The sequence below is a fragment of the Pungitius pungitius genome, chromosome 2 (assembly GCF_949316345.1).
Source record: "Pungitius pungitius chromosome 2, fPunPun2.1, whole genome shotgun sequence".
Taxonomy (NCBI): domain Eukaryota; kingdom Metazoa; phylum Chordata; class Actinopteri; order Perciformes; family Gasterosteidae; genus Pungitius; species Pungitius pungitius.
In genome coordinates this window covers 18752252-18893655 of record NC_084901.1, presented here as the reverse complement: position 1 = coordinate 18893655, position 141404 = coordinate 18752252, and the positions used below count along the sequence as shown (strand labels likewise).

At 45.8% G+C, this 141404-nt stretch overlaps 1 protein-coding gene and 1 long non-coding RNA gene across 7 annotated transcripts; both read right to left on the bottom strand.

The window, feature by feature from the left end:
- Positions 1 to 6089: 6089 nt before the first annotated feature.
- On the bottom strand, positions 6090 to 28119 carry LOC119211227 (uncharacterized). 4 transcript variants are annotated; one of them, XR_005119747.2, is made up of 6 exons: positions 27817 to 28119; positions 18258 to 18305; positions 17877 to 18176; positions 17479 to 17691; positions 9176 to 9269; positions 6091 to 8479 (listed from the first exon to the last, which is right to left on the bottom strand). It is a non-coding gene; the product is annotated as an uncharacterized LOC119211227 (long non-coding RNA). The 4 variants fall into 4 exon arrangements; XR_005119748.2 differs by having other exon boundaries at positions 6091 to 8460; XR_009950096.1 differs by having other exon boundaries at positions 6090 to 9269; positions 17955 to 18176.
- A 40719-nt stretch (positions 28120 to 68838) lies between these two features.
- fgf13a (fibroblast growth factor 13a) lies at positions 68839 to 137467 on the bottom strand. 3 transcript variants are annotated; one of them, XM_037459838.2, is made up of 8 exons: positions 137246 to 137467; positions 135844 to 135865; positions 135575 to 135737; positions 101178 to 101345; positions 82350 to 82460; positions 78405 to 78508; positions 71625 to 71823; positions 68839 to 70813 (listed from the first exon to the last, which is right to left on the bottom strand). In XM_037459838.2, exons 3-8 carry the CDS (start codon positions 135621 to 135623, stop codon positions 70677 to 70679), a joined length of 768 nt encoding a protein of 255 aa, XP_037315735.2. In that variant the 5' UTR covers positions 135624 to 135737; positions 135844 to 135865; positions 137246 to 137467; the 3' UTR covers positions 68839 to 70676. The 3 variants fall into 3 exon arrangements, with proteins under 3 accessions (XP_037315735.2, XP_062416539.1, XP_037315736.2); XM_062560555.1 differs by lacking the exons at positions 101178 to 101345; positions 137246 to 137467 and having other exon boundaries at positions 135844 to 136327; XM_037459839.2 differs by lacking the exons at positions 101178 to 101345; positions 135575 to 135737; positions 135844 to 135865; positions 137246 to 137467 and adding an exon at positions 84178 to 85192.
- Positions 137468 to 141404: the final 3937 nt, after the last annotated feature.

The following is a 141404-nucleotide window of genomic DNA, read 5'->3' as shown; positions in this document are numbered from 1 at the left end:
CCATGAGTGCGGACCATTGTAGTGGCAGCTGCAGTTAAGTTTTGTACTTCTTGTTTAGTCTTTAACACGGTGTGTCCATGGTGGTTGAAGTTATGCTACACTCATGCCTCGTCAATAAGCATTTGTTATTTATGCGTTTAACCATCGTCATTTGTTGACTTATCATTGTTGACTGTTTGTTTCTCTTACCAAACGGGACACCAGCACTAAGAGCTTTTAGCATGCTGTTTATCAACTCAGTTTTCCGCATTTTTTTAGCTTTCTGGCATGTCGGCTTCAGATTTCCCCACATCACTGAGGGTTTGTGGTAACTTTAAACGTGTAGTATATTTTTTTGCCCCTCAGCCACATTTCGGCTTTCGAAGCGTTTCCACTGAAATCTCTTATATATCTCGTATATATCAAGAATGAGCAAAGCTCGCGTGGCTATTTAGAGTGACGCAAAGACACGTTACACCGTCTCAATCTGTGTCAGCCTATATGCTATGTACACTTGGAAGACGTCAGTGTCTGTTTGTGCCATATAGAATTATCACCTCTTAACTATATGACATTACTGGAGAGAAAAAAACAATCATGGCACAGACGGAGTGGGGGTGGGGTGGCATTTGTCAGTGCTCTCATTGGGGTTCAAAAGTAGAATGTAAAATGTCTGTCTTTGTCTAATCCAACACATTTTATTTTTGTAACTGAGAAATCTGTTCAGGGACCGCAACATTTCTTTTTCCAACTGTCAGGGTGTCGTTTGTCATAAAAAAAACAGAAAGAAAGTGAAACTGAATTCCCACCCCCATTCCTTCTGTATGTTGCGAGGTTTCAAACTTGAACAGTGGGGGTCTGTAAGGGAATCACATAGATGGAGAACGCAACCTCTTGGTGGTCAGTTGACCCCGCTGTATGGAAGTAAATCTGTGCCATCGGGGGTTGAAATAAAAAGTTGATTGAATTTCTAGCACTGAATATTTATGCATTGAAATTATGTACCTGAATGTTTTTCAACATTAAAACACTGCAAAAAAATTCAACCTAAAAAAATGTTGAAATATTCGAAATGGAGGCTACAATATTCAACCGCAAAAAATTCAACCTTGGCACACCAATATGCGGAGGCTACAATATTCAACCCAAATAAATTCAACCTTGGCACACCAACATCCGGGACACTAAGGAGGAGCAATCGATTCTAGATTCAAGATCAGTAGCGTGCGTCAAGCTAAAGGAGCGAGCACCCAAAACACCTTCGGCTTCGGATTGTATCCATGTCCAATAATAACGGGACTTTAACTCTTCTTCATGTCATCAGTGTGGTTTGTGTCTGTAAGATTCCGTAATAGACAGCTGACATTTGTACATTAACAGACTGTGTTGGACATGAACTAAGCGGAAGTTAAACGAGAGCGTACAGCCGCTCACAATACGCCTCTTCTTCTAGTTTTGAATTCATTTAATGATGCTGAGATCCTTCGACAAGCTGTTAGGAGTGATTGGCGGAGTTTTGAAAACCAGGAACGCGCTTGAAGAGGCAGATGAGCCGCTGTATCGTAGTGGGGGGGGGCAGCGGCAGCGGCTTTAACGGAGCGCGCAGACGCATAAACCCGACAGGACATGCAGGAATAACCGCAGTAGCGTCGGTGGAAGGATCCTTTTTCACAGCGGCACAAGCCGATCTCAGTTGGGTATTAAGCGACATTCAAAGTCCACGTAACGTTAAATGAGTCTTCATGACCATGGGTAAACTTTATTGAGGATCTGGCACAACACAGCGACCTGCAAGTAGCGCAGAGTCTTACATAAAGGGATGTACGTCTTAATGCGAGGCTTTAGAATTTATCTCAAAGGGATCCTGTATTTGCTCGTAAAGTCTGAAACGAGAACCCATTTTTCAGTGACGGTGTTACGTGCCTACTGGTTTTTGAACTACTGGTTTGGCTACGGGTGCGTGTTTGTTTTCCCCCGGTGTTACGTGCCTACTGGTTTTTGAACCTACTGGTTTGGCTACGGGTGCGTGTTTGTTTCCCCCCGGCAGGCAGGTGTTGTCTGCCTCCGTCACTTGAGTCGTCACACATTTGCAAACATATTGTTCTGAAAATGTTCAAAAATGCATCCCATATCCATTGCAGCGATTACGATTGTATAAGTGAGCACTACGTCACTGCCACGTATGAAGAAATACATAAAAGAACATTTATTAAAAGTCCGCCACAACCGGGATTCGAACCGTGTCGCGCAAAATAACGTAGTGCCACAGAGCGGCTGTGCTACCCACTCGGCCAACCGAGCTTAATCGATTTCAGTTGATTTGTATAATTTAATAGAGTTGTATATCGTCAGTGGCAAGCAAACGTTTTGGTTTAGGGTGAACATTATATGTTCTTTTATGTATTTCTTCATACGTTGCCACACTGATGGCATGAAGAAGAGTTAAAGTCCCGTTATTATTGGACATGGATACAATCCGAAGCCGAAGGTGTTTTGGGTGCTCGCTCCTTCAGCTTGACGCACGCTACTGATCTTGAATCTAGAATCGATTGCTCTACCTTAGTGTCCCGGATGTTGGTGTGCCAAGGTTGAATTTATTTGGGTTGAATATTGTAGCCTCCGCATATTGGTGTGCCAAGGTTGAATTTTTTGCGGTTGAATATTGTAGCCTCCATTTCGAATATTTCAAAAAAAATTTTTTTTAGGTTGAATTTTTTTGCGGTGTTTTAATGTTGAAAAACATTCAGGTACATAATTTCAATGCATAAATATTCAGTGCTAGAAATTCAATCAACTTTTTATTTCAACCCCCGATGGCACAGATTTACTTCCATACCGCTGAACGTACTCAGGCCTCGTCTCCCATCAGCAAGCGTCGACTTTCACGGAGCCGAAGCCGTGGGACAGGAGGCCATCGTCCCTGGCGATTGAGATGTTAACCTTCAGGGCAGCCTCTTGCTCCTTAGCGTCTCATTTTCTCCTTCTCCTCCTCCTCCTCCTCCTTCTTCCCCTTTTTCCCTTCACCCGTGGTTCCTCTCTCTGCCAGCCGCCCGCACAGCGAGGCCGTCAAGCCATTAATGAGTCCCAGTGCCGATAATGAAGCCACAGAGGTGGTCTGAGCCAGTGTGGCAGAGGAGCTGGAGCACAGGAGGAAGGTAGATTAGGATAATTACCTGGCCACGGGGGAATGATGAGAAAGATGTCACACTACCTGCAGGCGTCGATCGACAAAGGAGCAAGTGCAATATGATGAGGTGCGCACACCCCTCGCTCCGAAAAAGAAAGAAAGAGAGAATGAAGAAGGAAATATTAGTTCCTAATGATCCAAATTCTGCATTGCTGATGAGGTTAATTGCACATCGTCTGCACCCCCCCCCCCTCCCCTGTATTTGTTTGTGTTTGGTCTCATCCGCACGCTACTGTACGTTGGCCCAAAATATCCACACTCGCGTAGACTTTGAAGAGCCGATGAGGTCAGGTTTTAAATTATGGTCTGCATCCACACCAGGCTTTCTCTCCCCACTGCTGTAAATCCATTTTCCACACAATGCATTTCAAATCAAAGCAGCGTCACCGTGACACGCCGTAGGAAACATTAAGCCACAGTGCAGTACTTTCATGTATGATAGCATATCCCCTGTGCGCTTTGATGTGCTCACTTTATTTATTTATTTATTTTTTCTTATTAATAATACCACACTGGTTTCCTTCTCACACCAGCATCAGCTTCTGCGGCTCCCTTCTCTCCTCCTGAACCACGTAGCTCCCCTCTTCCATGCTTCAGCTCCTTCCTGCCTCCCCAGTCCCCCCCCCACCCCCCCGCCGAGCCTTGTCTCGGGATTGGCCCGTTTGTGTTTGGGAGGGGGGGATTAGAGGGAATGACACGAAGCCTCGAGATGAAAAGAGAGTGACAAAGACCTATCAGGGTGCAGAGAGTACGTAGCGCTGCGTCACCATTGGCTGCTGAGGAAATCATACACGTCTTCATTTCTTCCAGCCGTCCTCTACAAAGTACCCAGCTTTCATTTCCACACGCCCGGGGAGGGGAACAGCGAGTAAGGTGTGTGTGGGGGGGGCTGCGGGGGGTTGGGATTAGAGTTTCTGTTTGTGCGTTTTGAGTGCGCATTCACGTGTGTTTGCTTGCATGTTGCGTGTAAACATCTTGAAGGTACAGGGGGATGAACACGTAGACGCTAATAGCGCTCCCCCTGTTCCAAAACTGGTTCGACATGCGAATGCTGGGAAAGTGTAGGGTTGTTCTTGCTGAATGGTAAGCCTGATGTGTAGACATGTAAAGACCTACTTACACATTTCTGACTGATTTCTCTCATTATTTCAGCCTCATCCTCAGATGCTTCGCTTTGGCGTTGCAGGCAAAGGCCCCCCAGAGCACATAATGACTGCTCAGTGTTTGCTGATGTGTTCTTTCTGACAATTTCAAAGCAATGTTGTAAATTTACGGGATCTTCTCGCAGCCTCCCTCGCACGTAGTGTGCAAATGTGCACAAACATCTGCTGAATGGATTTTCTGCTTTAGCGTTTTCCGTGTTCCTCGATATTTGTTAATTTCTCATTATTTCAACACGCAACAAGATCATCTTTCGCCAATGTGCGTTGCACAGCTACGTTCCCCAAAGCTCTACTTTAGCCTGCATGCATTTGACCAATACGCTCCATACTACGGCACGTATGCACACTCACACCCACCAGTCGTTGTTTTGCAGTGTATTCATACACTGATTCGCCGGAGCGCCGCAGTTGAAATCCTTCCTAAACTTCTCGTGCGACGCGGTCGAGCTTGTTGTGCACACCAGACTGTTGTCGGCACTCGCCTGCTTGTTTAGGACGCAGCCAGTTGACTGGGCAGTGGCGGCCCTGGGCCCGAGCCGACGTCGCTCGCCTCCTTGCCCATAATAGATCTGCTCGGTCTTGCGAGGCTCTCGGGGGGGGGGGGGGGGGGGTGGGGCACCTGGCCGCCCTCCCTGCCCCTCTCTGGCCCGCATCGATCCCAGCGCGGGGGACCCGGGGGTCATCTTCAAAGGCCCTTCTGCCCACTTCCTGCCACCTGGTGTTCCATTTTGGACAAAGGGTACATTTCGTCTCCGCTCCCCTCCACCCTCCTTTGCCCTTCTGCGGACAGGTTAAGGACATGGAGCCGGTTCAGCACCACCCTGTGATCTCCTTCAGCCTCCTCCCCAGTCGCCCACACGGGGAGAGGAGGTGAGAGATCAGGCCAGTCCAAACACCCCCCAATCACTCACCCATTTGATGTGAAAGTCTGCTTTTGAGTCCAATTATGCCGTGAGAAGGCTTTTCTCCACACGGAAGTGATTTGTTCATTTTTGGTTACCTTTACAGTTTATTTTCACATACTGGCACTTGGGTTGCTAATCTAGATCCCAGTTTATAAGTATAGACCATCCATGAAATATTCTAAATCCAGTGACACGATAACAACACGGAGCACTGTTCATTTATAGGATACATTTTAGTCAGATATTATTTATAGCATGATGCAGTAGGATACAAAAGTTAATTAAGGTAATTGTTTATAATGATGCATTAACTTTTTGGCTGTCACTTGAAACATATTTCATTATTACTGCTCAACAGATCTGCCGTGGAATGAATATCTCCATCTCCCGTTGCCTGTTGGTGAAGTAACAAATGGCAGGGCTATCGAACACACATTTCATCTCCATGAGGGCTGTCGGACAATTAGCTCCAAAAATACATTAATCAATCGAGATTTTTGTTTTTTTTGTTGAATCTGTTTATCAAGCTCAGCCATTTTTTTTTTACCCCTCCAATACATTAGCAGATCTCAGTATGTCCGCTACTCTTGTGAACAGGGATGAGAAGGAGATAGAGGGAGAGGAAATAAAGGTCTGATGAGTTTGGCAAGGAGAGGATGGAGGCTGAGACAGATGGCATGAAGTCTGCAGCACTCTGGCGTGCCTCGCCTGGTGCTAAAATCCTCCTCTCTCACATTCCAACAAATCCTACCAGGAGGCTGGGGAGTCTGTCACACCACTCCAAGGATCCACACGCGCCCCCCCCCCCCCCCCCAACCCCCCCACCACACACACACACACTCCTCCCCTTCCGTCGCCCTGGCCCAACAGAGCCTCTGACCGCTCCGTATCCCGTTTTATCCTCACATATGTATGCATTGACACACTGACATATATAGAGGTCGATCTTTACCGGACCGGTACGATAAGAGGTGTCGGGGGGGGGGTGTGCAGAGAGAAAAGCTCTTACCGAGATGGAAACGAGGGGACTTAATTTAAAGAGAAATTCAGTAAACGCCGGGCCAAAAGCATGTGGGAACTGTACAATCCAGCCATATCAGTGGAAGAAGACATAAGAAGCTTTCTGATTAGTTTCACTACACAGTCTGCAGCGGCCTATGGTCTTGAACAGAAACGCTGTATCTCAATCCAAACATGCACTGCTCAGACGCATGTCTCAAGACTCCCCGTGGACCTTGCAACCCAAAATGGACAGTAAGTGTAACTGCGATTACACATTGCGCAAGACCAACAACTGGATCGCGGGCTCCGTCTCCAAACGCGTTACAACAATAAATCCTTTGAATTTCTGAAGCATGCTTTCTTCCGCCGTCTCAAAGTGGTTCATCTAATAAACACGATTTAATTTATTTTACACTATGCTCTCTCCCCATGTCTCTTTCTCGCAGTCTTTCTGCCAGCCTTCTGTTTGTTCTAATGAATGACTTCTGAGATGAGATGCTGCTGTGAGGAGGTCACGGGAGGCTTCAGAATCACATTACTGTTAATGATAATAAAAAGAACAATCGGTGCTAAACCTCTTGGTTGTCTCCTCCTCTCTCTCCATATGGACTGGATGTATGATCCTGCTATTGTTTTGAATATTTTTACATCTTTGAATTGAAGTATTTGCAATTAAAATTCACAGTAAATATTGTTTTGTGCATTGTTTATTGACAGAAAATAGCAGATTAAAGGTATACAGTGGTGCACCATCTGGGTGTTAAAGCGCTTCACCAACTTTCAGGAGAAAAAAAAAGAAGCTATTCCCGACGGTAACATTTGAAGTGCAAAAGTAATGCAAGCAACTTCTAACACTTGGAGTCAGGCTTTATTTGATCAATTCTTATACTGACAAAACATTTTTTAGCTTTTGCTGAAGCGATATTATGCAGATGTAATCACCTCTGCTCAACTTCTATCAAATCAAGCAGGTGGAATCTGTTGACAATTTGAATCTTGCATTTGCTGGTTTAAAACATTTTTCACTTTTACACCCTTTATGAGCCGCATATTAAAAAAGTATAAATTGGATATAATGGAAATAAAAACATCCCTTAAGGGAGGAATACTTTCAAATCTTGCCGTGCAAGTTTACATCAACATCATCATCTACTCCACACCAAAGTGTTTGCTGGGGTTGTTTACGTATAGATCTGACATTCACGAGCAGATTATCGGTGACTCCCCCCCCGACGCCGCAGATACAGCGATGCCGGCTGTCCTTCCTGCGTGGCTTCCCCCGGGCTCCATTGGCACCGCAGCTGCCACCCACAGGATGGGAGAGCGGCGGGGTCGATGGCTTCGCGGCGTGGCTTCTTGGCAGCAGCCGGCCCTTCCCTGGCCCGGTTAAAAGGGCGAGGACGAGCCCAATCTCTCGGCGCATTGATCCGGGGGCCAGCCCTCCATTAGCCACCGTCAGAGCGAAAAGGTCAGCTAAGGCCAACGGATGGATCCCGCGTGCGTCCTACGGAGTGACTCATTCTCACACCCAGGGAGTGAGTCCCTGTCACTCTAGGTCTGTGCTGCACACCCCACCCCCCCCCACACACACACACACACACACATACTCCTGATGGACACCCAACGCCAAACGGTGGCTATTCCATTCCGAATGCTACACACCTCCCCGGTGGGCTTAACTCGCTTGCTTCTTTTGTTTGATGTCGGCCACATCATCCATTATTGTTGCTTTTAGAGATATTACTATCTCCTGCCCAATTATGAGTCCTCCCTTCTAATTTTCTCCAACAGAAATTGCTTAATAAATGAGCAGGCCGTGATTTGCGCCGATGATCACACAGCAGCACAATTGAAACCAAATTGCTCACTCAGAGATGATGCGCCACATTGTGCTCATCACTGAGTAGCAACTACTGCCTGGTGTGGTTTACATTAATGCAGCCGGGCCGTGAAAAGGGGATAATTGTGGTGCTAAATGCTGTAGAGGCTGTCGGGATCCGTTTCTTGACTTGTCAAGGGCAGCAGCGATAGAAGGGGTTGTGTCGGCGTCTACACACACAGAGAGAAACAGATGAGTTTATTTGCACCAACAGGCGTGCACACATGCGGGCACACACACACACACACACAGACAAAATCAGACACAATCCACATAGAGATGATTGTCTCTTGCCTCTGTCAGGTTTTGCTTCTGTTTTTTTTCTCCAGCCATGGAGACCTCATCCTGGGAAATTGAGCAATTTCTGATTGAAAACAGTGGCAGTAATTAGAGCACTCACTATTTGTAACCACTTGGCATGGCATTAGTATGCAAAGCTGGCAGCAAGCTTATCTTGGGGAAAACGTTTGTTTCCTTAATTGCCCTCTTAGGACAAAAGTGAAGGGGGGAGGGGGAGGTGGGGGAAGAGAATAAAATGTTAACGTGCTGCAGTAAGAATGGAGCCCGGTGGGTTGAGGGGATGTGACTCCCCGAACACAGGGGTTAAACTCCACTAATAGGCTGCACACAACACACATGGGCGCACACACAGGCACAGAGTAACAGTGGAGCGCTCGTACCCCCTGCATATGGGCACACACTGGCATTGGCACGGGGGGGGCACATGGAGGCGCGGTCAAACAAAAAGACAACTACGACGTGCGCACACATTCCGGGACACGCACAAATAGGGCACAATTACTGACATACTGTAAAATGAGACATTTCCACGCTAATTAATTTAATGGCTGTGTCTCTAAATAAAGAATCCGGTGAGATGTCATGAGCTATGTACAGTTTATCAAATAACGTTCATCGAATATAAAATGAACATGACTCACATGTCCTTTTTATGCATTGAATGTAAAGCTGTCATTGCATCAGTAGGTTTAAACATGTTACATCTGTGAGCTCATTCCCTCGCGGCTCTGGCATGTAGTTCTCAAAGTACTTATCTTACAGGCAGGGATGAGTCTTTCATGTCAGATTCTGCTCCATTTCGCAGGACATCTTCTTCTTGTCACATGTGTTGCACATGGGAACCATAACTGATCCTGGGTTGGGAGGAAAGCAGAAAGGTTCCCACATTGTAACCATTTGCAATAAAAACTATAGGGATTGCAAGGATGCATTTTTTTATTGCACCTGTGACTTATGGAGCTTTGTACTATGACGTATTGTTGCTGAATTACTGCGATTCCCCCTAAGTGTTGGTCAGTATATCTCAGAGGAACAGATAGGGAAGCAAAAGCATCGAGCCTTTGAACTAGTGTATAATTAAGACCCTCTATCATATGTAAAGAGAGGGGCCTATTTACTTTTAACAATTCTCACAATAACAAATGCTCCCATTATTTTCTTTCTTTGTTTGTTTTATTTGCTATTTTTTTTAGAAAAAAATGAATGCAACCGTCTTGTTGCTCAACAAAAAAGACTAATTCTGGTGGGAAGCTTTTTTTCCCTCTCTTCTTTCGTCGCGTTCCCTCCCGCATTGTCTGTTGAAGACAATTAACCCTTCATTCGGTTCAAAGCTCCCTGTTGTGATCGGAGCCTAATCCTTTACCTGTCTGGTTTGTGAATATTCATATAAATAAAATGGGTAGTATATGATGAAACAGGAGAAACTTCGAGGACTCGTTGATATGTTGTGCTCTTGAAGAGGACACCACCACATGTTGACAACCATCCTCAGCAGATGAATCCACAAACGGACACAACCACGCAAATCATTTCTAATTAAGCGCAATCACTCCGCGCGTGCGTCTCGGCGATCTTAAGCCTGATTAAAACGGTGTTTTTAACAAGACACTAACGGACACACAATGAAAAGCCAAAGATTCTAAATGTGTGGTTTATTGTAATTATGACGTCAATACGAATGGTTTACTCCTTTGTGTCACTGATTTTTTTTTTAAGTGAAGATAATCTATATGGATTAGTTCAAGCATGTGTGAAACAATGGGTCCGACAAGAACACAAGATTATATAGGAGAATTGTGAATGTCAATATTGAGATTCTGATTACACGTTTGTACCATTTGTGTTGTTTATTACACATTATTTTATATACATTTCATTTCATCAGCAGCCGGATGAATATCATGCAGCAAATTATTAACTAAATAGCTCAATCAAATAGTGTAAACGAAATTGCTGACAGAAATAAAGCTAAATCACTTACTTGTGAAAAAATAAAGTTTTTATTTCTATAGCGCAAGCAAAGAGAGCAGAAGGCTCGGTGCTATGCAGGTGGATGAATTCTGATATAAACATTGAGGGCCTATAGGCCTCCTGGCGTACTTTGGTTACTCGCTTCTCATTATAAATATTCTGATCCTCTTTATTCAGTCACTAAAATGATCAAAGTTTCATGAAGTTACACATTGGCCGATCTAATTGGTGCCCGAAAAGAGTTTCCTCTTTCTGTAAGAACTGTTGCATTTAATATTCACAACAAGGCAGCACAAAAGGGAGAGAGATAATCAAAGTTTGGGATAAAAACAAGTTGATGAAATTAAAGAGGGACCTGCGTTGCATCTGCAAAGTTTGCAACAAAACAAAAACCACGAAATTTAAAAATAAAAATCGCTTTCCCGACGTGGAGGCGGGGACACGTGACGGGGGGGGGGGGGATTGCGTGCTCGTTTAATTGAACGGGATGGATCTTGTTAGGATGATTGATACAAAGATTAATTCACCACATCTAATAAACCACCAGTTAGATTATGTGGCCTAATTGGTCCAAATACTGCAATTATTAGGAAATGTGCAAATTGTTTGTATTTTACACCTCGGAATCCGCCATGCACGCACTCAGGTGCACGCGCGACGGGTGGGCTCTGAGACGTGTGTGCGCGCCGTGGAAGAGCTTCAGCACGGACACGTCTCCCGACGTGCTCCACGTCACTCAAATCAATCGTCGAGGCGTCGGTTGGTTATTTTTTATTCGATAATCAAAGGTCTTTGGTCACGTGCTGCGGTTCGGCGGCGATTAAACCGACTCAGGGCCTCGTGGGATGAGCTCATGAACGCGCTGTTTCCACGGGACCCATTTAGATCACATCCGGCTGAGGGTTTGGTGAAGTGAGGCTTCCATAAAACGGCTTCGTGGGCGCTGAATCGGTGTCCGTGTGTACGCGCCACGTCCAACAAAAGCAAGGGGCTAATCCACCTAGTTTACACAATGCTTAGCGGCCCTGTTTACAGGGGCTGTGCACACAGAGGGCCTCACACCGGACAGACGTTAACGCTACTGTTTGATTTCCCTCTCTCTCTCTCTCAAACGCGACTAAAAGGCCACGTAAATTATCTACTCGTAAAGTTAGCATTCAAAGGAGATCATTTTCTTTTCTTTTTTAAGATAGTACCTGCATATTTATTTATTGCTTATTGTCGCCTGTTAACACCAGTTACATATCTTAAAATGCATTATTACCAATTTGAGATTTTATTATTTAAAAAAGTGAGATGTGCAACTTTATTGTTTAGAACAAATGAAGTGTCTCAACTCTGTATGCAGAGCTTCAACTCGTCACGCAGACGGACACCGGCAGAATTAGGATCGATATGACTGCGTTATTGTTAAAATATAAGATGCACGTGTTTTGTTTACACGCAGTGTCACGTTTTCTTGTGAGTGGAAATTGATTGCAGGACCTGCGTATTGAAACGGGACTTTAAATGCACTAATATTGTAAATTAGGGCATATTCTAGAGTATTATTAGCAACATGTTTCTGGCGTATATGCTTTCAATCTCATGTTTATGATTTAAATATCAGTTTGACAAGTCATTGTTTTTCATGTTTTCACAAAATGTACAAATTAATATAAATGCATAAATGATTACAGTCATTCTCTTCTTTTTTCTGTTTCAATATATTATACATGAGGCCTGTTCACTACAAAATCAACAGTAAGTGTTCTTTTGCGATTATAATCTGCCTACAAATTAATCACAGACATTTCCGATTCATGTTTGCTTTTCTTCAACGCATCCAAAATATATTCCCTTATGTGTTCACAATCACAATATAAAAAAAAGAGAAGATGATTGAAAATGGTCTCCTCTCGGTTTTGGACACTTCGTCTGGTAACAAACAGTCTTTTGCTTTTCACACTAAATGCATCATTCTCTTGCGACTTTACGGTAATGAAGTAAGGTAATACAATAGATTCCTGGCATCTGCCTTGCGTTTTTTTAAATAGCTTTTATTACATGTCCTGTTCATTTGTCTTGGAGCCGTTTACACATCCACCGTTCGTAAATGGGTTTTCCACAAAAGCATTTATCCAGAAGGGGTAATTACTTTGGCACAGCCAGGTAAATTCCGCCGCTAAATTGAAATATTCTGCTTTAATCCTCTCCTAAATCCCAATTCTTAGGACAGGGGGATGCGAGCGGCGGCGCAGCCATGTGGAGCTGCGGGGGGGCTTCTTCAGGTGAGCGTTACGTCGCAGGGGGGCGGAGGCACTCCTCTCGCCGTCATGAGCATAAAACAAGATTACTAGATCTTCATCACGTCGCCCCCCCCCCCCCCACACACCTCCCTCTCCACCACTCCACAATCTCTGCCTCTGATGGAAAAAAAAGTATATGTTGCATAATAAAATGCACAAAACGAATGGCAACTTGTTTGTTGGTGTGTCATAAATTACTTTGTTTTTTTTCTTCTTCAGGGTTTGAATGAGAAAATGCACTCCTAATAGGCACCGGGCATCTTGCCTTGTCTCGCATGCTATTAGAACAAGAAGAAGCTTCTAGCGTTTACTGATAATAAAATCTACCCAGCAGAAGTTGCAACATTCTGCTTGTCATGGTGCTGCCTACATTCACCACGCTCCAGTCTTTAATTTGTAGTCACCAGGAAGAAAAGGCTGAGTCCCAGCTCCGGCAGCTCCCGTCAGTCTCTGCAGGAGTGGGTGACAGAGAAACAGCAGCGGCAGATAGCATGCTAAAACCGCTTCACTAGAGACATCAAAGTAGACCAAACCTCATATTGAGTGAACCTTTAAGCCAGAAAGACTGTGTGGCATCGGAGCACCTAAAATGAGACTGTCATGTATTTCAAACTTCGCTCAAAGACACAAGAAGTATTCAGTGGCAAGTGCTTCTCAAACATACACACACACGCACACACACACACACACACACACACACACTAAGATTAGAAGTCTTTGTCTTACAGGAACCTCAAAGACCAATTAGATTGAGAGACGGGTGTGACGCATTTGTCAAAAATACGATGATGGATATCACTTCAGCAGTGAGCAAACATGGCTGGGGATTTCACTCAAGTGCAGCCATTGACAAGGCACTGTCGGAAAATCTGTCATCTTCAGCAGACCTGCCAGTCGACAACCATGCAGCTCGGGATTGAGACTGATCAATTCCCAAACTGCCAACAAGACATGGCTCTGATGGCGACGATTTTTTATTTTGTGAAGTCAAAAAAGTACTGCTCGCTTGGATACATTGTCAACTTTTCATAGGCATCACAAGCCAGCGAGGTCCCAAGATACAGAAGGGAGGAGACAGTGTGCAACAAATCTCAGATAAAAAAATAAAAAAAGATTCAGCGTGTATTCATCCGTGGTTTACCAAAAGTTTGGACCTGCTTACGCTTCTGTTTTGGACACTGCAGAAGTGGCGTCCCGTGGCCCACGTCTGGTTTCCTTCGCCTTACGTTGCACCGATCCCACACGCGTGATGCTCGGTGCCCGTCTTCGGCCACGGTTCTCCAAAGCGAAATCCGACACTGAGAGCACTTTCCTCTTCAAAGTCGTTTCCTGTTGTGCTTTGTGACCACAATAGTGTCAATCTCACACGTTCAAAGCCTCCTCCCCGTGTCAGCTTTGAGTGGCTGTCTATACGTGTCTGCGAGTAGAGTCGAGCCTTTGATGGCTGGTCTGAAAACAGTTGGGGACGTTATGACAAAAATCCAGAAGGAAAAAACAATTTCTATTGATTTGGCTGCACGGGACCCGGGGTTTTGTAAAATCACTTTCAGAAGCGAGATGTTGTGTTTGATGCTCACAGCGACTTGGAGGCTTTAGCTAGGCGGCTGAAATGCATTATGGGTACTAGGCGAAGGAAATCCCCAAATCTGTATATTGCAAAAAGGTAATCTCGGATCTATGGATACCAACACTCACTTTGAGCTCAAACTGAATATTGAGCTTTAAAGTGGGCAGCAGTGTTGCGTTTGTAATTAGCATATTGATTTGCTTCAACCGGTGCTGGAAAATAAATTGGTGATTAACTAAAAATGAAAAGACGATATTGATCGAATAACCGCTTGACGGGGAAAAAAATACCAATCATCCACTGCTGCCATGTGTGCACATTTGAGGATTTGCCGCTTTTCTTCGTTCGTAATTTTAAAATCGACTGTTGTTTGATGTTGATCGAAGACAACAAGCGATTTGTATTGCATTGGTTTACACAAGTCTGTGATGGACATTTTTCCAAAATCTAAAACAATCAATGTAGGGAAATCAACAATAACGTGCACGGATTTCTTTAGCACAGCCTTATATAGAAATGCAGTCCACTGTATTCTTGCTTAAGATGGTGTCTTAACATTTCATTTCTACCTCCATGAATCACGCTTCCTTGTTCCAATAGTCAGTGATATAAGGTCTGTGCACATGGGAGAGAAAAAGCTCTTAGTGTCTTCCCAAACAATAGCCATTTGAAAAGTTGCGTTTGAAGCCACGCCAAGTGATTGGGAATAATCAAATGACAATAATCAGATGAAAAGAGAGGCAATCTCAACAAACTTTGTCATTCAACTATTCAAGGTTCAATCATATCAGAGGTGTTTTGCATAACTATGAGACCCTGGTTCTAATCCTCAAAGGGCTACTTGGCTTTGCACTGTAGTCATTCAAGGTCTCAACCCGGTAGGAAATATGGGCTGCCATAGCAACACAAAGATGGCCTCTAAAGGCTTAACATAATTCTTCCCTAATAGAAAAATAACAGCGGCAAATCCCGTCCTTAGTGAACTGGCTTATTTGACAGAGGCAGACTCCCACCTGTGAAGCACATAGTCACCACGCCAATGCGCTAAGACTACGATAAGATGAAAAAGAGCCCATCCCGGGATGGGGATGGGCGGCCTAAGCTCAAGCCAGATTCTTTCTCTTCTCTGAAGCTGAAAACAGCTCCATGGTGTGTCTCTGACTATAGCTTTAGGATTTTGAAGCTGGACATTATGAGCTGCCAAATGAATCATACTCTCTATATAGTACTCAACTTTGAAGTGCTTGAGCCGTACTCTGAGAAAGTCTTTGGCAGGAGAAGATTGCTTATATGTGATCAAATCTCCACCAGTGAACAGATATTACCTCCTCGCTCTGCTTCCAGTGTTCACAGGATGTTCGCCTGGCAGAAATGTGGCATAAGGATGTTCTAAAACCTGCCTGGTAACCAATCCTCTCCCCCTTTTGACTGTGATCGCAAGAATCAGCCCCTTCCCCCTTTAGCCCACCTCCCGCTTTGTTGCCAGGTACCACAGAGATGGATTCCTGTCACTGTGTGCGTTGCATCAGAATGATGAGCACTGTGGAGAGAATAAATTACCGCCACACTTTAGAGTGGCAGGCATGTAAGTAGCAGCCGCCACGGCAGTTCCTTGCTCTCTGCTTATGGAATTGCTAATGAGAAGAAACACCCGTCGACGATGTTTGCGCCGCGGCGATTAAGCTAAAAATCAAAGACTTCATGAAATAATTACTTTCAAAGCTAGCTATGGAAATCAAATGGTGGCCCAACATGGGTTTTTCTTTAAAAAGGTGTACGCTGCTGTTTTGTCACACGTCGAGGGCGCAATGGAGCGTGAGAGAGAGAGAGAGTTGTATTTGAGAATTGCGATGCCTCGTATGCTGCGAACATGAGTCAGCCATTTTTAGCGGTACTGGATTCCTGTTTATTCACTATATTCGGCCGCTGGAGCCTCGTTGTCTGTCTCAGACGCTGCATCTCCCTGTCAGTAACCACTCTTCGTGCTCTGCGGCGGTTAAAGGGTATTTCTGTCCGCGGGGATGACTCCGGCCCGCTCATTCCTCACTGCGTCTAATCTCATCAATGTCGGAGAGGTTTTCCTGCTCCATGGCGTTCAAGAGCACCCAGTCAAGATGATAGAGCAGAAGTGAAAGCAAGATTATAGTCCTCTCAGCTAAGGGCAAGTAAAGCTATACACGCATTTGTTTGCTGTTACCTATCTCCTATTTCTCTCTCTCTTTATATATATATATATATATATATATATTAGAATATAAATCACTTAAAGCTCAAAGTAATACAAGTTTAATATCTTAATTTCATCAAAGATCAATTCTCACTATCTTAACATCTGGCACATGGTATTCTGTTAACCATGAGGGTGATATATTAGTACTCTAAAGGGACTTTTTGTCATGCAAATTCACCAGCTTTCTTTTCTTATCAATTCATCTTTTTGCTGTCGGGCAAATATGCTAAATCCATGTATTAATATTTTATTCCTCCCAATATATTGCCATCAAAAACAATACCTTTTTTTTAGTTGCCCTTCACATCTTGCAATTCAGAGGCATCTTTATTGGACTCCATATATTCCTGAGGCTTGCCTATATAATGGAGTGATTGGCAGTGGTGTCTTCACATTGGGCAATTATGTCCATAATGGGCATATGTGGCACTGAATCCATTCTGTAGTGCAGCCTAAGTGGCTAGGTGAATGGTGGAATTGAGTAGTTAAATCAACACTCTGTGGACGGCTGTCCAATAAGAGGCAATCCCGCTGAACCTCGGCCTCTTCCTGTTCCAGTCCTACACCGGCCAACTTAATAGATCAAAGCTCACCCAGCGCCATGTCTCCAGGACTCACATCTCCAGGAAAAGAATGGCCTCAGTTCAGATATGGCCACCTCTGGCCCGATTTACCGCGCGAGGGTCCCCTCCCCCTCTCCGGGCCTGAATCTGAGGATAGAGTGGCTATCTGACGAGATCACACAGAGAGGCGCGGGGGCCTTAAAGGCAGCGAGTTAGTAAAAAAAGGCTCCATTAAAACACGTTCAATATGCCGGTCAGGGCTCTCGATGTGCTGCACACCCCGTGGCCCCGGCAAACTCAAAGGGCATCAGCGCAGATTCAGTGCGGGGAATCTGGCCCCCATTAAGTTAATGAGTCCAGGGTATTAGTATGCCCTAGCCAGCTGCCAAGTCCCCCCCCCCCCTTTTTTTCATCTCTGGTAGTTTTAAGGAAAGATCCACCAACCTGGGTGTGACAAAGGGGAGCAGGGAGCAAGGTGCGCTCGTCTGCTCTGAGATCAATTTCAAGCCGTCGGTCCTCAGAGGGTAATTTCCCGTGGTTTAAGATGTCTTTGTGCGGGCTGGAAATCCAGATAAACAATGCAGAGTGGCACTTTTACTGTCACCAAGAGAACTTTGCAGTCTCTTAATCATGATTGCATCCTCCGAAAACAGACACCTAAAGTTGTAAAAAAAAAAAAAATAATGGGCAGGGGATTGGTGCTTAGAGACATATTTGCATAACATATTTGGAAACATGCTGTGGTCATTATAGCACTGTGAGCATTTTTTTAAATTTTATTTCATTTAGTGTCTACAGTCACTTCACAGTTAATGAACTCGGTAAACAGGGGCGTTGCTTACTAAAGCTCCGATACCTGACTCAAAGGAGAACACACAGCCTGTCACCACACAAGGAGCTGACGTGCGACCGACTGTCACCTGTGAGGGATTACTGAGACACTGCGGTTTGCCAGGGCCCGTCAACCAGGAAGTAGCAGCTGCTGGAGCTAATTAAAGGCATAGCAACGCGGTAACATAGCTCCAGCTCAGGGCCACATCAAACACTCTTCTTCATGCCAGTCTGGAATCTCCTCTCTGGGATGTGGAGGCCCTCCGTGACCTGCGCTGGGAGCCTGCTGGGCCCTCGGCCTGACCTGAGAGCTGCAAAGTGAATTAGAATGGGTCAGGATCACTGTGGGGTGCACCTGGAGCAGGCTTACCTGCGTCTGTGCATCTGCATACCAAATTATGGCGGTGAGGCTGTGTAGGCGCGGGTGCATGGACTCTGACCTGCACAACAAAGTGAGAGAGAGAGAGCCCGGGTGAGAGGTCAGGAGGAGAGAGGAGGCTCAGAGAAAACCCACCTATAGGAACCAAACATGATCAGAGAGACACACATGTCTCATCTGAGGAGGAACCACATGTCCCCAGATGTCCTGGTGAAACACAAGCTCAACGTAAACACATCACCTCAGAACAGATTGTGCAGAAGCTGTGCTTAATATAGAGATAAGCTTCACTTCAGAGTAAATAACACTTTGTTCGTGGTTTAAAAAAATGTTTTCTTCATTTGCCCAGTTAGAAACTAAAAAGCTGTTTACTCAAAATAACACTAAGCTCAATCATAGTGAGCGTTCCGTCTGAACAAGAGTACCTGAAGCTCGTCGAGGGAAGTTCCAGCCAATATTTATAGACACGCAAAAAGAGACAAAAGATAAAAGAACTGATGGTTGATGCGCGTCTGTTTTCTGCCTGGATCGGTTTGTCAGTTGTAGCGTAAAGGTAAAGCAGGGACATCCAAACAAATCTTTTATTAAACCTTTGCTCAGATGCAGTTGTAGCAACGATGTAGCTGTTGAAATAGTTTTATCACATGATAGAAAATACCCACACGGCTCCCCTTAATATTATGTTCATCTTTAAAACCTCTGAGTAAATAAACTGCAATTTTATATTTGGATGTTATTCCACCATTTCCCGTTTAAAGTCTCATCGTGGATGGAGTAGATGAGCACGATTACAGTGCTGATTCAATATTGACTCTGAGAGGAGTGTGGCAGAAGGCTGCGGGCCTCGTCTATGTCCACATGTCCCTTCCCTGTCAGGTCGGAGGCTCTGTGAGTTTGCTTTTCTTGTTGAATGCTTTACTACAACGGTAGAGTAAAAAAAAAAAAAGTAATCCCTGATGTGAAAGCCTTTGACTGGAATTCGGAGACTCAAAATCATCAGCCCAGGTTCTCTTGTGGTTTAAAGCAGAGTGGAGGCAACTTTCCGCCTCACGTCTTCACGCCTCGACGCTCGGAGGGACTGGCCGCGAGGGTCCGAGCGCCGCGTTCTTTTCAGCAGTCGTCGTGTGGTCTCAATCTCTTTGCACGTTTCACTGCCAGGTTCCTCTCCACCAGGCCTCCCCAAACTGTGTAATCAGCAGATGTCTTTATGGAGCAGCCCACTGCCATGTGCACACCCTGCATGCTTTGCCAATTTCAGTTTGGCAATATGTATATTTTTTTCTTTTAGATTATTATTTTTATTCGTCGGTTGGTTCTTAATGCGTCCCGGGGTCGCACATATCGCTCCGCTCAGCACTTTGAATTTGAATGCCTGAATGATATATCCCCGAGTGTTCTTAAGACATTCTAGTCTATTACACCTCAGACCTGCTGATTTAAACAAACTGACGTAAAGTAATTCAAAAGAATCCCTTAACCTTCACAAAGACTAAGTCAAACCAGCTGAGCAGGTTTTAGGGCTCAACATCCGTGAATAGTTTTAGTTATATAACATTAAGAGACCAGGGACTGGGGGATCACCATTTTGTGAAAAAAGAGGGTTAATGGGTTCATACAAAGACACAAAAACTAAAACAAAATTCATATTATGCTGAGCTGTGTGTCGGTAAATATTTTTTACAGAATAATGAAACATAAAATGTTATTTTTAAATTTGATGATATAAGACACAAGATGAAAAATCATACTGTATTGAAATTATTCTTGTTAAAAACTGGTACTGTAATCATTATCGAAATAGATGAGACATCAGTCATTACATCAGTGTGGGGATTTTTATGGCACTTCACGTGTGTATTTTAATTTCATTATATTTAGAACATCTATTGGACTACTTCTCAGAAATAAATGTATTGTTTGTAATATTACTCCACTACACCTATAGCTCAAGTTGCTGTTTTCTTTTCAGACTACTATGAGTTTATAAAATAAAACATTTTTAAGGACTAAACCATAGCTGCAGCTGTCATTTGATTTATAATAATTTCAGTCTATGCAACATAAAACCACAATGAAAAACACCCAATACATCTTTGCGGTTCCCGAAAGTGATATTTTTATACTATCTGACTGAAAGCCGACAACCAAGAAATATTTGATTTACTGTCTCACTGAAATCCTCATATTTTAGGAGTCTATCAATTTGTTCTTGTTTTTTTTATCACCCGCTTACTCACCTAATTTCTAGTTGAAACTACCTGACAAACCTAGTTGTTATGCTATAATATAAGATATGTATATATATATATAGAAAAGATACGTAATAGAAGACTGACATGTGGCTGCGCAGTAGGCCACCCGATGAGAACTTTTACACTGTATTCTTCTGCTAATGCTGTTGTAGATTTAGCTCTTAATGATGAGTATCAGGTTGTTTTTATGCGATTTACAGGCAAACAAGATGCTCAGCGAGAACATTTCAGCCTTTTCTACTAAATATTCTCAATCCATGTCCAGTTCCACGCGATATCAGACAGAAGATTCACGAGGGTCTGTGTTTGCATTTTCACTGTGAGTATTTCATTAAGAGGAAGCGGGAGGAGATCTTTCTTTAGAGAACTTCAGAAGAACTTACAAAAGTTAAAAAGGGACACCGATGCGTGCACATTCGCACAAGTCAACTTTGGTCTGTCGTTCAGCAGATGGAGTCAGCCACCATTCCTGAATTGGCCCTCTATTTTGGAGACCGTCATATGTCTATTGCATTTCAAAACTTTGCCAGAGATTCTTCACAGATTTTTTTTTTTTTTTTTTTTTTTTTTAGCAGTCGGGCCAAAGTGTTGTGTTGCAGCTCCGGGGGTCACAGCATGGCGGACACCAGTGGCAGCACTGGATCTAACCAGTCTAACAAAGTTTGCTGATCCGGCTGTGAGTCGGGGCGGTCCGGTGTGGCTAGCGGCCCGCTGCGAGTACAGCCGCCGACCAAAGGTCGGTGTGGACCGGCGCCGTCGACCCGCTTCGCCGAGCAAACAGGAACCGCAAAGCTTTTCCCTGATTAAGAGCAGAACGACCCGCCGACGGGAGGTGAAGTCAAAACCACTCAAGTGACTGGACATATAAGTGAGAGATTTACGTGCAAGCAAGATCAAGATGTTTTCTATTGCATTGCACTTCAGCAGAGGATCTGGATACTCCTCTTACAACTGTCCATATGTTTATGCATACATGTCGGTTTGCAAGAACTAACTTTCCTGGCCTGAACACGACTCTGCAACACAACACATTCAACCATGTGACAGCATGCATTTCAGCACCACCTGGACACCATCAGGGCACCAACATGCCACTGTTCCTTGTCTGTCACCATCTTCAATATTGCTGCAGAAGGTGGCAGACTTGTTGAGGGTTGGGTACCCGTGAAGTGAGCTGTCAAAATTAGCAACGTTTCTGGTTTGTTCGAAAGGGCGAAATGGGTCGCGCGGCGTAACAACAGCTACGACCCGAGAGGGACGCCGTGAGAAATGATTCACTGCTGCGTTATCACATTAAGAAATTTAGAGAATTGAGAAGTTTCTTTTCTCATTAACATCTAAAAGTACGTGTCAGTAATGGGAACTAATTATTTCTTACCATGCCGTATGAGGTCATGCAATAGTGTTGTACTTCTGTTACATACTCCTTAATGTCTAGCCTGACCTTTGATGGTGAATGTGTTAACTCCAACGCCATGAATTACCTTTTTATTTTTCTAGTGTAATGACATGGAGTGTGTGTGTGTGTGTGAGAAAGTGGTGATGTTGGACTTGGCAAGCTTTTTTTTCCTTCTCCATTTGGTGACAGATTGGGTTTAAATGACATTATATCTTCACAGTTGTGACTCACAGGCCTCTGCGTTGCAAAGTCAGGGTGAGGCTTGTCACTTCAGACGAGGACGCGTGAGGACCAGGTCGCCTCGCTTCGTCTTTTAGTTTATCACATTCTGCAGAAACAAGCCTTCAACGCTAAATGTCAATCAATCCATGAAGACCCATGCTTTCTCCCGCTTTCCTATTACAGGAAGTGCGTTTTCATGCGTAATAAATTATAAAGATACTTTGGTGAAACATCCAAAATAATTTGAAATATGAATACAGGTAACCAGCTGATTATTTTTGCAGAAGTTTTAAAAACACACGGCTTGATTGCGGCATGTTGCATTGTGGGGCGCTAAGCAATGCTAAATGCTTCTTAGCAACCATGCTAGCAACAGCGCTACAGTTTTTGACGTGGCTTTGAATCTTTCCCGCTGAGGCCATAGCAGGGTGCATCTCCTCCCTGAGCCCCAGGTAGGTGGACATGCGGGGGGGATTCTTTTAAAATATTGATGCTCTAGGCTCGCAGAACTCCTTTAACACTATAAAACCAGCATAATGTATGTTTCTGTCGGCCCTAACCCCCCCACCCATGTCAGCCATGTTTGTTTTTGCCGGTGCTATCAAAGGCTAACTGCTTTACAGCACCTCCTGGTGCTCCCCGGGAGCAAACTTTTCCTTCTGGAATAAAGATCTCGGCCCACAGATTTAAAGGTACCAAAAATCTATTTCACTATGTTTTTTATCATTCTTTCATAATTCAACCAAACATTGTTGATTTGAAATGGTTTTGCTGCAGGGATCTAAGAACTGCCTGATATTGGCCCTTTTAAAATAAGATGTAAGGGTTTGGGCTGATGGATTCATCGTAGATCGACTTCACACACTCAACAGATAACTTCTTGCTCGGGATTGTTGTCGTTTCACTTTTGTTTGGCAGACGACACATTAACTCGAACACGTCCTTTTAGAGCAGAGGGCGAGGCGTACTTGTTGTCTGAGAAAGATACACTAGGAAGTGGCCTCTCGCTCTGAAGCTTTGCTTACGCTCCGCTTTGGCGCTCTTGTTCTGTCCTGAGCTGCCTGTCCTTCAACTCCAGGGCTTTAGTATGAGGTGAGGCACACAGGAGGGATGAGGGCTGTCACTGCTGCTGCTGAGGTGCCCACGCCAGTGTTGCGTAGTCACTGAGAAAGACGCACTGAGAAAGGACTCCGCAGGCCAAGCAAGGAGATATCCCCAAGCAGGCCAAATAGGTCAGCGTTACGTAACCCGGAGGAACACCTAAAATGTCCCGCACATAAACATTAACACAATATTAATATTTCTTTGCTTTTTTGTAGCCGCTGTTTTTTTTCATATTTAGGTACAATTTTAGCGCTCCGTTCTAGAGATGGCAGGTGTTGTCTAGCTTCAATAGCTAAAATGTAGCTGCAAAAACACAGCGGAAGGTTACTAACTCTCTTGACTTTGTCAGCTGCACTTCCTCTTTCATTTGCACATCAGAATTCTTCAAATAAACATTGACTCCAGCTCCAACATGTCCACAGGTCACATATCATGTATGCCGTCTTTTGCAAATATTGAGTGACATGCAGCGGATATTCCCGGAGCAAAAAGTGATGAAAGACAGCGTTCAGTTTAGACGTGTGTCGTGATGTGATGTGTCGTGAGGACTGAACAGGTAAAGCCAGTGGTAACAAAAATTTCATCCAAAATATGCATCAGCAGTCAAAATACTGATAAATACCAGACGTGATTCACATATAGCCAAAATATGACTGCTTGTCTTCAAATTTGAATGGTTCCGTTATATGGTGCAAAAAAACAGCAACCAAAAAAGTGTCAATCAATCAATATTCAAGCCAAAATTTAGTTTAAACTGACGACAAACAATCTTTGATAGTTGAAGTATTTTTACAAGATAGAATCATTTTCCATAAAATAACTCTCAGATTGCATAAATAATACATGCATCAGAAAAAGAAAGCCTGAAGAGAAGCAGGAAAAACACTAATGGCACTAAAGTATAAGGATGCTTTAATTTGACGGTGTGAAATTGGAGCGCCTTTGAAGAACGTCCACAAAAACCTTCTCCCTTTATATTTCTCCTCAATTGTGTGACTCCGACGTGTCCCTTTTGTGCACTAGAATTATGGCCACTCTCATTTAAGGTGCATTTAAAGAAATATGTGACCAGAACCTTCAGGTGAATCCATTTAACTCTAAAAAATGAATGCATGTCCTCCGTGGTATAAGCAGGCCTCCCATTTCTTTGATTGCATTTGTGTTCACAATTGTCTCATTCATCATCGTACTCATCATCATCGTCATGTTCATCCACTGTGTTTCCTTTTGGCTATGTACTTTGATTGGAACCAAAACATTTTGGGCAATTATGACAAAACCGAAGACATTTTATCGCACGCTTTTACTAAAACACAGTAAGTGGAAAATAATATATATATATATATTTTTTAATGGATTGTGGGGTTCCATTAATACTGAAAATGTTAAAAACATACCACAGAATAATTACAAACGCTGAACTTTTGATTTTACGACCATGTACTGCTTCATAACCGTTGACTTTATAACTTTAAGTTACTTTGAAATTAAAAGAGGACAAAAAATAATTATTTCTATATTGTTACTGACATTAAAAGCCAGGATTGTAGCGTGTGTTTGTATTTAATTTGTTTTTAGTTTTGGTAAAATATATGCTTCTGTGAATCATTCAATGGAAAAATAGTTTTATTATAAATATATAAAACACATTTTAAAAAGAACATTTCAAGATTAAAGCGATACTAAAAAAGTATTTTCGCTTAAAAATAATTCAACAATCATATAAATTTAATAAATCAATGGAAAACTTAATTTATTTGTTGTTGTTAAAACTATCGCTGAATGTAGATGAAATTGTAAAATCTTACTGTCACGGGTAATTTTGAAATTGAAACCCTCAATAATTTTTTTATTTCTGAGCGCATTTTTTTAATGTATTTTTTCTGTATGTATACATGGTTACATACACAACCTTTCAATAAAGAGAAAGAATCATAAACGGACATTATAGTTTTTCCTTTTAGATTCAGCAGATGGATAAAAGAAAGTTATTGTTGCATTGTTGAAAACTTTTTTAGCTTATGTCAGACAAATGGTATCTGCGAGAACAATTGGAGGTGATTATACTTTGTGTTAGTTCAGTTGTTTGTTGAAGAAGCCATCTGTTTGTATGTTTCTTTGTAAATTCTTTAATTGTTTGTGCGTACAATTGTTTTTTTTTCTTTTCAAAACTTCACGCGCTTCATCAAAAGACAAGGAAATTCATTAGCTCTCTGTTTCAAGGTGGTATCCGAACAGCAGAAGATTCTTTTATTTTAAGTCTTTTTATTTCTTCAAGGGGTATTATCTCATCACAATCTAATAATATGCATTGATAAACAAGACGCAGAGTTCTTGATCAAAAACTGTGAGTCAAATCAGATGTTTCTGTGAAACGAGAAACTTCTCTCAGTTTACAGAATGAAAGGCCACCATCTGTTTTTCGTATGTTCATTTGTAGAGAGGAAATTCAACTGTCAGCAAAGTCCCTCCTACTTATCTAAACACATAGACATCCCCACCACATAGAGCTTCAGGTCTATACAAATCTTCATCACTGTGTTCACCTCAGTGGGTCAAAAAACCTGCAGCAAAGTGATTGAAAAAGTTTTCAATCGAATACATTCACTTTTGTGAAATGCAAACTCAATATATACTTTTTTTATAAATTTAAAAAAATGATATACTCATTTTAAATTCCATTATATGTTAATCCTTCTTTTGCTATAACCAACTTCAGACTGTCAAAGAAACTTTACTCATTATCGAGCATACTGTAAAAAAAATATATTCACCTCCATAATCTACACATTAAAATGTGAGATCAGTGGAAAAGTATACTGAGGGAGAAAGTTAGCAAGCTCATCTTTTAAATCTCGATTACAAAGAAAAATCTCTCTCTCATGATTTCCCAAAGTTTGGCATTGGGAAAAAAATAGGAGAAAAAATGTGAGGGTTTTCCTTGTGTCATACTATGAAGGCTTTCAACTGCAAAGACTTTCATATGAAGCTGTCACATTTTACTCATCTCATAACTCACGATCCAGGCTGAAAATATTTAAGGAGTTGTCTATCCTATACAAGTCGGGTTAAGTATTTCCTGTTTATGTACAGCATTGTTCTCAAAATGATGTAAAATAATTTAAAAAAAACTAATTATCAAAAGACTATTACGCGATTCAAAAGCAAATCTGAGGCTGTAATATCAGGGGACCCTTGAGAGTGAACCTCTTGTAAACCACAGCAAATACTGTTTATCTGAAACTAAATGTACCAGAAAATTAAGCTGCTTAAGCTGCTTAATCAACAGGACTAACGAAAATACCCTTCTGTGTTTGTTTTTTGCTTTTATTATAACACAAGTCAACTATGTATGTTATTCTTTCAAATAGCATTCAAAGAGTTTCAGCTCCATCTTCCTCCTGCCCTGTTAGCTTAGCAACAGCGGCCATTTTGTCTGCCTTTGCATTGGTAGAAACGTCTTTCTCAGGTCCTTGACCTACTCTTTGAAATTCTGGTTGTGTGATGATGGTCACATCAATTCGAAGGCAATTTGCAGGAACGAGATCTTTTAACTTGCACCTTCAAAATAGCAAAAAAGCGGATCGTATCAGTCATGCGGCGTGCATGTTCCAGGCAGTAATGCTTTCATTACTTTGCTCAGAATGCACCAGTGAGTGTTTAGTGCTAACCACATGGCCGTCACATTAAATGCACGTGCATACAGGACACATAGAGTATGCACAATGCAGGCACACACACAAATCGGATGAGTTGATCCCGTTCACCACCCACCGCTCCCACCTCCACATACGACCTCCACGACCAACCATCCACCGTAGGATGTTTAAAGCCAGCTCTCCAGAGGTCACCTTGGCTTGTTTACTTGACTTGGAGTCGATGCACAGTGAACATCTCACCTACCAACATGTATTCAAGCTCTCATCTCCTACTGGATCCTCAGTCAGTGTGGGTGAGTACAACCTGTAGTTTCTACCCAAGTCATCCGCTCCATGGAGGAAAAAAGTGTAATGGGCTGAACTGCTGGAGACGAGCCTCACTCATCGCTTTCAACTCTTTGAAACTCATTCATTTACCCACACGTCATCAATTAATTATACTTCGACCAATTAGCGTCTTCCTTTTCGACTTTGCCGGGAATAATTCACAGGATATCAATGCATTTTTAATCCATGGCTTCAGTAGTAGTAGTTAGCTTTGGCTACCATGAGATCAGTGTAAAACGCTTTCTTCCAATATAATGCTCTGAGCCTTGAATAGAAACTACCACAGTTTATATCATGATGATGGATATTTTCATGTATTAGATCTTCAAATTGTTGCATTTACAACTGAAAATGCAGGAGAAAACTTACAAAGATCAACAACATACAAACTACAATTTTAACAGCTAAAACATGCAGATGTGGTAAATGTCTGCATTTCGTAGGTTTTTGGACCAGCTGTCACCTCACGGGCCAAGAAACCAATGCTGAACGCGCTTGTGCGCACCAAGTACTCACCCAGCTACTGTACGTTGACGCAGACAATATCTCTGCTCGCACACAAAAACACACATACACACACACACCACACACGGGCACACAAACACTCACCTCTGCACTGCTGAAACACACCACTATTGAAACACTCTGATTCTGGTAATGTCCAAAATGTCCTGGTTGTTGGCACAGAGGGGTGAGAAGACTTTCTGGGATTGAGGCCCCCGGAGACGGGCCTTTTTCTGTCTTTCCAGGGAGAGCTGCCACTGACCACCCTGGTACACATAAGAGAAGAAATCCTTTTCAGGTTGAGAGTATGACACAGGACTGCCTCATAAATCAGAGCAGGCCCAGCCCGGCACAGGCTGGGAACGCCATGGGAGCGGTAGGCGGCACTACGGTGAGGTTTTTGGGGAAGGATTATGGATTGAGACGTACAGCTGGGAGGCTAAAGTTACACTTTTCATTACCACTTCGAGGGGGTCTTGGCTGCCTGGAAGCCAGTCAGATTTGTGAAGACCTCTTTCTCCCCCTGGAATGGTTGTAATTCTGCAGGCGCATTCTTCACCTGAGGACAATTGTTTTTGATATGGCAAAAAAACAATTTGGGTGAAACGCGATGGGAATGCTGTTTTTCATTTTCTTTTTTCCTTTCTATTTTTTTGCCAATGGAAGAATGAAAAAAAAAATGAAGAAAAAAAAAAAAGAGAGGGCATTGTGAAAAGTCCTCATTCACCAAAAGACCAGAGTAAAGAGAGAGCAGTATGCCCCCTTCTGGCTCTTTTCTTCTCTCCTTCTTTTCTTCTCCTTTTTTCCTTGGCGTCTGGAGATGTGAAGAAATGTCTTTTGATCAGCTCTGACAGAGCCCGGGCCATGTGAAGAGGGCGGCTAGCGGGACTCTGCCAAACCATGCAAGGCAAAAATGTTCCTAATAAGAGAGTAATAAGCTAAGGAGTGCTGGGTGTCTCTCTGATCCACATTCTGGGCTCTGTTTGTGCCAACACACCCAGTGCCTTCTGACGTGTAGCCGACTCTCATCAGCCTTTGGACTGTTTGCCAGGTCACTGCGTTTCACCTGGCTTGTCCCATATGCTCTCACCAATGGTGCAATAGTTTGAAATTTGGAACCATGTGGGTACAAAATTGGGATGTGGGAGTATTTCTATCTCTGATTTTAAACATGTCCAGAATGTAAAATATGTTTCTCCGCAGAAAGTATACACGGGTGGAAAAAATAAGGTGCAGGGTTGGTTTATGAGCGAAGCAAACGTGTCACCTTGCCCACACAACGTCAACTTGTGCTATTTCCACAGTGGACCGCTTCCATTGTGTGTGTGTGTGTGTGTGTGTGTGTGTGTGGTTTTGAAGTGGTCACATATCAAAGGGCTCTGTCTCTGCAGGGTGGATTTCTCCGGTACTCCGTAGAGCACAACAAGGAGATAGTTACCTCTCACCGCTTTCTCACTGCAGCACCCCAGCCCAAATAAACACATCACCTCCACTGCAGGGGGAGGAGGACAACAGCACAGCTGCCAAACCCCCTTCTCTCTCTTTCTTACCCAGGCGGCAGCGGCCCGCCAAGTCCACAGTGCTGCGGGGCATCGCGGCCACGAACAGGTGCTCTGCCGGTGGAGCTGGTGCCCGTTTTTTTTTTTTTTTTTAGGCCGGTCTCTGGGCTGGATGTGTGATGATGGCTGGTGAGGTTTTGGCTGGCCAGACTTTAATGGTGTGTGTTAGCGAGTCCCGGGCTCAGCACTGGTAATTATGGTGGGGAGAAGGCGATTAGGCAGCGCTGAGCAGCCCAGCGAGGGGGGACGGGCCCACGCCCAGCAGGGAGGGGAGTCCTGCCACGGGAGGGACCAATCAAGTGTAAAGCAGAGCGCAGACCCTGGGCCTTGGTTCAGTGGGAAAAAGGCTTGGCCGCTGGTTCAGAGCGCCGCAACTTTCACGGATTAGTAGAGACAGTATTCTGAAGACTGAAAGGGGGAACACAGCACGGAGGCAGCATCAATGCATGCGTGCACGCACACAAACACACAGTCACACAGGCTCCCTCTCTCGTACCCTTTCTCTCTCTCTCTCTCTCTCTCTCTCTCTCACACACACAAAACCCACCAACAGCTGGGAGGAGGGCGACAGCCATTGCCATATTACCATAGCAACGGCATATCTCACATTTGAGCCCAAATGAAGACAACTGGGGTATTTTTTTCCCCTCAGTTATTGGAAGTATTTTAATAGTTTCTCTCTGTGCTTGCAGAACGCCCCCCCGCCCCCCACCCCCCCATCTTGTTGTTTCGCAAATGACAAGATATTGACTGAGAAGTTATTTATTTATTGTGTATTTACGTGTCAAAGGGGTAAATGCTGTGCAGTCTTCCAAATTTTGGTTGATCTTCATTACTTCCTTGGGTCCACTGTGGACTTTAGTGCAAACAGACGGACACTTTCAAGTGAAGTAATTGCGTTTTTCTCACATTAAATAACTTTCACTCCTCAATACCTAAAGCAGGTTGAACAACTTTGAAGAATAACCTTGTTCTGCCCTCAACACGCATTAGATCATTTTACGTAGTTAGTTTGAATGTAATTCTTAAAAAGCACATAGGACAGGGCAGCTAAATGGCAGGGGTTGGGGCTGAAGTGACTAAAATTACTTTAAAGACACTTTTTAGAAAACCTGTTTGTATTGTAGAAAGTTTAAAGGTGCTGCAAAAAACACTTATATTGGAACTTCCTCGTAACGTTTGAATAAAGAAATTAAACGTATTTGGAATCCCTGTGTTCACAGTGTTATCTAAAATCACACAGGTATATTGTCTGCAGAGCTAGTTAAGTAAGCTCAGTGGATACACAAAGTGTAGCTATCAGAGTAAACATCTGGCTCTGGCTGCTGTTGTCAAATGAAACATTTGAAGCTTTCATCAGCCACGACAAACGTCTTTGCTTTCCATGGCGCGCTTATTTATGATGGCTGCTTTTGGTTCGGTTTTGTCCTCATTTTGGAGGGAGAGTAAACTGGTAAAGGGTGACGCTGCTCTGTTTCTGGATGAGTTTGGGGAATGAGAGCTCAAGTCCTATTCCATTCTGTTTAATGGCATCTCGTCCCCAGACAGCCTGTGTGTGTGTGTGTGTGTGTGATTTTGCATTCTTTGAGATGAGGAGAGTATTCCTGTACCAAGGGGCCTCCCCCCCCCCCCGAATCCTGTGCTTGCTTTGAGTACAATCATCCAGCAAAGCGTTCTCTATCTCCTTCTCGCTGACACACATTCTCTCTCTCTCTCTCTCTCTCTCTCTGTGCATTGCTCATCATGCTTTGACTTTGAAGTCACTGCTTTCTCTTCCTCTTTATTTTTGTCTTTGATTCAATAACATTCTGTGCATAGTTCCTGTAATGCCTGGATCCTTGTGCCTTTATTTTTCTTCTTCTGCCAGTGCAGAAACGGTGAGTCTCTTGCCTTTGAAACGACGTCCATAAATTACAACTTGTCATGTGTCATTTTCCTTGTTTACAGCCATTTTGGGCTCCGACTCCCCTGTGTTCCCCTCTTGTGTTTTACATTTAATTGCACCAATAATGTTGGTGGCGCTCACCGGCTCTGCACATGCAGCTCGTTGCCACTGAGGGGGTGCGGAAACTATTAAAATATTTTCCAGCCTTTTACGAGTTTTATGTGTATAATTTGTGTGGATGTGTCCCACTGTGTTACCACCAACTAGGAGAACAGAATGAGATTGTTCTTCGGCCTGTGCCACAACAGTGAGAGGGGGGAGACGGGACTCAGCAGAGCCAACAGGCCGAAGGGGTAAGAGGAGGAGTGAGGGAGGAGCAGAGTTAAGTCTGTACAGGAAATCTGCACTAAGTGTTCCTAAAGAGCTTGTGTTTGTCCTCCCCTGCACAAACGGCCTAATTTATTGCATGCCTGTTGAAGTCAACGGCCCTTTATAACCCCACAATAATTTCCCATATGTTCCATATATCACCACAGAGAGAGGGCGGAGGAGAGAGAGAGTGAAAAAAAAGACTGATGCAGCATATACGTTCAAGGCCCAACACACACACACACACACACACACCCACACACACACACCAATTGCAACAGGGGTAATACTCTTGTCTTAATCAAACCCGCATTGGAATGTGTGGATGTATGTGTTATTCCCAGCACACCACTACACCTGTGGGTGGGCCATGAAATATTAAACACTCCCGCTCATGTTGTTTACTTTCATCATTGAGGGAGAGTCCTTGATAATAGGAAACTTCTCTCCTCTGGCTCTGCCTTGTAAGGCCTCCACTTCTCCAGCAGGGCCAGTTTGTTCTTGTCAAAACCCATGTGCCACCACGGGGTTGACGAGGTCTACGAGGGAAACTGAGAGGGATTTTGAGTCAACGGCGCGCCAAAACGCCTTCTTAGTTTCGGTGTTGGGAAGCAACGAGGATGGGTGGAGTTTGTGACCTTCGCGCTGGTGACGGCTCATACGGTATAGCCCAGTATCGAAACAGTACGTCAAAAAAGTCACACAATTCTAATAAAGTGATTTGTGTACATGGACACAGATTTCCCCTCTCAGCATGGAAGCGATGGCTACCAAATGTCAACCATGATCCATTGCTGGACACAAGAATGACGCCCATCGTCGGGATTGTGTGGCGGTTCCCAGCTGGAGACTGTTGAGCCATAACCACTGGTGGCAGATGGACGCGTCCAACAACAAAAATTATATAGAAAATCTAACCCAAGTAGTTTTCTTGTCTAAATCCTAACCACTAACGTGTGAATTGAGGCTGATGCATCCTATTCATGAAACCTTGTTGTTGGTTTACATTCAATCCTTATGCGTGTTCGAAAAAAACACACAATGGACACAATATGGTAAATGTGTTGATCATGTGTTTCTGTTCATATGCAGCTTATGAATGCTAGATGAGAAAGAAAAGTAAAGTTGTTATGGATAAAACCAAAAATAAGAAAAATACACAATTCTTCACCTCTGATATGAACATATGGGACATTGAAATTGATCCTCCTATCAGTCAACTTAGCTATTATTTGTGTCCACTGCTGTCTTACTGACTTTTACTTCTCTCAGACCAGACTCATGAAGAAACAGGCCGCCTCCCATTGGCTCTGCCTGACACATCCCATGGGATGGGATGGGGTTCTGGAGGTGGGGGCCTGTTGATGGGGAGGGGTCTCGGCTGAGGTGCCAAAGAGCTGATCGATCCCCAGCTGCAGGTGGCCGAGCTGGAGAACAGGCGCTGAGCACATCCAAAACATGGCCTGACTACCAAGTACACTGCATACACAGGTACATAAAAAAAACAAAAAGAACCCATATGGAGGAACAACCTGTTCCAGCATTCATTGCATCAGGCAGAATTATAACTAACTGGAGAAAATTGTTTTGAGTATGAAAGTTGATTAAATAATTGATTGCGATTCTCACACAGAATGCTTCATCATTTGATGACTTTGTGCGTCATAACAGGGTGCGTAACAGTTTGACATAAGACACCATTTCTGACGCAAGTCATTTATGATTCTTGTGATTTCCCGGATGTGATGAAGTTACATTTTATTTGTTAATGGGTTGATAAACGCTAAAAGAAATGACTCTCTTATCATAATGAATAAACACTGAGTTTAGAGATTGAACATTTGTACCGGTGTACATAAGAAACGTTTTAGTTGATCATACACATGAGCTGTACTGTATATGAGTGAGTGAATCATCAATAAGATGAGCAGCCCTTATTTAACCAACTTCTTATTTATAAAGAAACCGCTTAAGCCCTGATGTTCTCTAAAATCCTTCCATGATTTAATTACAAAAGGGCCTTGTTTGGGAACACGTCTTAAAGATCATAGTGTGTAGTTGCAGCAGCTACGTTTGAATCAACGTGAGGTGCAATCGGGTAGGAGACAGAACACGAGTCATGCAGGGAGAATGGGACTATTCCACTTCCACAAGTTTGTCCACCCAGAGAGCTTTGGCATCTCCGCAGGTATACGGGTTAGCTTAGAAATTGAGGGAATGATTTTGTGTTTGGGTCCCTGGAGATGGAAACTGCCTCGACACAGTGTACACTCAATACTAGATCAATATTTCTACAATATCAAGCCCAACCTGGCTCCCTCCTCCCACTATCCGAAGCACAAACAACATGAAATGAATTGTTATTTGATGTTGCACTCTGGGCAAATGATTGAAGGCTGCCTTAGGCTGAAGATAATTTGGTAGGAAAAAAAATCTTAAGTCCTTAAATAACTTACTGCACAGGATCTGCAGCGAGAAGCACAGACGTGTCTCACGCGTTGCCGTGTCTCAACAGACTCTTTTCCCCTCGTAGGCCTGTGCGATCAGAGCCAGGTCGAAAAGGGGCCGCTTCGCTAAACTGAACAAGCTTTATTTTCTATTTCCTACTGACACACGGGGAAATTTTTGTCCCCAACGTGAAGCAGTAAAGAACTGATACTGGAGCAGTGATGAATCAAGTATGTTACCGCTGAGGCTACTAGCCTGGCCCATGACTGCTTATGAAAGTCGTTTGAATGGAAGCAAGACCAAATTGGATCCTACTTAAAACCCCGGCCGCTCGCTGGATGCTTGATGAAAGCCATATCCTCAGAAATGTCTATCAACGCTCCCCAAAGACTGTATGAGGATTAGGGGAAGATATCTGAGTTTGGCCTGAAATGAAATTCACAGGCTGCAACTGCCATTTGCCGGATAACAGGGATCTTCTTTTTCACTTTAATTCCACCAACATATAGCAAACAAAGACAAAGAAAAAGAGGAAAATTGTGTATTTGACTGTAGAAAACCAGTGAAATGACAAGGGACTTCTCTGCATTACCAGAAAGGCCTTCTCGAAACTCCTCCTGGTGAATGAGCTCTTGTGAAAAGACTCCAGCATTCACCCACCACCCTATGCAAACAAGTTGTCCAAGAACCACATTGTTTCAAAAGACCTTGTGACACTCCAAAAAAGCGGTCAATGTCTTGGACAAACATGCTATCCCAGACTCTTTCACGCCCGGGCTAAACGTTTAGCCACCCTGGCTAATTAACTGCTGTGAAAGAGCACTCATCAAAGGGAGGCGGAATTTGGAGACTCTTTGACCAACCCTCGGGTCCAGGGGTCAGCCCTCTCCAAGACAGAAGTTAGGACGTCCTGGCCCTGGACCTCTGGACGCTAACCCTTAACCCCTGCCGGAGCATATCAAAGCTCTGGCAGCAGAGGGTAGCACAGACGTCCCCCAACAATAACAGGAGGACATCAAAGAGCTAGTTGGAAAAAGACGAGAGAAAGAGAAGAAAAAAGAAAGCGAGCCAATATCAAATTCCCTCTTATTCTGCAGATATTCCAAAAGATGAATATAATTCATCTCTCCAAGTTGTCATGGGTCTAAAGGGCTCTTGCTGTGCTGCAGCCTCCTTGGGGCACTTGAGGAGAATTATGTGATTAAACAGACCTGCGAATTCTGGACACAGGCGGGGAGAAGAAAGCTCCCGTCCCCTTCATAATGCCCCTAATGAAGTGGCTGGTGGCTCCGTCATCCCTGGCCGGGCCTTGTGCAGCCTGTTCACAATCTGTCTAATGACAGAGCGGGGCTGCCGAGCGCACCAGTGCTTCCCAATGAGCCACAAAGGGAGATCACAGGCTCCATTGTGGCCAGGCACAGGAGCTTAGCACTCATCAGGCCCAATAAACCTGTCTCTAGTCAGGGTAGGACACACCCCTCCGCCGCCAGCCAAGAGCCCCACGCAGCACACTCCTTCAGTTCGCTCACTCATTATGACATAAGGGTGACATGGCCTTATCACCCGCTGAAATGCGACCTGCGCTCTCACTCTCACTACTGTTTATATTTACATGTTGACACTGGAATAACACGCCTCCCCCCCCCTCTTGGCCCCTGATGTTGTGTGTGCTGTAGTGCAGATAATGCATGGGTATGTATCTGCATACACTGGGTGTTTACTTGCCCGCCCTTTTGCCTCCATTTTACAACAGCGCCGCTCCCCGTTTGGCCTGTGCCGCCCTCCCCCGGCGCTCCTGCCAAACGTATGCAAATGAGCGTGTCCACAATGGCGCCCACAGCTGCACGCAGCCGGCCAAAGACAGAGGACAAGGCGGCCGTCCCTTTCATCTGTAACCCTTGATCCCCCCTCTCAGTGACACGTCATGTTCACCCCAACACTGCTCCCCCGCCCAAAGAACCACGTCGCCCCCCCCCAGCCCACATGCCCACTCCTCACAGCTTTTCTTTATGCACACATAAAGCCGGCCTTTGGCCCCGGCTGTCAGGGGCCTTGGACCGAGCGTCCAGAATCGGACCCCAGACGTTCTGCGTCGTGGATTTGCACACCTCCTCGCTGTCGACGGCTCTTGAACCTTTGTTCGACCAAAGTGGAAAAGGAAATGTGAGGAAAAGTAAACAAATTGCGCCTTTTTTTTTCTTCTTCTTCTTCTTTTTTTTGTTTTTTTCTCGCCTCCACACTTTTTTTTTTCAACAGCCCGTCTCCTCCGCGGTCATTATTTGCGCCTAAAATGACTGTGCCGAGCGGAGGGGTACAGAGGGAGGAGGGTTATCCGAAAAAAAGAGTGGGGGTAAAAGAACCTGATTGCTTTAATCTCAGTGCTCGCGGCGCACCCCTTTTCATAAAGCTCTTTGGCCGTGTGATTCAGACCCAGGCCCCAGTGTTCTGCGCCCCACTATTGTTCTCACATGAAAATCAATTCCCTTGAAGACCCTCCTTAATCCCGTTTTTGGCGTCAACAATGGCCACTTGTGCACGGCCTGATAGACCAAGAGCCGGGATGATGCGGCTGTCTGCTCTGATTCCAGCCCATTCAGGTAACGGGCGGCCCGCATCACTTTGTAGTGCCGAGCGCGGGACTCGACAGGAAGACGTTTGCGATCATAATTTCCTGCAGAGCAGAGGCCCGGGCACCCTACACACCCACAAGACTTTTAATTAGGGCAGACAACCACAGAGATTAGAGATCGGCCTGTAACAATGACTGTCCCTTTGAACGGGCCTCAGCCTCCATCCCCACTGAGCCCATATGGAGCGCACAGTGCCATGATCACGCTAATAACAATCACCCCAGCAATAGCACACAGCAGCGGTCTCCACGCCGGACCCCATGCTCCGCGGGTCTGGGCATTAAAAAATTGAAAAATACAATCAACGAGACTTTTCTGTGGTTCAAAGTAAAAAAGAAAAATAATTAATTGTAGTGGGTTTTTCTTTTTTCTTTTTGTTAAAGCTTTTTGAAAGAGGGATCAAAGCTTCTTCTGAGGTGTATTGAGGGGCGACGCTGAGATGTTTCCTACATGCGTGTGTTCATAATTCAGATTTTTAGTTTCAGGTACATTATCAGATGCTAAAGACAACACAGTCATGTCTTGGCCCGTCAGTTACTTGTTTTTTTTTCCACACATCAAAACAGTGCAGTCGCCACGTTTGATGGACTCCATGCAGCCTTCCTCTAACTCTCTAAAGAGCAACAGGAAAGGCAGCAGAGCAGCATCGCAGCAACAATCCCCATTAATTACAGTCAGAGCTATATCTGAAAATCCTGATGAGGGACACAAAGGCCAAAGTCTACAGAAGAGATTTCATTACTCGTTCCTCTCCTTACCTTTTCTGTGTTTGGTAAAGAAAAGGAACAAAGGAGGAACCCTACTGATTGAAAACTAGCAGAACAGTGAAACAACAGGACACAACTGATCGCTCATGCATGGCCGGGATTAGGATAAAAGTAGAAAGAGCACGGAGAAGAAAGCACACAACAAAAGAAACAGGGGACTGACAAACTTTTTTCTTTTCCTTTTGTGGTGAAAAGGATGGAATGAAAGGTCTGGTCATATGAAAAGATAGAGAGAGAACGATTACCAAACAGAGGCGGTCCTTTTCAGCCTCTGTACGCCTCCACTCTCGTTCCTTTTAACCAGCTACATGAAAGATAAAGCTCGGGTCTCTGGTGGCCAATACGAGACAGAAATACCAGATAAAAATGAATTGTTTATCATGAAATTAGTATTAATTCATGCATTATTTGTCAAAAGAGAAAGCGCTGCATGCCAGATACCTTTTCTGAGAGCGGCAGAATGGAATATTGTGATTCTTTTTGACCAACTGGCCCGTGAACGTTGCTCGCTACCCACTAACTAACAAGACATCACTCTTTTCAGGCCCTGCCTTCACTAAGTGCCTCCAGTGCCTTTGGCCTCAGTTCAAATTGTATTCTATTCTTTATTTATCTCCCCCCCACACCTCCCCCCCCCAAAAAAAGGAGGGAAAGGCAAGTGATTAGAATTTCTGTCTTTGACTTCTCCTCGTTTAAGGGGGCATTTGTGAATGTGGGGAGGTGATGGCTACGCCTCTGTTTCGGCTCGTTTTGAGTGGTGCGCCACTCATCCTCCCTCAGTTTGGACTAAGGGGACTCACCCCTGGGACAGGGGGTGGGGGCGGGGGGGGCAAAGTTAACTTGTCTGGAGGTGAACGAGGTCACGATGAGTGAGTGTGAAGAGGAGTGAGGCTTCTTAGATAAAGGATGGAGGACACAGCTACTGTGTGGATGATAGCGCCGACTTAACTCACCACCGAACCACATCACAGCAGAGTGTTTGCTTATTGGGCTGATTGTGTACACACCCTGTGCACCCCACTTCTCCCTCTGTGTAAGGTGGTTGAATGGAACATTTTACTGATGTATACCTTTTTTTTATTAATTCGTGAAATCAGTAGATTCTCTTGCGTGGTTATGCCTGATATATGCAAAGAAATCTGATGTGATATGTAAGAGCTAACTGTAGAGGTGAAATAATAGTTTTTAATTGGCTTTGTTTCCAAATTGGTTTGTGGGGACACAGACTCCAAAATCCCTTACAAAATAATCATATAATGATCTGATCATGTAAATTCAAGTAGTAACCCCCCCCATTTAAAACAAACTGGACTTAAATTTGGTGATGGATACAAAATGGAGAAATTAGCATTATTTATGTATTAAATACATGGACTTATATGTCTATAGTAACAGTTTTTTGCCTCAACCAATCACAGAAAAATATATGTACACAGGGATGGAGATATACAGATGATGAGTGTGATATTTGTAAATGAGAAATTGATCCCCAAATGAATCCGATACTCTAAATAATCCAGTGGCCCTTAAATAATTAAGTTTATCCAAATAGATCATATCATAGATCATATTTTCTTCGTGAACACATTTTTTAGTTGAGACGAAACACAAAATTGATAAACTTGATCATATTTTCTTTTTAAATTCTCCATCGACGATGTGCCAATATTGTTGTTATTATTATTGCCGGCGTGGAAATCGGTCAGTGAAATACTGATGTGGTGACAGCCCTATTTACACGGTGATGTTTGTTGTGTTTGAGGTCACTGGACTCTAAGTCCCCGTTAAATATGTAATGAATGAGCTGTTAAAAAACTTGCATGACAGAAAACCGAAAACATTTAATTGGGAACGGGAGGGGTGGTGCTGCTTAAAATGTTCTGTCAACACCAATCAGGGAAGGAAATCCATTGTGTTTAACGATGTCGCCGTCTCCGAGACCCCAAACAGAAGTTGTGCGTCACTTTCTGCAGCGGACCTCCGAAATGTTTCATCGCTTCAAAATCAGCTTTATAAGCCTTTCTCAGATAATTAGGGAATGTCACAAAGTATTAAGCTGATGGCAGAGGGCCCGAAGGGTCCAGGACCCCAAACAGAACATGAGGTTAACATAACTTAAAGCATAATGAATCCACATGAAGTAACTGCAGGTGTTAGAACATTTTAATAAATGTCATGAACTGCAATGTGGGGAATTGTATTCACAGAGCAGTGCAAAATAAAATATATGATATATATATATATATATATTGATTCTTAATTCGATTTATCAAGGTAATTACAAAAAACGAGGCCAGGCTTTATATAACTAGAACTATCCCTTTTTTTTGTAAGTGTCTCTTGTGATGGATATTGTGCTGCATCACATCAGCGAGTCTCTGGAGCGCAAAGAAATCCCAGAAACACGGTTTGGCATAGATGGGAGATGAGTTTCAAAGTGGTTGCTGAGAGAAAATGGTCTGTCACACTGGCCAATCGCGCATGCAAAGAACACACATGGCCGCATGAAAGCTGTGTCTGGTTTGTGTCGGCGAACAATAACTCCGGGCTTCCACTCTAAGACGTACACAAACAGAAAAAAGTCCACATCTGAGTCTCTTTTGTCAGCTCGACAATGACGTTTTGTTTGAGTAAAGACTTGTTTTGTCCGGTTTCTCTATACACGACTTTTGCAAGTGTAAAATGAACACTTGAATCACGCTACACAAAAGAATAAATGCACTTAATGAGCGTATTTTTTCCTATATATTTCCCTATACCAAACCCTTTGTGCAGGTGGTCCACCACATACATGCAGCGTAGCAATCAACCCAAAAAGTGACAATCAAATCTGAAATGCATGCTCAAGTGTCTGTCTCTTAAAAAAAAAACAACTAGAAACCAAAATAATAACAGAATGCAGCAAATAACCTGTGCAAACACACACAAAACGTTTGTTGTGCACGTGCAGAGCCACACAAACACCACAGAGGCACTGTCATATGTTATTCATGTGTTTGCTTAAGTGCTGCTGTCTCTTTTGAGGAACCTCTCGCTATTATCCCGAAATATAAACCACGCACGTCGTCCAAGTGGCTCCTTCCTGAAGACAATAGCGTCTGTCCTCGATTGCAGGGGATTTTCCGTGCCACCCGCCCCCCACCGACTCTCTCGCGTCTTGTAGATGGCTCCTCTAATCGCCATGACTTGGCTGACCTTTAGGGGCCGGTGCCCTTCTGGGATTTTACAGCTTTTCGCTGGCTTGACCTTTGCCACTCGACACTCCCACGGACACTCCCTTCACGTGGACGCAGCGCCAACGTCGGGGACCAGAGCTGCCGCGGCCCGCTGCTACCTCGGCGTGTCAAAACCTCTCTAGGTGGTATGATTCAGTCAGTGGTTCATTAACCCCCACCACTGACCACCCCTCCCCCGCCTCCCACAACCTTCCATAAAGAAAGTTTCCCCCTTCGGCTCGGAGCGAGGTAGCCCTACTTAAAGCTCGGCCTAATGACGTGTGCCGCGGTGGAAGAGGCTAAATGCCACCGCCACATGTGGGGATGATTACAGGAAGTGGTGCAGAGTTGCAGGGGACCTGGGGACTTTTTGGGGGTGGGTGTGGGGGGGGGGGGACACCGGTTGGGGCACGGAGGCGGTGAATACCCAAAGGCCATTGTGTGGAGCGAAACAGCACAAGCCCCTTCCCAGGCCAGGTCACGCAAATTTAAAACCCAATGAAGTTTAGGTCCGATGGGGGGTCGTGCTCTCTTAATCTTTAATTAAACAGCCCTCACGCTTTGGAGCTGCAGCTTTAAAACAAAAAGTATAGAGTTTAATGGCTCTACGTCGTGGCGGCGCTGCAGCGAATGAAACCCGCTGGGCTCATTCTCAGGTAGGACTTCGTATTCCACTACTCAGCGTAAAACTACCCTCTCGGAAACCCAGAAGCTAGAGAAATACTGCTTTTCCTCTTCGGGGGGGGGGGGGGGGGCAATTAATCACCACTGAGCAAACGTGTGTACCGGAGCGTGAAGGGACCATTTCTTGCACACTTCACAATGAACCCTGTTTCAGTCCACTGCTCCACACCGGCCAGCACCGACAAACCACAGGTCGCCCTTCCTGTTTTTGCCCACGTTGTTGGAAAAAAAGAAGAAAAAAAACAAAAACATGGCCGGGGTGAGATGATGACGAGGCCATAACAACGAGAGGTCTGCCCCCTCGGCCCGGCGGAACCGTTGCAACTCCATCGGCTTTAGTTCAGACTCGCCAAGAGTGAGGCTCACTTTTCCCACATGTCAGTCTGTAAAACTTTAAAGGTCACAAGTTATTATTTATTGCCTCGTTGCACTGTGGCTTAGGAAATCAACAATGCCTTGATGGAGCGAGTTGGTAACCTCCTACCCAATGAAGTGGGCTCTTTCTGTCCTTTCTCACAGACAAACAAAAACAAAAACAACAAAGAGAGGCGGTACATAAAGGAGCTTTGGTCAGATGGGTCACATGCTGTCCATTGAGTCTCCGGTCCATCAAGACCATTCAGCAGACTCTGTAAAACCGGCAGGCTGCTTAAATACCTGACAGTGAGAAAAGAAACAAAAACAAAGAGAAAGAGGGGGAACAACAGATAAAATAAATAAGACAGCCCCTGTGACTGATGTGTATAGATGGTGCCGGAGAGTCACTGACAATTCAAGAAATGTGGCTGCGGTCACAAAAGGCGGCTGGAAAATACTGAAGGAGCTTGCTGGGCACATTTTTTCGGCCTTTCCCACTTGGACCCCCTTTAGAGTCTTTGTCTGTGCTGGGAATGTGAAGAAAAGTCAATCACCCACACTTGGCTGTAGATTTGCGGTTTTCCTTTCCTTGTAGCGGTTAGTTCCCCGGCATTACGCCATAACCATTACCCTCTGTTTGCAAAGATGAGGATCTCTATTCCACTAAAGTTAGAATTTAAAAAATTGTAAACACAGTCCTCTCCAGTCATACTCTGATTAAGATGTTACTCATATTTTACCCGGAAAATATGGCAACATCAAAAGATGAGTGGAGAAGAAAGATAAATACTGGGCAGTGATTAAAATCCATATTCATGCAGCCCAATTTTCCTTGCGAGGGAATTCAATGTGTTGGTTAGCTGGCTGCATTTGATCTGTGCAGAGAAAAGAGATGTCTGAACCTCGGGGGCCTGTGATCCCGGGCTAATGCATGGGCAAAAACAGTCAATTATATTGTAAATTATGGGTAGAGAGGCGTCAAAATGTTTGAACGCCGCCGTGTTTTTTTTGTGTTTTTTTTCATAGCTAAATAAAAAGTCAGTGGAACACACAAAAATGGTGAAAATAAACAGGTTGGATACGGGGGGCATTTGGGGATTCGGATTTATCAAAACTGACGTTTAATTATTGCAAAGTAGCAGCGCAGTTTGTGCAGCAGAGCAGCTCCACCCGGCAGACAAACAATAAAAGAAGAATGACATAACCTTAAAATATCTCTTAAACCTCACACAGCACACAACAATGAAACAGGAATTTGTTCAGAGGCTATAAAGCAGGAAGTTCATTTCAATGCGTCTCTACTGCTGCGTCTGTTTTCCTGTCGCACGGAACAGGCTAAACACTAAGAAGTCGTTTAGATCTTTTACTTCCCAATTCCAGGCGAGTAATCCACCTCAGCATCAGTCCTTTCTTTAACATTTAGCCTTTAAAGAATTCAACTTCCTCCATAAGTCTAAGCAAATGTTTCACAGCCCGCAAAATAACGTCAGGAGCAAAGTTTACTCTTTGTTTCAATGAAATAGCGTTTTCTTCTTCAAGCCCAGGAATAACGGTATAATTTCCCCAGTGACCTATTTCTTTGCCCGTGTTTGTTGTAAACCTGAGTGTGCGTGTGCCCCTGGGCAGCGTGGCGTGGGCAGCACCATGATATCCAGCTCAGCCGACGTCTGTGAGCTCGAGTCCTTCTCTGAACCTGCAGATAACCTGAAAAACCACAAACTCATTGCTGGGGACCAGTCCGGAGGCCGCATAGTCTGATCCTCCAATCCAGACTCGGACATACAGTATATTCCTCTGTGGCATAATCCCTGCTACAGGGAGACCAAAAAAAAACAATAAACACTTCATCAATACTGTTCATGTTTAACGTTGGCTTTCATATTGATCGAGAAATGTTTGGTTAAAGCAACAAAACGATCGCTCAATCCCAGCAGTTATTGAAAGGAGCCATGTTCTTCCATCACATTCAGTTATATTGACGTGAGTGAGAATGAGGCCTCGCTAGGATTCCAATGAACGTAGTTTTAAACCGAATTCCAAACAAACAAAATAAAACAAAACCAGCCTCAAGAGACCAAATAGCGCGAGGAAAAATAAATACGAGTACCACCTATTCTTTCAGCATTGTGAAGGCAAACGACGACGTGTTCATACCTTCATGGAGCTGTACTCTAAATTCCTCCTTTATGTTTTTTCTTCACGCATGCGTTCCAAAATTGCAATTCCACTTTTGTCACTGTGACCAGTGGGCAAAAAACTAAACAGAAGCTAATTCTCTGCTCGAAATAGCAAATACGTGAGTAATCATCTGCTGTAATCCTGGCAACGCTCCCCGGTAATGGAATAGATATTATGCTATTTCTTGCATGATGAGAAGTGGTCGGCCCCCCTCTTTGATCTTGTGCACTCGCCAGGAAGAAGTAGATTAAAAGGTTTTTGAAATCAAAATAAATCTTGAATGGGTTTTTAGTGCTTGAATACAAAATTGGGCCTCGCGCAAAACACCGTTGGCGCACGGCGGCGTACAGTGCACACAGTGCAATACCAACAGCTGTCACGTCACACTGATATAACCTGGATCTGGTGAAGGCAGTGCTGGTCTGCCGGGTGCAGCTTTAATTGAGGGATCACGTGCAGACCTGAAAAATCCACACTTTTAGGTTATGCTTTTACATGTGCTCGGGGATCACGGTCTATGAAATAATAAGCATGTCTCTGGTCATATTCCTGTGTGGTCAGAGGAAAGATGAGGGCTTGTTTCAGAGCAGGGCTGAAGGCGGGGGGGAGGGGGGGGAGGGGGGGGGGGTATTTGATGTGAGCGCAGAGGGCTGGGTTTGATTGGATAAATCTAGGGCTTCTTCACAGAGGAGCTGCCCCTGGTACAGGAGAGGCAGAGTCGATTTTTTTTTTCTTCTCATTTTTCCTGTGGCATTTTTCCCCATGCAAGAAAAAAAAAAAAAAGATGGGCACTGGAGCTTGGCTGGAACGTGATCATAGGCCAGCACCAGACCAGAGAGCTCCCCATTAAGGTTTTGGGTTATAAACAGCATCTGTTTCAAATAGGGCTAAGACTAGAGGAGCGCTCGCTCCCTCTTCCCCGCTGCCTGCACCACAGATCTGGCACAAACTATCAAGTCTCTTTTCTCTCCCCTTGCTTCTCCCATCTCATCTCATCTCGCGCGTCTCTATTCTCCCTCCTCTTTAGAGTTTTATACGCCTCCTGCTCGTTATGGGCCATAGCAGAAATGGATTTATTTCTGGAAAAAACAGGCCTTCGTAGGCGTGCTAGTTTTTGTTTGGTGTCATAACTTCAACGTGCAGTGCTGCCTGCAGTTGACTTTGGTGACCTGATCTTTTGTGCTGACCCGGTCAGTATTTCGAACATGAATAGAAATGACACGATTGACAGGAAGAAATATCCCTGTCTTTTTTTTAAATCTCAGGTAATAATAGGCCTGATATCACAGAATTACCAGCTTGTCAATGGTCTTAAAATGAAACCAGTGCCAGCAGGGTCTGCTCCTCTTAGAGAGACTCTCTTAGAAGCTGCGTGGCGCCCTCTGCTGGACACATTGATCAATTATGTGTGTCACTGAGACTTCCCTTTGTGAACATCACACAGAGGGACTTTAATACACACATCCCAGTATCCTTCCACAACTCATCTTGGATTTGAAATTTCATTCACACGTGTATCAGCAAGGGAGTGATTTAGAAACAATTTCAAATGACACGGCATCTTTGTGTCAAGTGTCAGGCATCCACCATGACATATTGCGAAGCTAAAGAGAGAGAGAGAGAGAAACTCAAGTAGTTCCTGCACAGAGTAAACAGGAAGTGTGTTATATTTACACCCAAACCCCTCTAATCCCTTCTCTGTGGACTTGTATCATTAGGGACTAGCAAGAGAGTATTCTTGGCAAGTTGCCTCTTCAAATAACAGCTATTAGGGGGCTGCATCTTCTTTTCATCCGCCACATTCAATTCTCACTCTCTCTGGAAAATGTCGGAGCAAATTCACATATTTGGACATTCACATTTGCTTAAACCAAGAGAAGAAAAACAGCCTCTTTAGTTAAATCCAGCGCGCTTTTGCTCGGTAAGGGATAAGATCCCTGATTTCAAGTTGAAAGGCTGAGGAGAGGGTGGAGGTAGGTCTTTGTTCCCAGCGTGCTGAGCGTGTGTGCAGAGCTCCACGCCGCACCTATTTGAACACCACGTATTAAAGTTTATAGCAGCTCGGAGCCCCCCGCAGTGAGAGAGGGAGAGGGAAGCAAAGAGTTTACCCAAAAGAGAAGTCACAGCTTTGTCTATTCAGAAACGACATGACACAAAGTTGATACTTTGTTCCCTGCCTGACAGCTTATAGCTCTGGTGAGAAATCGTGAAAATGAGGAGTAGGTATATGTACACTGAGCCACTCTCTGCAACCCGGGTCAAAACAGGCCGTAGCCAAACCCATTTCTACCCCTTAGGTTTGACAGCGTGTCAAACGGTCCACTCACGCCATGATCTAAGGGGCTTTTCCCACGAGACGGGTCTGCCTTGGTGGGATAGATTGTCTGTGCCGCTTTGCACGGAAGGTCGGGTGAGGACCGGCGTTACACCATCACCGGACACCGTCTGGACTGAGACTGACCGACAGATGGTCACCTGGATTAATAGAGTCAATTAATTCATCCCATTATGTAATTAAGGGGGGAAGGGTGGGGGGGGGACAGGGTCTGATGAGCTGAGAGGGTCAGGCTTCGCTTGCTAAGATGTTAAGCATCAGATTTATTGCCTAAAAAAAAGCAAACAGTCGGCAGATAGCCAGCAAACAAGGTAAAAAAACAAAACAAGGCCTTTATTTTCTCTCACACTTTGCTTTTTATCCGTCACCAGGCCGAAGATGGAGTGGACTTTGAGTCCATGTTTAGTCACAAAGTATAACAAGAGCTCGATGAGGCAAAGGTAGGCTCTTTTTGCCCCCCCCCCCCCCCTCCAGAGAGGAGGCCTTTGGAGCAGGGTGTCAACAGTGAGAACTGAACACTGACTTATGCAGTTACGCAGTCTCTTAAGGTGTTGCACTTCATTCAATGCATTATACATTAACCTAAGCACTAGATGTATGTTACTTTATGGGATCGATTGTAATCACATGCAACGAGCGGGGGCTTCTCCACTGGAGGGAGCTCCGGCGGTGCTGCAGCTCCCCGATCCGCTCAGATGCAGAAATTGGCTTCGCTGCGAGGTTGCACAGTGGATCTGAGTGGAGAAAAAAAAAAAAAAACACTCTGAGGGCACAGCTGACGAAATGTCGAATCACAGCGTGGAAAGGGACCACATGAAAGTGTTGTTCGCGGCCTGCCTTCCTCCCCCTGTAATCTGTGAGCACATCCAATGCATCTGGATTCAGACGGAATGAAGTGATGCTCAAGATGTGGCTTCCTGCGTTATTGCAATCGCTTTTTCAAGCGAAGCGCCGGTCTGCCTGCGCGACACCGTTTGCATCACAGCATAATAGATGCCGTATTTGCTCACCTGGCGAGGATTCATGATGAGCGTCGGCACTGCAATCCTCAGCGTGAGTGATTTCCTGTCAGGATCAACGCATGTACGATCTTAAGCTGTCACCACACGCCTCATGTTTCAATTATAAGCCTTACTACGACTCCGACGCGAGCTCCCTAACAGCATGTGTTCTGAGAGGGAAGATAAAAGCAAAAGGAGAAGAAAAAACATTCGTAAAGGGAAGACAACTGTGTATCTTTACGTCACTCGTAAACGTTGTGATGATTTTGGCTGATGAAGGGGGCGCCGATTCAGAGTAGCTGGAAACCTCTTAAATTTTGGACTTTGGCTAGACACCTCCCAGTAGGGTGCACGGTCAGCGGGGGGTACGTCCAGCTGAAGACCTCCCGGGTCACACACACGCACGCACACACACACTCACTGAAACAGAGATACGGCCATTTTGTAATCGCAGCTACTCTTATTAATTACCTCTCTATAATCTCCCGGGGTTTTTACACATATTGAGAGCTGGCCCTGTGCTCATTTAATTTAATGTAGGTTACTACGGGAGGATAAGAGGCAGGTCAGTTAAGCTGATCTCTCTGGCACCACCCTCCCCCTCACACACACACACACACACTGCCTCAGCATCCCATTGAAAAAAGGGGATGTTGTCTAAGACATGACTAATCTCAGCACACACTCTTTGTCTAGCCTTCTTGCAAACTGTTAAATGTCTAAGAACAATGTTGTTGTCTGAATCTCCTCTGAGCCTCCTTTGTTTTTCGCCCTAAAAGACGGACGTTTGGGACCGGGTGGATTACCCTGCCTGTGTGTGTGTGTGTGTGTGTGTGTGTGTGTGTGTGTGTGTGTGTGTGTGTGTGTGTGTGTGTGTGTGTGGAGCCTTGAGGTCTGAGTGATGGAGGGAAACAGGGTGTGTCTCGCTGCCCTTTGCTGCATTGCATTTGCCACATCAAAGAGCCTTTACCGTCCCTGTGTTTATCCAAGAGCCGGAGCCATCCGGTGTGGGGTTTAGATCTCACTGGGGAGCATCAGGGGAAATAAGGTTAGTGATGCACAATGTAGAGGGCAGAGGGGTGGAAAAGAGGAGACGAGACAAGGTGCCCATACGAGGGGACGCCACATTTATATTTTTAGCCTCTACTGTTTTGCAAAGTTCACTCAGCACTGAACAATCTTTTAGGCCAATCTAAGTGGAACCGTTGAAGAACAGACCCGTCCCCCTGTGTGTTCTGATCCTAGTGAGATGTGACAGCTGGGCGGTGTTGGTACCGACTTGTCTTTCAGATGCCAACGCTTTGTTGATCCCGTGTCCCACTATGCAAAAGTAACCAGAACCAGGTGAGATCAGACATCTGGCATTTCATCTTAAACTTTCCAGCTTGTATTGAGTTGTTTTCTGCATTTCTATAACTTAAGTCGTACACTGTTTCCTGAGTTGTAAAAGGTGTTCCTGCAAAGATCAGTTCCCTCTTCTCCCCAGCAGATGGCAGCATTGCACATATAATCCTAGAAAGATGAACGAAAAAATGGAAAGATGAACAAAAATCAGAAAAACATGTCACAGGGTCCATAATTAATTCTATTTATCTCCTTGGTGTATTTTTATCTACTTTAGCTGTCATCAGGCAACAAATGGCGCAGGTTTTTTTCTCGCAGCCACTCGGGTAACGATGACAGAATGCAAGAGGACATGTTTTGACGTGAGTCTCATGGGATTGCTGCACCTCTGTCCCCTTCTTGTCTCGCTGCACTAGTGTTTTCTTTGAGAAATGACTGCAAATAACCAAGCTAAGAAACGTTCATGTAAATTACAGCAATATTTTTAGCATGCAAGTGCAGATGTGCACGAGGTCCCCCGCTGCTCCAAGAACAACAGCAGCATTGTGTCTGGTGGATATTTGTTGTTTTATCAGCTGCATATTGACTTCCCACTTGAGCCGAACAGAGTGAGCAGTTGAAGCTTGAACCCTGATGCCACGTGACCCCCCCCTCCCCCCCCGAAGAGCCTTCCCCCCTTGCTCTTGTGTCTTATCACACGGGGCCGCTTATCGACTTCATCGACTCTCGTGTGTGAAAGTGTCAGCCCCTTTTCAGGCCGTAACTCTACAGGGAACGTTTCCACATGCTGGAGCCAACCTCCGGGAGCCACTTTGCCAAAGCACTAACACGCGCTGTGGCTGGGAGTCTGCGGACGCCTAATGCACCAAGGAGGAAATAGGGGGTCGAGCAGAACCAGGGAGCCGGCGCAGAAATGAGATGATGCGATGTTGCCGAGGGCGGGGGAGGACTGAGCCGGTGGAGGAGGTGTGGAGCTGTTAAGAGAAACATGACCCCCAGGGCATTTTTCTGCTGCAGAGAGCTGTGTAAAGTGAGATTGTCTGGACCACGGGGGGGGGGGGGCATTAACACTGGAGTCTGTGGTACCAGTGGATGATTGACCAGGATTAAGAGCAGAGGATATCTGAAGATGAGAGGGCGAATGTACACAGCTGGGTGTAGTACGACTAAAGAGACATCAGTCATCTCATATAACCTTCGTGAGACGCTTTCCGTTCTTCAGGGTTCATAATATGAGCGTTTCCCTGATTATTTGGATTTCTGGTTATTGAGCATTTGATCACGAGGCACGACGTGCCCTCAGTGATATCCCTGGCAGGTCTGAATGACCAACATGAAGCAGAGTAAGGTGCAGACTCGAGAGCCCACTGCGGCCTTCGGGTTTAAAAAAGATACGTCCATATCCGCGGCCCGTCAGCCTCCACCCACCAGGCACACTAAGATTACATAACCGGAATGTGAGTATAGGAGAGAAGACAAGGGAGGAGCAGACACGTTGTGCTAGTGACAATCATCAAGCACAGATGGAGATCTGTAACCTGGCTTCTGATAACAATGTAATGTACAAAAGATCAGAGAAGCCAGCTCCAAACTCCAAAGATTGCTTTAGATTCTTGGTGAATAGTTCCCTCTTTAGAGGGAGAGACTAAAACGACCATCTGCCGATCGAAGGCGGCACCTCTGCAGCATCTGTGATGGCTGTTATGATAATGGCTAATCTATTGATAACCATCATGCAACCTGACTGCACAGTTTTCTCATGTGATGCATTCCTGTTTACTCTCTCTTGATTGATGACAACAACTCTCCCACCTGTCGTCTGCTTGAAAATGCCAAGTATCTATGTATACTGTGTGAAAAAATGCAGATACAAGCTACTTAAAGTTTGTTCCATGTTCCAGAGCCAAATGCAGACAAACGTCATCCTGTTCGACTTTTACACGGAGCAGAGTTTATGGCACACTTGCCCCTCCGGGAGTCGTGTTTATAGGCCTGACTGTGTTTGATTGTTATGTTGTGTCCCCCTTGGGGGCCGTGAGGTTAGAGTTAAGTGCTGTCAGAGGTGAGGGTCAGGGTTAAGGCCACGGGTGACACGACCGGACTTGTAAATCACATGAAGGAAGCGGCGAGACAGAAAGTGAATACCAATCTGTGTGGAAGGAAGCCAAGCATTTTATGCCTCCTCTGCTCTAAGCGTAAACCTCTGTGACCAAAGACCTAACGGCGCTGCGGCGGGAGAGGGAGGGAGGGAGGGAGGAGAGAGAACGACTGTTCTCTGATGTGTCACCGAGGAGCGGACAGCTCTGACGGAGGCCCCCGGCGTGTCCCCCGAGGAACTTAAAAGGCCTCGGAGTTAGCTACAGTGCCACGAATCTCCCTCTTTAAAGCTGCAGCTACGGTCCGTCGGCTGAACAGGAGGGTTTTCTTTCTGGGAGGTTAAATCAAAGTCAAACTTGAACATGTAAATACGATACTGTAGTCATCAAGGATCAAGGCTATATGTGTTGACGGTTGACATTTCTTGAATATTTCCTTAGTTGCCTCTCTGCAGATGTGCGTAGGGGAAGTATTGTCAGATGTTCTAAATACATTTGATACATACATATGCAAAATGAGGTAATATATATAAAGAAAGCAAGTCTGTACTACACTGAAACGTGTCCCTTTTATTCAGTAACTGTCACCAATTTGATTTAAAACTAAAAAAGGACTGCGATCGCAGAGAATGTCGTTCATGATCTTGTGTTATTCTGTCCCAAGGACACAAGGACACAATTTGTCTAACCAAACCATGAAAGGTAGAGGTGTCCAGTTCATTATCTTTTACTTTTAGACAATACAACATTAAAAATGACGTTTTGTTTCATGCATCTCCCGCTCTCCCCTCCATCCCTCTCCTTATCTTCCCACAGGGTCCGTCTCCCTTCTCAGTGTCTCCGACGGTGGCTCCTCAGCTCCTCTGCATGTTGTCCCGGGCGACATGAATTAATGATAACAGCAGAAGCCTCACAGCCCAGGCTCATCCATTACACAACCCGGGCAGGTCTTCTGCATCCACTCAGTTTTTGACACTCAATGCGCACTTTTGTACCGCAGACGACCCTTTCTGCCCTCGTTTCTCATCCGCTGCACAACATATGGTGAGTGTATATGCACATAACCTGTGAACGGTCTATTTTTGCACGCCAAATGTGGCAAGTAGAGCACTGCGGTATGGAAAGAGATAACCTGATTTGATGACATGATGAGGACTGCAGAGACGTTCTCCCACACCAACCCGTCCCCTGGAAGTCACAATCCAAACTTCCACAATCAGGGTATACTGGTCTTTAGCTACAGAGAGGCTCAAAAGCTGCCAATAATAGCGATGACAAATCTGAAAGTTATCTCTGGAGTGGCATGAGACACCCGGAGGCTACTGGGCATGATGGTTACTAGAAACAAACCCACCTCGACACCCCGGGGCGGCCTTAATGCACCTGGATGCCCCTCCATATTTTCTGCAATGCCGCACACACGATGGTAACTGGGTAATGAGCTATTTTGTTTGGGAAACTATTCAGAGAAATCAAGCAACCCGGCAAATGAATGACACTATTCAACCGTAGCTGTGTTTTCAGTGGAGACAGAATGTTCCACATGAAGCGAGAACAGAGTATTCTGAACTTAACACTCCCTCAATAATTCATCTTCTTTTTTTTTAACTGCTCACCGTGTACCCAATAAATGTATTGATATGATGAAAAGAGAACCGCCTCTTGAAAATGAAGAGATGAGTATGTTTTATGGCTGAATGCCGATGTGTGTCGCAGTTCAAATTAAGCTTTTTCCCCCCCCATAAGGACCACTACCTGCCCATCGCCTGCGCTATTTAACCATTCGAACCCGTTCATACACCAAAGACGCAGCCCGAGGTGCAGCCTACGGTGTGGTTAAGTCTCTTGCCTAAGGACACGTCTGTGTGGACTAGCAGAGCCGGGGGTTGACCACCCATCTTCAGTGAGTGGGGGAGCTCTGCTCTACCACCGAGCCACTGGTCGCAATACACATTCCCCATCTAGTGGAAATAATTGTCAGCCTTCAGGAAACTGAGCTGCCTCAGCAAAGTGCTGTTCACCTCACCGTTGAGACTATTAAAACATGTCATCCCAACGGGGGATGATTTTTATGTGTCACACCTTCACGTCTTTGTTCTTTTGTTTCTCCGTCTCTTCTACCCTGTTATTCCGCTTCACGGTTTAACCGCCCCCAAAAAAACCTGTGGAAAACCTGTGGTTGGCTATTAATAATGAATTACCTGAACAATTCCAATTCCTCTCATGTGTGTGTAGCTATCACACTGTCAAATGCTCCGAACCTCCATTACATATCGTTTTGAGACAATGACCTGGTCTGAATCAGCTCAATTCAATCTACAAAATGCAAAAGGTGTGTGCTGAATCTAACTTTATTCTCAGGTTACGGTACTGTACTCTCAGCATCCACATTTAGTAAAATGTGAAGTGGAATTCTAGCAAGTCTTGACATAATAATGTTTTTTTCTCCTTTCTTTTAGATACTGTGGTGACAGCTCTAGTGGCTCCTCTTAATCCTAAATGTATGGCTTTTATTACACACACTCACACACAAATGGCACAAAAATGATCGTAATCACTTCTGACATGCGGCGATGACAACTTTGCACAGCTGTTAAAAAAAAAAAGAAGAAGGTAAAAGCATGAAGTTGCACTATGGCTGTAATGGAAGTGTCATAAATAGTTCAGAGCAGTTTTCCTGCAGGCAGCAGCACACCTTGCAGCCTATGAATTGCTGCTCGGCTGTACAGTGGGAACTCCTCCAGAGTTACATAACGCACCAGAGGTGTAGTGGTTTGGTAATACACTGGCATGCACTGAAAGCTGTAGTGCTCTCGCTCTCTTTCTGTCTGTCACGCTTGTTCTTAATCGTGTGTGTGTGTGTGTGTGTGTTTGAGGATGAGACAGAAGGTTTATCTGGATACATCCACGCAAGAAAAAAAATCCTGATTCGTCAAATAGATCCTCAGACGCATTTGATCACAGCAGAAGTGTCTACTTCACTGTAAATATGATCTCTCTGTATGGGCCGACATTACAAATCTGGAATGTAGCAGGCAGCTGAAACGGATGCTGGGCGGTACACGTCTAAACCCCCACGTCTAAATATTTCCATTAAACAAGCCCTTATTTAGGAATCACGTCGGGAGGTGCCTTTAAATGTTGGCGTGAAAGAGGTTGATAGAATAGGAGGCGGCTGATGGGAAACAGACGACTCACTGCTCCCCTCTGTTGTTGGTGCAAGCACTGAGCAGCCGTTGAAATGCCGCTGACAAGGTGGAAAGGTGGAGAGTAAAATAAAACCAGATAGATGATATCACCAAAGCCTACTTTTTCAATGTTGTTCAAACCTTCCGGTTCCTACTTGGGAGTCGTGATGAAAAGTCAGAGCCTTTGCAGCCGGATTGGTGATCTGGAATTTATCACCTCTGCTGCTTGCGTCGCACCAGCCTGTTTTCCGAGTCCGAAGCGCACCGTTTTATATTTGATCCAGCCGAGCAAGTTGCTCACCGGGGACAGGAGTGAAAGCTCAGAACCCCAGAAGTAGCTTCAAGTCAAGTGGATGCTCCATGACATTGACAGGCTGAGATGGTCAGGGTGCCATCTGGATGTCAAAGCCAAAGCCATTTGGAAGCACATGTTGGAACACACATCCCACCTGGCCTGGAAGGTCCTCGGGACACTCCAAAAATAACAGGTTTTGGGGCTCACTTGTCAGGACTTTGCACTGGAATCAGTCCGAATACGGAGTGTGGATTGGTAAGTGGAGAAAGGGGTCTTCTCATGCGCTAACTTTGTTATTTGCAACCAGAAAACAGTAGAATTGCTTCCAGGTGTTTTACCTGATTCTGGAAGACTGCCTCATACATCCAAGAAATAGGGAGTTAAAAAGAAATTGCCCATTTTCAAGTTTCAATTTCCCCCCGAAACAAGTCATTGATTTCCAAATGAAGCAGACCTTTACGCTAACATTGTTCCCAGACGCTGCTTAGAGACGTATTGATCGTGGTGGACAGCCAGACACTACAGAGGCCCACTCAATCACCAAAAGCCAAATGAAACATGTCTTTGCGATAGCTCGGAATCTAATTGGATGGGTTTGGAGGAGAAGAGAAACAAAGAGAGAGAGAGAGGGAAACAGACGAGCAGCGGATTAGACCCTCTGGCCTCTTTGAAGCTCTGGTACTGCGGTAGTTCTGTGCAAATTAGTGAACGGTGTGAATCACCTGATGGTCTCATGTAAAATTGACACTGGTGTATTAACATCACATCTTACAAAATGCTGTTTGCTTGTTATATCCTCCTGTCGGACGTATACTCTCAGTATACAGAATATCAAGAGAGAGAAAAAAAAGAGAGATGTGAGGAGTCAACCACAGTCTCCATGACAGCAAGAATTTAAAGTGGGCGTAGAACTGTTCACCGGGGGCCGGCCCCCGCAGTGTGACCCTGATCAGTGGAATCAGAGGAGCTGCTCGCCTCCATTGCCTTGGACCTGGAGCCGGGCTCCGGGATTGCCCCCCCCCCCCCCCCCCCGCCCGCCCGCCTGCTCCAGGCTGCAGCTTCCTTTAGAGCCACATTATGGCTCGGGTTGCTTCACCAAAGAATACTGTCAACGCGCAATTAGAGGCGTTTGCATGGCGGTTTGGTGCGGAGCTCGGATGCAAGGGGGCAGATCGTGTGGGATTGGATCTGCATACTGTACTTGGCATTCTGTGTGTGAGCATGATGTGTTTGAAATGGCTCGACATATCAAATATGCATTTGTGTGGAAGTAGGTCGGAAAATGTGCGAATATTAGTCATACCTGCTGATGCGGATGCATTCGCTGCACGTGTGTGTGTGTGTGTGTGTGTGTATCAGTATCTTTTTCATTCTTTTATTCTGGGAAAATCAAGAAGACCAAATAACCCGCACTACTTATATATTATGTACATACTCCAAATCCTTGCATGTGCTGCAGGGGTGGCTGTGGTTGTGAATCAATCCGTTGTGTACCTGAACCCTACACATTGGGAAAAGTGACGCCGGCCGCCCCCTTCGAGGGACGTTTGGTGATGGACACGGGTGCGTTTCGCCCCCCTGTTGAGGCGCAGCAGGGGGGCTTGTAAAGGTGAAGTCCTGGGTCTCAAGGCCCACAAAGCAGACCTCCCGGAGAGAGTAATCACCATGAGGCCAGCAGCAGTCCGCTCAGCAGTGGCCCCTCATCACAAAGGCACTCCTCTCCGGAGACACGGCTGCGCCTTTGTGCTCCCCGACACTTTGAGTGCGTCCCACTCCAGGGGGGCTTGAGAGGCACCGCAGGGTGCCCATTAAACCATTAGCGGTGGAGGACAGCCCCGACAGCCTGACACACACACACGCACGCACACGCTCGCATGCAAATACACCCGAGATACTGTACGTACACAAGCCGTCCGAGAGGACAAAAGCCAGACGCTGTTTACTTAAAATCGCCGTCACCCGTTTCACGGCTTGAATGACAGGAAAATCTGCCGCTTTTGTTTGCTCAGTCATTCACTTCCTTCACTACTTGACTCATTCACTGACTCACTAACCGGCTCACTCGCGCACTGTTCAAGTTCAACAGTTTATTGTCCTGCCCCGGCAGCGCAAATTAAACCGTGAAAGGGTTAAACAAACTGTACAAGAGTATTGCACACATAGCCGAGTGCAATACTGCATTTCCTGCTGGGTGGGGACCAGTTGGAGTGGAGATATCTATGTATTTTTTCTTCCTTGTTATTGATATTGATGGTCTTGTGGAGGCCCCATATTGAGAAAGACGGTGCTCGGGGCAAGAAAAGAGAGCTTAAGCACACAAAACGTCACTGTGGAGAAAAGTTGAAAGTGTCATGCAGCTAGTTGGCTTAATGCAAACTGGCCGAGAGATGTCTACTAAAACCACCACGTCTCTTCACATTAAGACGAAGATGTTATTTTTTCCCTCAGGCACTCAAGATGTGTAAGAGGTGGTTTCGGAGATAGTAAAATGTTGGTTGCCATTGAGAAGAAAAAGCTGGTGCACGGTGGTTTTCCAAATCTGCAGCCGAATCCATTGAAACGGTCGGGCAAAGGAGCATTGCAGTCTGTGCTTTGTGGCGCCTCTTTGCCCTGAAACTTGACCTATAATTTGTCTTTGGCGCAAACGGGATCATTTTTTTTTACCACCTGGTCCACGTCACTTCTGCCCTTTATGTGGACCCCAGGAAGATTAGTGGCTCTGCAAAGGATCCAGTAAATAACAGATTCATCTGTCACGTTTTGGGTTTTCTTCCTGTTTTATTTTGTATTTTCATGTCTCGTGTTCCTGGGGTTAGCTTCACTTCCTGCCTTGTCCTGTGATTGTCTGTAGTGTCGATGATCGTTTCCACCTGTGTCCAATCACCTGCACCTCCCTTGTGTATTTAGACCCTGTGTGCCTGGTACCCCTTGTCTTGTCATTGTTCAATGTTACATGTTGTTGGTGCACGTCAGTCCTCGATTTGACTTTATTAAAGAGCACTTTGTTGGAAACCTCTGCGTCATCGGTCTTAAAAACTCACCAATATTTGAGTCCTGACTAGTTTGGCTTTAACTATTTTTCCTTTATTGTTGTTCAATCGTTGACACTAAACACAGATGGATGTTAATATTTATTTTCATGCATGTAATCATTTCACAGGATTAAGGGAATTTACAGCGTGAATCAGTGTAAATAGTGGATGTTAATCCAAGAAGGATTAATGAGATGACGAAACGGTCATCTTTGCTGTATGACAACAAAAGTTTAGTTTCAGTGGCAGTGTGCTCACTTATCCACTCGTACGTTGATTACTCCAATAATTACTGCAAATGTGTGCTTCTTTATTCCCTCATTGAGCCTGCGTCTGACTAGATTTGTCCTAAAGATTCCTAAAACTAAACGCAGGCTAACTGAGGTTGGACATAGATTTGGTAGTTGGAGAGGAAAGCCAGGCTTGTGGCAGCAGATAGTAAACATGGTTTGGATGTTGATACGCACTGATTAGTCACCCTGTTTGTTTCACTGCCAAGGACAGTGGGAGAGTCCTGGATCTTCATATTACACACGAATAAGGCTGGGTGAGGTATACATGTTCCAAACTACACTAATCACTTCCTTTCAGTCATGTGCATGGGGCTCATCAACGATAAATGGGTGAGAAGTCCTTTGGTCTCTCCTTGACCTTTGATTGAAATTGGTTTGATTTTACTTGGATCTGATGTATTTTAAACATACTTGCAAAATGCAAGCGTCATTTTTTATGGAAACTAGTGTCACCAAATGGTGGTTACCAGATCTAAGAGCTTTTAAATTTCCTTTGTCAATACAAGTATGTTATATTTTGGTACGTTTTGTCTACTGATTTCCATCTCAGACTGGCATTCAGCAATGTGAAAGAAGGATTGGAGCTACGTCATCAAGCAAAAAAAGGGTCTTTGTTAGAAGTTATGAATGATGAAACGTTTGGATGCTAATGCTGATGCATGTTTGTCCAAATAATAAAACTGGGAATAGATGTTTACACAGTGTTTGGAGACTCATTTCCTTTCATTGAAGAATTGTGCCAAAGAAACTGAGAAAAACCCTTTGAAAGCCCTGGCAAAGCTGCAGAGCAAATCTGTATTTACTTGATTTCATCATTTCTGTCACTATTTTGCTGGTGTTTTCTTATTGAGTGTTTTGTATAAGCAAATAGCTGATGCCTTGGTCTTTTGACACCCACAGAGAAATCAGGAACAAATGTCTCAAAACATTTATGTTCACACGCTGTTAGGAACATATTATTGTAACAATCATATCCTCTTATTTTGGCCTTTTTAAATGGCAGCTACACCCCAATTCCAGCACTAAAAACATCACAATTGGTTCCATTTCTGAAAATTGGTGCCAGTGGTTTGGCCTTTTTTTTCAAAGGGGCGATCGTATTGTTTTGTAACAAATCTGTGCAAACGCTTCACAGCCATGAATGACGACATTGTGTGTTGGCTAATCTTGTGGTTTAGTGCATTGACTGCAGGCAGGAACATCTGGCGCTAAAGCGTTTGTGTGCGTGCATGTGTGACTCTGTGTGTGTGTGTGTGTGTGTGTGTTTGTGTGCACGCGCTTGTAACCAGATATAAGAACTCTATGAACATATTCTGTAAACTACTATTATTGTTACTGTAAAATGGAAATCTGGCTCTGGGCATTAACGACCATGATTAGTAGCCGATTGGCCACGCTGCACCCAACAGAGATGACGGATTGCCGGCTGTTTCCCATCGATAGAGCGAGTTCATACTTTGATATACCACGTACAAAACATTGAGACATTGAGAACAAGTGAAGTACAAGTGTGTGTTGCCCTTGGCTCTTCCTTACTCCTTCTTTGGGATTCTAACGTGCAGTTGCACAAAGGCGAGCGCTATCCTGAGGCCCGCAGTGAGTTTCTCAGCTCAATTTGACGGGCCTCTTCCATCTTTGTCGTCGTGGGGCTGTTTTTGGAGCCGGCTGCCACATTATTCATAACGCCCATACGTTCTCACGTGGCCCAGCCACAGGGAATGAGTTATTCTAATGGGCATAATTCCAATGTAGCGCCATGTCCCCCTGCTTAGCTTGTGGGGCAAGATGAATGAGAAGTGTAATTGGGGGGTGGAGGGGAGGGGGGGGGGTGACACAGATGCATTGAACACTTAAATCGAACCGAACTGTGAACTGGGCTGCTCTCGCTCCTACATTCTCCTCTTTCAGGTTTTCTGTCCGCGATCTACAGTAAAACCCAACAACCAATTGGCATTGCTCGTTCGGTACAGAGCCATGCTCTATTTGGAAACGGAGCCATCAGGCTGGATTATAATTATGGTTTCCATAGCAACTTCTGTGGAGTTGTGATGTACTTGAGGAAGAAATGATCGAGTGCAAGGTGTGGCACGCTTCCCTCTGCTCTTTTCCTGCTCTCCTCTATGAACTGAAGCGCTTACATCCATCCAGCCAGGACAAAGAGGCTTGTGGAGGTTCTCCTGTGTATTCCGTGTTATTATTTGACTTATCTCACTCAGGGTGAGAGCAGAGGTCTGTGATGTTGTTAAAACTTCAGAATGTGTTCAGCGATTCTCTAATGCACTTATTGTAAGTGGTTTTGGATTAAAGCGTCAGCTAAATAACATGTAATGTAATGGATGGAATTTTTTGAATGGCCACATATGCTTAACTCTTTTTCTCTTTTAAACAACCGCACGCACAAAGACGCACACAACCAAGCGCACACGGACATGAGCACTGGGCCAAGGCACATTAAAATATATATATTTGTTACAGGATACAGCAGGAAACTTCTTCTGCTTGCCAACCTCAAAGCACATTAGAAGCATGTATGTGGGTGTTTTGGAACAAAAAATATCTGCTTTTGTTAAGTTTAGTTTCACAATACTTTGAAGGGTTTCTAAGTTCATGTGCTTGCTTGCAAGATATTAACTAGCTCAATAAATATCACAAATGTTTAATGAGCCTATATGATATAGTGTAATAATCTCAAATGCCATTTCTAAGCAGCATCAAACAGGTCATGTGAAATTCCTCACTCTATGGACTCCAAAGTTCCCCGTTGATGACACAGGAGAACGACATTAATACTTTTAAATCCACCCACGCACAATCCATGTGTTTTCTGTTTGTCGTTTTATTCAATAAAGATCAAACACAATATTTCTTTTGCGCGTTCTAAGCGCTGTCTCTACTCAAAGACAGCTGACATCGTGGTGCTTTGTTCTGTGTACTCTGGTGGAAAAAGAACCTGCCACATAAAAGGTCAAACGCCTGCTAAAGCCCAGTCATGACTCCCCGCAGAGCAGTCTGGTCTTATCTGTTTGTATATGTTTGTGTGTGTGTGTGCGTGTGTGTGTGTGTGTGTGCGCACATTGCGTGGATAGGACAGCGATGACGGAAATCATATGACACATGTAGGCGAGAGCGACAGTAGCTGTCTGTTCTTGGAAACCTGCGTTGCTCCATCTGCTGCTGTTAGGCAACCAGCTGCCTGCCTCCCATCGGCCCAGCAACACCGGCCACAACTACTGGCTGAAACCATGGCAACCGGCTCCTTCCTGTGGGCTGCCCAGAATGACCCACCCACCTCCCTTTATTCGCCTTCGCGTCTTGGCGTCTTCTTCCTCTAAATCCTATCAAAGGGGCTTTTACTCCTGTGATGAGTCGTGGGCTCTTCTTGTTGCGAGATATGCTTTTCAAATGTGCAAAGACACACGAAACACCACCCTGCGCACCCACACAACGCCAGCGTCCTCACAGGCTCTCTCACCTGCAGACCTCCGCACGTTCAGGTGGGCTTTCAGCTTCCCCCTCCCTGGGAAAAGGTGATGTTACAGAAAGCTGGCTGACATGTGACGCCTTACCTCCAGAGTAAGAGCCCGGTGTCGTAATCGAGTCACGCTTAGTGTGTCTAAATGTAAACATTGACATGCAGTTCATACAGTGGTAAAGACCGATGGCCCTTTTTGGCGGCTTGTTATGGATCGTTTTCATATGCTGTAAACGGAGGATTGCTCACGTTATGTCACATTGTAAAAGGGACATTATAATAAGCTTTTGCTGTCAGCATTGATCACGTGGAAATGATTAAAGTGCATTTAATGAGATGTATGTAAAAGAAAGAGCAAAGTGATTGTGGAACCCCCCTTTGACAGGTTAATCATCATTCATTTAAGGCAATATGCACGGGGGCACACACACACACACACATGGAGTGCTCACTCTTCACGTTCTGCTCATCTATCGCCTCGCTCAGCACACCAGGCCCTTGACTGACATCTCGAGCACCAGAACAACTGTCACTGCGCACGACCATTGCACTCTCTACATTTCATCGCCAAAAAAAAGGAAAAATGCCAACCCAAACTCTGCAGATCCGAAAAAACAGGGTCCATTCTTTCCAGAGGGACGCTGGCCATTGAACTCACTCACACCTACTATATCGTTTTACTCTATAGGTGGCACGCTGTGCTTAAACAGACACATGTGGCGTCGTTTAACGGCAGGCCGAGACGTCGTCTTCTTGGATAAACTTCCCAACGCAAACGCTCAACGGCATCGTGCAAATACATATTCACATAACTGGCCAAAGACGTCATCTTGAGTCAAAAGAACTTCACTTGCTCGGTTTTCCCATGACACTGTCATCACAGTAGTGTTCAGATTGATGTGTCAGGGCTGTCGGATTAGCTTTTAAGTGCTGAGGATGAATCCATTTAAGGTGAAATCACAGGCTGAGTGAACACACCGCAAAGACTCGGGAAGAATGTATCAGGGGTTGTACTAAAAAGCAAAGTATAAAATGGCATGTAATTGGTTCTTCCCCTAAAATGAGATATGTCACATTACAAATTACAGTACCTTCCACTGTGATAGCGTCAGCAGAAAATGCATAGATTCTGTGCTTCACTGAAAGTCTGATACCTAATGTCCAGCAGTTCTCCCCACTGCTTCTGGCTGCAGCTCCACTTAGAAAGCGAACAGACAGATGGCCCCCGTATCGACATCCTGGTCCATTTGAGCTCAGAGGCTGACCTGTTAATGGGGATGCAAGCCGCAGAGCTCCATGTGCATTATCCTCCCTAACCACAAGTCCCGCTATCGACAAGTGGAGTCAACGCAAAATTATCGGGACGGGGGGAAAGCGTGTGGCATGAAAAAACCTTCTTTGCAGCACGGAGACAGCCAGATACTAGAGACTTCAAGAGATGCCAACCAAGAACAAAGGACAAGAAGAAGCTTCAGCCTGGGGAAGAGGGAAGGTGATAAGAGGATATAAGACAGGGAGACAAGGGGAACACAGAGCCACGAGAGGATCTGAGAGAGGGAGCTGTGATGATGAGGACGACATAGAGAGGGAGGGGGGGCTGATAGAGAGCAGCCTAGTGTGAGGACCGTCACACATTATAATTTTCTGGCCTGTCCTGGTGAGGCATGTTCGGACCAAGTCAGTTTCAGAGATAAAGCTGAGCACTAAATATCTTGAGTGGAGATCGGAAATCATTTTCATAAGTGCTGAAACACAGAAGCTCTTTTAACACACCTCTACACACAACACATGTTCTGGGAAAAATGTATTATTTATTCTCCTTTGATATGAATTAAGCAAAGTAACCATACTACTACTACTATGCAACTAGACATTCCTTATGCGCTCCCCGTATCTATTTGATGTAGTTCTGCACCTTTTGAGTTCCCGTTGGCGTTCCCTCGTGCTCCCTTGTTTGTTGAATGCGTGTAGTACTGTACTCTACATTCAGAGCGGGTGGGTGGATACAGGAAGATGCCCCCCTCCCCCCCCGCAGGCTGCAGAAGTCTACGCCGCAGAGGCCTCATTAATATTAGATATGGCCGCTGCCTGCTTCTCGGTGCTTTATCACTTGGGTACAAGCTAGCGGAGGTGGACGCTGTCTGTCCTCATCTGCTCCCCCCCGTTACGTGGCGACTGACCTCGCCCACTTGCAGCGAGGTTGGGATTCCCGTCCTGCATCCTGGAAACCAGTCATGGGGGAGAAAATGAGAAATGGAAATGAGTATGACCGGATTAGATATTAGAGATAGAGATATTATGTGTGAGTTTAACAACTGGAGTAGCTGATTGTTGTTGTAAGACGCGTCTGGTGATGCACAGCGAGTGTTTTAGTCAGACGGCCATTCGAGTGGTACAAAGAACAAAGCGTTTGGTCTGTTCATGAGGGACTGAGATTTGAATAAATTGAGCTAAAAAGTACTGACGTGGAACCAGTTGAAACAGGTAAAGAGGGAAGGAAACAAAACAAATGGAAGCAGTGCAATTGATCACCGTTGCATAACACAACATGCATTTTTTGGGGGGGACATTTCTTAAATTAATTTCATTTCAATTAGTATTTTTTCAGTTTTCAAAAGGATAAGTGAGAAACAAGTATGGAAATGCTGTTATCGGGTCTGACACAAGGTCACTTCATAGTATCTGATGAAAGGAATCACACAATCCTTCCAAAGACATGACTCACAAGGTGCTATGATAATTACAATGGTCTCACATTTTGAAAACAAACAAAGCCAAACAGCCTTACGTAACATCTCCTTTTGAGCGAAGTGCAGCCGAACGGAGGGAGGGCATTGCCTCAGACCCGCGGGGGACTATTTGAACCCCCCCGCTGTGAAAAGCAGATGAAATGCCTTTGATCCCATCCTCTTACGCAACATTCACTCGCTGTCCCAAACTCAAGGCACCAATATATTGTTTGTTTTTCGCCAAGCACCATCGCACTGAATAGTAATACTGTAGAACACGCTCTCACGCCACAGATTTACAGGCAACTGTCGTCCAAAGGTGCAGCACGAAAAGCACTACACATGCATTCCCAGGCCAATTCTGCGTGAGTGTGTTCATCCTTCAGATGGCATCATCGGACATTTCAGGGGAGCCGAGGAGTCCGACATTTCTGACAGTAAACATCAGCTCTCTGGTGTCACTTCCTTAGCTTCAAGAGGAAGGAGTTTTTTTTTTTTGCCAGATGACATCGAGTGACATTTAATAATACTTCAGGGAAGAAATGCATCATTTATGAATCAGAGATAGCAACTCCAGACTCACCCGGAGAGACCAGAGCACAATGTCGCCACAAGGAAAAGCATCTATTGTTTGTTGGTGCTGAATAACTCCTGACATTTAATCATCACCGACTGATCATCTTTATATAATACTTTCAATAGAAATAATAATAATAGTGGGAAGATAGGCGTTAATAAAAGCTTGGAAAATGTTTTATAATGTCATTTTGAACATCAACAATACTGTTTCTTTAGCACAGTGACCATGACTCTCTCTCTTCACGTGAAACAATAAAACACAGACTACAGCTGTTGGCTTTCATTTTCACCCCGGTACCACAACGATGTGCTTTGGGTGCAGAAAATCACAAAAAAGCGGTGAAAAACATAATGGAGAAATAAAAAGTCCTTCTTTCATAATTCACATGCAAAGCTGCTGTGCTACCTTATTAACTGGGGATTATTCATTGAACTAATGGGTTGCAGTCTTTGTCTGGATTACAGTAACGTTAATCTGACTCTCCTGACTGAGGCTGGGATATCTGATTGCTCATTGGTTGCTCAGAACCCCGACAGGCCCTCGTCGCGCTGCATCAACAGCACTTATTTTTCTTCCATTTCGTCTAATTATTTTTTGTCTGTTTTTATTATGTAATTTCTCACACAAAGGGATTTTCTGCAAACAGGTCACACAGATAAAACATCCAGATGTACGGCTAACATGTGACAGGTGTTCTAAGTAATTTGTCATTACTGGAGTAAGTAAAAGATGCTGAAATCCGACAAAGGGCTTTTCGTAATGCATTTTCCACTAGAATTCCGTTAATTCGTTATACTGTGTAGTCTAAATCCGTTATCTAGAACACAGTGTTATGCTGTAACTAAAGGCTTTCATGGTGATGTAATGTCCCTCTCTAGCCAGAGGTCTTTGAGAGTGCAAATATTTTCAGGCAATAAGCAACTGGATTTCCTCTCTGGAGAAGTGATACCTTCCTAAAATGGGAGTGATTTGCACACAATTTGAACTGTTCCCACAGGAATCTCTGTGTATGGCGTCAATGACAATAACAAGAATGGATGTTTAGAGGGACAATCACGGTGACTATTTACATGCATCCAATATTCAGTTTTCTACCCTTCTTTAGAAAATAAGGGCTCATTAGGGATTCCCAAGTTGTCACTTCTTTTGGATTAACGCCTAATTCACATTATATCCAAATGGAATATAATGTCTACATGCATCATATCAAATGCTTACTGTTGTCATAGTCAGAATAACATTTTCATTTTAAAAAGACTATTTGTTGTACACAGAGTTTTGTAACTTTGTTAATTTTTGATTCATTATTTTTTAGTAAAGAGTCAACACTAGTGAGCTGACAGCAAAGGGAAGGAGGGACAGATGTGGAAGGACGTGCTACAAAGGTTACCAGCTGTTCCTGGATCAGGGACGCTGCATCAAACAGCCGGTGGCCTGAACTCCCCTCGTGCCACCTTATGTGCTGACGCTAAGGAAACCTATTTTATCCTTAATATATCAGGCCCCACCTCAGACCATGTGAATAGTGGAGGTTTCACCCTTCCCTTCATCGAATGGGAATCCATTTAATACATTCTGCTCGCTACATTCGACTGTTTCGGTCGTTTCTGTCATTTCAAATACAGTTCAAACACACTGTGGTCTGGTGTTTCTCGTCGCACTCCAATGTCCGATAAACGATGCACTTTAAATCCAACTATAGCCGGAGGGACATGAGCGGCAGGCGACACCCCCGCAGCACTGCTCCTCTAATGGGGGGGTAGCAGAGATGTCTTGGGCTATTTGCAGGGGGGGGAGGGGGGGGGGGGGGAGTGTTCTCTCCCTGTCCGCAGCCCTCTGGGGATGATAAGGCCGAGGTGCGACACTTTCTCCTCCGGGTAATCCGGTACGAACGAAGCCGCTGCCTTTTTGAACTGTCCACACGCAACAGCTGGCAGATAAGGAGACTGCAGGAGCTGCAGCTGCCCCCCCCCCCCCCCCCCCCCCCTCCCCGTGGGAGGTTTACTGCGCAAGTCGATTCAATTATGTTGAATTAAGTCTTTGTCTACTTCCGGAAGTTGTAAAAGTGTCCATATTTCTGGGAAGCTGTGTTTGATTAAATTGTGGGCCTAATGCAGGAAGCGAATCATTCAAGCTTGTCTCATTATAAGATTAATTTCATGCGTTGACTTCTTGACTGGCAGGTTGAAATTTGTTTTTTTGGCATAACACCCCTCTTGTGAAAACACTGTAAGAAAAAGATGACACGAGGCTACGAGACACAGCTATGACATCAACATTGTACGTGAGAAAGAACTAACGCGAGTGTTTAATAAAGAACGTAGCAAGATATGAATGAATAACAGGGTTTATTCTACAGCTTTGACTGCAAACGTGATTGTTATACTTCTCCTGAATGGACCACGTTCAGTAAATCTTGTCAAATGTTTCCTTCTCTCTCGTCACTTCTGGACGTCGCTCTGAAAAGGACGATCGGGCAAAAGTGCAACCGTGAGTAAGGCGACAAAGACGGGGAGGCAGGAAGGGGCGGGAGGGGGTGTGGGGGGGGGTGCGTGTTGGCAGCCATGGAGGCCAACGAGTGTTGGTTCACAGGTACACACAGTGCTCGCGTGCATCGCGGCCCGATCATTCCGTGACGGATTATCGCACGCCGATCCCACTCGAGATCTCAAACCCTGCGCACGCTGCGAGTGGCGAAAGCTCCCGCGTGACGTCCGTATACGTGTGTGGCAGGATTTCAGGTCTCCTCTTTTTTGGGGGGTGGGTGGGGGGGGGGGCTCCGTGAAGGCCTCTCACTGAGCAGCAGAATAACTGAATGTGAAAGAGAGGAAAATGCAGAAAAGAGACACCGAAGAGGGAACGAGGCTGCTCACCGGCTCAGGCGGTCTTCCGTTAATGACCCCCCCCCTCCACCCCCCCTGCGCTAATGGATGCAGTCTAGAGATGGGCAGAAGGAAATGAAGGGAGTAAGGGGAATGTCAGACCACATGAACAATGAAGTAGACTGCTTAGTTCCCCTGTCTCCGCCGGGCCTCGGGCGTAATGAGGCAGGGCCCCCGATGCCTCCTCGATCTCACACTCCGAAGATTGGAGGCTCACTTTAATGTGGTTGTGCGGTCGGCTGTAGTCGCAAGGAAGGTAATATTGTGCAAATAAAGCACATTCCACTATAGGATTTTGATTTGGTTTCATGTTTTGTCAAATTCAGATCCAGACAGAAGTTTGCATAAAAACGCAGAAGAGGTTTGTCCCCAGAACGGACCCCGTTGAGGCATAATTGATTCCCCCCCCCCCCCCTTGTCCGTAACAGCCTGGATTAAAGCAGGACATCGCCTCTCCTCTTTTGGGATACCGGCCGCCGTGTGCACACTGTGTCGCGGGGCAGAAGAGCCGCGTGGCGGTTGTGTAAGTGGGGCTTATTGTTAACTCGACAGCTAAGCGCACAGCACAGCTTGGACTTATTTCACGAGGATTTGACCTCTTTGAAAAGCAACCGTGTAAACAGTAAAATAATATTAAAGAACAGGATGTTTTGTTGTAGCACTTCATTATTGGTATCAGGGTACTTTATGTAGGTTTTTCGATCAAAGTCGTGATTGTGGTTCCGCCCCAGCACCAGCACACATACAGTTTGGTGTCTACACAGTCCAGTGCACCATTAATCAGTCTGATGTGTGAGTTTGATAATATGAAGATGCAGTATTCTGATGCATAATGTATGGAGGTGATGTAAGGCACCCACTGCGACTGTTCTCTCACATTCTCTCTTTGAGCCTGACAGTTTAGAAAAGACGGAGCAGCGGAAGCTACTTCCATTGTCCATTCATTTTTTTAAAAGCACACTAGTACTTGGTTTGCACTGGTTTGCGTGTCACATTGGTGCAAATTAACAGAGGAATTCCTGTGCTGACTGTGTTGCTTCTTTGTGAAATCTTTTGTTCCAGATGCTGATTGAGGAGGGTGTTTATCAGCAGGGTTTAGTGTCATTTGCCCATCAACTACCTTTCTATTCATAAAATGAATACAAAAAAACTCCACTTTTCCGTCTTTTTTCACCTGTTCACTGCAGTATGTGCAGCCACCTTTTCTTCTATTTCTTTCTTTCTTCATTCTCCGTGTCCCAGACGGACACCCTTTACCGTCATAATTGCCGAGATGTTGCGTGGGCGACTCTCAGCGCGGAGGGATCGTGGATAAAACCCCTCATTAAAGAAAGAGCTTCTCCTGGAGAGTGATGGCGAGGGGCTGACCTGATTAGCAAAGCGTCATTCAGATCATTCTTGAACACTTTGTTTCAGCAGCCACTGACGCGTGCAGAATATTTCTACCTTGTGGCGCATCTTCCCTGCGCAAAGACTTGCAGAACTGACTGATTTTACCCATGAAAAGGGATTGTTTTCTTTATACTGGCTTGATTGTGCAGAGCCCTTCACTCATATGTCAGGATTATGATCTCATGCATCACCCCAATAATGATTTATCTTCTCAAGTTCAACCTTTAGAGAAACTGTAAAAAGGATCATTCTTGGTTAGCAAGTGGAGGACAGCTTTGTAGGACTAATTGTATCTAATGACTCAATATGTCTTTTGGAAATGAAATGGTGAAGGCCATGTACCTGGAAATTGCTCCAATTGAAAAGACATAGAAGAAAGTGCGACACATTTTAAAATTATATCTTAATATAAACATTTTATTCAGTGCATTTTTGTGTATACAACAAATAATAAACAACTGGAAGTTACCAAGCAGCCACAAAGCCTGCCCGTAAGTGTTGTTTTTATCAGCTTTAGCCTGGTAGTTTGGAGCACATGATCCATCATGGGTTAATACACATAGCCTACATCATGCAGATCTATACCAGAATGTCCCTGCTTTCCCTCATGCAACAGATAGTTTCACCTAATACAAACCACCTGTGGAGGAAAACTAAGAAAAACAAAGCATCCCAGGAGCATGTATCAGAAAGACGTTATGTGGCTGAAGGGAAGAGAACCAAGCCCACAAAAAGGGTCCTTTTTGTAAATATTTGTGTTTGTACATGTCCTGTGCAAGAAAGGGAAAATGTTCGTTTTTCTATGTTCTTTTCTCTTTTTTTCACTTTTACAAATATGACATGTCCTATAAAATGTTAAGCCACCTAAAAGTCCACAGTATTGTTTTTTTGTTTGTTTTAATATAGAAAAAATTGTCACCACAACAAGTTACTCAAACACATAACAAGCATCGTGGAAAGGGGGCTCGCACCATATTCCTACGGCGAAGCGTATAAGTCAATAGAGGTCGCCCCGAGAAGGACGGCAGGGGAGTCGAGGTGTGACACAAGCACAGGAGGAGGAAACGGATCACGAGGACAAGAGACGTGGACGCTGTGACACGGTGGTAACAGAAGGGAAAACAGAACACAGATTAGTGGTTTCAATCCTTGACCATCAGGCATATCAACAAAAAGCACAACATCAAGCACGCTGCCAGCTGCAAAGTGTTTAAAATCACTTCCCTCGTCCATTATTTCTTTTTTTTTCTACACAGAATCTTCGCTTTCCTTCATCAAAAATGTACAATGGAAAAAAAAGAAAAAGAAAATCCTTTTTTCTTTGGTTTGAGGGAACCCCTTCCAAAAAAAACCCGACAAATACTGAACAATGTTGGGGGGAGACAACGAGAGGGGACAAAAACAAAATCCGGTCATCAAATAAAAAGCTTGTGGCTAATTCATTAGATTAGCAAAATAACCAAGTTGCAGCTGTGGCATTTCTGAAAAAGAAACGAAAAAAAAAAAAACACGCTGTTTCCTTATACTTCAGGTCGTCTGAACATAGGCTTCATTCCCCCATGCGTGAGGGCTCAGTCTCTGAGCGCGTGCACTAGGACGCAGGAGAGCTACCGTCTGGCTGGCCACGGGCCCAGCGGCGCCGGGGGAGGGCCGGGGGGGGGGGGGGGGCCGTGCCGCACCAGGGAGTTTATAGGCTTCGTGAAGCATGGATGAGACGGGGACCGCGCCCCTCGGACCAATACCGCCGCAGCCCTGCAGGCCGAGCTGCTGGTACTGGCAGCCCTGGATGCCCACGACCGGGGGGGGGGGGGGTGGTGGAGGGGAGGTCTGACTTCCCGTCCCTGTCTGACAGATGCACGAGTGCCTGGTGTCTAAATGAGCAAAGAAACGCCATTGTCCACGGAGAAAGAAAGGAGAAATGACTAGAAGATAGAGATGAGCTGACTGGTGTGCAGTCATCGAGGTGAAAGATGAACCAAAGCAAAAACGTCATCGTTTATTTTATTTTTTTCATGTTCAGGATGTGCCGATAGCTTTTGACCCTTTGATGATGACTAACCCGGGATGGTATCTAACTGTTTTGTGAACGGTGGTGTCTGCGAGTCTGTGTGTGGGTTTGTTGTCCCGAAACCGCCGATGGGTGAGATGAGTCTGCTGCTTTGTGTTCGTGCTCTGCTGGAGGTAAGATTTGGTGGTTTTCGCCCTCAGGCCCTCAGTTGTTCTGGGCCGCCGGGCTACGTCGACTCGTTCTGGCTCACGGCTCTGCCCCCGTTGAGCAGGGCGGAGGCACTGCGGCTCTTGGTGGGCGTGCCGCTGCCGGACCGGGAGAACTCCGTCAGGTCGTGGAGGGACGGCTCTCTGTACATTGCCACTGTGGAAAGACGGGGAAATGAACCAGAGTCAAGACACACTGAACCCCTCCCCCCCCTGTACACCAGCCACAACCCGAAACCACGGACTGTGACCCGCAAACAAAAATGACGATAAAACTCCTCTCTGCTTTGGTCAGAATACTGTGAACCTAGCGATTGCGTAATGTGACACTGTGTAGGTGCATGCAAACTGCTGAATCGAGACATCACAGGAGTCCAAGTTGATGCTAAAGTGAAAAAGAAATCCTATATTCACAGCTCGGCATTATGAATTCAGGAGCTGCTGGTGCAGCATCGGCCCCATTATGCGTCTCAATGTAGCTAATGTTCACTAATACCGAAATAAAACGGGAAGTATAATTTCCCAAATGATGTGATCCCTGAGAAATTAAAACAAAAGGTTTGTTTATTGATTAAATTATTTCTTCGTGGAAGCCAGAAATAACTGTTAACGTGCACACTCACGTGCATACCGAAAAATAAGGTAGTGAAACTGTGCTCTTAAGAAACTGTCCTCTTTTCGTCATTGTGCTTTTTGCACTTGAAGCCTTTTATTCCTCACTGAGGGAAAACGGAAAGGAGTCTTCTTTTATCCCACTGAAGTCAAAACACACTCTCTTCCTGTCTCTCTGTTGACGAGTACACACGTGTCTCTGGTTCAAGATGAAAGGAAACCACGGCCTTCTCAACAGAGAGACCCATTTCTCCTCTGTTCTCCACACTGTGCACACACACACACACACACACACACACAGACAGTAGGCTCGGAGCAGGCATTGCATGAACGTACCCTCCCCAGTGGTGGCTTACCTTTTAGAGGTTTGGGAAGGAAGTGGGCTGCCGGCTTGTTCTTCTTGACATGGTTCCCCTTCATGATTTCTCCTTCCTTGTTCAGACCGAGGTACCAGCCCCTGCCCGACTGCTGCTGCCGGTAGATCATGGAGGAGTATGTCACGTAGTAGTTCTCGAACACCGACTCTTTGAATTTGCACTCTGGCGTGAAATGTTCCTGTAGGAGGGGGAGGGGAGGGGGGGAAAGAGGTTGGACAGTAATTGACAGGGTGTGACATCCTGGTGTGAACAGAAGCAGCTGAGCTCCTTACTTGGGAGTGCTTCTTAGTCACGGCACATTACACGCCATCTCCAACTCGAAAAGAAGGAAGGAGTCATCTCACAGCTCATCAACCTGCTTTCAACTGTTTCTATCTCTGGAGAATCTTTTCAAACTATTCATTCAATCAACCGCAGTGCATAATGTAGCACTCTCTATCATAGATAACAGTGACGGATACAGAGGGGCATTAATAAAACACAGGGACTATATTTTGCTCCATCCATTAATTATGTAGGGGCAGTTCATTACCTTTTACAGTATTCTCTGCTGCGTGGAGGACTTTGTTGGACACTATAATTGAGTACTTCAGTTTTCACTTATTGTATCACGTATTAAGTATGCTATAACAAGCAATGAAATACTTTTCAGTTGTTTTGTCTTTACGTACGTAAAAGGAAAAGGCAAAAACCGCCATAACACAACATATCAAAGTGGTATTACAAAGTCAAATCAGACCGAAGCAGGTCTTCTCAGGGTCAGTCTGTCACGGAGTGGGGGAAGAAATACAACTATGGCGGGTGTCAATGGCGAGAGTGATGACGCGTCCCCGGGGGGGCCAAAGAGACACTGTGAGATCAAGATGAACAGCTTGTTTCACCTCTGCTGACGCTCAGGGTTTAGGGAAGGATGATTCATTTTTTTCCTTCTTCCTGAGCTTCCTAACAAATGTTTCCCTCACCTCCGACATCCTATTGGTGCCCAACACCAAACTCCAGTAATCACTCAAACAGTGACTTCCAGCAAAGGCTTCAAAGCCAAGATTGAATCAAACAACAAATGCATTGTCAGAGTGTCTTTTCCCCTCATTGTGGCTTGAAATCTAGTCTTTTTTTATGTATTCAAACGGGACCTATTTAACAGATTATGCAAATCCTCGGGCAAAAGAGTTAATAATTACTGAAATATTTCTGCTGTTTAGATACGCAGCCGTTTGCCCAGCGTTCTCCTCTCCAAACTGTAATCAGCTCCCGAGGAGCTTCAGCAGCAAACCCAGTGCTTCAGGAACGTGTCATTAGTTCGTTTGCATTGGCAGATTTGTTGCCTCTTGCCCGCGCACGTTGTCACGTTGCTGCTGACAATTCCAACCGCTGAAGGGTTAGCGAAAAGCCTTCGAACGCGGAGAGCACACTTTGGGCCGTTGCAACGTTGTCAGATCACAGTGGGCTGCGATTCATGCAGAGGCAAACGCAACGATGGCGTTCGCCTCACTCGGCGCCTCCTCGTCTTCTTTGCTCTCTCTCTCTCTCTGGCATGGAAGCGGGACTGTGGAAGAGGCTCGCTCAGGCCGCTGCACGGGAGTGGGGCCAAATGGCAGGGGAATCCCCGAGGCAGAAGCGTCGCGGTTCCTCTGAGCGGGCTCCGGTGGCGTCTCCTTCAGTTGGCGGCGCAGCTTTTGTTCGCTGGAAGCAATCGGACGGGGGGGGGGGAAATCGCTTCAATCGGAACTCCGGTGGCAGATGGAACGAGGAGGACATCGCTTTAGGAATAAAAAAAAAAAGCAGGACACTCTCTGCATCCCTCCCAACTCCCCTCTCGTCTCTATGGTGGTTCGGGCTAAAGAGGCTTTTAATGGTCCCATTACACTACGTGGGATTTTTCCTTGAGATACCCAACTATGACAAGTCCTTGTCTAAATGATGCACAGCTGGCCGCCTCCCTTACGCAAACGTCCTGGCGAGCGCTTTGTCAAATAGAACGTTAGCCTCCAGCTTTGGTTTGCTGCTAACTGGGCCTACAGAAGCCTCTTTAACGGGTACCCTCTTCACCCCCGCTCACTTCTGTGGCTGGGAGAAAAGTGTGTTCAGTAGCTGCCTGACCGCGAGCTCTGAGATACAATTCTACACATTTTATAGTGGAACACAAAGAGATCTATCGCTGTGAATCCCTGAATATTTTGAAAAAAGAGGATTGAAACGTGCATTTTCTATACCAGCTTCGCATTTTGTTAAACCTAACAAAATGCCTGCAGTGAGATCTGGTTTCACCTCCTTTCATATTTCATCTTAAGATTAAGTCATAGCTGTGTGTCTGGTGCCTTACACAGTCACATGATGACGGTGTTTTCTCGCCCTGATATTGAACAAGTAATGCTATAACTCAATATAGCACCAAACTACAGGCACACTTTCAGGGTATCAGATGATAGATTTAGCTGCGGAGGCCAGAGGATGAATTTGGTTAAAAGCCCAGAAGGTTTGCCTCGTGAATCCTTCCATCGTTCCTGCTCCACCATATCTGCTCTCGTGGATCCGACCTCTCTGCAGAGGTTTTGGCTGAACTTTTTACAAAACGGCAAATCAATGCTGCACGCCGCCCCATGTGTATTCAGCTGCCGTATCGGTACTAAGACGACACCAGTTGTGTCAACGGAAAAAGGGCTTCGTGCTGTTGTGTAGATTCTTCTTTGCAGACACGTTAGCGCCCACAAAGAGATCCACAAAAGGCTTAATCCACGGCCGGCAGTGAAGACAAATGTTCCCGAATCCGGCTTTTTTCAATGTCCCAGTTTTTTGGAAGTGGATTAAAAGACACCTTTTCTTTCCTCTTGAAAACACTCATTGTGTTCGTTCTGTTTGGGAATCATTTGGAGAGCTTTAACCTGGTGAAAAGACCCTCGCAAATACCAAAAACAAATAGCCACACTCACACACGGGACACGCCGAAGCCGTATAGCGCACGCACACACAAACACACAACGCGTAATGACACGGCTCAGTGGAGTGGAACCTTGCACCAGTGGTTATTTACCAAAGGCATCGTGCCGGCTCAAAAGAATGGGAAGGCCTGGATGTGAGCCAACTCCATATCTAACAAGTGTACTTAAAAACAAATGCATCAGGTAAGCACAACGGTATGAGAATATTAATATTTTTAATATTAGTCCAATATCAAGTTTTATCATTCAGTAAAACATCAGTTTCTCTGCCTCCTTTGTTGAAGGTTTCAGTGACTCGCCTGATTATTTGGGAGTTAAAAAAGCTCATTCAACTAATTTGTGAATGAGTGAAGTCTTAATAAAGGGATTCTTTGGGAAAGCTTTAACTGGCTATTCGGGATCGAAATGCCTGTGAATCTTAATGCCAACTCGATAAATATCTCCACCCCGAGAGCCGTGAACTCTTCTTCTTACACATAGTGGTCCAGGCGAGACTCAACCCACTAATTCAAATACGACCCGCCAGGAAATGAATGACACCACTTCAACTGCACGTTGTGAGATACGTGGACGCCGCTCAGCTCCGGATGGGAAAATACAACCGCACACCTAAGATATATAAGATATATAAGATTCTCTGCAAAGAGCAGTTAGTTGAAATGTTTGAAGCTCCACTATTTTTTTTTCTCAGAGGTAGAAGGGCTGACAGTACAAGAGGGGATTGGAAAATAAAATACAGAAACAACCATTTCTCTCTCCACGTTGACGCCGATGGATGAATATATTTTCCCTGGCGTACTCTGCCTCACCCACACATAAAGGACTCTTTTGCTTACTCCTCCGTTTCCTCTCTGTCTCTCTCTCTCCCCGTCTTATGTGAATCCGGTTCATTTTACCGTTTCACTCCCGCTCTCATTCATGCGCGCATGTATGCACACAAGTAGAATAATGGGAGGCGTCCAGATCAGCAGCAGCAGCACTGTTGATTGGGAATCTCCCGCCTATCCTTCCCCCTCACCCCCCCTCACCCCCTCACCTCCTCCCCATCTATTCGCTGGCTTAATGTGTGGCTTCAAGGCAGCGCTTTTAAAGCAGCAATCCCAGCAGCCAGCTACACATTCTATTCAATTCTCTCCCTAATTTAGCTGAGACAAAAAGCTCTGCAGCCCAAACCCCCCCCAACGGGCTTCTCATTCCTGCTTAAAACACCTACAGGATGCCTTGGATTTCATGTGAGAGCTGGCATTTAAAACACCAAAGATGAAATACTGTAAGCCGCTGAAGGTATTTTTATTTTTATCGTGGCCTTTGTGCTCGTCACTCTGCGATGCACACACTTATACGTCTTACACGAATACAATAAAAACAAATAGATAGTGTATATGTTGTAAATTATACATGAAATAAGAGACAGTATAAGAAATTAGTTAAAAAGTATAAAAGCGAAAACTTCAAATGAATAGTTTTTTAGCCTTAAGCCTGGAGCGTATTACAGCGTATAAATCCAATAAGAGAATATCTAGTGATGTTGTGCCGTAATAGCTTTTGTAGGATATTAAAAAATAAATTGATGACCAAGTTCATAAATTAACTATAGATAAAATACATTTAGTGTACAACAAAACACAACTATGATTCTGGGGATATGTATTCGATAAAGTAATGGGAATGTTGTAAAACCACTGTAATTTTGTAACTGTAATCAATAGAATAATATCAATGTACAGTTATGATTGTATTCAATGTAATGTGATCTACCGAAATGCATTAATGTAATACTATAACGCCACAACTGATAGACTGAGCGGCCTTCAAAAGCCAAGCTACATTGAAGTTTACCAGGAGACCACTCTCAGGGGGTGTGGGCACCAACTTTCACACCTTTACTGATCAGTATAAATACTTGTAGGCAGCCATTGTTCTCGGGTTCGCTGGTTGTAAACAACAGACATGGTCTAGGGACGGTCGAGTTGGTTGCGGAGACCAGCGGCTCCTCAGCTGAGATGATCCTTTTTAGCACAACACCCTTTCATTTATTAAATACTTTTTATTTTAGGGTTAGGGTTCACCCCAAGATGTCTCCCGTCCGTCTGATGTTTCTTCATTATTTGAACACAATACTTTCAATGTAAGTGTGTGGCAAATAGAGAGAAATCTCTAAATGTGACCACATGGAAATTAAACTGCATTGGTAATTGGTTCCGTTAACAGTTTAAAGAAATCCAGAAGCGCTATATATAGTATATATATATATATATACTTGGAGCTGTTTAGCAGAAATAGGATATGAACTAACTTTTCTCAATTTAAATGAAAGCATATAACAATAACTGTTTGGCGTCCACTTTATATCTGGAACAACTTCTACTTCAATACTTCTACTGCTGCTTCTAGTGCTTCTACTGCTCTACAGCAAGATCCAAGCTGTACTGTGTACTGTTACCGAGCCATGTTAGATAATGTGTGTGTGTGTGTGTGGGAAGGGGTTGAACGACCATAGTTTACTGAAATTACTTTAAAACTTTCGTCTCAGGCCAAATTGGATATGTTGACAAACAATTGCCAGCACTCATTAAAATCTAATTATGGCTTTTCATACATCGTGTGATTTTCTGGTGGCTCTTGTGGTCTTAGAATAACAACGTCGACTGAGATTTTTGTTTTCAAAGCCAATAATTCACCACGAATGAGATATTTATATTAAATTGCTGACCAAATCCATGTATATTTTGGAGGGGGCCTTACATCTCTACGGCGAGGGATGCGTATGTACGTAGCAGGGCAGCAGGGCAGTGTGTGTGTGTGTGTGTGTCTAAAGTTCCTGTGTTCCTTGCCAACATCCTGCTGATTGAAGTTAAGGTTGTCAAAATTAGCGCCACAGACTCACTTAAGGCAGGATGACCTTTTTAAGCAGGACCAGCTCGATGCCTACTAATAACCGCTGATCCTAAACATCTCATCTACCTCAGCCAATCGGCTAGCAGCCTCCAGGTGCTCTCACGGTTCTCACTGCCCCTCACTGTTGTAGCTGACCCACGATACCTCAGTCAGCTCAATGCTGAGAACCAAGACTCAGATACATGGGATTGCTATTTAGTTAGTTTTAGTCCTTTTAGTCTTCCTGTTTCTTCCTTGAGAGCTCCCCTCAAGGAGCCGATTTAATTGTATAACCATCTGCAGTTTCTTGACGCAAGTGGCATTTAACTGAACTTGGTGAGTGTGTGTGTTTGAGACGACAAGAGTGAAATCCGGGCGGGAGAGAGAGAGAGAGAGAGAGAGAGGGGAGCCAGAAGGCCTGTTGTCCTTCCTTCATCACATTACCTTCTATCCATTTAGTAGATAATTTGTCAGCAGCAGCTGCATAACAAAAAGCTATGAGATCATTAGGTTTTTTTTTCTACTTCTCAGCTGGTTTTCCTCAAACCCCCTCGTGCCTTCGGCACACGGGAACAATCGCTACTAATTTGATGTTGACAGTGAATGTGTGTGTCCGCCCGCCCGCTGGGTGCACATCCAACCAGCCCGTCGCTCCAGATCCAGACACCTGCCACACAAAGTGATGGTGGCATCTGGGTGCGGAGACCAACAGGATCTGCCACGATCAGATATGTCAATGCTCCGCCTTTAGCGTAAGAATCGTCTCTTTTGCATGTTGGTTGTGTTTCTTCCGATTGGTCGTGTCACCATGGTAACTCAGATATCTGCCAGGGATGGCGGTCCCTCTGCTGGACTCCGAGGTCAACCACTAAGATGGGGGCCCGGGACCCTAATGCTGTACACACACGGACACACACACACACACACACATGGAGACACTTACCGATGTGTACAGGTAGCCCTCACTGTTCATAGCCAGGTAGAGTTTGGTTTGCACCCCCTGGATGGCCACCACTCGCAGCCCCACTGGAATGAGGTTGAACACGGCTGGAAAGAGACAGACAACAGAAAAGGATCAATAACTTGTCCTTTCATCTCGATTAAAACACTTAATACAATTCTTTGGAGAAAAAAAAAACAATGCAAGTTCAAAAAATGATACCACATTCATGTGTACAGTACATATCACTGTCGTTAACGTTTACATATTATCACATCATGCTAGAAGGTGAACAAATGTTCAAATCCAGATTTGAGCTAGCAGGTTGGAAAGTTCCTTGAGATGGAAACCAACCAAATATGAAATCTTCGCTATGATGTTATGAGACAAAATAGACAGAGAAACACTTACACACCTCTGCACGTCGGCTTCATGCTCTCACACACACACACACACACACACACACACACACACACATATACAGTAGACTGTACACTCCACACTGTGCACAGATCTGTCCGTGAGCCTGCTAGCGGCAGTCCAGCTGGTCAACGAGGTACACTTCTACCTAATTAATGTCAGTCTGAACAGGACACAAGTGTTTCTGCTGGTGCTCAGGAGAGGAAAGCACATGACCATCCTCCAGAAAGTCCCCCGCCGTGCTTCCATCCCACCTATAGAGACCTTTTTTTTATCGGTTATACCATCGTCCTTGCTGTTGGGGGGTGGGTGGGGGGGGTGAAGCATCGCGCCGCAGCGCGCCGTCACCCCGGATCCTCTCGTCCAGCACTCAGTAGATCCCTATCTGCACGCTCATCAGAGCCAAGTGCAACATAGAGACTGTTTCATGGCCCATCTCTTCGCCCCCCCCCCCCCCCCCCGCCTCCCTCTGAGGGCCTTCTTTGTAAACAACACCCACGGGAGGCCGTGATGTGCTAAAGTAAACGGGCTTTGCTGGCGTTTTTTCCTGGTTCGGGTTGAAGTTGCCGCTTCGTGTTTAACAGCCTTCCCCATTTCTCTTTGCTTCTCCATCTCTGTCTTACCAACTTTTTTTCTGCAAATGTAATATTCCCAGCGTACTCTCTGCATACGGCGTGATGCTTTCAGTCTGGCCTGTTATATCACACAACTACGAGAGTAGTCTTCTTCTTCTTCTTGTTTTTCATGTAATGATTATGTAATCAGAACACCGCCCCTATTTACTATATAAGTATGACTTATCCTTTTCTCTGTACTCTTTGCATCTTAAATTATATTCTCAATTATATTCTCAGGTACGGCACAGTTGAGAGCAGTTGACTTTTAAAACGCCGGCTCACATTTATATTGCTCCATTATTATGTCTTTCATTGGTAAAGTAATCGAAAGATGGCTGGGGAGAGAAGCACCGCTCCCTCTTCAGATCGGTGCATCTGCTTTGATGCTACCAGTAAAACGAATCCCCTCAAACACATAGAACCTGTAAAGAACAGCCTCAATACCTGCAGTATTAAATGCGCAGTATTTATTGAGCTGACAAACCATTGATGAATCTGCTGATGTGTATTTACTGACTGCAGACCAAAGACAGCGATCATCCTCTTTAAAAGCTTTAACATAAACTATAAATGAACAAAGAGAACAAAGCTGCTGAACTACTTCACAGCATCTTTTAAAACACAACATGATTGGAAAGACCTCCGGGTAGTTTGCTTACATTTTTACATTTTATGTCTTTCCAACTTTTTCCACTTTCTGTAGCATTCTTCATCACTGCAGTGCGTAGGCTTTTAACTTGGCAGAAATTCATGTGCACAAGTTTCAGATGGCAAAACTTTCTCCAACCACCGCTGTTCAGGCGGCTCCATCCTCGCTTGGCTCTCGCACCACGACGCACCCACAGGCATCTGCATTCTGCCTCATTTCCGAAAGGATCACCAGCGTGGTGTGCTGATGGAGATGTTTCAAGAGGGGGGAAACTCGATTACGTCCTGCCTCCTAGAGACACCTAAGCCCACTGGAGAGGACGCCACCCACGCACAGACCTTTCTGTGCAGAAAGACACACGGAATGAGAAGCGTTGAGGGATTTTTTCCACGTCCGTGTGCTTAGAAGTCATCGCCGATCCGAGGGACGATGGACGAGTCCCCTTTTAATCAGTCACCGTCTCGCATATCCGCAACGGGAGCAGCCGACGTGTGTTTTTAATTTGTTGTGACAACATTCTACAGAACCTGTGTCACCTGATTACTGTTCATTACACAGAGGCTAATTGTCTGGGGTAAATTGCCTTACTTAAGAAAAAATGTCCGGCTAATTATGTGAATAATGACTATTCTTAGACAGAAAAGCCTCTGTGTGAGCGTAGTGCTGTTGCATAACGGATGGCACTATTTGTACTATTTACTTTTTTTATTTTATTACCATTGTATTTTCAGGAAGATGTGTATGCTCTGACGAAGCTACTTTAGACCGAAAGGTAAAACTAAAGATAGATTCAAGTGTGCAGCTTTTTCTAATACTCGTTTAAGGATGAAGCCGAATGAAGCTGTGGTCAAGTCAAATGGGACATTGGCTGCACATTGGTTAGTTGATAGGTTATATTTACAAAGATGACAATTGAAAGCATCTTGGACAAGACTGAGAAAGGGCTGAGTTTTGAACGTTAAACCGCAGCCTCTTTCGATAAAAAAAGGATTTAGAAGGTTTTTTCTAATATTTTACATAGCGGTTTTGCTCAGTTGCGATGCAACACAAGGACCAACGTGAGATACCACTTGGATCCATGAGACGTGAAACTTTGGAAAACTTCTTGACTATCAACATCAAAGGCAAAGGCTTCTCCACCAGCTCCTGCAGCAAACATCAAATCCTTCCTTATGTGTGTGTGTGTGTGTCTGTGTGTGTGAGCGGCATTTGAGAGCTGGTCCTCTTCCACCATCACAAGACGCCAGTAGCTCCAAGAGGACTGCGCTCTCCATCACCATGGAGACAAGCGCACCCAGCGCATAACAGCGCTATTTTTGGAGCGGTGCAAAGAGCTTCACTCTTTCTCCCTTAGCAGTTCAACCGCGCTCTTTAATTTTCTTACCAATGCGGGACAGTTGTTATGTAGGTCAGCGGCGAAGTGAGCCCTCGCACACATGATGGGAGCGGGGTGGTCGGTGTGTGAAGTGAAGGAAAGTGTTGTGTGTGTGTGTGTGTGTGGGGGTACGTGGTGTGTGTGTCTGTGTGTTAATTTGACAACTTATTGTTTCTACTGTGTGTCGCTTTAAATTTATTTGAGAAACAATTTCCACACAAATTCCGAGCTATTGTTCTTCTTACGCAACGGCCCACTAACGCAGAACCGCTATTTATATGTACAGTATAAGATGCACACGCCACCCCCCCCCCCCCCCCCCCCCCCGGGGGAGTAATAGAATATCCAGGCACTAATTCAGAGGCTCCAGAAGTGTTTACATCCACTTAGTGTCAGGATTACACAGCAAGTATTACATCAAAGGTGTTTCGTGGGCCATTTTTCTCTTGGTACGGGGGGTTGGGGGGGGCCAACAGGATTTCACATCAAGTCACTAACTGCTGTTCTTTTCTTATCTTAACAAGCAAGTAGTCTTCACTCAAGTACCTCATGATAAGGTGGTCTATTTCTGCAGTGTTGTGGCAGTCCTGTTACCCTTCCATTGATCTCCTCCCTCTAATTTGTCTATTGCAAAGCAGTGAGCCGGTGGGTGCAATGGGTGCATCAACGCATAGTATAAGACATCGTTGGCTCTCACAACAGAGGCAGTGTGTAGGAGAGTAAAAAGAAGACCATCATCAGTTTAAGGGCACCAATTCAGATGATGTAATGAACATTTGTAACCTTTGTTTGACTCTCTTAGACTCATTCACGGTAGATTCCTCGCCGAATGGCACAGAGCTGATTTAATGGAAATCAGGGGAACGCGTTTGCAGAGTGAAACTTACTGTAACCATTGTCCTCCTCCTTCGTTCCATCAATGGTTCCATCCGCCTGCAGCTGCAGGTGGAAACCTTGTCGACTGTACAGCTTTGTCACGATCCCCTTTAGCTGGGGCTCTGTGGACGCAGAGGGGACACGGACACAGGAAGACACAGGCATGAAACACGCAGGAAAACACGTAGCAGTCGTAAAAAGTCTTCTGTTGAGGGTCACGGCTTGCCGCCATTTTGGAAGTTCAGTCAGAGGGCAGTTAGGTGGAGTGACGCTGAGGAGCTGACGTCGATGGGATGATTTGTATGAAAACTATTTTCAAAGAGAAGGCCAGATTTGAATAGTTGAATCCGATTTTTCTGGTATTTTAGAGGCCCGGTCAAGGCCGAAGCTGCGGCCGAAGATCCGTTCACATTCATGTCATGGTCGGCACCACTTTATAAAACAACAGAACTGACAAAGGCTGTTGGTTCGCAGGTGACCCGCAGGCAGAGTCCCACTGATCCTGCAGCCACTTCTCTTATCATGTAAGCTTTAGCGAGTTAGATTGACACATTGGTCGATAACAGTATTTAATTGATTCAATCTTTAAAAAGCGTCTCCTCTGTGGAGAGGAAGCAGCGGTGACCAGCGAGGCAGCGCCTTGAGCAGCACCAAATAACGAAGACGACCACAGATGGACAAAGACGAATCATTCCACATTAAAAAATCAAATATCTAAATGATAATACATTTGTGGTCCACTAAGTGACCAATAGTCACGACTGTTAAGAATGAGCCGCATTCTTTGTTATTGCAGGAGGTCAAAGGACAAAATAGAATATTGGCAGGAACATTGGAAGCGTCCTCACATGGTTTGTTGGTGGCGGATCACTTCGTTTTGAAGTGAAGTCTGATAAGCGCTAAGTGCTCTCCATTCCCTGTCCCTGGCGGAGTGGGCTTCACCTTTCATCTATTCTTTCATCTCACTTACCTCACAATACCATCATTTCTTGCCCCGACTTCTGTCACTTTGGAGAAGGTTAGTTCCCTGTTACAAATTGTCACCGTGGCTGCACACTGAGAAGTATGCATCAGTACGAGTGGAAGGCACACAACGACATGCACACTACCGGACAATGCGCCAAAATGTTCACAGTTTTAGTAACACACAGACAATGCCTTCTTCTCGCTGCTTCCTATTCGCAGGATAGGATTGGAAATTGGAAGTGAGAGGGGCGCAGTTAAGTGTTAAGTTGCTTCGAAATCAACCCTTACTTCCAGCTGCAGCACGGAGTTACAACACCTGGAAATGAAAGCGTTCTCAGAGAGGTCCGTGGATCACATGTATAATACTAATAAAAAGTATAAATGTATAATGCTCATCATTTCAATCACTTATTGCTATAGAAGCAACACTATAAGAGGAAAAATAACTTTTGAGGCAAGTGTGAGGTCTGCTTAAGATTCAAAATAAAAGTTGGGACGTACTTTAAATCTCATAGGAAATGTGTGTCTGTATATTTTCAGGAGACAAGGCTGCCATGGAGGAAAAGCTATCCATTCTGGGGACCGGTCACAGAATGAGTTCATTATTATGATGAATTTAATATCCAGTGTAGTTTAAAATATGAACAATGACCCGTAAGCGGCACAGAGGTCTTCATGGCTTTTAGACAAGTGACTCTGTATTTCATCCAGTGGGGCCTGAATAAGTTCTCAGCTCAGGTGTGGAGCAGTCTGAGATGCCAAAGGTGAGTTGTGGACCAACGTCCCGAAGGATTCTCCCACCAACCCCCAAAAATATAACGGAATAACAACAGATGAAGACTCATTGATCCCGAGGGAAAGCGCACAACAGACCTGGTCGTCTCCTTCGCCTCTTCTTGGAGCCAAAGAGTTTGACCCGGGAGAAGACGTTCAGTCGATTGGGTTTTTCACAGCTTCCCTTGGCTTTACTGGGGCTGCTGACGCAGCGGCAGGCATTCGTCTTCTCCCGCTCCCTCGCCTGTCTTTTCTGCCGTATGAGGGAGCTGGCAATCGCTGCAGCCATCGCCAGTTTGGCTGCGCGCTGGGAACAAGTTCAGCAGGAGCGTCCGCACGCGACGGCGACAATCTGAGGTAATTCTTTGTCAAATATCAAAAGTGGAACCGGGAGAGCAGTCGGTCAAATAGTCCCAGCGGTGCGTCCGAATTAATCTTCGTGTTTGGTTATTTTCTCGCGAATTTGACCGTTATTCCGGAATTGTCCGTGGTCTCTCCGAGGAAAAAAAGAGTCAAAACCAAATAAAACCCACTCGCTCCACCGTGACGCTGCACAAATACTTTCACCACGGCGCGCTGCATGCTCCAACTCTGTCATTTAATGTGCATCACGAAAAAAGGCTCCTTTAGCGGTTTTGCACCGTCCCGTCTCAACTACACGGACGCGCACATGGACGGGCACGGAGTCGTGAGCGGGAACCTCCGCGCGCAGCCAAAGGATGGAAACACCTGTTTGCAGGGCTCCGTTTCTCTCTCTCTCTGCTGTCACAGCGACTTAACGCCGAGTTTTAGAAAGTCAACGTACAGGATTCGAACTAATCGCCGCAGAGGTTCGGTTTGTTTTCATTTAGTTTGTCTCTCTTTTGTTGAAGCGGGTCAACGTCAAACGAAGGCATCTCCGCCGGGTGCCGTATCCGCGCACAGCGCAAAGCTCGGACTCCGCTGTGCTGCACGCAGCATCCCGCCGAAGCGCAGCGGGGAGGAAGAGGAGGAGGAGAAGGGAGCGCACACGGCTAACTAGTGTGCCACGAGCCCAGTCAGTGTGCACAAAGGAGAAGCTCTCCGTGCCGCCGGCCGTCGGGACAGTTCCTGGTGCACATCAAGAGAGAAAGGGGCGGGGATGGCGCGGGAAGGGAAGACGTGAGGGGGGGGGGGGGGGGGGGTTAGAGAGAGAAAGCGTCGGCTCTCTTCTCCAATTAGAAATATATATTTTATCACACAAGAGTGGAACGATAATCACGGACGAACATCCAGCCGTAAGATATGATTTTTGCCTGCAGATAACTGCGAGTCAGCAGGAAGCCACAATCAGACGCGTTGTCAATGCAAGATGAATAAAGTGGAAACAGCAGGTGGATCATGTGGCATTAAACATTCGCAATTTTTTTAGAACATTATAGAGCATTTTTAATGGACTGCTACTGAAAAAATACATTAAGAACTGAAATGCCAACTAGTTAGTGGTCTTTTAGTGCTGTTTTAAACTGCTCAACAAAAAGTGATGTCCCGACCTTGACGTCCGTGTCATCCCCACCCCTGAGTGATGGGCGCATGCCTCCCTCAAAGCCTAACCAATGGTGCCATCTACAGTCTTCAACACTAAACTGTCGTTGGACGTTTTATTAATTTCTTCTGATCAATGATAAACGGCAGTCGCACGCTTCAAGATGATGCACTTTGCGCTGATTACACAAGCCTCGGTTTGACAGAAATCTCAAAAATGTAAAGTAAATACAGGGAAGAACTCTCTCCAATCTTTCAGATATAAATGTTAAGCTCATACACGTGTTCCGAATAAACAGAACACAACCGAGCGGCGAAGAAATTAAGCCTCCTCCGCTTCAGCACCTCGGACAGCTCTGCACCGAAAATCTCCACTTACTGAATCCATAGAATAAAATACTTAACCCCAATCACATCACTAAGAAAAACAACAACTACATTTGACTTTGAACCACTTTGTAAGCCTTTTCTAGGTAACAATTAAAACAAATTTGGACTAACAAATGAATAAAAGACTATCCATAACAGCAGCCTACCTGAAACCGTCTTTCTCAATGGGAAAGTCATGATTGCCGGCACAGCAAAGCCAAAGCGCTGACTTGGATACTTGCAGTCCTTCGGGTGGGGAAGTGGAGGAGTCTGAATTCAGCAAAGTTCAAACCGTTGTCACACAACTGTCGGAGGCGTAGTGGAAGAGAAAGCATCGAGGCGTGGCCAACAACAGGAAGATCATTACAGGACATTAGCGACATGCCATTATGACTTCTAGAATGCTCATTAAACATTCATTTAGTGGTCTTGTTGGTCCGGGCAACACAGGCGTGTGTTCGCTGTATCCCTTGAAGAAAAGTGATCGAAAATGCAGACTGAGATTGTGCTTCCTTCGCCGGGGAGGGAAGACTCATGTTACAAAAAAAAAATGCTGTAAAATGATCCGATAATGCATCGACTAAACTGGTTATACAGGCCGGTCCACTTTGGACTGAGAACGATATCGATGCAAAATTCCACTGAAACAACATGCATTAGGTAATGGGCTTTCACCAAGGCCAGTCTTTCTTCTTTTTCTTGTTCTTCTTCCTCAAATCACCCAGCTCATTCTGAGACAAAATATGGCTTTTCATCCGCATCCGATCAGTGCAGTGCATTAATTATTATTAATCCAAATGTGAAAGGCATGCTATTAAATGTAGAGTTTCTCTGTGTATACGTGATGGCAGACGTGAAGGCAGATGTGTGATAGACTACTAAACAATGAGCTCAGAGATGTGGTGAGCTTTACAGGAGGTCCTAGTGAGGGTTAGAGGACTCAAGTGACTATGCACCCGGTTGACCACTAGAGGGAGCCAGTGGACAAGTTACCAGCAGATTAACCCTCCAAGAGAAAGTCCACCTAAAATCAAAGCTCAGGTCACTTTTTAGACCTGCACATCTCTGCACACAGCATACTTAAATCAATGAGCACAAATTGTTGTTGAAATTGTTAATCTGGTGATATTCAATTAGCGGGTCACTATTTGATATTTGAGCAAAAGCACTGTAACATGCAAATTGCATTAATTTATAGAGATAATGGTTGTAAATCAGTAAAATCCATCACATAGTCGTTAATTTACCCACTAACCTTACTTCCACTTCAGCTTACAGAGAAACTTCTAGATTCCAAAGTACAACTGAGCAGAAAACACCCACCTTTATTTAGTTTAGAAGCAAGAATGTTCAGGGATTACTTTATATGTACAGTTATGAATACCTAATAAAAAAATCAGATTGCTGTGGTTACGTACCGAAATTAGAATTAAAAAACTTAATTGATCAATACTATTGAATTGGCTTTGCCTTAAATAACACAAGGCATACTGTTTACATTTTACTTTGATCGATGTCTCTAATGAAATTCAGGGAATCACGCTCAAACCCCACAAAGCGTGAAAAAGCCAAAGGTGTTTCAATGTTGATCTGGGTTATGTAGAATCAGCTTTTCCTTAATGCACACAGGCATTTCTACTCTCGAGGTCAACAGTGATTATAGGTAAAATACTTAAAGTCACAACAGAACCCCAAAATCCAACCTCGGGCATTAAACAGTAAAATCTGTTCATGAATAAGAAAGCAGTCAATAATGATCCTGTTAGTGAAGGGTAAATAAATGTTTCCTTTCAGACATAAACATACTCGATGAATAAGTTCAGGCTGGAGTGTTGTAATGCGTTAGACGGTTCCAATCAATACGGCAACATTTCCTCCTTTGCTTTCATCCTTGCCTCAAGCTCACAGGGAACGTCTGACTTCCATTGCCCAATATTTTTTATAAGAAAAATGGTTGTTATCGGTTACTCGTATTTCTTTAACAATCTTGAGACATCTTACGTTACGGTCACAGTTTTAGCTCAACAAGTCGCTAATGTGAGTTCAGCTCTACTGAATCGGACTCACATGCAGACTTTTTTGCTGCCACAGTTCTCAGAAGGATGTGATTGGTTCAGGCATTTTTTATTTTTTCATTCAATGAAAGTTTAAAATGGAACCTTTTAATACTATGTAACTATCTATGTCAATATCACGATCTCACATCTAAGTCAGTTGTTGAAAAACATATTACTTATCTGCACTACTCAGAGCCAGAGAGACATTTCGTCGTACTCTTTCACACACCTATGAAGCTGCTCGACTGACCCAAACTGAAAAAGAGCCATTTTTAACCAAAGAAAAGCCCAAAAAAGATTAAGACATGTCATCCACAACAAATGTCTGCCTCGGCTGATCACCTCACATTGAAGCCCTCGCTCGTTTGCAAATTTAAAGGGCCCCATTCGTCGCTGTCCATCGACGAATGGTTCTGAAATAATATCGCCGAGGCGCATGGTTGAAGGGAGGGAAGGGAACCGGGAATGTCCCAGGCACCTCTCCTCCCTATTTTTAACTTTTATTCCTTTATTTTCAAACCAAGCCGTCACCTTATATACTAACCCATAACAATACATTTTATTATATTTCATTTTATTCCTCTAGCACTATGTGGTCATGTTGTCTTGTTGTCCATGGTCTTACTGTCTGCTGTTATGCGGCAACCGGCAAGTCAAATTCCGTGTATGTCTGACCTATTTTGGTAATAAAAGTTTCCTGAACCCGCCGTGGCCAAAGCCGGACGGGCAGAGCGCAACCACACCGGGGGGGGAGGGGGACGGGGGCTCGCAGCTCCAGTCATCGCAGTGCCGATCGACCCGGGCCGTCCCTCAAGCAGACAGCGCGCCCCCCCCCCGGAAGACGACTGCGTTTATCACTGACACTCAGGAGGACAGGAGCAGGTGATGGGCCGCTTTGTCCCGACAGCGACACTGGGACGGTACTGAAGAAAGTGCAAATGTGGAGGGGCCTGATAAAGTCTGCGTCGCTGTCGGAGCTTTTCTTAGCAGCAGCCGAGCCATCCCCCCCAAAAAAAACTATTTAATAGCACATGTGGATCTTGCTGCCACATTTAAATATTTATGTCTTAAATAGATAAGGTGTTTGGACAAAAATAGTACATATCATACACATTTGTGGTCTCATCATTTCTTCAATTTGTGTTTCAGAAGTCTCTGAAGAAAATATAGCCTGCAGCCCTCTTTAGTAGTTCCGCAAGACAAAAGTGGACTCTAAGCTATATCGGACTCATTTGAAGTCTAAACTAAGCTCATTTGCAAGTGAAAGTTGGCAGATGAAAGTTATGCCTTCAGACTCAGATGGACGGCTCTGGTTTTATCCCAATGCAGTACTGCAATAAATACAGACACTAGTCCCCTCTGTAACGTACACCTTTTAGTGTAACGCCGCTGGAGACTTTCCTGCTCCAAAGTAATTGTTCTGCAAGAGCTGCTGTCCTAGGGAGGCCTCAGGGATGGCGATCACTCGTCCTCACCCCGTTATCCGTTCAGACACAGTCCTACGTGATGCTTTTCCTGTCTGCGACCACTAGAAGGCAGAGTGTGTGAGATCGGCCAGTGTTGACCTTTTGTTTGTGTTATTAAATTGAACCAAACGCTATCTTGAGAGCTCCTCCTCCTTTTGATGAACCTGTTCTGATGAATCTGTTTTAATTCTTAGAGAAATTGACCCCCAGGGGCAATCCAGTGAGTGAATGGCTGCTGGTGTGTGATGGAGCTTGGCGCTGCATACGAGGACTGTGCCCCCTAATTCACCCGGACATCTAATGCACAGGTAAATAAATATCTTAACATTGGTATCTCTGGTTTGAACCTCTTGTTACAGAGCCAGGTAATCAAGTGAAATACTACCAAGGGGGAAGAAAAAAAAGAAAGGTCTCTGATTGGCTGAAGGGGGGGTGCAGCTCACACCCTGCAGCCCTTTGGCAGCACTCTGCTTGCTGTCTGCTCATTGTGCATGCGCTATTACAGTAAATCCACTACAACAGCAGCCTGCCGCATGCTAGGCCACCATTGCCATAGTGATACCACGCGTTGCCATGGAGACTGCACATACGTAAGAGGGCGTGTGTTGAAAGAGGGGGGGGGGGGGGGAGAGAGAGAGAGAGAGACAGAGAGGGGGGATGGACGTTGGAAATGGGGGTTGGATGTTACAGAGCAAAAATCCATAACTCACGGTTCCATTCGAGGAGGGGGATACAAGGCCGTCATGGCAACGGCCGTGTGAGCTACCCCACCCCTCCAGGGAGCGGAGCGCTGTGGTGGGGACACGAAAAGGACGCTGGCAGTAAACTGAGAATAGAGGATTTTAAAACCGGATGATCTCCACCTTGGGGACAAGCTGTGTCCCGTAATCCCACCATGGAAACTGAAAATCTGTGAGGAGCAGTGAGGCGTCGTCTGTTTATGTGCCGTGACTCAAAAAGATTCTAAAGATTAACAGGTGAAGGGTACATTTTTAATAGCAGTGAAAATACGAGACACATCTATTTCAAACATCCCGATTGTATGGATAAGGCGGTTTCTGTGTGTGTAGCTGTCTGCCAGCCTGCTCCTCGTTAAACCAATTCTGTCTCTGTCTCGCTTTTACAACACCAGAACTAATTAGGAGCAGGAAAAAACGCAGTGCCTGCCATATTTCATTCAACCTCTCACCTTTTGTATAACAACTGCCTTCAAAGTGTTCGTCAACTGATCATCGCTGCCACATTTTCTCGCACGCAAGAGCCTTTTTCTTTCTTTTTTTTTAAAGATATTTTTGTCTCCCAAGTGAAAGGAACAACATTCCACTTGAGACATCAATAAAAGCTAAAAATATGACAACGAAACACATAGAGCTGAAGTCAGCTTCGGGAGCCGATCATCTGCCAGACACATTGTGTGTAGCTTGATGATGATACAAATGGACGAGGCGGTGACGTCAGTCCGTGAGAGGTGGAGACGCTAAAAGACGATGTCTGAAAGTATGACACAGTGGAAAAAGTAGAGGGTTGTGATCATGAATTGATCTTAAAATCTTCATTCCCGTGATGATATGTATGCTGTTATTTTCAATATATAACAAAACATTTTGAACACTCAATACAATGTTGATGTGATTACAATAGGTCAGCGCCTCTGAGGATATTAAAACATGAGGATGTAATGAGAAAATTGGCTGTTCATGTTTATCTTCCAACTGTACTTTCAATCAAAAGCCTTTCTGTAGATGTTTGTGAGCACACTAATGAACGTGTTTACGGCTCGACGATCTGTCGCTTCTTAACTCAACTGCATGTGAAGTGCAATCATTTCATCACGAGAAAGCATTCTGTGGGCTTTCACACGCTGGAACTTCTGTGTCGGTCAATATGAGGGCCTGACTCTGTGTTTGTGTGTGTGTGTAAGGCTGTAACAATGTGTAGACATCTCAATCAGAGGCACCAAACGGGGGGGTGAAATGTCCAGAGTTGTGCTAATATTCCCCCCCACCAACGTAAGACTATTATTCTCCAGGTTTTCTTGGCCAACCCCCGGCCGACCATTTTTTATCAAAATTTAAATGAAGGTGTCGATGCATCGCAAAGCGTTTCTAAAAATAACACCAGACCAAAGACTCCAAAGATGAGTCTCTCAGATAATAACAAGGTCTGGCGTGTCTTCTTTGATCCTCGGGTGCCCCTAGCAGGAATATGAAAGAAAAGGCATTTTTTATTTAACACCCAGATGATGTTGGCGAGCTGGGCTTTCGTTTGGGAAACTAGACAAGTAGTAATACTTGCAATGCGTGTGGCTGCGCCTGCCAACAACATGACCCTGCAGTGCCCTGGTGCCCCGTGGCATTGTGGGTGAACCACAACCGTCGTTATCCCTGTGACTGCTCGACGCCTAAGGAGACCCAGACAGGACGAGGGAACAGGTCAGAACATCGTATGTTTATTCAATAAACGATAAGAACATGCCTGTTGCGTTTTTTGGGACATCAGTTTCTTCCATCAGCTAGCTGAGAGACGTGTGCAGACATACAGTACACTTGTGCATAGATAACAAGAACACGTGCACAGGACTAATAGGAGTCTCTAAAAGCTGTTATCACAACAACATCCACTATCCAACAGGAGGTAGCCAGAGGAGGAAAACCAAGAGATGGTCCCTTGCCAAAATTGATGATTGAACAGTAACATGTTCTGATGTTTGACTCATAGATGGCGTCTCAACGGTTGAAGCCCTTTGGCGTAATCCTTCGCAGTGGGAAAGACGGCGTTTAGGAGTTGAGAGGACCGTAAACGACAAAATCCCTTTTATTCTTTTTCCAGCTCTCCCTCCTCCACTAACCACAAGACGTGGAGGAAATGGGCTCTCGTCACGGCAAAGAGGGACATCTGGTATCAAAGAGATATCAAGGAAGTGGGCCGCCGCCAAAATAAAGAAGCTCAGAAAGAAAGTTTGTATTAATAACTCTGTGCTAATTATACCCCGTCTAGCAAGAGCAGTCTCGGTCCCAGAATACAGTAAGCAAAGGGATCTTGTCCCACATATCCTTTCCAGTACGACGCATGGGGAATGGAGCGAGATTCAAAGCATCCTGTCCGACATCGGCTGGCTCAAACTGTCTACTCACTGATGGAGACACAAAGGGAGGCTTTGAGACCGGCACGGGAGCACAAGGTCATGCTTTCTCCTAAGTGGCCTACTGAGGACACCTTGGTGTCTTAGCTGATGGACACTTCTTAGGGGAGGAGGATAAAAAGCTGAAATGGAATGGCAAGCAGGCAGGGTCTTAAAGGGACATTTCTTCCCTCTTACTGGTCGTGCTGCTTTTTAATCTATATTGTTATTGTGTGAGTGCAGAGGTACTTTTGAAGGTATCAGGCGTAAAAATGCTTGCTGTATCTTTTTCATTTTAATGGGTTTTATGAAAGCCCCAAGACATTTCCTCAACATGTCTCTGCTCAAAAAATCATGACCCGGTTACTCAAGAAAATCCACAGAGCTTTCATGAACTCCTGAAAGAAGCTTCTCTTGATTCTGTCCCTTCTAATTTTGAGAGAAAATCTTTTGCCTCGCCGCAGGGAAAAAAAAACCCTTCCTCCTAACTAGATATTAATCATGTTTCTCATCCAAATATTTATAACAGACCCTTATTTTGTCCATTAACCAGGTCCCTGTCCTCAAAATAACCCCATCCAAGCTCTTCTCTGGCCCGGCGAATACGTGTGGACATTATGCAACGAGGTCAAATGTGCAGTGCAGTGAGGCTGCGTGTGAACATTAATGATGCTTGTTTAGTCCAGCAACTCACTCCTTATTTCCCCTGGCGCCGATGCATTTCCTACAGGAAGGAATTTGGGGTTAATTTCCCCCCCGACGAGAGAACCGGGAAGCTGCCGGAAAGACAATAGTTCCTCAATAAAAATGGTCCTAATTGAGTTCTACGTCTCTGGCACTAAAACGCATTTTAAAGTGATTATCACAGACGGATACAAATGTGTGTAAACATGCCGTTGTGTGTTATTTCAGCTGAATGGAAGGGGATCAACTAAGCTGGAAATGACACGACGGCAGACATGACTCCGCTCATGGGAGTGGGTGGGTAAATAGGTCACGTTCCCCAGCCAGCACAGACTCTCCCGCTTGTTCGCTCACACTCCCGGCGCTTGTCAGGGAAGTCGGCATCCACAGAAATCAATGGCAACAAATTGTCATTGGACTGTTGTGGACTGGCGTTTGGAATATGACGGCTATATGGGAGGAGCCGGGCAGAGCTGAACCCCGCAGAGGAATGACAAAGTAGGGCAAAAGCAGCAAGGCAGTGAGTGCTCTCTGTCAAAATACAGCAAGCACAAATGCAATGGAATACGAAGCACGGTCGGTCTTGTAAATAATAATGAAGAGCCTCGAAACCTTACAGCCAATTGCAACACGCCGGTGCCTTCTCAAATCCTGCCGCCTCCGTGAACTGCAGTGCGACCTCTGCGCGGAACGTCGTGAGGAATTAACTGTTGGTTTCTTTGTGAGGACAAAACATTCCGTTCCAAACACCGTCGCAGCGAGGACATGTCAGCTACTTCAAAGGACGGTTCGCACCGGGTTTTAAAGCTGGTCTTAGACACTTTATTCCAACACATTCGTTTTCTTTGAATTTACCACTCAAGAACTCCGAGAACCGGCCTGAGGCTTAGTAAGCAAAATACATCTGCGTTCCTCTCTGGGCTCCTCCATCCATCAGGACCTACAGCCTCTGCGGCCCGCTGGGAGTCAGAGGTCACACTTCAACACGATCGAGTGATCGCAGTGAGCCGCCTGCTACTGATTGAAGGATCAGTGAAAGTGACTGGGGCCCATATTGTGTTATGCAGGCTCAGCTCCCCCCGAGCAGCAACAGCTGCTGTGGTGTTTTGTGTCCCAAGATGCAGCAAACATGCACTCATAGTCAACTAGTCCGCACAAGTTTGTGTCAGTGCTGCCGGATTAGAGTCGCGGGGAATCTGGGCACGACCTGTGACCGGCACCGTCCTGGGTCAATGTGTGTGTTTGCAATTAAGCATATAACATGTGGAGATTAGGACATATTAACCAGCGCTTTGGCTGTCGCAGCGCAGGGCTTAGAGGGGGCTGCGTGTGACTGGCGTGTTGTGATGATGGTTTACGTGTGATTATCTGTTCATCTGCACACACACACACACACACACACACACACCAGCTAAACACAGCCAGCAGCCATTATTTTTTTGGCCATTATATGGAGGAGGCCCTAAAACATCAGTAAACTGTCTAGCCAGTTGTCTTTTTTGGTTCACGTTATGTCACTCTGACCTGTCGGGACCTTTTTTTTAACCTCCTGAGAAAACATGAGAGCGAGAGAGGGAGCCCAAATAGAGACACAGAGAGAAAAATACTAGAATGCACAGGAATGAGAAAAATGGAGTGAGATAGGGAGAGAGACAGTAAATGTATGCTGGCTGGTCTTGAGGAGATGTTCGATGACTATCTCTCTCCAGCCGGTGGATTGGCGAGCTAACGCTAGTGGCTGTCATGTAGCGCCAGAAGAACACACACACACACACACGCATAAAAAAGATCGGGAATGTGTATTAGATAAATTGAATTTCTCCTCATAAGAAGCGGCTGTTCTGTGATTCCATAGTACTCTAGGAGCGGAGGGGTCAGCGGGGGTCACCCACGTTTGAGAATGAATGCTTTGGCCAAGTACCGTGCGGCGGGCCGCGTCTCTCCGGCACGTCTCCGCGTTGTTTATTCAGTCCGATGCCCCAGCCTGCTCGGCTCCTGGCCTACATGCTGCAAAATTAGATCTGGGTCTAAGTTAATGTCGTGTTTTACAGCAGGACTGATGTGGGAAACAATGAAGAGCAACATCGGCGCTGCGCTCTGCCGGGGCCTGTTGGAGGTGAAAGTGACTCACTTGCCTCAGTGCTCGTTTTTGAAATACATTAACACCTGCAGAGGGTAACAGGGACCACTCGAGTGAACGGCAGCGCATGCCGCAGGGAGCTGATGGATGGGAGAGGCCCGCCGACTTCGTTTGGCAGATGAGGAATTATCACTTCATTAACACCATGCATTATTCATATCCAAGCCATTAATACATTTCATTGTCTTTAATAAAAGATCCAAGCGATGATAGTGTGGAAATATCAAATGTGAGCCGGAGTAAGAGGTCTTGAACTAAGTTGTTGAACTATGACACATAATATCACATGCACATAGATGTATGAAGGTACAGTTAAACAAACCGATCGCAGGTTAAAGCACATCCTTGTAGTGATTAAATATCTTGGGCATGCTTTAGTCTTTTTTTCTTTTATACTCTTGCTGCTTTCCAAAGCTGGGGAGGGAATTGCACACTGAGTGGAATACCCTGGACACTTTCTAGAAAACTAACCTACTTCGACACGGAGTGTAAACAAACAAACCGAGTCTCTAGAGCCCCGCACAAAAACACAGCCAATAAAGCGTGATGGGGAAGGTTCTTGGGTGTAACAGAACACTTAACCAGTGCAGGCGGAGGGCGGAGGCGCCAAGGCCTGTTGTCGGGCGACACAATGGGAGGGATTGGGAGTCTGTATAGAATCCCAGCGTGACACGGGCGCCGGCAGGCTGCCACATTACTCGATGCTCCCTGAGATGACGCGGTGCAAGGTCTTTACATAAGGCCACCCGCGGCGAGTGCTGACCCGCAAACTGTCACCCCGGATCAGCCAAAACGGGCCCGTTTGCTCTCCGCCTCTGCTAATGTGGTGCTCGGGCGGTTCTGGTGTCCCTTCACAGGGGACCGGTCTGGTCTGTTCATTCGTAGAGAGAGAAAGAGAGAGAGAGAGAGGGTTGAAACTTCTCTCTCCCGGTAGCCGTCGTAAATCCCAGGTGTGACGTGTTGAGCGGTAAGCAGGCCACATGCCTTCACCCTAATAAGAGGTGCGTGTCTGTAATCTCTGGCAGCTGTCTGGGGCCACTTTCCTAGACTCCCATTAATGTGGTGCTGACTCAGCAGCGTGCCTCATTGCCCCCGATTAGAGAGCTCAACGCGTCTTCACTCGGGGGGGGGGGAAGACTCCCACACTCGCTTGTGTCACAGTCACTAAAAGCTGACTACTCTACCGATTGCTGATGTTTAGCTCAGATTTAGAGCTGTGGCGACTAACAGGAATTCCACTCGGTAACGCAATGATAAGTTAGGAGCATTACTTACACAGACTGGGATTTTAGGATCAATGAGAGTAAAGCTGCTAATGTCTAATTGGTTTATGTGGTGCAAAAAACTATTGACTGCATCTTTTTAATGACTGCTGTGCAGTAAATATCAATCCTTTCTCACATGAATGACATTCATAAACAAAGCATACACAAATAGGAAATATTTGAGGACAAACAACAGTGAGAACTTTAATTAGCTGACGAGCGCTACGCTGACGATGCAATGGTGTCCGTAAAAGTTTGCCAAATATGCTACATTCGTTCAAACTGGCCTTTCACAATTATGACCGGTTTTCGAGAGATTTCTTAACACGTTTACGTGTCATGCAGTGGGTAAACCTACTTATATTCATCCATATCATTTTGTTAAACCGAGTAGTCCCGGCCTGTTCGACCGTCCTTGATTCCGCCACGAGGAGCGGACATGCGGCATGAGAATTGTTAATTAACTAGACGCCCATTGAATGTAACGGGCCGGGCAGCTTCTGTGTGCTTCACTTCTCTGCTGCTCTCCTGAGTGGTTTCTCATTAATGTTGTCACAAACAATCGCTCCTGCTGCTTTAGATTAAACCCCAGCCAAGCCAGAAATGAACAGCGAGCTAATACCTCTGCGTTAATCGACTGTTTTACGCCTTCAGGTGAAACTCCCCCCATGCGAAGGTATTGATTCGTTCCCTTTTCTATTCCACGTATTTCATAACAATCAAGTTCTGCTTCAGAAAAGCTGACATTTAATCAGCGAAGTAAACACGGCTAATAAAGCGCAACTCTTTTATACATGCGGGATCATTTGACATATTAGATTATACATTACATACATTACATAGTGTCTCTCGCTGGGGCTTTCATTCCTGCTTTTCCAATCGATGCTTAAAAGAAATCAAAGCGTATTCCCTCTCCTCCCACCTCGGTCTCTCCAGGCACCAAATCACATTATCATCGACGTTATGTATTCATGCGTAGTTTATTTATGTAGTGACGTGGACAAACAGAGTTGTTGCTTTCATGCAGGAAAAGGACTGCCGAGGAAAGACGGGACGTTAAACAAGCTGTTATTGGATCCCGAGCGCATCCAGAGGCCGCTTGTTTGTCTCCTGTCAACATGGCAGTAGTATGCAGGACCCAGTGAGGCACTGCAATCGGATACTTTTTACCGACCATCGGGGTCCTTCGCCGCCGCAGCCCCCCCCCCCCCCCCTTTTAAAACGTCTGTTGACGCCCCTCCGTGCATTTCCCCTCGCGTGTGACAAATAAATGGTGCCACCATTCGCTCGTCTCGCTCCTCTGCTTTCCACGGCGCAGCGAGCAGAAGATGAGTTGCACCATCAATAGGACCGAAAACCCATTAGATAGCGGGGCGTGAATGCCAAGAAAAACCGGGGCTGTACTTCCTGCCGTCCGGGGGGAGACGTATCGCGTCACAAACGGATGTGATCGCCTCCTGCGTCTAAAACGTAGCTTTCAAATTATTGTTGAAATCTGATTTGTCTGCTTCTCACCACATTAAGTGACGACAGGACCAAATTCGCTGTGATGGACTGCGTTTGTGGGAATTTTCAAATTTCCGCCAGCTATGGGGAAATGAACAGAGAAGGGCCGCACAGGGCTGGAACCTAACAATTTATTGTATGCTCCACCAAAAGGTCAGCAGTAATGGGAGTCATTATGTGACTTGTACAGAACACACAAAACCGCCGATTTCATAGTTAAAAGGTCAGGAAAACAATTTTCAAGTCTGTGTGCAAGCATTATTTTATTTATTTATTTATGATACACAGGAAAATGTGCTTGTGATGTAAGAGGTGGATCCACTACTCTTTCAGATCAATTCTGCGATCTGACCTTGAAACAGCCCCATTGATTTGCAACCTTTTTTAAAAGGAGTGGGAAACTTGACGTAAACAAACACACATGTCAGGACAAATGGTCACAAGTTATTACAGATTAAGGTTGCCGATCGAATTCCTTTGATTTTCCCTCTCTGTGACATTCTGTTTCTATTTCTAAGTTGTTTGGCATTGGCAAAGTCAATCATGTCACAAAAGGAAACACACACACAAACACAGCTCATGGCTTATACCTCTGTGTCACGTCTCTTTATGGATATCTGTCTGTCAGCGGTCTGAAACTACAAACGTCAAGTCTTGCAGTCGTCGTAATCATGAATGGGATATTTACGCAGATTGGGCCCCTTCGGGCACCATCTTTAGTCGTTGCTGTGGAGAAACAGAACAGAACTACAGAGAGAGAAACAGAAGCAGAGGAGACAGAAGAGAAAGATTTGAGAATTAAGAGGAATCGAGAGGCGCTGACACAGACTGAGCCAAAGAGAGTGAGTTTAAAGATGGACAATGACATGCATGTGTCCCTGTGCAGAGAGAGCCGAGCCTGAGTGCTGCCCCAATCGGCCACCTTGGTGTAACGCTGCCGGGATATGCACCGGAGGAACCAGACTCAGAGGAAAAAAGATCCGGTACACAATCACATTCTGGCCTTAATGTTTGTACCTTTCAAAGCACTGAGACACTGTCGTCGACTCCACTGTACAGCAGCAGACGCACTCCAGAACCAAGTCATCAACCAAATATTAGAAACGCTGCCTTTTGCCACTCGCTCAGATAAGCTCCTTGAAGAGCCTGTGTGCGTTGCCATTCGCTTTGACTTAGAAATATTTAACATGTAGCTAACCCCATTGAAATCTTTAATAAGTGCAACACAGAGGAGTTGCAATGCTGTTGCCTTGGTAACAATTTGACAAGGATGACTTTACATCTCAGATCTCTCAAAACATACAGCCGTCTTGTTTTTCACTTCATATCAAACACTGTTTCCTACAACAACAAAAAAGGTATGCAAACATGTCAACTTCTCCCATTTAAATGTTGTGTTTAGTAGTTGCGTTGAGCAAGGCTTGTAGGCTGTCTGTGTGTGTAGCCAGCTCCTCACAGTTTTCATCAACATTAATGACGTCCTCACAAACAGCTTACGTAACCGCTGGAGTCTCCGTCTTTTGTAAACTCTTGTCACGTCCGACGGGAGCTGCTGCCAAACTGAATAATATATCTGCGCTTTTCTAGCCAGGCCTCCACTAAAAGTCCACTGCTTTACATCCCCCCCCCCCCCCCTCTCCCTCCCGCCTTCTCTCCCTCTCTCTCTCTATTTCTCCCACAAGGATAAGTGCATGTGCTCAAGTCCTTCACCATGGCACACAGACATCCATCAATGGGGTAACTGATATCTGAGTGGAGCACTATACCGAAACGTGGTCCTCGTTCAAATGCAACAGAAGACACACCAATACATTGGGGAAAATACATCAGGAGCAAGATCATTCATATCTTACCTATCGGGAAGTCTGCAAAGGAAAGCAATTTCTATAATCTCAGCACTCTTATCGAGGGATAGATGATGAATGCGGCAGGTGAAGCGCGTATGGAAGCATGCTCCGTGTGAAAAGGAACTTTACTGCCTGAAACTAAGTGCACACACGTTGACGGGAGTTACATGGTAAGGTAGGCATGCAGGCATTTCTACACACGTTGATACAAGCGCAACAGGTGTGTAAGTAGAGGTAGTGGTAAAAGGGAAGGCAGGTCGCAGTCGGAGGTGCTAGGGAGGGAGGGAAGGAAGCATTGACAGGGTAGGAGGCAGCCACTAAGTACCTTAGAGGCAAAGGAAGAAACACGTGAAGCACAGGGAACGAGGAGGATGGAGGATGAGGTCGCCTCACGTCAATCAGTATTTCACCATGAATATGGAATATCTCCATCTCACATACACTTCATACCAGAAGGATGAAAGCGCTGCACCTTTTCTCCTGCTATGAGGCCAGTTGAAGCAGAGGTACATACTGACCCTGCCTGGTCATTGAGCTCAATGGGGCAGCAGCTGCCTCCATCTAATACCCCTTTTATTCGAGCAGTTTGTCTTGGTGTGTGCGTGTGCCTCGGGGTGGCAGTGACCGAGTTAATGGTTCGGGTGAAGGGAGGGGTGGGCAGGGGATACAGATGCTCGGAACTGGGTGAAAATTGTGAAGCCAGATGGATACACACACACACACACTCGTACATTCACACACATACAGCACAAAGCAGGGCTGGAGGAGCCCGTGGAGAGATGGCTTCTTACAGGTTCTCTGCATGCAGACATGCCTTAAGCATTCAGTCTTATATGCTGGACACTCGCTGCACACGCGAGTGCCCTCAAACTTCTGCCGGCTCACACGCTTGCTCGTGCACAAACACACACACACACACACACACATGCTATAAAGGGACAGAAGCCCACCAGATGCTCTCCAAAAAAGAGACGGGAATGAGAGAGAACTTGGGGGATGGTGGGTGGGGGGGTAGGAAGGAGCAGTTCACACAGAATATGAGAGAGAGGGTAGAACAAGATGGTGGAGTTGACAGTGGGGGAGGGGGGGGGGGACACGTGGAGCATCTGCAAATCAAAACAAGGAGGGGATGCGATCAAACCTTCGGGCTCTGTGCTCTCTTTGTTGATGGCTTGCTTCAGCGGGCAGCAGAAGATTTCGTGACACTTAGCGCGAAAGGGGGACCCTTTACTCCTTATATCCGCAGAGTGGATGGAATCCTGCCGTAACATAATGTACTCCTGGGTACCTGGCGCAGCGTCATCCTGGACTGCGGTGGTGCCATAACAGAATGAACTGGGGTTAGAAGACTCGCAACACACCCAAAAAAGAAACAGCAAGAAAACAAGAGGCAGAAACACAGGCAAATAATAACACGTCACATATCGGCTACAGCAACAGCTTTAAACAACAGTAATATATCACAGAGTGACAGAGGAAGGGAGGAAGAAGAGAGAGAAGGGACAGAAAGGAATAGGAAAGGAATAGACAGGCAAACAAATATGACAATCTGACACCAGGAAAAAGGGAAAAGGAAACCATCATGTTCATATTGAGTGTTATGGCAGACACGGATCCACGAGCGGCTGCGGCGCTGTGATGAGGTGACCGTCGGCCCGCCGGACGCGTGAAAGGTCGCGCGATCGAGCAGGGCGAGCGTGCGGCCGTACACGCACGCAGCTGTCTACAGCACGGGCGCCGCCACCGACGCTGAGGTTCGCGTGGTGAGGTCGTTCGGTGAGGCCTGTTCCCCACGTACACCACGCGCCGTGCGAGCATGCAGGCGGGCAGGCGGATGGAGAGGCGTGCCAGCGGCCTCCTGCTGGCTGTGAGTGACGTTGAGGAGCGCGGCCACGCACGTGTGACTGTGGGAATTCTGGGATCCTGTGAAAAGCCCCACGTGTTTCTGCCTGTGCGTGTGTTCCTCTGTGATCTTTTGCATCTGTCCTCTTCTGGGCACTGTCCCCTGCTTGGCTCCCATCATTGACCTATTTTATCTCTGGCGATGGATTAGCTACAAGAGAAGCAACGCAAATAGAAATTGCATCTTCTTTTTTTTTCAATGGATTTGAGGGCAACGCCTCTTGGTGACACGCTTACTACTCTAGAAAATGACTAATGTGAAGGCTATTAATTGGAATCACTGTAATACCGTATTCCCCACCCAATTTAATGACTTTTGGGACTAGCATAATTCATTGCACTTTAACTTAACCCACCAGAAGTAAACAGCAATTTTTACACCCACCCAATATCCGAATCTTCTCACTCTGTGAAATTGTCACAGTCCGGCTTCGCTCTGCTCAAACATGAATGGAGTATACGGTAGCGCCTCAGCTTCGTCTCCCAAAAGGAATACACTACTAAATATAAACTAAAACATTATGAAGACAGACTCCCACTCACCGACTTTCCATGTACTGTGTTTTCACCCCGAGGGGAAAAATAAAATGTGTTCTTCTTAATGTCAAGAAGCACACATTGCTCTCCTCGTTGTGTCTACAAACAATACCCACTTGTATTAGTGTTATGTCATGTTAATTGGTATATAAAGCGCAGGAAGAATTTAAAGTTACTGAACCGTGTGTTTGAACTACAAGTTAGAATTTAAGGGCACTGTCATTTTATGTATGTATCCTGAAACTTTTCGGCTTTAGGGATCTTCTTATTCATTGAGTCTAAAAATAAAAAGGCAAAACAACTATGTCCAGTTGTTTTGCCTTTTTATTTTCAGGTCCAAGTTTACTTTCTTTCGTATAAACCCATGTTTTCCATTTGAGTGCAGTAGTACGCCAAATAGGTTAAAGTGAAGCTACGTAATTAACTGGAGACTGCAGAATAAATTATGTCAGAAATAAACTGGTTTAATGTGGACTCAAACTGATCAACATAACCTAACATAAGAAAACAGGGGAAAATCTTGGTTCAACATACAAAAATCAAGAATGAACTGACAATATAAGTAAATAGCTGTGCAAAGGGTAATTCATCATTTATTCAGAGCCGATATATCTACTTGAAAAAAGATGTCTGTTGACAAGGATATCAAGTGAGCCTTATGAAAGATGTCTGAAAGGAATCTCTTTCAAACCGAAATGAACTCGCTGTACCAGATGGAGGAACTGAACTGAACTCTTATTCACCCTAAAATGTTTCATATTGAAACTAACAGAAAGCAACTGAAAGACATCAACGACTGTTCTCCAAATACATAAGGTGTGTGTGTATATATATATATAGTATATATTTTTACATATCCATGTCTGCCTTAATTCAATATTGTAGTTATTAACACACCTCAGCGATTGGAAGAAGCATCACTTGATTTCATTCTTTAAAATGACCACTACCTTCTCAGTGTGTATTCACACTTAAACATTTGAATAAAAACTGACTAAGGAGATTGACAAGGAAGACAAAAAAAGAGGCTCATCAATTTGGGCTCCAAGTCCTGAAGGCAGATCCAAAAATAAATGATCATGTGCCATCAAGAGCGGGTCCACTAACCAGTGGGTCTGCCTGACAGAAGCCTCTCTAGTGCGTCCCCTCCACAAGGCACACACACACACTAACGCCCGTGCAGATGAATCATCTCATGCCTTTTGTCCTCCGGGGCCTCCTTCAGGCTCCTGGACGACGCTGCTGCACCGACAGAAGTTCCTGCATGCGGCTCTTCGCCAAGAAAACCACACCACTACTGAAACTTTAACGGTGCTCTGGGATGAGTAGAGAGCAGGTCTCGGTTTCCTTCCAGGGAATGTGACCCCGTTATCTGTCCCCGAGGCTCAGAGGTGCTGCTGCTGTACCGATCCAGCAGAACCTGAGCTAAGCTGAGCTAATCTCTCCTTTTCCAGAACACCTTGTGAACAACACACAGTTTCTACTGTCTGATTAATAAACGATCCTGAAGCAACGTTGGTGAGTAAAGGGGTGATGTGCCGGCCATGTCCCTGTGGCCCGATGAGTTTCTTTGAGTCTCAAACTCCACACAGAAGGGTTTGTTTGGGTTGAGATGCTCTGAGACATATCCACAAGTTTGTTGGCGAAGGGTCAAACTTCAAAACTGCTTACTGCCACAAACATGAATGCACTCAGCAGTTGTTTTCTTTCTTTCTTTCTTTCTCCCTTTCTGGAGGCTCCGGTTGAAGCGTCCCTGTCTGAGCTCGTAGCCGAGGTCGAAAACGGATGTACAGGCTCTAAAACTTCAGCCTGTCCAATTCCAGCCGGCGTTTATTAATGAACCGCCGGCTCACCCTGGCTGATAAAAATGAGTGACGGCGGTGCTAACAGAGGAGGGGGGCGTGCAGCATCTTTTACGGCCCGTCTCCTTCATCATCGCCCCGGCCTTGATGAAGAGCGCGTACAGAGATTGAAGGATGCTCCAGTGTCACACTGGGACCTGGGATCTCACTCTCAGACCAGCCTCCCAGAGTGAGCTGTCACACCCCCCCACCTCCCCCCCGTTCATAACACTGCACCGTCAGCCCACTGCAATAGATGTCCTTGCCCTTCTGATGGGAATAAATCTCATTGAAAAGAGAAATGGATACAAATAGAAGGTGGGGGTCTTCTGTTAGTTGCTCATCTGATTAGTTCAGTAGGGAACACTGTAAAAGAAAGAAATCCATAAAAAGAAGGTCAAATGACTGGCAGCAGCGGCTGCCAAACAAAAACCGTAAAACTAAGGTCAAATAACTTAATTCAAATGAAGTGAAAAAACCCATAAATTAATGAATTTTATGATTAAAGTAACATCTAACATAATCTGTAGAATATTTAGTGATATCCCTTTATTAAAGGGTTTCATCGTAATACTACAGGACAAATCTATAAAATAAATGTTTCTCTGTAAAATTCCTGTAAATTTATGGTTCTCGCACTTTATTCGAATTAAGTTGTTTTATCTTCATTTTACGGTGTTTGGCAGCCGCTGCTGCCAGTCATTTGACCGTTATTTTACATGATTTGGATGTAATTTAAGAAAAGAGTTAAAATACTCTAGAACAATTACAGTATTTCTTCCGTAAAAAATTTGAAAAACAATTAATTTGTCATTATTAGCTTAATTCTTAAATTTACAGTTGGATTGTTAATTTACAGATAATATCTTTATCTGAGTGTTGCCCATAATTTAAAAAAACAGAAAAATTACTGTAAAAAAGTTATTTTCCATAAAAATAGGATCTGTTTTTACAGTGTACACTACTATCTGTGTGTGGCAGTATTTGCCGTATGGAGTACCATGTAGTCAATGTGTAGAACAGGAGTGAGAACAAAAGATTTGGCTTAAGGTGACAAAGCGTCAGTGGTGACCCCCGGGCCGGTGAACACCACCCGCCCGCCTCCGTTCAGATGGGGTTCAAGGACGTGTGTAATCAACTGAAGCACCAACAGGCCCAGAGAACGACACAACGCAATCTGCACCATTTGCTCACGTGGCGAACGTTCGTGAAGACGTGACGAGAAGCTCTCTCACTGGATCATAAAAGGGGCGTGACGGCCGAGGTTTGTGTTTCTAAATAGCCTGGCCTCAATGTGGTTTCACAAGGAGCGGAATCTAGCACATTGAACTCTCTGGGATGCCTTCGGTCTTCGGTACAGTGTGGCTCCCTTTAAGAAATAATAGCTGAGTTTGTGGTCGTAAGTCACCTTGTAGGCAGCAGAAGAAGTGAGTTGATTTGAACTTTAGGTTTTCTTTGAAACTCTGAATAAGCTTGCGTTGTTAGTCATGCTCTTTCATCCCTTTGAACTGAATGTTGCTCTCTCTCTCTCTCTCTCTCTCTCTGCCTTTTTTGCATTATAAACCAAGATTCTATAGGGGGACATTATAGCTCGGGACAAATTTAAATTCCACATCTAATCCAAACATAACATAGATAACACATAGATAACCAGGGTGATGATGAATAAAATAAAAGACATTTTAGGTCTCCCTATAACCATGGCTACATCTCGGCCTCATTACACATTCATAGCGACAATTTAGCTCTAGTATACTGGATAAAGTAGTACCATCAAGGCAGTTTTTTTGAAAACACTGGATTTTTGTTCCATTGCTCCATTTGTAACTTACTTGGAGTTTACTTCCACTTATATAAAGAGAGAGTGATGCATAAAAGAGCACTGGAAAACAATTTCCACTAAGGCCGACCATTACCCAAATGCAATAAAAAAATGGTCATGGCTCTCTGGCTCTGTAGCCATGACCGAAATGTATCACATTTGCAATAGCAATCCCGTTACCCAGTAAAAAAGGGCCATGAATCTTCTTGAGAGGAAAGCCTGTCATTCGTTCTATTTATTCATCTGAGGAAAAAAACTTGTGCACAACCCTCATCTTGCTCTCATCTCGAACCCAAACCGCACACACAAAGGGGAGGTCCAATTAATTCAGACACGGTTGCGAATCTATTTTGCTCATGTGGGATCAATATCTTACTATGGGGCCGGACCCCAAACTGATAAGTAAAATCCTAAAACCATTCCCACAGTGCACAGGGAGCCTGTGGAGTGAATCGAGGTTTGAGGGGAAGTGAGTCTATTTAATCTCTTGGATCAGGTTGCAGTTTTTTCAGACGTGCGGAGCTGACCTTTAAGGCACCTGCAGGCTCCTGTGATTACGGGGAATTCTGGGAATGAAGCACCGGACCATATCGAGTAGGGCCACCTCTACTCTGGCAGACTGTCATACACAGGACAGCGTACACCCAATCATAAAAAATGAGTTTGGTTGTTTGGTGCAGTGTGTGTTTGTGTGTGTGTGTGAGTGTGTGTGTGTGTGTGTGTGTGTGTGTGTATGTGTGTGTGTGGTGTTCCTGCAGAAGAGGTGGAGGGGGCGGAACAGGTGTAATACAACTGCCTGCCAATACATCTTGTCCAGTGATCATATGAAATAGGGTTCCAGCGTAACACAGAGCCCATTTTTTCATTGTACCAGCCTTTTTTTGAGGCGGGGGGGGGGCTGTGAGTTGTAAAAAAGGCAACAACTTCCTCTGAATAACCAGAGGCTTTAAGGGGTTAAACTAAAAGTATCCAATCAAATATGTTACAACACATGAAATGATTAAAATGCGACCCAACTGAGGCCACCTGTCTCTATCAAGAAGTACCGGTTATTGTAAAAACGGTTTTCCTCACTGTTGGGATTCATGATCACATCTTCAGATGCGGCTGTTTGCAATCTCAGTAGGAAACCTCCTCCTATCCTTTACGTCCCATTTAAGAGAAGAAAACAAAATAGGTTCAACTTTCCCCCCGTAAAACTGTTTATTATGGAGTTTTAAATCCATGGAATGCATCTGAAAATAGGCCAAGTTGGCTCACTCACTCTTTGTATCTCCGATATTCCCACTGTTAGTTTTTAACCTTTTTTGCTCTTCAGATATTTCGGTAAACCTTCTTTCGATATCCTAACTAATATCTGGCATATTATATGTCTTGCTGGCTTGAACACACACTTCTTCAGAGAGTGTACAGAATCAATGTACCATACTGTACGTACAAGAAGCTTCCCCATAGAATATTGTCGGCCACACTACCTCCACATCTGTCATGGATGTAAATGTATCATGAATGTAGTGTCAACAGACATGGATCAAACACACACAAACACACACTCTCCTGACTTGGCGGATTAATCCTCCGTGGCAATTAACAGCTGACAAGAGCAAACAGGGTTGTAAAGCCTCACAATCCACCACCTGCTGATTATTAGGCCTGTGATTTTCAGTCAGACAGTTCAAGTTCAATATGATCAACAAAGCAGAAAGAAGTGTCAAGTGGCTTATGATGTACGCCACAACCGCTCCAGATGATTCACTAACGCTACACAGAGACGTTGTGAGGACGCGTCGCCCGTCCGTCTCGCTGCGATTTGCTGGCAGCGTGTTTTATGAGGTGCGGTTCATCTCCAGTCAAGGATTTTAATATGAAACATCTGTCTTCTTTTACGCATGAAACGATTAGCGCAGTGTCGACTGCCTCCTCACAGAATTATCAAGAACTATTGGTGTGTTTCAGTGTGTGTTCGATTTAGTTGTATCAGGACCGGACCACATCCGTCATCACACTGTATACAAACACACACATATATATATAGATATATACAGTATATAGATATAGTATATCATGTACATTACAATTAAAACTAGCTTGTAGGTCTTTATTATTACATTATTTTTCATTTCAGTCATTTCAATTAAATGAAAGAAAATGAAAACAATAATAAATCAATTTAAATTGTAAATCTGTGGATTTATTTAACGCATATCAATAACTATGTTCATATATATCGTATACGACACTATTCAACACTAGAAGAGACAAGATAACTGACTTTTTACAATCTCAATAAACACTGCGCTGCAGAAGTGTATAAACCGCTTTAAAATGATAAAAAATCACAAGCTTGTCCTTCGGTGGCCCCGTGTCCATAAACTCTCACCACAGAAAAAAAAGAAATATCTGAAAATGTTTTGCTTCTGTCTTGCAGGTTGCGTAACATGAGCCAATCTGAGGGAGAGAGAGAGAGACTGCAGCTCAGCGAGAGAGAGACGGACAGCTGCCACATAGCAGATAGACATCTGCAATCCGAACACAGACGCCTCGCGGGAAAACCAATCCCCCGACTATCTACTTGTTCTGACAAGCATCAATGCAAGTCAGACCACCGATATTAAAAAAGAAAATGGCGTTATGAAATAGGAAAAGTCGATTTGTTGCGTGAGTCTCATTGCACGGTGGACTGCGCTCTCGGGCCTCTTCCTGTTGTTGTGTGTAAACGTGGGGTCAAAAGGTCCCGGTCCTGTGCTCCGTGACCCCTCAGCTCTGTCAGGAAACAGAAAACTTTCTACCTACGTCTCAACTTCCTCTGCTCCCAGATCTCCGTCTCATTTGACAAGACACGAAGAACAATGATCCAGCAACTCACAACAATTAGAACCCAAAGCTCAATCCGACCGTTACCGTAACAACCGACCGAGCGCCATGCGATCGCGTCACCGTTAAAAACCCCCCCCAAAAAAACAAGCGTCTATGTTAGCCACTCGGGCCTGTCACAGCAGACGCGGACTGCAGCCTCTTCCTCCGCTCTCTGCCGACCAGATCAGATCCCAGATGGACCCCACACACACACACACACACACACTTCTCCCGCAGTCTGTCAACGCACGTGTAGCATTAGGCGGAGCAGAGGGACGGAGGGCGACCTTAAAACGGCTTCAGTTTGCGGGGGGTTTTACTGGAACTGATCAAATCTGTGCTGCACTAAAGGAAGGAGGGAAACCAGGAACAGTTAGGCATGAATTCAAAATCAAAACATTTTACTGTAAAATTTGACTTAACATTAAGATGCGTTATAATTTGATGTGGCTTCTGATTTAGAATCACACCCTCAATCAGTTGGTTTTATTCGTAAATTAACCAGAATTTAATATCCTACAGTGTAATATGTCTTTGAGTAAATACTTCTCCTATATTTCTCCATTGCATGCCTTATTGAGTGCTCCAATATGAACAATACTGCTAATAACCACCAATAAAACTCATTTTATAGTATTTAACAGACACTGGCTTTAGGAAGCGTAGTAAGCAGTAGCCTGGTCGTTTCCAAATGTTCAACCAGCCGTTACGTTCCGTAAACATGAGAGTTGGGTCGACAGAAAAATGCCTTCATAAATAAATCATCTGTAAAAGTTGTGTTTGTGTCTCACTGATACACTGTGGAGGTCAGACAAAGATTAGGTAACAATTACCAGAAGGGAACTTCGAAAAGGGAGAAATAAAAGGAAATAAGAAACAAGAGCGAGAGGGCTGAACACTAGCTGCATTATTAAAACACACTATCAGACAGAAGGGTTACGCCGGTATTATTCGATTCCAATCGACCCTTGAGTATTAATTGGCTCGGCCTCGATGCGGGGTTACATAAAGGAGTCAAACACAGGCATTCAGGGAGAGGACATTTGGGACGCCAACGCTATCTGAGTCATCAGAAATATGGGATTAGTGTTTGATGGCTCAAGTTCCTGATGATGCATTTTAATAGGGACCAAATCCAAACACACACTCCTGAGTTGTTCTGCTTGGCATTCATTACGCATTGTGATCGTAACCACGGCAAGAGAGGAGATGAACTGGAACAAACCGGGTGGATCCAGAAGAAGAGTCCTCGTTGGAGACGGTGGTCTCACACCGGTCCATTCTCCTGTGCTTCTGGCAACAACTCAACAGTTGACTAGAGTTTCTATGTTAATACTTGCACCGCATGGTTCTCAAATCTGTAAAACAAACGTGCATTTGCTGTAACGTGGGGAAGGACTTTGAAAACAACCCAGAAATGCAGTTGAGCTGACAAAAAGCTGTGGAAATAGATCCGGCTGAACTAGAAATTGAGATTAGGCACTTTTTTTTTTTTTGCAGATTTATAGAAAGACTTTTAGTGCCCAAATTAGGCAACAAACACGGGGATGTTTGAACATCTCAATATCCTGGCGGGGCAGAGCATCTCTGGCATTGTTCCTCACTATTCGAAACATGAAATGAAAAATGTGGCCTGACGCTGAGGGGATCTTAGTCACTCGCAGCTGCTCCACAGCCTGAACATTTCATTCCACATCAGCCAAGTTATGCCACCTGTCAAGCGCATCATGTGCTCCGGACCACACGCCCACGTGCTCATAGGGGCACACCAGGGCAGAGCGGATCCACCGGGGGGACAATGTTGATTATTACGAGTAGATCTATAGAGCTGGACGCACCGCTTCTTTGAACATTCTGTGCTCGGACGCCAGGTGTCCAAGGCGCGGCTTTGTCCACGATAAAGGTCACATTCGCTTTGTCACCCTGTCCGAGTACTACACAACTTGCGAAGACGGCGTCCGGCGCAGCAATGGCTGTCCGCCACCGCGCTGCCTACAGCGGCGAGCGAGCGAGGTCATGGGCTCTGATCATCTGGCTTTTCATGTTTCCTCAGAGCGGAATCACACAAATGTGTGCAGTGTCACAGTGTACAGGAGGCAATCTGCCCAAGGGTCCCCAGGGCATCTGGAAGTGTGTGTGTGTGTGTGTGTGTGTGTGTGTGTGTGTGTGTGTGTGTGTGTGTGTGTGTGTGTGTGTGTGTGTGTGTGTGTGTGTGTGTGTGTGTGTGTGTAAATGCACATATACAGTGTGCAGAAAGCCACAATCCATGACCTGTGGCGTTTGTTTAACTCAACTATTTGATGTTTGAAACATAGCAACTATATTTCATTTGATGATATCCTTTCTTTGAATGCGTTACCAGGTGTAGGCTCGCTACTCCCCAGCAAGCGTCGTCATAGAGATTTAGTCTTACACAACAACATTGATCAGAAACAGGGCTCCTTGTGGGGTACTGTCTGTTTATTGTCTTTGCAGGCTCTAATGTTTGCGTGTAGTAACGCGTCTGTGTGTGTGTGTTTCGCTGTCTTATCCGTAAGACACGTAGACTGCACGGGTCCTCTTTGAAGTGGCACTCCCGCCATCTTAACGTCAACGCACTGCAGCAGATGCTGTTCAAATACGTATGTGGAGACGAGCTACTTCATGGCATGGATCTCACTTACTTTACTTATTTCATAGCTCTAACTCTAAATTATTCATTACTTGGCCCCTGTAACATTTAAATGGAACAACAGGGAAATAAATCAATTAATTCTCAGTTAGAAACCAGAAAAAATAGAGCCTGGTGAATTCTTTAGATTTCTAAAACATGTTTGTTATTATGTAGAAACACATACAACTGAGTGAAAGAGAAAATAAGGGGAAATTGAGAAAGTGCGGCGGTTCTGAGTTCTGGCATCAGCTGATTCAGCGTTTTCACGACCAGAGCGCGTTTCCCAGCAGAGCGGCGCGGCACAGGGGGGTGGAGACATGAATCGTGCAGATGGGCCATCCAGCCATGTAGCTGTGTGTGTCTCTCTAAAGGCCTCACTCAGGCCAACCGAGTTGAGCCAACGTTTTCCTCCACGCCACTCAGCGCCACACACACGTCCAGAGAGGCAGAAAGGGGAAGAGAAAGCAGCGCGGGGGCATCTCAGCATTCACTCAACGATAGAAAAAAAAACATCCCGCAGCGATGGCAGCTAAACGGGTTCATTCTGTACCGGACTCGAAGGATTTAAGAAAAGCTGCTCGGAGTGGAGTTCTCTCACTTTCATCCTGAGTGAGCGTTTTGTGCAAGAGTCACTGAGCACAAACAGTGTGTGTGTGTGTGTGTGTCAGCGGCGAATGAGGGGGTCGTGGCGTCATGGCGCACCAGTCAACAGCACAAATGCTCTAAGTGGCCGCTAATTTATGTCGAGCATTAATACCCGGTGATTTCAAAGACGGTTCACCTTTAAGAGGCCCATGAAGGAGCGAGAGGCTTCTGTGAAAAATAGACTGTGTGTGCGCACTCATGGGTGCGTGTGTGTGTGTGTGTGTGTGTGTGTGTGTGTGTGTGTGTGTGTGTGTGTGTGTGTGTCAAACGCTGAGTCGAGCTCCGGGCTGGTTTTACTATCTGGTGTGTACAGAGCGCCTGATCAGAGGGATTATAATTACACAAGAACTGCTCAAGACAGCTGCTTTACTCAGCGTTATCAAAACAGCCGAGCTCTCCGTACACTGACACCCGACAACACACACACACACACACCCACACACACGCACACACACACACAACAAGTGGTAAACTGAAATCTACACCCCTCCCGCTATTTACAAGCACCTGTGCCAAGCACAGTGACAACAGGTGAATGACCGGGATCAAGGTAGTTTTTATTGACAACATTTCTCCATCAGCAAGACGGACATAGATATTTATAGATGAGAGATTCCCATGCTGTGCATTTTGATTTATATGGTATAATTTATTTCCCCTGTTGATTAGACACATTCACGTGCAAATGGCTTCGCTAGATGTGAGTAACCCGAGAAGCGGCATAAACAACACTCAACAGTTTCCTTTTGGCATTGCACAGGAAGGAAGCTCAATCGGATCAATCACAGGTCTCCAGGTGCAGCGCAGCGGCGACGGCTATGTGCATGCGGTGAGCGCCGCAGCTCCGCTGCGAGCCCTTCAGTCACAACGATGAATCCAGCTGAAGTGCAACTGGGTTAAAGCGATCCCTGTGAATGATGTGTGCTTTGGATTCTATAAATGTGTCATCATTCTTTGGCAGCACGGTGTTGGCTCTGCGCCTCATTAATTGGCCGACGAGGCCTCTTCGTTTCATGCTAATGGCCAAAATGTACCAATTCAATGAATAAGAATTCACAAACCACTTTCAACTTCGACGGGGGGGACTAACAAGTAAATCCAGCGTGACACCTCGGGTCTGATCAGGAGGAGGAGAGGAACTGCTATACACTGCATGAGCAGGTTTTCAAATGTCCCGGCAACTTTCATTACCACAACACAACTTAGTCCTGAACTTAATCCTGAACACCAGACCATTTCTCAACGCTGCGCGGGTGATGGACAGCGCCAGGGAGGGAGGGAGGGACAGCGTGAGGCGCAGAAACGGGCCAGTTGTTGATGATCCTCGTGTGAAAGCGGAACCTCTGTAACCGAAAACCACTTGTTAGCCTGCCGGGGGGAGCAGCTGGCGAGCCACACAGAATCTCAGGTTTAGCTCTGGTTGATTTCTTTTTGTATGGCAACGTTCATTCCATTCATTTACACACTTGTTAATTCATTGGACGACTGAATGGCCGGAAATATTTAGCCAACACCTGCCTTCTCTTCCACCTGCACAGGGAGAGTATTGTGTTCCTTCCCTCGTTAACGGCGCCGCAGCTTTTTGCGGGGTGTTTGTGTTGCGCCAACACTGGCAAGCAGGAGCCAAGGCCACAAAACGCTTCACAAATGTTGCACATAATTACCATGACATCATCCACGGTTGTAAAGGCGAAACGAGACCTGAATGGCTGGCTTGGAAATGCTGCACGGTTTTTTCGAAATGCTTCAAAAGGAGGCAGCATCCCTCATGGGATATGGCCTATTAGTGCGGTCGATACCTGTTTAATGAGGAACCATTGTAACAATTAGGCCTTAATGGCTACATCATACTTATCTGCCCTGATGTCGGCGTTGAGTAAAGTGTGAGTGGGTTGATTCTCTGCGAAACGCAGCCGGGGCGTCATTCTCAGTGTGCACATCGGGATTCATACGCGTGTATGTTCTGGTCCATTCGCTTTGGTTTTTCTGACAAAACACAGTCAAGTCCTTTCAGCGATCACTTAAATGTGAGACGTCTAGTTCTCCTCTGCAGTAGAAATCCCTCTCAACTACACTATATTATGTTAAATATATTTTAGGGCATATATATGATTAAATACGCTTATTTACAGCAAGCTCAATCACTGCAAAATGCATGTGTGTTATTTAGTTTTATTTGAAAAATGTTATTAACGCTGTTCCTTAAATGATGATACACATTCAAATAGCTGCTAAAACTAAAGAAACGCTGTCCAGTCTTAAGGCGGCTTATTTTAAATGGATGGCAGCCATTTAATAGAGCAAAACAAATCGGCACACTGGAAACAAATGTCCCACTGCTGCACCAGAGCAATAAAAAGAAAAAATTGCACTTGGAGAGCATCTTGATCATCTATTTCCTCGCGTTATTGTGGTTGTATTGCTGCAGGGCCAGATGTCCTATTCAACTGAAACAAAGAGATACCAAGAATAAACCCAATATCCTCATGTGCCCCATAATTTTACAGCATGGAAACGCATAAAGGAGCGCGGCAATTGGAAATCATGCAGCGTGGCTCACAGCCCACGTGATGACCAACAGCAGCGGCTTTTGTCTTCAATCACAGCCAGAATTCGACCTCATCTGAGACACATTATGCAGATCAGTGAACGTTGATATCACCACCTGAGCGCCGCGTCTCGCTCTGTGGAGGTTTCATGAGAGACTTCCGAGGTCTTACGGGCTTTGTGCTTTACACAGATGTGGATTATCTCGACATACGCAAGAGGAAGTTATAGCTTCCTCCTCAACGGAAATAAGTTTGGAACCTCAGAGATCAGATTTGTGCTGTGTGGATTTGGGATTTGTTGCCGACAGGAAGTCCTCACTGTGGACAACGCATTGTGCCATCGTTGTAACGGTGGTTGCAGCACACCACTGTCGAAAAATGACATTTCAGGTTGTTTAAAAACGTTATTTTTTATTCCCAGCGAACTAAAAAGCCATCAAACACGTCACAATCCCAATCAACAAAGGGACCAGCAGCAGTTTTGCATGACCTTTGCCCCCCGCTGGCCTGCAGTTTCACTATCCACAGGGGATTGTGGGTAAAGCAGCAAGAGCTGATGGGAGTCGTCTGTCAGGATAGCACTCAGCATTGTGAGAAGGAACAGGGCAATAAACATACTTAAAAAAAGATATTAATCATCGCTCTGTTCACTGCACCGTTTTCAAATTCAGATTCGAAGAGCCTGTTGTTCAAAAAACATTCAAAAAGGTCCCGTTTTGAATCACAAACAAATGACCTTTGATAAGAGGGCTAAATATAGCGCAGTCGGGCTAACCTCAACGACTAAAGTCCTATTCTGACAATTCGTAGAATGTGCTTTCATACTCCTCCAGGAGCACCATAACCACAAGATAAGGCAAGCAATCAACTGGGAGCAGTCGACACCACACCGCTGCATCCATCATCCTCCTCCTAATGCCTCGCCCGTGCCCTGCCCCTTGACCTGGGCTGTAAACGGCGTGAAGTGACACCCTGTGAACACGGGACACTTTGGGCCCGAGAGCGCGATGACAGCTTTAGCGACCAATTCGTTCTTTAAATAAAGCTGGTTCTGCGACCCAACAACTGACTGCGGCCGACAAGTCGAAGCGGATGGCGGACTGAGAGCTGTTTATTTTAGGCCAGAGGGAATCTGTGAGCAGCGGCGCCTGACCTTGGGAAGGCGCCGATGTGTAGCGGGACCGGCACAGTTTATGTGGTTCAAACTGGGAAAACAGAAGCTCTGTGCAGACAAAAGTATTTTTTATTCATGTTTTTTACTATTCATTTTTCATGTTTTTTTTCCTTTAGTCACAGTTTAAAAAAAAACTAAATCCTGCTGCACTGTCAGACAGGGAATGTTGACTGCTATGTTATGTAATTGTTTGTGATGGCAGAGCTAGAAACTAACCTACTGTGAATAACCTCTGCCAGATTACTGCTGTGTCATTCGAGCCCTTAAGAGCCACTTGATTTTTCTCTTTTAAATGAATTGTGACTGTTTTCCATTTTTTTTTAACTCAGGGGAAATGTTTTTTAAAGGTTTATACAAACGCGTTCCTTCTCAGCTTGTCAGTAAGACTCTAGTTACTCGGTGCATGACAACCACTGAAGTTGTATGTACAGATGTATACGCTTTTGGTCTCCAGTCCTCACCTGAAGCAATAGTCAATGTCCACAGTAGAGTCAAACTTCCTACAAGCCCTTGGAATGTCCCCCCCCCACCCAGTTTACAGGCCATATGTCTTCAATTGTCACATAAGGAACAGAAGACACAACAACAACAACACTGGTTTTATGTAATATTCAAATGTGGCTTTCCACAAATAGCTTCATGCAGTTTCTCAATCATGAATAATTCATTTTTTACAGGTGACAATGAGCTCATCCAGAAACTCCTACAGTGCTGCATCTGAGGCAAAACAAAAATGTTTTGAAAAATACCACACAATTTATTGGTCATCTGCGCCCACAGCCACACACATCTTCTAACACTAGCACCCGTTCTGCTGCATGTCTTACATCACATGAGCTGGTGACACAGAGGGAGTAAGTGTGTGTGTGGGGGGGGGCGCACGGAGCGCCGCCATCATCACTTCTCCGACACACATTAGCTCTCAGACGTTAATCCCCCCCCCCCACCACCACCTCTGCAGCAGCACTGGGCTCAGGCGCAGAGCACGCTCTTTAAAGTGGATCGCCCCGACACGTGAGCCCTGCATGACGCGGGGGCTTCGTGGGGAAATGTGCGCGCCACATCCGGGCCGTCATAAAAAAAAAAAAATTTAAAAACGGCCTTGACGTGCTCTTTTCAGGGTGGTGAGGATGAGAGTCGTCATATTCCGCTAAAGGAGCATCTCCGCTGGAACAAATTTTGTGTTTTTAATTTTGAATTGACCGGCTTGAGGATAAGTGGGCCGAGTTACCGGGCCAGACTGATCAGGTCTAATCCAGGCCGGGTTGTTCCGGGTCTGTTCGTTGACTGTCCCCCGTGCTCAGTCCTGCCAGTCTGCACCCGGAGGGCCTGTTTATTTTTGGAGCTCAGCTGAAAAGAGATGACAACATCACGGACCGACTAAGCTGCTTACATTTCCTCAAGCACTCCCATTGCACCCTGGGATGGACCCCTTGTGTTGTCACTCTGCCACGTGCAGATTTTTGGAAGGCAAGTGGCATGTGCACACGTAAAAGAATTCAAATCAGCACAGGCTCAAAACTCAACAAACTGTCGAGGAGGGATGTCTCGGGGAAGCAGGTACCTGATGAATGGGTGCGGATCAAATAGACTGCAAAACACGAGGACATAGTCAGTGAAGCTTGAAGATGAAAGAATCCCACAAGGCAATAGAGATGGTGTGTGTATAGGTGTATAGGTTAGAGGTAATAGGAACACGTCTCGGGTGAATAGAGGCTCTTGTGCAGGTATCAAGTGTTTAAATAAAGCGACTATCAGATCAAATGGCTTTTTTTGTGTTTCTCCTCGTTGCATTATTTCGATGTTCAAATTTCTACCTCGCTTGAGTTTAACTTCAGTGCTCTGCAGTTATTACCTCTCACTGTGCTCTCATGCGACCAGCCGCTGATTAAAAACAGCACAGACGGGCTCCTGTAAAAACAAAAAAATGTTACACATCAAATGCAGCCGTCGCTGAGGAAGGAAGAGAACGAGTCGGGAAAGGGAATTTGAATTTATTAAAAATGAGGTCTGTGAGCAGAAAGGAGCAGCGGCGAGTAAAGGTTGACAGCAGTGGGTTTATTACTGAAGAACTTAATGTTCATTCACGGTAAAATAAGTGATCATTATTTCCCCGTCAACGGACTATCACTTGATGAAGAGCGCACTTGATAAAGAGAATGGTTCCCTGGAGGTAGCCACTCGTTTGCAGTAGTTCTGCACAGTAGCTAAGTGGTGTGCTACGTAACCCCGAGTCAGCCAGTGAGAGAACAACGTCTGCCTTTTTCTTACCTGCCTGGCTACACCAGAGTTCTGTTTGAGGACGGTGAGGACGGTGAGGACAAGGGTCCCCGTGTGGACAGACATCACTTTTGATTGGAGTTACTATTCATTTGTAGATGATTCCGCGTGTTACTGCACGCTGTGACCTCCTATGAACTAGAATACTCACACCTAATGTCCATTTGTGTACTGCCCAAACAGATACACACACAGACACACACACACACATTCTTTATATTCTTTTTGAAGGATTCAGCCATCCATTCACTCCCACACACGATCTGACTGGTATTTTGTGTCACTACTAACCACAGATCAGATGGGAAGCCGTTTTTTGCTAACTCACATAGCTTCTCCGCTGAAGGCTTATTCACAAACTGGGATAAAGGTTCTAACTCTCTCTTTCAGATGCTATAAGATCACACCTGCTCACTATGAGCTAACTAGCCACCCTTCACTTATTTCCTCCCTCCCTTTCACTTCTTTCGTCATGGTAAACAACAGTTAATGATGAAGATGGAAGCTGAACATGGTTCATAGGTGGTTCAGCCTTGATAGATTGGAGTATGAAACGGATTCCTGGTAACCTTTAAAGTAGTGAAACAGTAAAAGCAAAATGGCTTCATACAGTTTGGCCCGTCACAAAGAACTGCAGCTATAATCCACTTGAATTCATTAGATTTTGAAATAGAAAGTTGGAAAGTTTTCAGGGTAAGAAGAAGTGAACCATCATAGCGCCATAACCCTCTCGTCCATTATCCATCTGTGCATTCAGTATGTTTCAGCTACTGTTTTGCCAATATATGAGTGCATTTTATGTGTGAATACACTGCTTTTGTGTCACCTGAGTCTTTGCTGCACACTGTAGTACAGATGGTCTGTGAAATGAGGTTTAATGAACATTTAACATTTAAACTTTTTAACCTTTTTTTATTTTTTATTCACAACCTTACATGACACAGGAATTAGATATTGAATAGAAATATTTTAAGTGGACTCTCACATCTTAACTGTATAATTCCAATGTGTAACAACAGAGCTTAACTTTGTCCTTCGGTGCCTGCGTTGTCTAGAACTTCCACAGGAACCTTCGGTGCGACGGGCTGCTAACAAGCCCAAACTGGCACGACGCAGGGGACGTGAGCGGCAGCCTCGGCTCTGGCGATCAGAAGGCCTGCCATGATCAGGGGTCTCTTTTCTTTTTCTTTTTTTTTCGGCTTTCATCACCCCTTCAAACATCAGGCAGGGTGCCGCGACACAACTGCTCGTTAGCGAGCAGCAGCGGGCAAGCGCAGGATCGCTTTGCAAAGACAAACAACTTAATGAGCGGCAGCGTGGCTTTAATAAGTCCAGCTCAAAATAGTTTTGAATAGTGGGTGAGAAGCATAACATTTACCGGCACTATAATTATGTCTGGGCAGGATTTGGATTTCTCATTTAAAGGGGGAAGGCCCAATTATTGTGGTGGAGGTTTACTGAAGCTTTTGCGGTTTCTCCTGGATGTGATCAACAAGCCCCCCGAATGATACAACTGTTTATACTGTAATAACGAGACGTTTATTAGCCTTAAACGATACAGCTTTCATCTATTGAGCATTTGACAAACTACCCTTTCCGTGTACAGAAATCTTAGCCTCCTCCACCGAGATGCAAACACATCAATATATGAATAGTTTTATTCAGAACAGCCATCACCGTTCTACCATGAGACAGGGATATTTAAATATATATAAATCGTGGGTCATCCCTCCACTGTGTCTGACTTTTGGATAACTACATTCATTCAATTTGCACACCCATCTGTTTATAATTAGAGCCTAAAAGGGTAGCGGCTAATCATGCCGTCAGGGACTGGGACTGCCTTCTAATGTCAGAATGGAAGTTATAAAGTAGTGATGCTTGAGGAAGATACAAAGAAAACACATTTAATGAGGCAGTTAAGCTCCACGTGGGAAACAAATATTACTCCTTCAATTGTACTGAAATGAATGCAGTTATGCAAAATAATTAAATGCACAGTAATTCACAGGAAGCTACAAGCACAATTACGTTTAAATGAAGGTTTCTTGGGCTTAAACCTGCTCAGCCAGCAGCCTGTCGCAGAGATCCGCCTGTTGCTTCACAGACCAACACGGACCAGGTCACTTTCAGCAGCAGGGTTAGCAGTTATTGCAGAGTAGGCAACTTGCTTTGCATGCTGGGTAGAAGAAACTCACATATGTGTGCTGTGTGCGTGTGTGTGTGTGTGTGTGTGCGCGCGCATGTGTTGTATGGGTGGGTGGGTAACACTGCAATGCTTTGGCCAAGACAGGATGGAGACCAAGAGCCAAGGACAAGGCACTGGTGGAGGAACTCGCAATGAGACTGAGAAGCCATCTGTCCCTCAGAGCTTTACCGTGCTGAGCACTCACCCACACAGACCCTACACACACACACACACACTGTGTGTGACACAGCTAGCTGATGGACAATGTGCATTTATAGCGTTTCATGTAGCATTAAGATACGATACCTGAATCCCCACAACTGACCGTCACCTATTATTCATCAACCAAATCAAACCTCATTTTATGAGGGAATAGAATAATGAATGTAAGGATTTGAAAAACCATAAATCATATCATTATGTACTCTACATATTGTAACGTCCGGGCGTGGTGGAATACTTAACACGCTGAGACGAATAGTTGCCGGGCAGAGATCCTTTTATTAGCGAAACACCACAGCGTCCGACACCGTAACTCCAGCTCACTCAGTCAACACTTCCAACAACAGAACAACCGGAACTACGTCATGCTCCCCCGGACAGACCCTCCCATGTCCCGTCTGATTGGCCGGAGCGCCGAGAGTGACGCTACCTGACCGAGTCCCCAACAGGGTCGCTACATTACCCTCCCCTTACAAAGGTCCTTGCCCCCAAGGAACTGCTGAAAAATGGAACCATGCACCTACAATCGAACACAGGACAGAACAAAACAGAACACCGCTTTTTTTTTTTTTTTTTGCAGAAGAATACAGCCACCTCTAAGACCCAAGGTGTATGCTAGCCCTAATTTCCCCTCCCTAAATTCCGCTGTCTCCGAACCGGACCGGAGGCCTTCTCTGTCTTTGCGGCCTCGCCGCCGGGGGGGTCGTGCCCCCTGAACCCGTGGCGATGTCAGGCCCCACCTCACCCCCCAGGAGTCCGTGTCTATCTGTGGGTGGCGACAGGGCCAAGCCGGCTGGAAACTCGGGCCCAACAGCTTCTCCCGTTGTCCCCGAGGCACCTGGCGGGGGCTGCCCCAGGGGAACACCCCGTGAGGACGTCCCTCGGGCACTTGTTGGCAGCGGGGAGGCAACCCCTCTGTACGGGGCGAGCCGGTCCCTATGCAGCACTACTCTCCTGCCTTTGGGCGGTAGCTGCACCCGGTACACAACCTCACCCACCCGCTCCAACACTGTGCAGGGCCCCGCCCATTGACTGTCCAGCTTCGGGCACCGGCCCTTTTTTCGTTGGGGGTTGTAGACCCAGACCAGCTCTCCAGCGCGAAAATGCTTTCCTCTTGTTCTCATGTCATAGTTGCGTTTCTGTCTCACGCCAGCACTCTGCTGCTGCTTACGGGCAAAAACATGAGCTGAATCGAGCCGGTCTTGTAGCCTCCTGGCATATTCTGAGCCTGAGGGGGGCTCTGAGGATTCCGGGGGGCGCCCAAAAGCCATTTCTGCCGGTGTGCGGAGCTCTCTTCCCAGCATCAGCAGGGCGGGAGTACAGGAGGAGGTCTCTTGGACTGCAGAGCGACAAGCCATGAGCACCAGTGGCAAATGCCTGTCCCAGTCTCGCTGGTGTTGTGACGTGAGGATGGCTAGCTGTTGGCCCATAGTGCGATGGAACCTTTCCACAAGTCCGTCACTCTGTGGCCGCAGGGGGGAGGTGCGTGTTTTGTGCATGCCCAGCCGTTCACACATGGTGGCAAACACCCGCGACTCGAAGTTCCTTCCCTGGTCGCTGTGTATGGTCTCCGGCACGCCAAACCGGCTGAACATGCCACCCACAAGGGCCTCAACAACCGTCTCTGCTTCTTGGTCTGGTAAAGCGTACGCCTCTGGCCACTTTGTGAAATAGTCTATTGCGGTGAGCACATACCGGTTTCCTCCGTCTGAGCGTGGCAGCGGACCAACCACATCCACAGCCACCCTCTCCATTGGGCCCCCCACGGGGAACTGCTGCAGCGGGGCGTGGGAGCGACTTGAGGGCCCCTTTCGTGCCGTACAGGGGTCACAGCGGCGACAGAAGTCTTCCACGTCCCTTCGGCACTGTCCCCAGTAGAATCCCTGCCGAAGACGCCGCAGTGTCTTTGAGACTCCAAAATGTCCCGCCCCTGCAGCTCCATGCATGGCTTCCAGCACCGAACCCCGCAGGACCTTGGGAACCACCATCTGCCACCTTTCCTCCCCCGTTGCTGGCTCCTTCCATGCCCGTTGGAGCACGCCCTGGCTCAGGCGTAGAGACTCAAACTGTGACCATAACCCTTTGGTTGCCCTGGAGAACACTGCCACCTCCTCCCAGGGGGGGCGCCGCTGTGCCTCCACCCACTGCACTGCCGGTTGTAGGTCCACGTCATGCCTCTGGTGTCGCCTCCATTCTGACAGTTCCACCGTCTGACGATCCTGGATCACAACCTCCTCCAACCGCCGCACGGACGGACCGACTCCCTCCTCCTCTTGCAGTTCCCGCTCGCGGGTCTCTCTCCGGTCGCAGTAGAGGCACCCTCCTGCGGCACAAGGCCGTCGTGAGAGTGCATCGGCATTAGTGTGACGTGTCCCAGCCCGGTGCACCACCTTGAAATTAAACGCTTGGAGCTCCTCCAACCACCTGGCCACCTGCCCCTCTGGCTCCTTGAATGACATGAGCCATTGTAGGGCAGAGTGGTCTGTCCTCACCGTAAAGTTCAGGCCACTTAGGTAGTACTTGAAATGCCGGATTGACAGCACCACCGCCAAGAGCTCCCTGCGGGTGACGCAGTATCTTCGCTCGGCTTTGTTGAACGCCCGGCTGAAGTAAGCCACCACTCGCTCGCCTTCGGGGAAAGGTTGAGAGAGTACTCCGCCGATGCCTGATCCGCTAGCATCCGTGTCCAGCGTGAAGGGCAAGCTGGGGTCGGCTGGGGCTAGCACCGGGGCCTCTACTAGGGCGTACCGCAGGTTGTTGAATGCCGCCTGGCATTTCTCCGTCCAGGAAAACTCTTGGTCCTTTTGCAGCAGATGGAACAGGGGTGCAGCAGTGCCAGCAAACCCCCGCACAAACCTCCTGTAGTATGAGGCCAGGCCAAGAAAGCTCTTCAACTGTTTCTGGTTGGTGGGGGTGGGCCAATCTGCGACGGCCTGCACCTTCTCTCGCATGGTGCCAATGCCTTCGCCACCTACACGGTGCCCCAAAAAAGACACCTCCCTCTGCATGAAATGGCACTTCTCCGGATGCAGTTTCAGGCCTGCCGCTCTTATTTTTTCCAGCACCAACCGCAGCGACGCCAGGGCTTGTTCAAATGTTTTACCATGGACCAGAATGTCATCCAGGTAGACCAGGCACTGCTGCCGGGGGATCCCCGCCAGTACTTTGTCCATCAGTCTTACAAAAGTGGCAGGGGCATTACAAAGTCCAAAACTGAGAACCTTAAACTGCCACAGCCCCCGCCCAGTGCAGAAAGCAGTCTTGGGACGGGCCTCCGGGGCCAGTGGCACCTGGTAATATCCGCTGCGGAGGTCCAAGGACGAAAACCACGACGACCCGGAGACCAGGTCTAGGGACTCGTCAATGCGGGGCAGCGGATAAGAATCCTTCTTGGTCACCCCATTTACTGGCCTGTAGTCCGCACAGAGTCGCCATCCTTTTGTCTTCTTGGGGACCATGACCACTGCTGCTGCCCAGGGACTGTCGGACGGCTCGATGACACCTGCCTGGAGCATGTTGGTGACCGCGTCATCACAAGCCTGTTGACGAGCCATCGGCAGGCGGCGGGGGCGGCACTTGATGGGACGCGCGTCCCCTGTGTCAATCTCATGCTGCACTAGGTGAGTTTGCCCTACTTCATCCTCGCTCTTGGCGAAACTGCCTTGGAAGTCCAGGAGAAGGTGCCACAGCTGCTCCTGCTGCTGCGGCTGCAGGCCGACACAGTTCTTTCTCCACACCTCCTTTATCGCTGCTGGCGCCTCCACTGCACGGCTCATGGTGTGGACGTCCGGGAGAAAGACCCTAGATGACTCGCGTGGGCAGGCGGGGGGGATAGCGTTGCAGGGGACCGTCACCACCGTACTCGCCGCTGGTGTTGGAGGCCCGGGGGGTAGGGACGGGTTGGGGGTGGAGAGCAAGGTGACGGAAGGCCCTCCCTGGAGACTCACTGTGCCTTGCTGTAGATCTAGATGGCAGCCCGTGGCCCTCAAGAAGTCCAAACCCAGAATGCATGGGTCCTGAACTGCAGCTATCCACACCGGGTGGCACACCGTCACCCCTCCCACCGATAAAGACAGCAGACCTCTGCCCTTCATGGGTGCCAGCTCTCCGGTAACAGTGCGAAGTCGCACTGAGGTGGGGTCAAGATGAGTCCAGTCTGTGATCATGTCTGGTCTTACCAGAGTTACTGTCGAACCGGTGTCCACCAGTGCCAAGCAGGGCAGTCCTTCCACGGTAACCGGCACATAGAACGAGTCACCTTCCCCAGTGCGCCCCACCGCCACGACGGGCTCCATGCTGGCGTTGTCATCTTCTGTTGCCGAGGCTCGTGGCGCTGTGGTCGGGGTTACGGCCGGGGTCCGCGTATCCCCTTCTATGCGGACCCCGGGCCGTTTCCCTGGTACTTGTTTGGTTTGGGGCACTCTCTGGCCAAATGCCCTGGTTGCCCGCACCCCCAGCAGACTCTGGGTCGCGGCCGGTGTGATTGTTGTAGTGACACAGCCCTGATCAGTTCAGTCACTTCCGTAACCCACGATGGTTTCTCTGCCTCTGGAGGGACCGCCATCGCCGCCCTGGCCATAGGTGCTCCCTCACTATGGTAGCCTCCAGGCGCTGCACCCCACACATTCTCTCTCTCCGCAGCCAACTCGAAAGCCGCTTGCAATGACTGTGGGTGCTGCAGCTGGACCTGGACACGCAGCTCTGTGGGAACAATTGCCCTGATGAACTGGTCCCGCGCCAGCTCGCTCTGCACTTCAGGGGGCATGTGGGCATAAGCCCTCCGTGACAAACTTTCCACATCGTTTGCCAACGCCCGCAGCGGCTCTCCCGGTCTTCTGCAGCGATTGTTTAGTTCATTCCGCAGGAGTTCGGGTTGCAAACATTGTCCAAAACGCCTCTGGAGCGACCCTACCAGCGCTGGGTAACGACGTCTGTCTTCAGGGCTCAGCAGCAGCAGGCATGACAGCGCATCCCCCGTGAGACACAACGCCAGCTGAAGTGCCTTAGTCTCATTGGACCATTCCCCTGCATGCGACAGCAATTCAAATTGAGCCAGGAAAGCCTCCCATGGCGTCCTACCGTCGTATTTCGGTGTTTTTACCGTAGGGACTGCCGAGCGATGGGCGCCGCCATTGTAGTTTGACGCTACATTCCCCGGAGAAACCGCGGGAAAATCCGCCGCGGGACTGATGCCAGCGTCCCTAGCCATCCTCACTGCAGACTCTCTCAAACGAGCCCTCGCGCCCCTAGTAGCTCCGTCGAAACTTCTGGCCATGTCTTTCGACCACCCGCTAGCTCCCTCCTCCGCTTCTTTCCTCTCTTCCTTTACCGTAACGTAGCCGCTCGTCCCGCCGACACGATCCATGCCCACAGCAGGCTAACCGCTAGCTTTCCACCGGGTTCAACGATATCGTCCGTACGAAGACACTTCTGACACCAATGTAACGTCCGGGCGTGGTGGAATACTTAACACGCTGAGACGAATAGTTGCCGGGCAGAGATCCTTTTATTAGCGAAACACCACAGCGTCCGACACCGTAACTCCAGCTCACTCAGTCAACACTTCCAACAACAGAACAACCGGAACTACGTCATGCTCCCCCGGACAGACCCTCCCATGTCCCGTCTGATTGGCCGGAGCGCCGAGAGTGACGCTACCTGACCGAGTCCCCAACAGGGTCGCTACAATATATACAATGTGTTTTGTGCATTTCATCTGCACCAAAAACAATTGATGGTGTTTTTAATGGAAAAGCCTTAAAATAAATTCAGTCCAACGGCCAGGGAAGCAAAAATAGTACTTTTAATAATTTGTCTCTTTCCAGTTGGCCTTTAGCTGCAAGTGTTTTTTTACCAGGTGTAGTTACTGGTCTTAAAGCAGGCGTGAGGACTGCCTCCACACATTGTTAACAACACATTCTGTGTCCAAACACAGGCACACTCGTATACACAATAACTTAAAGTGATGCCACAAAACTGTTGGCGGAGCAACAGTGTTTAGAAGTAATGACGTCCACTCAGTGTCTGTGTCACGGTAGGCGTGGAGGTGCAGGCGGAGGCAGGACTCAAATGCAGGTTCTTCTGACGTGCTCTTTATTCAAAAACAAAAACTCACCAGAGACTGTGCACCAACGACGAGTGACATTTAGACAATGACGCGACAAAGGACAACTGGCACACAGGGCTTAAATACACAAGGGAGGTGCAGGTGATTGGACACAGGTGGAAGCAATCAGGCAATCACAGGACAGGAAGTGAAGTTACCCAGAGACACGAGACACAAGAAAGCTACAAAATAAGACAAGCAGACCCAAACCGTGACAGTCTGGAGCCATAGTGGAGTTTCTATTTATTGGATGTGATGTGAGCATGAAGGCAGGCGCTTTTTATCACGTGGATATGCGCGAGTGCACAGTGTGCACAGTTCCCATTTCATAAATTATTGATTCATCCGGTGTGAATGTCACCGTTACACCTTAAGATTACACCACATTCTTTTTCTCGTCGACCGCTTAATTGACCAGAGGTTTAAATTGTTCCCTTTGTACCCCCACACAGACGCAGTCACAATGTATAAATATCCGCACAGAAATGTCTCAGACGCAGAGGAGCTGTGTGCTATAAACAAACACCAGATGCCTTCCAGTCTGATCGACAGCGGTCGGCCAAATACAAAGACGGCAGAGTCCTGAGAACACGCTGGCAGGCCACAGGAGGAAACATGCACACACATGCACGCACAACCACACGCGCCTCACACTCTGCTGGGCTGGGGTTTGCAGGTTAATTATTGTACGGTTCTGAAGGTTGCTGTGTGTAAACAGGTTTCTGCGCTATGAAAAAAACTGAAATATTGAAAGCCCACTTTGTTGCGTAAGGCACACAAAGTTTTAAAAAAATCCAAGGATTGCTCACAACCTTTGAGTATTAAGCAGCGCTTTATTCAGACCTGAAGTACTGGCTGAAGAGCAGCTTTGGATCAAGCTGGAATCAGGTTAACGTAGAGGGGTTTCATCAAGTAATCCCAATAAATCATACGGCCTAAATTGCCCAACGTAACCTTTAAGCAAAGCTGAGGAGGTTTGTCATTATTGCGTGTAACCTTTTACATCTCGCCCACAGCTCCGTTCGTCTTCTTTATGGTCACCAGTTCTGCTGTTATGGATTATTGTTAGATCCCTGACTGCCATCTCTCCCTCACGGCCTCTCTTTGTCCCTTTGCTTCTCCCTCTCTCTCTCTCTCTCTCTCTCTCTCTCTCTCCCTGCACTGCAGTGTAGGCAGAGACTTGTCTCCTCTAATTACTCTGACAGTGATGTGATCATTCACCACAGAGAATCTCTGATGACATCTGACAAAACAAAGAGAGAAGTTTGTCGGGCGGTGAGCTGAAATCTCACTGCGGTCTAGCTGAAGGTCCACTGGGAAGGTTGTTCCCTGTTTAAGTGATTTTAGTTTTGGTTTCCAGAAATGCCATTTTCCAATTGACAGAAGCGACCCATAGACCGGAATGCACATGAGCTATAAGCCATTTGGATTCGACATACACCACATTACAACACAGCGGGTGTGGTAAAAAGCATCTGGACCAAAGGGAGCAGTTCATGTGCAGAGGTGTATTGCTCGGGAAATAAAAAACACACCAACATGCTCAAAACACCAAATCACATGGCAACAAACACTCAACCCACCTCCGACCAGCGCTTCGGTGTGTGCGTGTGTGTGAGTGCGTGTGAGTGCGTGTGTGTATATGTGTGGGTGCGCGTGCAGGCAGGGAGGCTCCTCGGTAACCCCTCCCCCGAATAACTGACGACTCCCTCATTGGGGCTCCGTTTCCGTGGCAGCGTCCCATTATGCAAACGCCGTCTCCCCGGTGAGGAGGAGGAGGAGGAGGAGGAGGCGCGGCCGCGATGTTTGCTGCTCCAGACCGTGTCGGAGCGGCTTCGGGGACCCGTGAAAGATCGTTACTATAATTAGCAGCCATCTCAACAATGTCTTTCTTCCCCTGTGCGTTCTCACATCCTCGAAACAGAAGGCCCCTCACATTTAACACTTCTGTCATCATTTTCACACAGTGCGTATTAAAAGTATTCCAAAAATGAATACTCAAACTCACATAAAGGCCCTTAACCACATTTCATGTGAGAGGTTGACATCTACTACTTCATTTTATGTGTTCTGTGATTTTTGCCAACCGCTGTTTCTTTCATCTTTTTCTCCCTGTTGAATATTCCGCTCGGAATGTGTTAGTGGTCTTTCAGCTGTCCCTCTCCATTGGAGATGTAACCCACCACTGTGTTTATGCTGACTCTCCGGGTGAAGACACCTGGAAAGTTGTTCCCCTGTGTCCCTGCCTTCATCGGAATGGAGGAGCTGTTGTGACTGAGCGGCCGAGGCATCCACATGGTCAATAGTAGTGAATCCTCCGACCTTTTATTAATGAGCAGCTCAAATGACTCTCTCAATGTAGGCTTCCCCCCACTACATCTTCCCAAGTCACCAGCTGGTTTCACATCCACACTTTTACATCCGTACCTCTTCTCCTCTCCAGCTTACATAGTGAAATCGGTGTGTTGCTTCGATTGTGCACTGATTTTCCGTGAGGGTATCACTGCATTTTTTAGCGTGTTGGATAAAGGTTGATTTCGGCCCGCTAAAACCACTACCAAATGCATCACAGCACTCCTTGAACAGGTTACATAATCATGATTTTTCTCCGTAAACGAAATACCTAAATTCACATGCAGTTTTCGGCCGACTGCAGCATTTCAGGAGATACAGTGCACCGGCACAATGGCGTGAAAACATGCAAAATGCAATCCGATTAAATCTTCAAACGCCATGCCGCTCCCTCCTCACTGTCAGTGCGGAGGTCATTAGCTGAAACCCGCTGGCAGCTATTTTGTTCCTGCCGCCGCGCACTTCACACACGCGCACACACACACACACACAGGTCTGTAACAGTTTTTAGGAATCGACGTTGTACATCTTTGATACCCCGAAGTACCAGGTGTTTTACCAGCTGGATTAGGGCACATGAGGCCATTGCCATGGCCTCTAAAAAATAAAATACCAGCGTCAGGTCAGCTGAGGACTTCCCCCCCTTGCTTTCCGCCCTCACAGGCAGTGAGAGCCGCTGAGGTGGACGCTGATGCGAGGCCCGGTTTCTCACTTGGTTGACGAATGAGCTGCAGGGTTTGGGAAGAGCAAGACGCGGCGCGTAATCCTATTAGCTGTTCTCCGCCTGTGTGCAGAGGAGACAGTGCTTCACTAGGTCCACTAATCTGCGCTCTGCCCAAACCAGAGGCCGTGGTTGGCCCTCGCCATCGGCAGCGGCAGTGGCAGAGGCAGCGGCAGAGGCAGCGGCAGCGGCCTGCTGGCCATATAGACAGTCTCTTGTGAGTGCTCTGTTCCAGCACGTAGCGCCCCTTTATCACCAAGAGTTATCGCTTTCTGACCTCGCAATAATCCTTTTTATCATTCCCCCAACTGCAATACATTTATGTATTAATCCTGAGCATGACTCAAATCAAAATATAGAATCCTGACCCTGACCAGAAAATGCTCCTCTCCCCAGGGTCTTTTTAGGTCTGGTTTTGGCGGATGGCGCCAGCTCCGTGGTGGCCTTTTAATATCATAAATGCTTCCTTGAGCTCTTTATGTTCTTTACTTGTTCTGTTGAATTTGTATTTATAACGTGACAGTATATGGAAAAAGTTAAACAATGAGTTTCTGTTGCTTTGAAGTTGGTTTCCTCCGTTTGCAGATGAATAAAGAAGATCGCCGTGGTGTTCAGCTTCAGTAGAAATGCTTGTGCCACATACTGTACACAATCTGAGAGAGAAGTCGAGGTGGTGTGAAGGCGTACTGATGAGTGAGTCAGTGCGGCCACATGCTCAGTTGAATAGATGAGCTGGTTCCGTCATCTCGTTGGATTGTCACGCGCCAGGCGAAGGAATCATATGTGGACTAATGGATTCAGTTTGCCATTTGTCGTCTCTTCTGTACAATGAGCGCGAGAGAGGAAACGGGACGGTGACATTAGAGGGCGCTCTCCTCGGGGCAGCAGGGGAAACCAGCCCAGCTAACCAGACGCCAAAAGACAGTTTTCTGCTGATGTCCTCTTTGTCCCATTTTGCAGAAAATCCTTTGAGAAAAAGGCCCTGTGTCCTCTGCTTCTCTCGCCTTGCATTCGAAGACTGCTAAAATAAACATGGCTTTTAGGAATTTGAATTGGCAGGTCCCATATAGCTGTTATGTGTTTCCATTTTCTGGTCTTTTGGAGAGACACAGTTCATCGTTATCAGTGCAGTTCAACACGCATAGCCTCAATTACAGGGATTATCTTTAGATGGGATTAACTACAATAGCGAAGAGTGCCTTTTTGAAAGCAAAATTTCAGTAATCCCAAATCCACAGGTATTTGTTGAAACCACACCTATTTGCCTGAGTGCAGAACTGCACTGTTATTTAGATGAGAAAATGTACGTTAAAAAAAATTCACACTGAAGAATTTAGATCAACAATGATATGACACTTGTTGAAAGACTGCACTGTGCATACAATAATTTTATTTTTTTATTTTTAAGTTTTGTGCCTTGATATTTTATTTCAGTTTGGCATGGCATTAGCGTCCCTCACAGCTACTGTGTCACTAATACACACTTAACAACTCATTTTTCTGATGGCTGACTTGTGAGATTAGCGACTTGGCGCGTTAAAACCTCTTCTGCTGTGTGTGTATTCCTGCGTTTTGCAGTGCAGTGAGAATCAGCCTGCCAGATGTTTTAACATTCATGGCCATTTTGTTAGCAAGGATTAAAACCCTTCAGTCCCTCTGAGTGATGATATTTACAGAGGAAGGCAGAGGACATGAGCCATTTAGTGTCTATCAAGAGGAGCATTAAGGCATCAAAAAATGTCAAGGGTAAAAAAAAAATGTCAGGAGAAAATGCAGAGGAACAGTGACATGTTTTAACGGCTCCTGTGGTCTGGCAAATTCAAACCATGAGCCCGCCATGTGGGCACTGAGAGGACGGCTCCCAAAGCCATTCACCTCAGCACACGCATGCAGCTCCCTGGATTACTAGCAAAAAGCTGACTAATGCGCCACAACAGTCAGGTATTTAGAGATTTTAGGGGCAGAATACTTCCAGCAGTGATGACGCAATACAGAGCGTGATTCCATTTGACAGTCAAGAGAGATTGAAAATAGGATGCAAATCGCATACCCCACATGTCCCCACCGGAGCAGTGAGTGACCCTTTCAAACTTGGACATGAGCAACTCCAACGACACATTTAGGATGAGCTCAACTTTCTCTTCATAGAAAACAAGCCGTGCAAACAGCAAACACCACGGACACGCGGAACCGGAACCCGATGCACCGGTCACATGGTGCCCTGTGTCAATCAGAAACCTGAGCTAACGCGAGGGATTGACGGGGGGGGGGGGGGGGGGGTCGGCTTCTCATCGCCAAACAGCGATCAGCGTGCGAGTCAGCGATGCCGAGTGGCAGGCCTCTGACGCGGGGCGAACCCGTTTCCTCCGGGCCGATGCAGCCGGACCTGCGTCAGTGTCAGACAGGCAACAACTCAAAGGCCCTGAGAGCGCGGTGGTTCCAGAAGAACATGTCCTCGCACATCCAAAGGACTGCTAAATGAGTCCTTCCGTTTTTTTCTTGTTCAACCTTTTGGAAGCGCTGCTCTTTTTTTAGATTTGCGTACTGTGTCAAATTTACACCTAAAGAGAACATGCCACTTTTTTCCCCCCTTAGTGCTTGCACAGGTTTTGTTATGTCTTTGATTCAAGTCGTGGTCCCAAAACTTCCCCGTTCAGATGGCATGGTCACGAAGGCGGATATAAATGGAGAAAAAAAAGCCCCCAGGCAAATTTTTTAGAATCTTACAAAATAAAAAAACAATCAACCCTTAAACTGACCCCGTCAAAATGCTGAAAATCCCGTAAGCTCAATATTTATTCTGAACCATTTTCCAAATCCTGGGATTAGAACTTGAGGACCCCCCGTCCCCAGCTCACACATGCGCCAATACAACTGCTGCAACCTGTCAAGATCGGCACTGCAGGAAGCACATACCCAGTAATGCAACTCATCCAACCTTCCAGCCCACTACTCGTGCTCCTTCTGCCACTGCAAACTTCTGAGTGAGATGACAACTACAGCAGACGCAGCGCATGTTGGCCCGGTGTGAAATGATGTCATGATTAAAACAATCACCCCCTGCCACCAACCAAAGGGGCGTCCTCTGACATCCAGCCGTCGGGTCGGAAAGCCGCAGACGCCGCGAGGTTTTGCCGATAAGAAGCGAGCAGGTGTCAAGTGTCGTGGGGGATTGAGCTGTCTGCTTAGTGATTAATGAAGCGGCTCTCTGGGCGTCTATCGACTCGCTCCACTGGCCCCGGGGGCATCGCGCCGAATGAATCTTCCTCCGGACATCGCGACGCGCGAGGAGGCCGTGAATCCACTGGCCGACGCTCACGACGCCCAAAGGGCCGAGTCCATCACTGCGCTGCACTGCGATTGAGTGCAGGAGGAGGGACAGAAGCGTGTCTCACTGGAGGAGTTGATACAGGATGAACTCTGACCTTTCTTATATGATTACACTTGAAGCACCCTAGTGAAAATATTTGAACTGTATATAATGTTGTTAGTCCAAGATCTGCTGTTTAGATTTTGAATCAGCAATCGGCTCTTGTTGGGTGAACATGTCAGAGAGCTTGATAAACTTCGGACACAAAGGTGAAATAATAATAATATAATAAAAGTTGACATTGATTCCCTTTAGTTGTGATTAAGGAGGGCAGTCTGAAGCTTATACTAACAGCTTGCAGGAAAACAAGCTGTGGAGATGGCAGGTGGTTCCGGCTTTAATGGACTGTTTCCGTAAAATAATTTGTGGGGCAGGTGGTTGCCAACGTTGGCAGGGTCAGTACTGATTCCCCCTCCACCCCCCAACCTTGGTGCAATTTCCAGCTCTTGTGCCATTCAAGGCTCTGATGGAGGACAGCTGGCACCAAGTGACCCTCTCAGTGATGCAGATAATGAACTGCAGTTTTTTTTTTTGGAAAGCAGCTTTGGCTCTTTTGCTGTGTAGAAAATAAAACTAGACCAGACTTTCCCGAGCAGTCTTGTTTAAGTTGAAGGATGTTTTTTTTCTTCCCTTTATTTCATTTGAGAGTTTTGGAGATGCTGCGGCCCTCAGGCTTAAGTGAGTCAGCACTTCACATATGCCATTGATTTCCAGCGGCAGAAGGTGCCGTGGAGGTTAATGGTGAAATCAATTCTTTTTGCCCACTTTGTTGTCAGCTCATGCCAGGCTATATGTCCGTCCTGGAGGGGTTTTTTTTTCATGCATTTATTGGGCAACGGAATCACAAAGAAAAGCAATGCTCTAAAACGGATTTAGCTTTTTGCGCTGCATTCTGATACATGTTTTTCTAAAAGAAAAAGATGATGGGATGAAATAGTTTGTTTTTAGGTTTGATGGATCATTAATAACTTAAAAAATAGCAATGCTCACTATGTAATGTGTAATATGGAAACACATGAAAAAAGGCTTTTTTTCAGGAGCTTTTTTAAGGTTGTTGTCATTTTATGTTTTTTTATATTTCTCATGTGAGTTGGTGCACTCTCTTTATTTGCTATAATGAGGTAAATATTCTTCTAAACATAGTTCATTATAAATAAATAGGACGATAATAACTCACGTGGTCATTTAATATAAAGAGCAACCAAAAGCAATTTAGTCTTTTACTTTAGTGCTTGCAGTAACGTAACCTGTACGTCACCACTCGAAGCCGCGCGGCAGAAGTAAGCCAATTAGATTTATTGATTTGTTGTGAGACCCTTAAACAGAGCGGGAACCTGACAACAAGGTTCCCGTAAACAAATCGACGGGCGAGCTGCCAAAGTGTAGTGCAGGTTGTCACAATAGTATACTCGTGTTTATTCCTAGACCGTGGCACTATATGCAGGTTATAGGAAGTCATATACTGTTAATTTGCGATTAACTATGATAGTTAGGACCACAGTGTGATTGATGCGTAGATCTGGACACGCGTTACGCTGTAAAACTGCGTCAGTTAATCGGTGTGATTCATCCTGTCATTTTTTTTCTTCTTTCTCTGTAACGTAGAAAATGAAGCACCACCACGTGCTGTGACGTGTGCGCCGGTGCGTAAACTGTCGCGCACATCCCCGGTGTAGATGGAGCGGGTTTCTCTGGCAACCCGCCGTCTCCGATCCGTGTCCATGGCAATGGCCACGCAGTGTACCTCTACGTGGACTCAGAGGGGGAAGGGGCTCATTTCTCTCAGGCCATATAGGTCATACAGCCGGGTATGAGAGACCAAAAGGGGTCACGCGCTCTATTGATTTGCGACGATACCGCGCGCATCAGTATGCGGACGAGGTGCGGGGCATTTCCACGGGATGCCAGTGACACAAAGGGACACCACTGCCTGATAGTCCACCGTTTACTCCTGATGTTCTATCATCATTCACTGACACTGGGAGCCTGTCGTTGTTCGCGTTGCCCATTCGTCTCTATATCGCGTGTGTAGCACCAAGCCCGTGCAATTAAAGCACGTGATCTCTCGGACGACACGGCGCGCGGCTTCTCCGGGGGCCCCGCGGGGCGACGCGACTGCTTGGCTCCTCCAAACCGCGGCACCCACGCGCAGCGTGCTGGGAAACGGCTCAGCATCCAGTGGCCGCTCGTGTTTTCGGGCTATAAGCCCAAAGCGCGACTGGAGCACACCGCGCGCGAGGGGATGAATGGCTGCACGGCGGGGTTAGAAGCCTCTGGGTTTAGGGGTAGAGCGAGCTGTGCGCGGGGGGTTGCGTCTTACCCTTGGAAGCATCCTTGTCTTCTTTAGGCTTCGCCACTTTTCCGCTCATAGATCCCAGTTTGGATGTGTAATTCCCAATTTGGACAAGAATCGAGATCCGTCGGATTGCCGACTATCCTCGATGAATTCCCTGCCACGGGTTCCAGGGGCTGAGATAAGGGTTCTGCGGAGGGAGAAAACAGTCATGAGAAACACAACAGCAGCGAGACAATGGAGCGCGAGGGGCTACTCGAGACTGAGAGCATCTCCCCGTGGCGTCCTTAACCTACCTTATCTCCTCCACGTTTTCTGCTACATCAATGCACATTGATGGAAGGAAATGCCCCCACCGCGAATCCAAGTATGTTGCATATGAGAGAGAGAGAGAGAGAAAAAAATCACGACCTGCTGCACCGGGACAAAGGAGAAGAGCAGAAAGCCGCGGAATGAAGCGCAGGTTGTTGGGGGGGTTGTCCAGAGGTCTTCAATCAACGTTGAAAACAGAAGAATTAGAAGAAGAAAAAAAGGTCAGGACACTTGAAAGCAAACCTCGGGGGTGAGGCGGGGAGGGGGGGCAGGGGGGTGTATATGTCACCCAGTGTAGCTCGAGCGCGCACGTCTTCCTGTCTGAGGAGGCTCTTCCCACTGATGAGCTCCGCTCCTCCGAACGCTCGGGATGCTGAATCAACGCGATGCGCAACGCGAGAGCGCCGCCGCCGTCACAGCGCCAATTCACACGGCGTGGACGTCCGCTTCTTTGACTCCGGCAACACCGCGGGCGGCGTGGGGAGGGGAGGGGTGGGAGAGGAGGGGGGGGGGGGGGGGGCGCGTGTGGAGAGAACGAGCACCCGTCCGAGAACCGTAGCCGGTGCGTGCGATCCGCGCGGCGGCTGCGGTTGGAGAATCGCCGCACGGCGCGCACCATCTCGCTGTTGCTCTCAATTAAAGGTGCCTCTGCGGAGCTATGCGTCATCGCGCTTTGGCCTCGCGTGTGATCGGCGGGGACGTCTTCGGCTTTGCTTTGGAGACGCGTGAGGTTGAGCGGATTGAAACCAATTCTGAGGCCAATTCATTTGGTGGTTTGTTGGAAGTAGAAACACGAAATATTCCAGCAATATGTTTGGTAATGTGCACATGGTCTGATTGCGACAATCAGGTGCTGTTGAGTGGTTAAGGTATTTTATATATTTTATTTTATATGAACAGTGTTTAGCAATATGCCATAAATCACTGCAGCTAGGATGAACAGAATGTTGTGAAATTGACAGCTGGGTTCAGTTTGTGTGAGCTGCACATATCCACCATAACAAATGTGTCTTATCTTATCAAGATAATATCAATTAAGAATATTCAATTACCAGACGACCTCATGTGACAATGGCATGAGTAGATTTCTAAAGTATATCAGCCTATCATAAGTCCAGTCATTTTTTAAAAGGCTGTCACTCTTTAAAACCCAATTAAAAAATGCATGGCATGTAAGTTCTCCCATCATTTTGTTCATTGTGCCCAGAAGGAAAGTCATCTATTCCATAGATTTTTGAGGGATGGCACACCAGTTCAGGGTTTTATTTTGTTATTTTATGTGATAAATGTCCCCTAAAATTAGTGCAAAGAAACAAATACTAATAATAATGAAAGCTATATTGTGTTGAGCAAGTTGACAAGCATTCATTTGAAAGCGGTCCTTACCTTTTTTTAAACCAGTAAAGATGAATCCTAATAGTTTGACCTCATCTCGCGTTAAACTACTCTATTCCAAATGGCGATGGAGTGAAGTCAAAAAATCCAAATCGTTTTCAAGCCTTAGAAATCTACTTTCAGGGGTCAATGACTACTATTGTGGCTGTAAACCTTCTCAGTTATCGATCAGAGGTCCGGGTCCAATCCCAGGAGGATCTTGGCAGGTTCTTTGCATCTCTTGACCAGGTCTGTCAGCTCTCAGTGGCAGCAGAGGGAAAAGACCTGCAGGTTGAGGGTTACAAGATCTATATAGGTGCTATTTTTAGAAGGAACTGGACTCCTCTCCAACTTTCTTCACAGGCTCGTGTCTCCCCGAGTTCACGCTGTTTGGCCGGTTTCAACGAGCGGTCAAATCAGTCACATTATTGCTTTGTCCACTGTCGTTAAGGGAGCCGTGGCCCGCTCGGCAGGGCATGAACACGTATGTTGGGAATGACGGAGACGGAGCGAAGGTTAGAGAGAATGTAAATGTCAGTGGCTTGTGTTCACCACTCTGTCGCCCTTTGACCTTTCAGAGCTGTCTCGCGGCACAGTGTTGGATTCCCCCCCCTTCAGCCCGTTCAAAGCAAAGCCCGGCGGCACAAACAAACTCCTGACTCACACTGCGTCACCTCTGATGCCACAGTGACACACAATAACACTGAATTGCTGCGGTGTGTCTGCTGACTGCAGGAATTTGGCCTGAAAAGGCACCGTGGACATGAAAACATGCATTAAACCACATGCTGCTGTAAGAAAGGTTCCTACTTTGGGTTACACAGTCATAGCTTCTACAAAAGTTCTGTTTTTGTATGACTGTATCCTAAACCATATATTTCATTTATTAGTGTGGCGTGAGACACAACCTCTTGATTGGTCATGTGTCACAGGCCAACAACTCAAATTCTCAGCTGTGTCTACAGGAGCATGATACACTGTGAGTGCACATTGTCAAATTCAGTTTATGGTATAGGTTATTTGAAATGTCACAATCACTCTGGGAAGCAGAACGTAGTTTGGTAAAAAAAAATATTTTATGTGTTTGGTTTTCTCCAATATTTGCAAAATATCAAAACTTTTAGATTAGGCTTTTAACAGGGGGATGTCAGTCAAACCCTCACGCGTCTTAGATATGTCATACATTGTTAGAACATATTTTGCCGATGGACACGGCTAAATATACAGAAGTTTAAATGTGACGGAAAAGGAATGAACTGAATATTTGTCAAGTATTGAAACACGGAACAGTTAGGGGTAAGTTTCAAATACAGTTTTTATTGATGCAACGATGCAGAGGTTGAGTGGAAAAGGTAAGGTGCATTGACACAGGGTGGATAGAGAGTCGAGATCAGACAACGGGTGAGTGATGCATGTTGGGTTATAAAGGAGTGCTGGTGATTGGGCTCAGGTGGAGATGATTAGTAATCAGGTGACAGGGATCGGGTGATTGAATGAGAGGGAGGGGAATGGGATTGAGTGGGAGGCGATGTTGAACGGGATGAAGGTGGAATCCTGATAATATTGCTAGTAAGAATGAAAAGTTGAATTAATGACCAAATGGACGACTGAATAATTTACTGTTTTTGGACACATTTCATAAACGGCCACCATTTCTTTCATCAGATTCTATCTTTAATATGGTTTTTGAGCTGAAAGTGTACATTCATCAGGCCAGTCAGTCCAAAATCTATTTCAAATCGCATGGTTAAGAGCCACTCGGCACGCTGCACACTTGTAAATCTGTTGCACGGGCCGACAGACCAACACCACACCAGCGGGGGCTGCTTGATTTGTATCTCTGCAGGACCGAAAACCACCCAATGTGTTATTGGTGGAGGAGCCCAGGATGGATGCTGGGGGGGGGGGGGGGGAATTAATCCTTAAAATCATTCTCTGGAACCGGCGGTGAGGTGTTGGAGAGTGATTAATGCGACGGCGCTGCTCGTGTGCCAGTGTTTGTTGTTGTTAGCCTGATTCGGGCTCTGAGCGGGGCCGATAAGGTAATCAGGCCGGGCCGGTTACAGGGGAGCCGATGACTGTGGACCAGCAGGAGGTTGAGGAGAATATGTGTCCGTATTCTGTGTAATGTGGTTGGGATTTATTCACAATCTTCTGTCTCTCAATGCTATAACACACGTGGTCATCCTAAATCGATACGTTGATGACTGCAAATCCGAAGAATGTTTGCTCATCCGCATTGATCTCAGTTCCACGGGTCGCAATGGGGGTCACCAGGTTGTTATCGAAACTAAAGAGAGTGAGGATCAAAAGGATTTTAGGGTCTGTCAGGCTGTATTTAAGCCATCGGGCCTTTCCCTCTGGTGATCAACTCTCCATCAATCCACTAGCAGGTGCGTTATTGGTGCGTTTTACAATGTAAAAAGTTCAAAGCTCTGTAAAATGGACTGAAAAGTCATCTCTTGACATTCAGCAGACAAACTGTGAGCTTTGCAGGCCCATTTTTGACCGGGAGGAATGGGAGCTCCACTTTTCATTAACGGTGGCTGAACATCCGGAAGCCGGCAGCGTCTGTCAGCTCGGCTGCATCACGGCTCACGGAGCCAGAAGAAGACTTGAGCTCTCCTTTGTGAGGAATTCATAAAAGCACAAAAGGTGTCTGTGTCGACGCGGCCCGGCTTCAGCCAGGCTTTGCACGTTGACTCTTGTCAACCCGGCCAAATGATTTGTTTTTATCCACCTTGACATATGGTGACTTTAGAGACGAGAAAAAACATCCCACTCGGATGATTTACACATTTTTCTTGTCCTATGAACTAATTAGACAAACAATTTCTGCGCGCAGGGCTCACACGCCCAGTGAAACCAGTGTGGACTCAAGCGGTTATTGCATTTCCCCCTGCATCTTCAGAGTTGTTATATCAATGGATTGTATCGTCAAAAAGTCATTAAGAAGTCATATTACTCTATGTCATTAATAGAAATGTATGAGAAATTTCATAGAGGGGAGAAATAGTTTTATAATGCTGTGAAAATATCACGGTAAAGTGTGTCATAAAAATGAGTAGAAATAAATGTTAAACATGTGCCATGCAGAGGTAGAATCTTTTAAAAGGTATACGTGTTATTGTGTATAATATGTCTATGATATGTTATGAAATGTCATACAAATTAAAGTTTATAACTTAAACGTAAAAAAAAAACTCACAGCACAGTCTAATGTGTCATAAAATATCATTGTATACAATTATCTAATATGTTATTAAGGCAAAAATAATCCCATATCGTTGTAGTATAATATACCATAAAAATCAGTTGAGTAGAAATAAAGTCTCTAACTGTACGGTTGTCTTTGAACACATTCTCCCGCTGCCCTCGTCTGTACTTTGCAAAACTCAGATTCACAACTACAGAAGAAGTTCTTCTTCGGCCCTTTGCCAATGACACTGTGTCCCCGCAGAGAGGCCGAGGGCTTGGGGGGGGGGGGGGGGGGGACACAGAGAATCAATGGCACAGAGCGAGCATCACAGTCTCTCTCATCCGTAGTCAGTCACCGACCATTTTGCTCCCTTCTATCCATCGCAGCACCCTCAAAGCCATCGCCTGTGTAGATAATAGAAAACAGCAGCTGCTAATTCCTCCTGTGCTCCGCTATTAGGCGACACGCTCACATTTAGAAATGTGACTCAACCAGGGAGATGTTTCGTGCTGTAGCTGGAATGATGGAGAAGCTCTTGTATCGAGCGGACGGTGTTAATTACTCAAGCGTAGTTAATTATTCAGCCCGTGAACGATTGAATGGAAATAGAAAGGCCTCCGCTCGATAGTTGCGAAACACCGGAGAAGGCTTTGGACTCCCTTTGGGGGGGTTCGGTACCCGGCGATGGGATGGATCGGGTGCACCAGACCACCAGGGTTCCACCTCGGGTCGGCATTGGCCAATCAACGGCAGCTTCTCATCATCCTCAGCTCCGATTGATGGACCACTGACACACTGCATTATTTGAGGGTAAAGTGTATTCAAAATGAATGCATTATGTCTTAAGGATGTTCTATGAACAAACAGCTGTTCCTCAGCGCTGACGTGTTCTTACTGAGAGATGATGAACAACGGGGTTCATGGTCCGCCCCCCTGCGTAATGACTGACTGAGGAGTGTGCACGCCACCTTG

Bases quoted from the DNA above. Each gene is read 5' to 3' on its own strand.
- fgf13a (XM_037459838.2), bottom strand. From the start codon at position 135,623: ATGAGCGGAAAAGTGGCGAAGCCTAAAGAAGACAAGGATGCTTCCAAG. The intron at 71,824-78,404 runs GTAAGTGTCTCC...CCCCTCCTACAG, and splicing joins AGGGCTACCTGTACACATCG to GAACATTTCACGCCAGAGTG. The intron at 70,814-71,624 runs GTAAGCCACCAC...GTCTTTCCACAG, and splicing joins CCTTCCCAAACCTCTAAAAG to TGGCAATGTACAGAGAGCCG.